The 119,195-nt window shown below is 40.7% G+C and overlaps 3 protein-coding genes across 6 annotated transcripts; 1 reads left to right on the top strand and 2 right to left on the bottom strand.

The window, feature by feature from the left end:
* Window positions 1–1,778: 1,778 nt before the first annotated feature.
* LOC146705500 (MAM domain-containing protein 2-like) lies at window positions 1,779–31,147 on the bottom strand. Its single transcript, XM_085463181.1, has 15 exons — window positions 30,907–31,147; window positions 30,664–30,774; window positions 24,413–24,702; window positions 14,555–14,639; window positions 14,224–14,361; window positions 12,284–12,558; window positions 10,547–10,640; window positions 10,055–10,201; window positions 8,323–8,442; window positions 8,048–8,190; window positions 5,675–5,771; window positions 5,370–5,528; window positions 5,039–5,292; window positions 2,217–2,301; window positions 1,779–2,121 (listed from the first exon to the last, which is right to left on the bottom strand). The coding sequence occupies exons 1-15, from the start codon at window positions 31,016–31,018 to the stop codon at window positions 2,075–2,077; spliced, it is 2,157 nt and encodes a 718-aa protein (XP_085319307.1). The 5' UTR covers window positions 31,019–31,147; the 3' UTR covers window positions 1,779–2,074.
* Window positions 31,148–47,349: 16,202 nt separating this feature from the next.
* On the top strand, window positions 47,350–73,692 carry LOC146705499 (uncharacterized). Its single transcript, XM_085463179.1, has 13 exons — window positions 47,350–47,687; window positions 53,586–55,506; window positions 57,611–57,979; window positions 58,905–58,944; window positions 59,094–59,239; window positions 65,860–65,892; window positions 66,177–66,263; window positions 66,547–66,747; window positions 67,923–68,102; window positions 69,650–69,862; window positions 69,979–70,098; window positions 70,237–70,377; window positions 71,960–73,692. Exons 2-13 carry the CDS (start codon window positions 53,662–53,664, stop codon window positions 72,029–72,031), a joined length of 3,447 nt encoding a protein of 1,148 aa, XP_085319305.1. The 5' UTR covers window positions 47,350–47,687; window positions 53,586–53,661; the 3' UTR covers window positions 72,032–73,692.
* On the bottom strand, window positions 73,208–117,688 carry tjp2a (tight junction protein 2a (zona occludens 2)). Of its 4 annotated transcripts, XM_085463175.1 has the most exons (25): window positions 111,642–112,061; window positions 107,714–107,843; window positions 98,571–98,624; window positions 91,793–91,917; window positions 91,541–91,643; window positions 90,271–91,033; window positions 88,872–88,975; window positions 86,064–86,217; window positions 84,695–84,806; window positions 82,929–83,059; window positions 82,742–82,826; window positions 82,437–82,587; window positions 82,186–82,294; window positions 81,686–81,905; window positions 81,243–81,427; window positions 81,046–81,141; window positions 80,856–80,935; window positions 79,839–80,049; window positions 79,224–79,324; window positions 78,908–79,129; window positions 78,697–78,786; window positions 77,832–78,053; window positions 77,264–77,341; window positions 76,035–76,120; window positions 73,208–75,932 (listed from the first exon to the last, which is right to left on the bottom strand). In XM_085463175.1, the coding sequence occupies exons 1-25, from the start codon at window positions 111,746–111,748 to the stop codon at window positions 75,776–75,778; spliced, it is 3,876 nt and encodes a 1,291-aa protein (XP_085319301.1). In that variant the 5' UTR covers window positions 111,749–112,061; the 3' UTR covers window positions 73,208–75,775. The 4 variants fall into 4 exon arrangements, with proteins under 4 accessions (XP_085319301.1, XP_085319304.1, XP_085319303.1 ...); XM_085463178.1 differs by lacking the exons at window positions 107,714–107,843; window positions 111,642–112,061 and adding an exon at window positions 117,520–117,688; XM_085463177.1 differs by lacking the exons at window positions 107,714–107,843; window positions 111,642–112,061 and adding an exon at window positions 104,662–104,767.
* Window positions 117,689–119,195: the final 1,507 nt, after the last annotated feature.

Here is a 119,195-nt window from a genome sequence, read left to right as displayed (position 1 = left end):
CGTTTTATAAGGAAAACGCTCGAAAGCACTCTCCACCCGTGAGCAAAACCAAAACACCCCACCCTTTCCTATTGGTCGAAAAATGTACCATGTCAACCAATCGAAAAATGATATGGCAACAGTTGTTTAGGAAGGAGGAAGTTTTAGGAGTGTTTTGAGATGTGAGAGATTTGCGACGTTTATGGGAAATCTTGTGTAGTTAGTGTGTAGTGTAGTCAATAGTTTTGTTGTGTGTGTCAGAACAATGAGGCGACTGCTGAATGTTACAGGTGTTACAGGAGTGATACATCTCCTGTTGTCAGGCCTGCAGGTATCAGGCTGTTGTTCTCCTTTATCTCATAGTGGAGAGAAATTATTTTTTTGGAGTGGCACAAATAATTTGTGTGGCATCAAATTTGATGCAGAACAGCTGATTATTCTGTAAATAGTTTGAAATGTTTATTTAAAAAACGTCTTGGCTGCATTTTTAGGTAAATAGCAGCAAAAACCTTTGCTGTTTGCAAAACTCAGTAATTTTTTTGAAGAAGTAACTATATAATTAATTGCCCAACATTGGTCATTATATACTGTATTTTGCAGACTGTATTATTATTACTTCCTGTGTTAACATACTACACAGGTCATGAACAAGAATTTTTGTTTAACATTTTCATTGTAAGTGGGCTAAAGCAGTTAATTAAAAGTAGTCAAACATAAATGCTGTAATTTGATTATTTTAATAAACTATGTAACTTGGATGCTGGCGTGACCACAGTGCACACATCTGCTGATGCTCACAGTGGTCCAAGGGACCGCTCAGGGAGTTTGTGTGTTCGCTCAGACACATGAAAAATTAGAGGGAACATTGCTCTGGAGAGGTGTATGAACAAGATAAATCTTCCCTTTGTTTCCATTTTTTTGTTACAGTTACCGATGCGTAAACATGACATCTTGTGTTATTTTTAATTTACTCGCAGGTTACTCTGACAATTCCAGGCTTAAAGCTGGAGCGATCCAAGATTAGCGAAGAACCAGACCTCTGTTACCATGACATCAGGTGGGCGACTTCATACAAGTACAGGATCCATGTAAGGGCGCTTACCTACGCATGCATGTGACCGGTGTGTGTATGAGAATACATCAGCATATCTGGAGTCAGGAATATTCTGGCAGTGCTAATATAATGTCCATGTTCCACTGTAGAATCACCAGTTAATCTGGTTAAAACTGGGGGAAATGGTCATGAGAACAGCCACACTTAAATCCAAAAAACATTTCTATGAAGTCCACTGTTTGGACCACAGGATTTTAGCTGATTTGCTTTCAGACCCTTCATAAGAATATCTGTGGTAACCATTCATCTGTTCCTCTGTCAGTTAAGGTGATTAATGAACAGGTTGTGTAGGAAAAACAGAAGTGTGGAGCCTCTGATGTAACTTCTTTTTTTTTTTTTTTTCTTTTTTTTAATTTATGAGGTTGGTTCTTACTGCAGACTTAAGGGTTTAAGTTGAAGGCAGCTAAACTTCAGAGCTAATGGGGAGTCTCAGGTATTTAACCTGTAGTGTGGTTGTCACCTTGGAAGAGGTCCGTAGAGTCATTTACCCACCATAAGAATTATTCAGGCGACATGGTTCAAGGTGTGACTGCAGGTTGAATCGCCTGAGAAGGAATCTCAATTCCCTCACACTGTTCCTTTATAAATGACCCTGTATGCTATGCTGTATTCCCACTAGGTGACAGAAAAATACAATATTTCTTGTATCCAACTCCAGGCATCAACAGAGAGAACCAAAAGCAACTCATGTTAAAGAACGTCCTCGCTTTATTTGAGCAATGAGCATTAATCTAATGCAATACAAATGTGAAGAAAAACACATGCTCACTGCTGCTACAGTGCAGAGAAACGCTGACTGTGAAATGACTGATATGTGTCGCTCCAAGAAGAGAGAAACTACATGAGAAGTTTCCTTTGTCCACATGTTTAGACTGACATGCAGGAGTCAGGACTCAACAACATTTTGAGTTGTCTGTAATGTGCAAAAAACAGGAAGGGGGGGGGGGGTAAGCATTATACGCCGTTTTCACTCCTTGCACTTTACTCGATCTCATTGGAGGTTCCCACAGTGGTGCTGATCCCCATTTCTGAAGGAAAAAATTAAGTAAGCAGGAAGTTGTGACAAATCTGAAATCCTTTATTGCATGTTTTCTTTTTTTGTAGGATGTTTCAGTTTGTTTACCTGGGCAAGGTCCACCTTCCAAAATAACATCATCAATGGCAATGTCACTCCTTATTGAAGAACCCCTGATCGCTTCAAACACAATCTGGGACAAAAGGACAAATAAAGTGTTTAGATTAAGAAAGTTCAGGTCAGCAGTGGACACCCCCCCCCCCCCTTCAGTTTTATTTATGCCGTGCTAAATGACAACAACAGCTGCCTCAAGGTGCTTCAAATTGTAAAGTAAAGACCCAAGAATAATAATACAGAGAGCTATCCATCCATGTTTCAAAATTCAAGAAACTTTCTGTAAGAAAAAATACTTTTTGTGTCATTAGTGTTATTAATAATTTATTAATGTTTTTTTTGTTTGTTTTTTTTATGCTGTGTGTTATTTATTTTGAAACACCTGCAGAAATAGCTCTTCAGTTTCACTGTATTTTACAATGCACTGACAATAACAGGCACTCTGACTCTGATTCAAATCATGAACGAGTCGTTATAATAAATAATTGCAAATTAACTAAAGTCACCTGCTCTGTTTTTACCTCCAAGTTAGACTGAATTATCCTATAAATAAGCTCTAATACCGCTGCAGCACAGACCTGCACGGATGACGATCATGCAGGTCTGTGCTACATTAACAGCTCAGCGAGCAAGGCTGAGCTTAAAGTCAGAGTTTTCTGAATCATGATAGTGGCCCTTTTTTAACTTTGCTAAATCACCATGGTAACCTATGTTGAACAAATGGCCAGGTTGGGAGTACCACGTTTTCACTGATTCTTTTATTTACAGCATGTTTATGCAAGTTTCAGATTATCTGCAGAGGGAATACATTTTATATGTGCTAGGTTAAGCTCTACGTTACTAAAACCACTGAATAAAGCCAAAACTGTGGGAATGTGCATGTATTAATTTGGTGACACATGAATGTATTAGACTTATACTGATCTGCTGTTGAGTCTCTTTTACACTGTGGAACTGCAGCTAATAAAACAAATAGACTCAGGCGGTTTAAAGCTTCAGTACTTACTTTAGTAGCTAAATCACCAGGTTAACAATTTTCTGCAGCACTAATCTCTTGTCTTATTAACAGCAGTATTGAATTTTACTGTTACTATTTTTAATGTTCTTTATAGATTTTTAATCACAATTCCTACTCCACTGAATATTTTCATATCTAACCTATGAGAATGAGTTTATTTTTTTGTTTTTTTTTTTAGCTCCTCGTCTCAATGTGTTTATATTGTAAGATAAAGACCTTACAATATTAGAGTGAGACCTGCAACACCGAGTAAGCGCTTGGTGAATGTGGGGAGGAAGAAATCCCTTTTAAGATGAAGGGAAGTCCAACAGAGGCTGGCTCATGAAGGAGCAGTCATCTGCCTCGACTGGGTGGGGGAGTGGTGGGGAGAAAGAAGAGAGAGCAAAGGGGAGCGAAATTAATTATTGAAACTTTCATTTAGCCAAATAAAAACAGCCGAGATGTTGAAATACCCAGAACAGAGGATAAATGAGATCAAATGTGCTAAAGTTTGTTTGCAGATAAGATCCATTCACCTCGAGAGTCTTTCACTCAACGTTGTAATTTCTTGATTTTAGGTACTCAGTATATTCTGGCACACCCACGTGTGCATGCAGTCTGCACAGTGATGCGTCCAGGCAGGACCAATTATACTGAACCTGCAGGCTGACAGGGGCAAAGCTGATGCTGAAGGCAGAATAGTTCAAGAGAGGATGTCGAACTGAGTTCATCTTACCGAGACTAAAGCGAGGCCCATGTTTCCATGACACAGTCTCCTATAGGCTACTTTGTTTCCTGGGCAATGACTCTGTACCACTGGTTGTGTGTGGTTTCAAAATGACAGTCTTCAGAAAGCCGTCGAACTGAAAAGAAGCCTGAAGCTATGTAAAAAAAACAAAAACATCTTCTTCTGTGCCAAATCTCAAAGACATCGAGCTGTGGAGACGAGTTTCATCACAGTGGAGTCAGAAAGACCACACTGGGGTGATTTTCTTTCCAAAAGAAAATCCCTTTTGTTATCAAAAGGAAAATATATGTTCTGCTTTTGCCTTTTTAAATTTCTCGCAGAACCACTGAGCTGTTATTTTCATGCCTGTCAGATACTGAAAATAATGTTAAAGAATAAAATTAAAGACACATCATTTCACTTTTACATCAGGAATTAGTTTGTTATGCTGCTTAACAGCTTATGAAACATGTTATTGATTTAAGTGGTATAATGAAGAGGTAACTTAAAGTTGTTTTGTTAGCACGTTGAGCCCACTTTGATCTTTCTATCAGTGTAAATATGTTTAACTACACATTTAATCCCTGAGATATCTCAATATAAGAGAAAGAAGAGCAGTTTCAACAACATTGGTTCTTCAGTTTTTCTACATGGTAAATATGTAAAATTACAGAAAACGTTCTTGTAGCTCACTGCGCAGACTGTCCTGGATTTATTAAGCGGTCACTTTTCTGTCATGTAATTGTTTATCTATTACTTAACTACTTTAGTTAAAATTCTAGAAATGCATAACCTCCTTCATTTTTTCTGAAGCAGTCTAGTGGGCCACACTGGAGTCTTTGCAGGGCCAATTCTGGCCTTGTATTTTTGAGGGCTAAATGAAAGCACTAAAGCATCTCAGTGACATTAAAGTGATCCTCATTTCTCAGCACGGCTTCTTAGAGAAACTGAGATCATCGCCCCTCCTCTACAGTTCTGTCCTCACGTGTTCCACAAGTGAGTTGTTTGCCAGTCAACATCCACCACCATCTTCATCTAAACTGTTTAAAATAAATTTTTCTGCATTAAGGAGAAAGTTATTTCCACTCTTGCCTGATGCTGGCTGTGACACTGGTACTCGACTTGGGCCTTCAGCCACGCGATGCTCTGCTCGCCGCTCCTCTGCCACAGCAGCTCTTCCTTTCCATATTTGTTGATGCGAACGTTAAGCTGGCCTGTGCCCGACCCATACATGTGGTAGAAAAAGCTAACACAGTGCCGTCCCCTGGTTCCTCTCACAGTGCGGGACATCAGCCGGGCGTTCTGGCCGGGCAGCATCGGCGACGCCTCCAGGTGGAGGTAGTATCCTGCGGAGCACACAGTGTAGGTCAGGGGCTTATAATGACTGAAAGGATCAATTTATACAAAAGGAGAGGTGACTCACCAAGTCCCGCCGTGTGGTCCCCTCTGGGTCCGGTGTATGAGGTCGGTGTGGCCCCTCGCCTCCTCTCCCAGTCAGCAGCGTCGCTCTTCTTGTCCTGAGTGTAACCACACAACCCTGCTTCAAAATCACAGCGTCCAGGGAGAAGAGACGACAGCAGGCCTACAAGAGGAAAATCAATATGCAGAATAAGAGAAGAAGCAGGGTTCCAGCTTCTTGTTTTTAGGCTAGTAGGGTTTTTTCTTTGAAAGCAGGGTTATAAAATAAAAACATCTCTTTCTCTCTCTGTGCTTTTTTGTAGCTGTTACCCGCCACCAGCTCGCAGTCTCCAAGGCTCACGCTGATGTCATCCAAAGCCACAGAGCCACAGTCCCAGAAACTCCTGCAGGTGCTCACGAAGACCACCTGAACAACACAGGACAAACCGGTGAGTCACGAGGTGTTTACAGATTTAAAGATTGATCCCAACCAAAGACACTTTAACCATAACCCTTTGTTTGGGTTGGTGCTGGTGTGTGCGCGAGCCTCAGTTAGTCAGTCAGTTAGGACAGGAATGAATCATGAGTGAAATACTGAGCCAGTGTAGAGAAATCCTTTGAGCACCTTGCCATCTGAATGACTTTATTTTCATCACGCAGCACATGTGATGATGATGTCCTACAGCAGCAGTAAATTTAAAAAAAAACAATTTCTCCTTTTTATCTTTCCCTCTCTGAAGCATTGTCTTCATTTCTCAGTGTATTTCTTATCTATTTCTCACAGTCTTTACTCTGTCGTTCATTTTTCTTTCTTCCCCCGTATTTACTCCCATTTTCCATCATAATTAATGAATCAATTCCTTGTTTCTTGTTCCCACTTTTTCTTTTCAGTTCTGTCAGTTGCACATTTTCCCTCTTTCTCCCTCTTGTACTGATGCTTGTGCATTACAATTCTCACTTCCTTTCATTTCTTTCATTTCTTTCTTTTCCTTTTTCCCATTTTTCTATTGGTTCTTTCCTTCTTCTCTCCTTCCTGTCTTGTTCACTGCTTTCTAATCTTCAGCCCTCCATTTTTCTCTTTTCCTCCAGGAAAACGGTCAACCAGGACACACATACATACACACACACACACACACACATATATATATATATATATATATATATATATATATATATATATATATATATATATATAGCTCATCACTGGACCCACTTCAGTTTGCCTACCAGCCTGGCATTGGAGCGGATGATGCCGTCATTCACCTCCTACATCGTTCCCTCGCTCACCTGGAGACCGCTGGAAGCACTGTGAGAATCATGTTCTTTGATTTCTCCAGTGCCTTCAACACTATTCTTCCCTCGGTTCTGAAGGACAAGCTGGTGAACTCTGGAGTGGACCATCACCTCACTACCTGGATTTTGGACTACCTCACCGACCGACCACAGTATGTGAGGACTCAGGGCTGTGTGTCGGACAGGGTCGTCTGCAGTACGGGGGCCCCACAGGGAACGGTTCTGGCTCCGTTCCTCTTCACCATCTACACTGCAGACTTCTCCCACAATTCCACCCAGTGCTTCCTGCAGAAGTTCTCTGATGACTCTGCAATAGTCGGCCTCATCACTGATGGGGACGACAAGGAGTACAGAGGACTGACTCAAGACTTTGTGGACTGGTGCCAGCTGAACTACCTCCAGATCAACGCCAGTAAAACCAAGGAGCTGGTGGTAGACTTCCGCAGGCACAAGCATTCTCCACTGCAACCACTGAACATCCAGGGTATGGACATTGAGGCTGTGGACAGCTACAGGTACCTTGGTGTTCATCTGAACAACAGACTGGACTGGACTCATAACTCAGACGCCCTCTACAGGAAAGGGCAGAGCAGGTTGTACCTGCTGCGGAGACTCAGGTCGTTTGGGGTGGAGGGCCCACTCCTGAAGACCTTCTATGACTCTGTGGTGGCTTCTGCTATCTTTTATGGCGTGGTCTGCTGGGGCGGCAGCATCTCTGCTGGGGACAGGAAGAGACTGAACAGGGTGATCCGAAGGGCCAGCTCTGTTCTAGGATGCCCTCTGGACCCAGTGGAGGTGGTGAGTGACAGGAGAACGGCGGCTAAGCTGTCATCCCTGTTGGACAACATCTCCCACCCCATGCAGCAGACTGTGACAGCACTGAGCAGCTCCTTCAGTGGGAGACTGCGGCACCCACGGTGTGGGACGGAGAGATTTCGCAGGTCTTTCCTCCCCACTGCTGTCAGACTCCACAACAAAGACTTTAACTGAACAAACACACACATCCACACATGTGCAATAACACTAAGTGCAATAATCTTTTCTGGCATCGTTGTATTTTTACTCAGTTGTATATAGCATTCGTATTCTATTTTTATCTTATTGTATATTTTTATTCTATTTTATTCTACTGTATATAGTATATTATTTTATTCTATTCTGTACAGCTGTGTACTGTATTTATTCTTATTGTATTCTAATTTTTGCCTCATAACTTTTGCACTGTCCACTTCCTGCTGTGACAAAACAAATTTCCCACGTGTGGGACTAATAAAGGTTATCTTATCTTATCTTATCTTATATATATATATATATATAAAAGAATAAACAAGGAGGTGGATATATATTTATCCAACTCCTTGTTTATTCTTTCACACATGTGTGCTTTCCCCCCACTTCCTCATAGCTGACCTTGGCAGACTGTGACGTCTGGAAGGTGACATCCGCTGCGATCCAGATTCCCCTCGACCTCTCTGCCTGAGTCCAGATTTTCTCCTGGCTGCCGTTCGCATGCAGCAGATAAACAGCCAGAGCCTGGTCCGTCTGATTGAAACCTGCATTTGCCAGAGTTATTTCTGGTTGGTGAATCATTCAGATCAGCTCCAGCAGAAGATTCACACATTTCAAATAAATGCCAACATGCAGGGAAAATATATGAATCTGTCGAGTTTCAGGGTGCAGCTCACCCCTCAAAGAGAAGTAAAATGTCAGACAGTACTTCATGTTCCCGGCTAGAGTTGGACCGATGAGGCGGCTAACGTAGCCGGAGCGTGGGCCCAGTCGGGAGTGAGCCAACAGGAAAGATCCTGGAGGGAGAAGACAGCATTTTATTTTCTTGCTAACTCTCTCTTCCTCGGAATCTGCTTGCTGTGATCGTTCCCATCACTGCTCACACCTGGTAATGATCTGCTGCTCAACTGTTTTTCAGTGGCAAACTGTGCTTTGTTTGCATGCATGGATGCTGTCGCCACGTGAAGGCAAAGAAATGTCTAAAAAGCCGACAGACCACCAAAACGCTGGCCTAAATTTCACAGCTTTGATGTTTGTTCACATCCACCGTCTAATGAGAACAATACCAGGCTGTTAATGCTCTGTGGTTCACTTGGTTTACCAGCTACAGTTCTGTGTAAAAGCCTTCATTTCTTTATGAAGGAGCCAGACTTTTTTGTATTTTTAAAAGTGGTCTTGAACAGCTTTCTGGGGGTATTTCAAAGTTTTTCTTTGACCATTGGCTGCTTTTTCACGCAGTTTTTAGTCCAATCTTTGTACCTGACAAAAGGAATATTTTGTTTGTTTTTTTTGTTTAAGCCACTTAACACTGAGATGAACCAGTGCTGTGTCTAAACATAACGAACAACTTTGCCAGTTTTAAACTCTTTAATCTTCTGGCACTTTGTTACTCGACAGGCATACAATAATATTTTTCAGACCAAAAGTGGAGAAAAGTGGAGGAAACTATCTACAGGTGATAAACAGCTAAAAGTCATGTCCTAGGAAATACAAAAAACAAATCCCCCAAACACCTGACATGGCACCTAAGAAATTCATCTGGCCTTTCACTTGATCTACACTGTTCTGTTAAGACTTATGAGTAATGGTTTCAGTGGAAGTGCCAGTCTTAAGAAAGGGAAATGAAAAACACACAATGGAGCAGAGCACTATAGACCATGGATTGGCCTTCCCAGGACCTCAGCATTATTGTAGCAATGGGGGATCATCTTTGCAGATAATGAAACAAAAGCCAACATCCAAAGGAAAACTCTCAATGCCCTCGATGTCACAAAGCTTGGAGAACTATTATCAAAGACTACTTAAAGAAATTTCAAGAAAACTCAACTACCCAGCAAACGTGCCCTCTTGGGGCCTGTATGAGGCCGCTGTGGGCAAACCCACAGTACTGGCATGAAATGTAGAGCACATCTGGGCCCACTGCGAGTAGGTGTGGATAAACCGTGGAACTAGGCAAGGCAAACCCACATTTTTCCACATGTGTGTACCCATCCAGGGCACATACCAGTTTTGCTCTTTGGGGCCTCTATGTGGGTTTTCTATGGTCAAGCCAATTATGTGTTGCCCATAGGAAACCTGGGTGATATGGTAGAATAAAAGATGTTTTACGAGTACTGGTCTGCTAGATGTTTTTGCTAACAAAAAGGATTCTTTGGTGGTGGAAAAAATCAGGACTTTCTCTCTGAGGCAGCCTCACAGTTGACCTATTCTGCTTGTATTGTTATTCTCGGACTCTAAATGCGTTTCATGATTCATGCATAATTACGTGCACATCAGCTTACCCTATTATTTGAAACTTGGGCCATTTTTAACAGTATTGTCACATTTTATATATGATAGGAAATACAGAAAAGTGTAATAAGTCCACTTTAAACAGTGGAAGTCCACGGTCAGATGTTGTTTCTCCACCTGCTCCTGTGGTGTGGTCTCCATTCCTGAATATGTTGGGCTTCACGGAGACTCTTCTCCACGGTGACTCCTTCGCCTGCTCCTGGGTGTAGAGGCAGAAACCAGACTCAAAATCACAGTTGGCGATAGAGGGGTCAAAAGTTGGCTCTGTAGAATAAATGCACAGAAACCGCAGGTTAATGTAGGATAAACACTTTTGTGGCTCCTGTTCAGTCCTTTAAACATTTGTATTCGATTTCATGTTAACATCTGTAGACCCTGTAGGATTAATCCTATATTAATCATGGTTATTTTCATCTTCTTAATCTACATGCAAACTCCCAAATTTTGATATATGAAAGACTTTATGACTTTACTGCTACTTGGATTTGGTGCTTTAAGATATTAATTAATTTAAATTCTTAAAATTTGGAGGCTTAAGATTGACCAAGTTTGACTATTTTACTGGTGACATTAGCGGTGAAAGAATAAGGGGCTTTATCTGCAGCTCACCAGTGTCTGTGGTGCAGAACTGCGAAGAAAAGGAAATATCATCAAGTGCAACACGTCCGCCACGTGGACTGTTAAACGCCACTTCAAAGACCACCTAAAGGGACATAAACAAAGTTGTAGGTCGTTATGTGTTCACACAGATGTGTTCATATTTACCTGTTAATGCACAGTAGTCGTAGTAGTTTAGTAGCAGTTTTAAGTCAAACCCCAAAAACTTTTTAAAACCAAATAAAGAACAAAAACATTTGTCAGACGAATGATGGAAGCACAAGAAGTTAAAGATAACCTAACATAGAGTCACTGCATTTAACCCTGCCCAGTTTACTGCCTACCAGAACATCTGTGTTATAGGTCATCATGTATACCTATGAGACCGCAAGCAGTTTATCAATTAATCTATCAATTAAGACTACCTTAACATAGATTACTCGTATTACTCCCTTTGTAGATACACTGGCGACTATATTACGTACACATGGAAAGAAATCCAAGTCACAGTTTAAAACAGTCACTCATTGATTGGTTTTTGTTTTTGTTTTTTTTACATTGTCAGAAACTTGTACTTTCAATTAATACTACACGACTAAAGCTACGGAACAATTAAAGATTTTAAAAGTTAAAATCCTGACTATTATGTGAATAACAGAGACGTTCAGTGAAATCCAACTCAATCATCTCTTGCATGTGGCCATAGAGACAGAGAAATATACATAAAAGATATGTAACATTTGTCAAACAATAACACAATTGATAGCACAATTAATGTTTTTTATATTTCCCCAATGACACTAGAGATGTGCTCTCCAATGTATTTTTGTTTGGATGGATGGATAGAAAAAGTGCAATCCAAATTACAAATGGAGGACTTTCACCTTCAAAGTAAAGTCAGTAAAGCACTAGGGTTTGCTTTGTGAATGTCCATGTGCCTGCCTTTTTTGTGACTGCATATACTTGTCTGCTGAGAATTAACATTTCAATGCGCCAGCTACACATGTGCTCCCGGCAGCGAACTTCAAGGGGTCTTCAAATAAGTATAAGAGCAATGACTGCTCAACCAGGTCTCCAGCTGTCTGCATTTGCAATGGGCCATATCAAGGCATAAAAGTTGGGCCTCACCACTGCAACCAACACGTTTTAAAATGTGCAACTTTCCCTTTGAAGGGAAAGGTTCTCTGTTTTTTGGTTTGCAAGTTCACAATTTCTCTTCTGCTCAGTGTTTACAGGCAAGTTGTTTTCTTCCGTGCAAAGTATGGGTGACCGTGGCAGTCTGCTAAAGTTCAAAGAGGTTTTTGTTATATACCTCAATAGCAAACTTTAAAAAAAAAAAAATTCAATCAGTTTTATTTATCTTGTAAAAAACCCACAACAACAGTTGTCTCCAGGCACTTTATACTGTAAGTCACATATATTACGTATATTGTTAGAGAGAGCATCTGGTGATTGTGGGGTCTCTTTTAACAGGAAGAGACTTTTGTTTTGGGGTTTGGGGAAAGACAAGACAGAAATAGGAGCACAGCACATAAGATAAGATAATTTTGAGCTCAAGAAATACATCATTGGAATTTATCTAAAAGAATCCAGCTTTAAAATTAGGTTCACAGCAGCAAAAGTATATCTTTAACTACCACTTAATTTATTTTTGCTTTTATAAGAAAAAAGCTGCCTCCTTTAAAAGTAGCGGTCTTGCTTTGTTCATTAAGTCATCACATAAGACTTCATAAGAGGTCTTGAACTGACCTGTACCGAGTAGGGTGCCTTCAGGTCCACCTGCACAGGTATCCACTCTCCAGGAATTTCTGTCCAGTCGTTTTGATTCTCCAACCCTGCCCTCCACAACTCCTGGTACTGACCCAGCTGGTCCCGGGTGAAAACAGAGAAGAGGTTTCCTATCTCACTGCGCTGGTACTGAAAACTCAGACAGCCGGACATCGGCACCTGCGTCATTGGAGACACCAGTTTGGCCACTTCTTTAAACGTCTTGCCGTAGATGGAGTCGACATACATGAAGTGACCTGAAAGGAATTCAGTGGGAGAGTTCTCTGGGTTTATTTAGGCCACGTAACCACTGATTTGGTGATTTCTAGATGTCTAAACACCTACGTCAAAGTCTTTAAAGCTTTAACAACTTTAAAACTTACAGTAATGTGTTGCTTTGACGCTGTCAGTCTGAAAGATAGGACCATTCTGGGTACATTTTGAATTATGTTTACCACTCTTGTCAAGTTAGAGCCATAGGACAAGTCATTACAGACCTTTGTTATGTTTGTAAAAGGTGAGCTGAGTCCAACTGGTGACCGTTCTACAGACCATTGAGGAAAAACGAAATGGTCTGTACCAGGATCAGGGGTATCAAATGCGAAGCCTGGGGCCCAGAATTAACCCTCCTAAGGATCCAGTCTGAATTGACTGAATTGCTTTGCAATTGAAGGCATAGTTCGGCGCTCTGCAATGGACTATGGGTCGGTCCATCTGTTAGGATAGGCTCCAGACCCACCATGACACTGAACTTGGTAAGCAGTTAAGAAAATGGATTAATACGTTTTGGGGCTTTTCTTGTTTTTCCCTTTTATTAGATGAACAAAGTGGAAACAGACTGGAAGGATAGACATTAGAGTTCCTGTAGAGAACTGGTTCCCAGTAGTTAAATTCCTTGGAGTTGTTAGTTTCCTTGCTTATTGATCCCACTTGTGGGTTCCACTTGAACTTGCACTCAACTGACTTCAGTTCGGAGGAAAATAGTGGCGCGGTCTTTAGAGTGCATATAAACATTACTTTTATTTTAATTGCACAAGAAGACAAGAGTGTAATTGTCTACTCTACTGCTAACACAAGTTTGACTCTTTGCAAGCATCTGCACAGACAAGCTAAGCCAAGAACCCTGAGTGACGTTAAAGCTGACCCCAGCCCTGCAGCCAGACCCTGAACCTCAATGGATAACAAACTGATGAGCAGTCAGGCTGCAGCCTCCGTTTCTACCTGTTCATGTTTCTAAAGTAGAATCACTGTAGCGATCGCTTTAAACTCTCTTTGTGCTGGTTTTGATCCTTGCTTCGTGTTGCTGGTTTTGTGTTCATTCCTAAATACTAAGGGAAAGATCATATGTGTATTCTCATTAGCCCAGGGATAGGTGTTGGTGTATGGGGCTGTAGCGATTAGTGATTAAGCAACGTACTACCTTATTATTAAGAACAGTGTTCTGTGTAATATGTGTAATAATTACTACCCAACATATATCACAATAGAGAAGGGAAATACTGACGACATTTGCATGAATGTAATGTCTTTCATATCCTGCTTAGTGATGGTGGTTAGTCCCAAAGCAGAGCCAGTGAGAAATCGAATCATAAGTGATATCGATAATGGAATCAGAATTGTTAAATAATTCGTACATACCATCCCTAGAGGTCATTACAAAGAATGCAGATTTGAAGCACTACCTAAAAACCTAGAAACTACATCCCATATGTTAAACTGTCTGATATATAATGATGAAATTTCACTTTTTAAAGTATCCCAGGCAGTTCATTATTGTATTTGTATGAGTGTACCTGTACTTTGACCCATTGTAGCCCTCGTTAACTTTGTGGTAGTTAGCTTATGAACTAAAACCAGTTTGACCCTTCACGAGTCATTAATAGTACACCCAGTAATTATATGTACAAATCACTCTTGCTCACCTGACCCGTTGTTGTATGTGTGATCATTTGGCATAGCATTGTGGAGAACCTGGACCCCGCCTCCTCCCACATACCAGTTTACATTGGCATTCCACTGGTTATTGTATCCACACAGGTGAGACTCCTCAAAATCACATTCTAGAGGCAGACAAATGAACAACAGACCCGCTGTTATGGGTGCGCACGTGAAAGCGTTTTCATGCTGTCGGAGCTTTGTAATGTGTGAGGATCAGGGTGCAGATGGTCTTCATCAAGGCGTACATATGTGGGTCATGTTTTTCTTTCAGTTTAAAGTAAGATGTGTGAGTGACATAAGTGTGAAGTCACCGACCCAGGCAGTATCCAGGGCTGATGTGGATCTCAAAGATGGCCACACTGCTCCCTTTGCTCGACCCAGGTTTACCTTCGATGACGACCTAATCAACGACACATGGTCAGTAATCCCCCGAAGTGAGGTCTGACATCACAAAGGCATCACATGAGGTTAAAAACAGTTCATTCGTGAACTATGCTGATAGCTAGTCTAGTTTTCCTAACTCTGATTTGCTTTAAAGTGGCGTGCAGATGAGGGAATGACACACAGGTCGATGGATAAGATATGTCATGCCTTTTAAGGTGTTAAGGTGGTTTTGGGGGAAAACGCTGAGACTGTTTTGCAGCAAGTGTGCAATAAAGCCAAAACTACAAGCTAAAAGTGGCTAAAAACCTCCAAAGTGAAAACAGCTTGATAATACTTTGTGGGTTTATTGGAGCATGCTCAAAAAGCGTTAATGTCAAGCATCCTCTTTAAGTAAATCATCATGTTCCTGTGGTGAACTACTATTTTCTTCTGCCTGCTGTGCTGCCCTGTCTCTGTCATCACCTTTACTGATGGCCTTCATCACTTAATCTTAGTTATTTCCTGTTTTACTCTGAGATTTTCTTTTCTCGCGTATCTTGTTTTTGTGTCCTATCTTTGTCTTCTCCCGTTTGAGATCGTCTGCCCTGCCCTCATTATTTGAACCTGCTTTTGATAGTTTCCACTTGTTCCCTGATATTCATTCATTTTTCTGTCTAGTACATTCCTTGTTTCCTGAAATCTTTTGTCTTTCCCTCTGTAACCTACACTTGGGTCCTCTCATCATATCCTGACATAAATGGAATATGTCCATTTGACAAGCAGATCAGTATAGTATGACCCCTATGAGCAAGCGCTTTGGCAACAGTGTGAAGGAAAAAACTCAGTTTTACAGGAAGAACGAGACCAGACCCAGGCTCAGGGAGGGCCGGCCATCTTCCGTGACTGGTTGGGGGTGAAGGAAGGAAAACAGCAATAATCAGAAATACAAAAACGTGCTCATCTAGTGAACTGCCGTGGCAATATAGATTAGTAAAACAATGCATCTTTCACCTTTTCAATTAAAACGTATTTTAATTTTTACTGGTTATTTTCTCAACCTCTGAGAAAGAAATATACACTCTATTACAGTTTACATGAAAAATCTGTTTTATTCCTGCCTATAATCTTAAAGAGGTTATAAAGGAGTTTGTTTATTTCATTCATGGATTGATCTGTCTGCTATTTTATTACTATGATGACGTTTTTCTGACTTGTGAAGTGATAAAGAGAGATATCAAAAAACAACATTTGATAGGGTTGTATTGTTGATTGTCATTTATGCTTAGAAATATTTACTCATATATGCTTAGAAGTATATAATCATTGGTGGATTGAAAGAATGCTTCATCCTAAAGAGGTCTGTATTAACTTTGTGTAGCTGTAGAAGGGAGTGCATACATTCCCCAGAGTGTCCTGGCATAGATCACACTCCCTAGGAGAGTTTATCTTTTCTTGTTGATTTATGGTATAGCAAGCACACGCATATCTGTTTAAGTATAAGAGCCTTTTGTTAGATGGAGTTAGACATCCTGGCACTAGCCTTGGGGAGTCTTCACAGGGTCACATCTTGACCTCACACAGATCACACACACACGCACACACACACACACACACACACACACACACACACACACACACACACACACACAGGCAAGGTACTCTTTGTGTGTATGTAGACGTCACATGTTAGTGAACTTATGCATATTCATGTAACCTCAATAAAAGGGCAGTGTACGGGAGAACGGACGAGAGCAACTGGGGCCAAGCGAAGGAACGGCGTTTGTCCGGTTCTCTCCCGTGCACGAGTACCATGAAGAAGTTTGCCTACTTGCGTCTTGCTTGCAGTGTAATTATATTGTCTTAACGTTCCAGCGGATGGGTTCAAGATACAAACCCATCATTAATTGGTCCTTCGATGCCGGCTCCCTGGGATCGCATTCACCGAGGGGGGGGAGAGGCACGCTGAAAGACTGACGTCAGCCAGGAAGTTCCTGTGGATTCGCTGTCTGTCCTTCTCCTCGATGAATGGCGATCGGCGGGATTCAGGCTGATATTACACGCTAAGCAACGCCAAGTAAGTTTAAAGAGGCCGACTCTATAACCGTGTCGTTGTGCAGTCTCCGCCATTTTGTGAGGCGTTGAGAAGTTCGCTGCTTTGTGGAGCGATAACTGGGTTAGTGTCCCGAAAAAGAAGTTTTGGTTAAATCGCCCAAGGGTCCCAAGCGTCCGGTGAGTGTCCGGTTTTGAAATCGCCCTGGGTGTGTGTCCCGAGCGTCCCTTCATTGGGTTTTGTCGCGCGAGTGGGTGAGCGTCCCACAGCTGGGTCAGGGTCCCGAGCGGTCCGGTGTGAGTCCGGAGTAGGCCTATTTTGTGTTATTGTCATTTTCGTCGTCGTTGTTGTTGTTGTGTGTGAGTGTGTGCGGAGCAGACCGCGTGGTGTGTGACGTCAGCAGCTGTTGTTGTTATCATGGGTTTCCTAAGCAGCCAGGAGTGTGTGGAAAAGGCCAGCCCACATCAGCAGCACTTGAGCTATGCTCTGGTGGGTGGCTTTCCCCCCACCCCTTGCTGACACAAAATGTTAACTCTTTAGCTTGCCCTGTTCGACAACAGCCTGTGTGCCAAACCATTGAGGTAGATAGTTGTTAAAAGTAACCTACATTAAGCTTGTGGTTGCTTAAATTCAGTACAATGACATGTGAGGAGAAGTGATATAGGTAAATATTTAAACTCATGAAGTGCATAGAGACACTTGACCTGTGTGGAAGACGGTCGTCTTATTATGAGCCATTGTTGAGATATACAGCACATCTGTGAAAACAACTAATATGCTGCAACTACTGTGTGATGTCGCGTTGCAGTTTTGTTTTTGTTTTTTGAGCTGATGAGCAAGCTACACATTATCAGATCAAGAGCTGTCTGAGAACTACTCAAAGAGAGGGAAACAGAGAGTGTGCAGCGTTTCCATGAGCAGTTTTTCTGCACCTTGACTCGTGTGTGTAGCATCAGCATCATGTTTTTGTTTATTTGTTTTGTTGGGTTAAAAATAATTAAATAAACGTGTGATCATGCTTATGGATCACCATGGCACATATCACCAGCCACGTGATTTATTTATGCAGATGAAAAAGTGAGTGTGAATGTGTTTGACATCACAGTGTTTCTGTGCACTGTGCAAAAGTAATTGCCTCTGATTGAGAAGAGAATTTATATTGTAGATGAAAAATAATCATAGGGAAAAGGTTTTGTGTTGATCAGCCAAAAACAACTACAATGTCATTTTCTGCTTTAAGAAAGGATTGTTTACACAAACACAGACAGAGAGAGAGAGATGTGTGTTGATTAAGCAGTGATGATGATAATGAACATGTCTTAGTTTGTCACTTTCAGGTGAAAAGCAGACCTGTAGCAATTTTCCACATGCAGCGGTCGGACGGAAGAAATTTATAGTTAAACATCATTGGAAACATGCAGGCCAAGTTCTGGCTGACTTATATACAGCGCAATGTGTTTCTCAACCTCACAAACTCACAAGCAAGCTCACTCCTCCCTGAAGAATGCAGCTCCAAAGCAATAACATGGCAGATAAAGAGACAGCATCAAGTCCTGAGCAAAAAGTCTCAGCAAGCAGCAGCAATGTGGACAAACAGCATCAGAGAAGAGCAAACCCATCATCCTGACTGATCGGATGAATGGCACTGTGTTTACAACAAGCTGCAACTTCACTATGCATGTGAAGAAAACTTTCGAGGAGAACTGAGGAGACTGTTGGAGTTTGACATTTGCCACCTGTGGAGCAAAATGGCAAGAAGAGACAGGGGAACACAGGACAAAGCTGAAGGAGAACTGCCGGCTGGGGACTGTTGAAGTGGGAGAGGACAAAAGAGTGAGAGGACAGAGTGAGAAGACTAGGTGAGAACACATAGGAATTATTTAATGTGGGAAATCAAAATTTGGGTTAGCAAACCTGGGGAAAAAGAAAGCTGACTGCTTAAGTTGGAAAATTGTGAAGGAGTCTGAAACATATACAAACATATACAAAATCACACAGAACATGCCTTAACCCTACTAATACAAACACAAAATAACTCATGAAGATTAGACATTTTAAGCGTGAGTCTGTTTATCATCTTGTCCAAGTCACCTCGTGTGATGCAAAGACCAGTGGAACTCATAGCACAGAACATGCTCTGTTGGAGATGCAGCTCCACAGACATGCTTGTTATCTTTCATCAGTGTTAAAATAGTGTCAATTTAGCAGACACTTGTTATCAAATACTGAATTTATCCAATAAAAAATTGACTCTCCAGGTTGCAGGACAACAGTTTAACTTTTGTGGGGAAAAAAGATCCTGGTTTGACCAACCAGTGATCAGACAATAAATTTAGTTGTTAATATAGTAAATTGGGAGAAGCTTCCTGCTTGATTGATGCAGCACAAGTTTACTACTAAATTTACTGTATGAGGGAAATTCTCTTTTAGTGATAACATTTTGAACATGCATTTCTGTCGTCCTGTCATCCTAGTGGGTTAATAGCTGATTCAAATTAGTTGATCGTTCTTAGATTAATGAAAGGTGACTGAATTCTAGTACGAGTGAATGGGATGTGTTGGAGTTTGTTGTGTGTTGAGTGGAGACTCTAAAACACTGAGTTTCCTGTTTTGATGTGCGAGTGAATCCTGTATTTAGATACACAACTCTGAATACATCAGAACAAACGTCTTTTGTGAAGTGCATGACAGCATGTCACATGTTTTATGATGAAGGGAAAAAGGAAAAATTGAATAAAATAGATCTGTGGCTTAAATGAGTGAAGAGCACAGACCGGGTGATTAAACTCATAGCTAATAAGACATTAGGGTTATGTTGTGTGTTGTGCAGTTGATGGTTGGTTTGGAGTGAATCTAGCTGATGATTCTTCTCCTGTTGTGAAGATGATGAGGAGTTTGTGTCATGACTTAACAAGGCCTTTTTATTTTGATACTTTCACAGTGCACTGAGAGTTTGGTTTGATAATCTCTGTTATTTTTTATTTTTCATTTTTGAACAAGCACTGATTTTGCTTGTGAATTTCTTTTCTTTGAGCAGATCTGCAAGTCGGGAATTAAAAGCGTTACACATCGTCAAGAAAATTGTTGCAAGTGAGTTTCTCCACATTTAAAATGGGCTCAGGAGAAAGCCACTTATTTGGGACAATTAGGAAATGAGAGTCCCCCCCCCAAAAAGGATTCAACGAGGAAATCCAGTCTAAATTATTTTTCTTTTTGAAATAACGTCGTTTTGCTGAGCGTGGAAACGAATGCGATGATAATTTCCACAATTAGCAAAAGAAGGAACCACTGACTGAATGAGTAAGAATTTTAAAATAACTGACTGACTGACTGAACATGATTGTGTGAAGTTAACCCCCACCTGACAAAGGTGCAGATGAACCCATGTGTTTCCTTTTACAGGAGCAGAAAGATGACAGCAACACTCGAGGTTGCATGATGATTTAACCTTTTAAATGCCATTTTCTGTGTCTGTGCATTTATCAGGTGTGTTATTCATAGGCTTGAGTTGCTCACAGAGATAACTGTGACAAAGTATGCATACGCCTGCGCAAGCGCTAATATTTGCATTTTCTTTTCTTACAGCATGCCAGTTCTTCATGTGAATTGATAATGCGATTTATACCAGGACAACTGGTTGATGTTTTTTCCTACTACAGGATTTCTGGGTTTATGTGTGAGGAAAACTGTGTTTACCGGTTATGAGTAGTGATGCTGTTACATTGTGTTTTTGGGAAAATGTGACGGTTACTTTGATGATATGAATAACATATTTTCCACAGCAATGGATGGTTGATTTTATGGTGTTTTTATGGCACCTCTGGAATGTGGTTGGCCGACGCCTGCCCACCAGGATAATCAATGTGTGTTGCTAATGTTTGTTTTTTGAGACTGCATGTACAAGATTCAGCAGAAGCGGACAAGTGACATGAGACAAACAAATAAGAGATGCGGTGTTATGGAATAGTTAATATGGGCTCATTTGCTGGCCACTCTTGAGCCCATAAATAATATATGAGTGGAGTGACTTTGCTTAAGAGCAGTCACCGATTACATTAATGTTGCCTGAGTACATGGGATGATCCATGTCTGAGGCGACTTATGAAAATAATTGTAGTTTACTGATTTGAGAAAACCTGCACATGACACTTGTCTTGCTGATGTTGAATGCTTATTGTTCTTATGATACAATTGTTTACAGGTATGTAGTTTGATTTCACTTCCAGATCTTGTTTTCCAGGCCATGATGGTGTGTATGCAGGCTCCTGGGAGAGCCCGGTGTTAAGCAAACTTAATATGCAAAACACACTAGCATTTTTGTTGCAGGATTATAGGTCCAGGGTGGTGCTGCTCCTGGGGAGGAGATGCCCTGATGTTGCCTGGGATATGATCTAGCTAATCTTTTTCTTTAAGACAGGAATCCAGGTTTGGTGAGTTGACGCATGGGTGTGTCCATGCGTCAAGAGGAGGGGTCCAAGGATTAACAATGTTTTTTATTAAACAATGTTTTCTATTATTGTTGCAGTGATTTGTGTGATTAACCGTTTATTTACAAGTATTAAACCTATGCAAGTGGTGCATCCATGTTCAGATGAGGCTTTGATGGCCTATAAGTGAAGTTCACTGAACTAAAGAATGTTGTTTGATGATTGTTGACATGCTCTCCAAATAGAAGTTTTCCCTCCTAGCAAGGAAATACAGGTGCAGCAGTAATCTCCTGAGAAATCTTAAGAGGCCCAGTGAGAAGCAAGAACCATTCCAGGCATAGCTGACAGCCCAGGCAGTGGTTGAGGTCAAAGGTCGAGCTGGTTGGGGCCCATCATGAGATCAGACTTTGGAGCCACAGCAAGGACCATGAAACTGCGTTGGACTGAGAGCTGTGCCACGGGGGGTTTCCAGAGGCCAACAGAGGAGATTGTGGACAACAGACGGGCACCTGAAGGATGAGGGGAGCGTGCCAAGCTCCATCGACAACGCAGAGGGAGTCTAAGGATGACATCATGATTCTGTGAAAAGCACAGGAACCAGAAGCTATGGTGGTGATAACAGCAGTTTCCTATGAGGTCTGCAGCTTTGGAAATAGCTGAGACCCATGTTGACAAACAACAAAACTAACTGGTATGTTTGAATGTTTATTCTACATACATTTGGACTCTGGTCCTATGGACAATGATGGAAACAACTGGAAGAGACATTCATGACGCCCTGCAGAACTCAAACCACTCTGCAGAGAGACATGTGATTTGCACACCCGGAGGAAGCATCACCAAGCTGAGATGTTTTTGAAAATGTTACTTTCTTATTTTCACTATTAAATTAACAATTTCTTTGGTTGCTTGTAGGATGCAGGTTGCCATTGGATGAGATTAATGAGGAATGGGATAACTGCTAATACATTTGTTAAACTGTGTACTTTTACAGTAATTTAGGGTGATTGGACATATGCTGAATATAACAATGTTTGCCTTAAAGCTGTCAGACATGAGGTATTCATAACTGGGGACTTTTCTAGCATAAATGTCGAAAAGGGGGGAATGATAGGGTTGTATTGTTGATTGTCATTTATGCTTAGAAATATTTACTCATATATGCTTAGAAGTATATAATCATTGGTGGATTGAAAGAATGCTTCATCCTAAAGAGGTCTGTATTAACTTTGTGTAGCTGTAGAAGGGAGTGCATACATTCCCCAGAGTGTCCTGGCATAGATCACACTCCCTAGGAGAGTTTATCTTTTCTTGTTGATTTATGGTATAGCAAGCACACGCATATCTGTTTAAGTATAAGAGCCTTTTGTTAGATGGAGTTAGACGTCCTGGCACTAGCCTTGGGGAGTCTTTACAGGGTCACATCTTGACCACACACACACACACACACACACACACACACACACACACACACACACACACACAGGCAAGGTACTCTTTGTGTGTATGTAGACGTCACATGTTAGTGAACTTATGCATATTCATGTAACCTCAATAAAAGGGCAGTGTACGGGAGAACGGACGAGAGCAACTGGGGCCAAGCGAAGGAACGGCGTTTGTCCGGTTCTCTCCCGTGCACGAGTACCATGAAGAAGTTTGCCTACTTGCGTCTTGCTTGCAGTGTAATTATATTGTCTTAACGTTCCAGCGGATGGGTTCAAGATACAAACCCATCAACATTTAAAAAAGAAATTTAGCTGTTCTTGACACAATGTGTATTCAAATTAGTGTAGCCTATTACGATGAAGAGTGCCTCAGCTGGATGGTGTCTATTTATACTAGAAGTTTTGTTTTTTTTGTCTTATTTATTTTTTGCTTTAATTTATGGAAGCATGAATATTTCTGGCACCGCAAGGTGGCAAGAAATGCCAGAAATAGGGTTACTCCTTCAAAATTAGTTATTAGAAGTCACTGGCAGAAAGTCTTCATATTTAAAGGTGGGAAATACAGTCCTACCAGTGCATCTCAATCTAAAAAATAATTGGAATATTTTGGCTGCAGCTTTGAAGTTGAACATTTTAAATTTAAGGTGAAGCATCAAAAACTGCAGTTCCTTGAGCGGCCACTTGAGTCTGATCTAAAAGTGAGGCAGCCTCCACAGATTCCCATGTTAAAACGCCCAAATTCACAGAAAAAATAAGCATATTTTAGATGTAGATGGGTACAATCATATGCTTTTATTTCAATAGCCAGTTTATCTCTTACAACAAGCAGGTTTGCTTTTGTTATTCGGTTATTCGCAGGTATCTGTTTCCCTGCACAACCCCCGTACTGTCCACAGATGCAGCTTGCCATCATTAACTAATAACCCTTCATTCTCTCATCCAGTGCCTCTAAAAACAATACAACAGCACTTAAACTTAGCCAAGTATGTCCCATCTTTAGCAAACTAACACTACCTCCATCCCTAAGTCAAGCTAGCTTTTTTTTCCAATAACAAAAGTTAATGCTGGGTGGATTTATTTCATTGAGTGGGAGTAAATAGCACAATGCTTCAGCAGTTGGTGTGAAATCTAAACCTCTGGCACATGAATTTTCTTCACCCAGGTCTGGACTGAAATGTGTTTATGCACTGAGGGGCCTGCACATAGCACAGGTCTGGAATAGCCTGATGTAGGTCACAGACCCTGTCAGACTCAGCTCTGCCTCTGCATATAGTGTAAACATGTGCTGTACTTTTCCCAGAGTGTTTGGATAATTACAAGCATGTTTCATACTCGCTTCAATTTAGGTCTGCATGTGTCACTTTAACCTGCATGTGTCGTTTCAATGAGAGATTGAGAGGTTTTCTGCACATGTGCAGGTTAGAAAATCGGCTGTCTGACTGCATCTTCAGTCTTTAAAAAATAAAAACAGGAAAGTGTGAGTAAATATTTAGTATGTTTTAGTTTTACCTTTCTTTGCACTCATTTTCTCTCATTAGTTGGTAACCTGTGAGAAAGTTGAACTGAAGTGCAGTGGGATTTCTTGTAAGATCACACATTTATTCTTATATTATTGCAAGTTTTTTTTCTTGCACAACTAGACAGCTGGGTGTTTATCAGCGGAGTCCCAGGATGAACATTTTCCATTTTATACCTTTTCTTCCGGCTGTAATCTACCCAACCATTCCCCTTTCAGTACCTAAGAATAGCTTAGCTGTTGTACCTTTTATATTTTGAAAAGAGATATAACAGCCCTGAGCTTCTGGTGGAACTTCAGCCATGTTTTGGTACATTTTAATCTGATCTCTTTCTTAAACAAAGATTAGATACTATTTGAAAAGTGTTTTACCCTGTAAGGCTCTGTATTGTTCTGCAGGTCGATGCTTGAGACCACCCAGCTGTCGGAGGGCAACCGGCTGCTCCACAGCGGCCTGTCAAAGCTGTTCCCCTCGGTGCGCTGCAGGACCTCCAGGCTTCCTGGCTCTGTGATCTGATAGACAAGCCTCAGGCAGCTCCACTCACCATGCTCCAAACGGGGACTCAGCAGCACCCCTATGATCTCTCGCTGTGGGTCAGCACCACTGCCTATGTAGTCCTCCTGATCCTCATTCACGGCTGCTTCCACTGTGACAAAACGGCCTGAACAAATGGATTACAAATACAGCATTTCATTCATTATAAACAAAGCATGATCAAGAGCATTTTTATGGCAGCTGCTGCCTGATCTTCCCCCCCCCCCCCCCCCTGCTGCTGTACAAATCTTTAATATTTGTGCCACAAATAAGGTTCTTAAGTTAAGTAATGTAGTCTCCTCATTTCCAGCTCCATATTTTTTTTTTATAAATTTTGAGTAAATTTTGCATGGTTCACAGTGTAAATTATCACTGTTTGACTGTTAGTGGGCCTTCAGTTTATCCTGTCTGAAACAGACTGTTTTAGCTCCTGCTGCTTTAAGCTAGCTTCTTTCTGATTGGTTCTCTGACAAAAGCAACTTTTGAAAACTTGCATAAGAAAAACCATAAGAAAAAATGTCTGAAACTGGGTGTTTAGGGCAGTCAGAAGCTGATCTTTTGGCCCAGAGTGGCTAATATTACATAAGCTAACCTTTGGCTGCCTTTGATATCAGCAGCCACCACTCTAATATCACATATGTCAGTAAGGAAAAGCTTGGTGACGTCTTGCTTTAAAGCAAACGTTTTAATGTTTGGAATAAGACTTTAAAAACTTTCAGCCCTTTGGAGGTACATTTCTTATTGTTCATTTCTCCATAAAAATGCTCTGGAGGCAGATTTTTAACAGCACACTCAGTACCAGCTATAAGTATCTGTCAGCTGTAAAACTAATTGGAAATATAGACCCTTCATGAGAAGGGCCAGGCATAAAAAGATGCACAACAACATGATAATAGATAATAAAATGCAGATGGATCATCAGAAAAGCAGCTTTAGTCTTTTATTGCAGATACATCCTATCTGGAAGATCTGTTTCTTGTGATGTTGCTTCCTGCGTTTACGACCCTTTGGTCAGCAGGAGGTCACACACACACACACACACACACACACACACACACACACACACACACACACACACACACACACACACACACACACACATATATGCATACAGTGCCTTGTCTTTGTAACCAAGGAGGGTTACGAGGGGAGGTGTTTGTAAACGTTCTCAATAAAAGCCAGAGGAGGCCGGATTTGGGGTCATTTCATGGTAGACACCAACGAGGCCTCCCTTGCAAGTAAATCAATCAATCGCTGACTGTCTTGTTTTCTTCATGATGAATAAGTCTCTAAACCAGTGGGGCTTGTGGAAACACAGACCCAACAATTAATTTCTGCGTTTTGGCAGTAATTTCAGTTCAATACTTACTAGAGAAAAGTTACTAAAGGGGTGTGCACTGTTAAGAAAACACATGTAGAAAAGGTTGCACTGTGGACCTAAGTCTGTACAGAAATGTGACTAAAAACCTAAAGTACTGAAAACCCATGTTTCACTGTAATACAAGAGAGACCCTTACAGTCCAGTTTTTGGTTTTCACAGGACTCTATGCAGTCCTTCCTGCTTCCATAGGAATTAAGGGGGCACACAGGCAGGTGCTGCTAATCAAATGCACTTAATTAAGCGATCATCAGTAGATCTCAGCAAATTCACTAAGGTCAAACTGTGCAAGGCTCAGAGAAAACCCAAGAGCTATATTTCAGATTCTACAAACCTCATTTAGCATGCTAAATGTTGACAGTACAATGAGAAAAAACATCTGATCAAACAAATCTACAACAGAAAGGCTGAAGGTCACGGTGTTTCAGTATCCCAGTGAAAGTCTGTGTGCAAAATCAAATTCTTGGAAACCTCAATGAACTGATACAACATTGTTCAGAAAGATGGGTCGAAATTCCTCCGCAAAGTGAGAAACTGATGAATTCATACAGAAAACAATTACTTTAGGTTATTTCTAATAAAAGGTGGTTTTATAGCCAGAAAAATCATGGGGTGCACTTAGTGTTTTCACAGGACTGCACATGCATTAGTAAATTTGGCCCAAGGTCACACATTTTAGTTTCTGGTAGAAATCAAGGTACATACTGTAACTTTTATACCGTTTGTGGCTTACTAACAAGCTAGTAATTTGCTAACTATATATTATATATCTACTAATTTGCTAGCTTGTGAGAGTACAAACTGAAAGGCACTAGCAAATTAACAGAGTTGGGTGTTGTTGTTGCCGGACCTGAAATCATATTAGCTGATCCACACAGTGCAGCCACACTAATTAACTGAGTTAAATATGAACACAGAGGCAGCTAACAGGCTCACTGATCGATGTGCAGGTTTGGACGTTCTGACAGAAATAAGCTCTAAATCCCAGCATCAGTTTGTGTTTAAATGCTTGGAATTATAAAATGTGTCTGAGCCAGCTCCAGATAATATGCAAAAATCAATCATTTTCTTTACACTTTCTGTTTAAGGACTAGAACCTGTTAAAAATCAGATGTAGTGTTACTGCACATTTCTATCTGAAAAAAGTTATAGAAAACCCAGATTTACGGGATGTGACATTTTGCATCAGGATTCATGGCCAAAGTCAGGACACTTTGAGTCAGAGCATCATAAAATCCACCTCAGCAACTCTTTTCTGCTCCAGGGTCCTCCGAGCTCTTCTTAGTGGTCTGTCATTTATTATTTGTCCCTGTGGAATGCCCTGCTGCCCCGGGGCTCCTGAACACACTCACACACAGAGGACTGAGATGATTTCAGTTTGGAAAATTCAATGTTTCTTTTCTTCCCCCAGTAAACTGCAGTTGTTTATATTTAAAAACTGAATCAACAGATGTTAAAACCTCAAACTGATGCAATGTCTTGATTAGATCATCCCAATGCCTGATTTGGTTTCAAGCAGAGTAAAAAGGGTACATAAAAACTGCTTTATACATACATTTGACATGACTTCACTGCTCCTGTTCTGGCTGCGCAGAGCAATGAAAGGGATAAAGAGCAGTGGAGGAAAGGAAAAGAAATGAGCAGGAACTAAGCACACTATTAATGCACCAAATACACCGACTTCTCTGGCACGCCAGCGGCATTAGCAACAAAGATGGAAACAGGAAAACACAGAGTATCCCAGACAGAAGCAGAGCAATTTTTGGACAAAGTGGGCTGTGAGCAAACATCGTAGTGGGGAAAAAGTGGTAATTAGAGGTTTTCTTCAGCAGGATTTGGAGCAGCAGGATAGAGCCATGATAGAAATTCTGCCTCACCAGTTACATGGCTCAAGATTAGAGATAAAGAGTTTTTTTGTTTGTTTGTTTTTATGACTGATATCATCTAACCTCTCATCACCCACCAGATCATAGGTGAGTAAGGGCTAGTGTTAGGGACTGATTTAACCACGAGCTAAATAGACTCATTTTCAGAAACTAGAAAATTTTGCCTCTAAAATGAAGCTTCTTTTATTTTTTTTGCAGGATGTTAACCTACCTCTAACCTTAACCATACCCTTGAATAGATGGGTTCTCAGTCATCCAGGTCATGGTTGCCTTCTCATTCAAAAGGCTTCTTCAGTTCTAAAAACTGATGAGGAGTCCCAGGTATTCATATGTTAGCTCATGTGAGTCTAACCGCTCATTTGACAGGTCGGTATCAAGGACTTTCAGGACCACCTCCAAGGTGAAAGCCGCACTAGCAGTTAAATGTCTGGGACTCCACATCAGCTGTTAGAACTGAAGAAACCTTCTGAATGACAAGTTAAACATCTTAAAGAACTTAAATAAGAAGTCTAGTTGCCTTCAACTCAAACACTTAATTTATTAACTTCTTACCATCTACACATAGGACCAAAAAGTGGTTTTGATTGTCAGGCCCTCCATTCTGAATTAAAAACAGGTGTTATACAGTGTAAGTCACGGCACAGGCTCAAGAAAACCCAATATCAGTGAACACAGCTTGTTAGTAAATGCTTGAATCGGAGTTAATGCCACGGTCCTTGGGTTTGAGGTTGTTTTTGGATTGGGAATCCTCAGTCAATATATTTGGGTTTGGGTTTCTGTTCAGGTTCTTCTGTTTGAAGTTTTGATTCTTACTGTTTGTAGATTGAGTTTTTGATCTCTGTTGTCATGTCCTTTCAATACAGTAATATACTCATAATGTAGTTTGTTGATTGTATTTATGGCTCCAGATACGTTTTCTTGGACTTTTCAATGCCTTTCTAGATGGTTTACTGTTCCAGTATTAGTTCTACATTCTTGATTTGTATTTACCTTCAGTTCCTAATTTGAGTTTGTTATTTGTGTGTTGTGTTAGGTTTTCTGGTGTTCCCCCTGAATTAGTGAAACAAGAATGACAGACTAAACAGCTTTTGTTCATTTCCTGTTGTAGTATGACTGTTTTTCTATTTTTCTATGGCTGTTTGAGTTTTGCTTCCTCTCTGATTGTCTTCATCACATGCAGTTGTGTCTTATCCTCAAATTAGTCCTGAGTGTATAGTCCATGTGGCATTCTTGTTTCTGTCTATATAGATCTGTCCAGTTTTTCCCCTCACCTTCTCTGTTCTTTGGATTACTGCTCGTGGTGTTCACTGTCATCAGGAGCAGTGTGAAAAATATGTGGATTTTTTTGGCTAGTCTCGCTTTGGCTGTTGCCGTTCCTTCAGCTGGCCGTGACGAAAATTGTCACAATTACAGGATGCAAAGAGCTGAAATGACACTGAGTGTTTGAAAACAATGAAAGGTGTCCACTGTCTGTGCTTCTCTGCGGTCCTTTCCTGTTCAGGCCAACTTTTCAACCAATCAGCATTTTACCACCACACAGTTCCCTATTCAGCTATGCGCTGGTGGTTTTGGAGGACTGCACACAAACACCTCTGCATAGACTGTATACCCATAATCCTTCACTCTGCAAAGCCAAACACTTAGGCAAACTACTGGCGTATCCTCTTAACCCTCTGACACAAACACATTACCATGAATTCTGCATAATTTATGCTTCTGCGTCGACTCTAAGTAGAGCCTATGCAAGTGGTCGATACCATTGCCAGCATTTATACTTGTGCTGGCGGCGGGTGTTTTCTTCCAGTCAATTTGAAAAATGGCGGCAGAAGATGTAGCCAAAAATACATAAGAGGAAACGGTGGTATGAACAGGCCAGTCACAATCATGTGACATGTACTTTCATTCTCCAGTTACAAGCATACATCCCACTTCAGTCATGATCAGTGGCGCCCCCTAACCGTAAGTCAAGGCAATCAAAATATTGAGTTTGGAGGATTTTTTAAATTACGCTCCCAAATTTGTTTCCTTTCTCCAAAATACAAGGTTAAGGTTATCACCAGTGATCCACATTTATATATACTAAATAAAAGATTATTGGACTGGATCAGTTTCATAGAAACTACTGATGATAATTCTGCCCCCAATCCTTTTTTTAGAGAAAAGCCAAATTGGCTTTTCTGGAAAAATGTGAACAGGATTTAATCTATCAGAACGAGTAATTTCTGATCATATTTGGATTAATGTGATTACCGGTGATCACTTAGACCTCAAAGGCTTAAAGCAGGCTCCACCTCATGTCACTATTTACGTGACGAAACCTTGTCATTGGTTCACCAGGATAAATACAGCTCAAGACTTCTCACTATTTTGTTCATGGACCACACAAGAGTGTACAATTTTACACATGCTTGTTTAGCAATGGTTAAGAAGTTGTGTAGTTTCTGCCACGGCGACCAAAGCGTGCACAAACGTTAACCTTCATTCATCCATCTGTTGGCTTTGATCATTTTGCATGAACAGACGGTGATATCACACAGATACTAAGGTAAGGGCGTGTGCAGCATTCATTCATATCAGCTGCAGCGGTACCAACCCGACGAGAATAACTAATAACTAATGTGTTATTTCACTGACTCCAGATGTTCAGAGATGCTGCAATCAATGCAGACCAGATGGGTTTCTTTTCTCCGTACTGCTTTAGTGGCACAGCCAAAACCAGCACCAAAACTGTCATTAAAACATCTTTAACTCTACACTCATTATAAGCTCCTACGTTAAATTCGTTTTAAACCCTGAAAGTGCAGGGTGCCGTAGTTTTAAGTACCATCTTTTTGCAGGGTCCAGCTCATAAAGTCTGCATCTGACGTGTATCCGCAGGTGTTGGACTCAAAGTTGCAAGAGCCTGGCAACAGCTGGCTGTTGGCTTGGATGTTGACTGAGAGAGAAACAAAGAGGAGGAAGACGTTAAAAAAGAGAGGGAATGGTAAGTATGAATCATTGCAACTGGCATTAATAGAAGCATGCCCTCATCCACCAGCGCTGGCCAAAACCGTTAAGATGTACTCACCAGCAAAAGTTAGGAGAATGTAGAATCTAAGCATTGCTGCTTTCTGTTTGAAAATATACAAAGAAAACTCTTGGAGGATGTAGGAAAAGAACAAAGAGCAGTCCTCTTTCATCCACGGTTGGGGAAAAGGCAAGATGGCTCTGCAAAGTTTGTTTTTGAAGACTTCTCTCTTGTGTGTCGTCCGAGTGTCTCTCCAGCTCACAGACCGGCAGCACACTGTCTGTGGGGAGAGTGGGGAGGAAAAACAGAGAGGAGGAGGAGAAAGAAGGTGACTGATGGGCTGATGTTAGGCGAGAGAGGGAGCTGGGGGAAGGAGAAAATGAAGAGGCTGGAAGGGGGGGCACCTCACACACTATCAGAAACTGACTTAAAACAGCAACGACTGTGCAGCTCTCCTCTTCTGATCTGTTGGCCTCAGAGTAAAAGCAGAGTTAGGGGTTAAATGTCCTGTGCAGCTCAGTTACTCAGTTCACCCCCCACCCTGAGCATTAGGCCCGCGTCTTCCAGTTCAGACATGAGCCTAATGAGCGAAACTGTCCTTATCAGAGAAAAACGACAGAGTCGGTACATTTTTAAAATGCTTAAAATCTCCAGAGTTTGCAGTTTCCTTGCAAACAACCTAATTATGGTGTGAACAACATGACTGTGCAGTAAACCTATGTATACTTGGTGTACACTAACCTCCCCTATCAGTGTGCTGTGATAAACTGTCAAACAATACTGCGCTATGAAAGATTGTCCTGATATGAACTTCAGATGAATTTGTAAAGGGTTATCTCCTCTCTGGAAGTGTTTTAGTGTTGAGTGATCAGCAGTAACTTGCAGCGGTGTAGAAAAACTACACATTTTTGAGGAGAGCCTGTTGTTACAACCTTTGAATGCATTGAATTATATTATGTCACACACTCCTGGTGTCAGTGCTTTTACCAGCTTCATATAGAGAAATCCTTTGAGACAGAAGGGCAACGTTTATTCAAAAAATGTGCGCAATTGAATATTTTTGGCCATCGGACTCTCACGAGAAGCGGCATCATTGATCAGTAGGTTCAGATGGAGGTAGAAGATGGTAAATGGACCCCCAAAAGGAAATAATAGAGCTAATTTTATCATGACATGAAAATTCTGGAGTGCACAGGCTGCTATGAAAACGTTACAGCTATGAATCAGGCTGGAAGGAGAGAAGTGAGAGGCTTTTGTCAGCTAAATGATGAACTTATGGAAAACAAGAAGCACTCCTCCGTCAAGGCAGCTCTCTCTCTCTGGGCTGTATTTACATTTAAGGGAACAGTAATGTGTTTCGTATTTATTCATTTTGTTTTCTGTGTTCTTTTTGAGCAAACTTTAAGAAGTTTGCAGTGCAGATTATTACTTTGACTACACAAACATAATGTAGGAGTAGGTAATGGATAATGTGAGTAACTGCACATGAATAGCTTGAGTTTACAGTTTATTTCTGACTAACTAGACATTCTCTTTCTGTAGAGTCAGAATCCTCATATATTGGTATAATTGCCTAAATGTTGCCAATAGTTTTAAAGATAAAAGACATTTGATGAAGGTTCGACCTTGTAAGAATTATAGAAGTTTTATAGGTTATAAGAGTTTTTTGTATATTTTTGACCAATAAATTGTTAAGATGACAAATTTTAATGGACTGTTAACATGACCCCACTCTACACCCCCACATAGTTCATTCAAAACTTTTCAAGCTATCGTGTTTACAGACAGAATGACACACACACATATAAACACTACAAAAACGTCTTGGCAGTGAAAAAAAAACATAAAAAAAGAAGATTTGGGGGACATTTACTGTTCACTCATATATCTTTGATTTCTTGCAGTTGGGCACCTCTAACCTGATGGGGATGCAAAACATCTAAACCCAGCCAAGAGTACTCCTGCTCTTGCTGAACCTGTTTGTGTGGTGACACTTTTATCATTTTTTAATAATCATGTGGGTCTTTTTGAGACACAGACTTTATTGTGTTGCTGAAAATCTTTTCCAGATGCTCCAATTTAACTCCAGTGCAGATTTCCTTTTGTAATAAAGTGCATAAGGTAGTCAAAAATATATGGACAATACTTCTTTTTTCATTTGAGCAACTTTTTCTGATCAAGAGAAGAGATTTTTTTCACACAATGACTCCTTTAATTTAGAAAATATACTTCCCTTCCCTTTTCAATATTACAGCATTTCCCACATGCACAAAGCCAGGACCCGTAGAAGTTTTCCTCTACACCCTCTGGAGTAAATCTCTGCAGCAGAGCTCTAAAATAGTGCACGTTAAAAGACACTGCTATATAATGACACCTTCAGCTATAACACAAGCATGTTAGGTAGTCAAACACTTTTGTATCGAGTTCATATTCGTAGCATAACAGCTGGAATTTAATGAGAAGACATATTTGAGAGCCTGTCTGGAAGCGGTATGATGATGTTTCCTGGGGTCTACAAATGATCTGAACTGTGTTTTACAGACTTGTGGAGCGTCAAAACATTTTTCAGTGATATAAAATATGTGAACAGCTTGTATTAGGAAATCCTGAACTAATCCTGCAGTTCACACTAGTTCATCTAAATACAAAGCAGCCACATGGAAATGTGAAAAATCCAACCTAAATTCAGGAAAAATGGGTAAAAAATTAAATTGTTGGAGCACTGAATGTCAGCACAGATACTCTGAGTCCAACTGCAGAAGGAAAATGAATTTGAATGGTGGAAAAAAAAAATGGAGCATGCTGGGTATGGAAGACCAGACTTTGCTGTACTTTTCAGCGGGAGAGCTCTCCTCCACATTTGTGGTCCATCTGTCAGCCTTGCTTTCTCTGCCTCTGTTTTTTCCCCTCCTCATTTTCTGCAGTTCTGCACTCTTATCGCTTGTGTTCACCAGAATTTTAACAAGAAATCTGAAACAATTATAGAGCACATGGGGAGGTGGATATTTGTGAAACCTGTTAATTGCGTGGCAAGAAGGCCTGACTGAAGCCATCAATATTATCCTGCTAGAAAATGCAGAGCTAAAAAAAAAGGGGGGAATACAAATACTGATTCTTTGTTTGAGAACACAGAGGGAAGATTGAAAACAGCGTCCAGAGATTTCTGCTTTCCCTCAGCTTCACAGATTATAATTAAAAGTTAATTTTTTTTCTGTGTATTTTCTGGTCTGGTCTGTCTCTGTAAACAACAAAGTGAAGCTTCAATAAAGAACTGAAGGGTGCTGTCAGGGTTCGGTCATGTGCGGTGCATGCAAACGTCATTGTTTGCTCGATGATTCAGTTATGAAACGTTCTCCTCAGTGTGTGATTTACTGCCAAAAAGAACACCAAACAATGTAGTCGCTGGACCCCCACCCTTCTTCTGGGAACACCCCAGCCCACCACTTCTGCTGGCGGTGGTTGACCCTACAACAGCTGTTATAACATTTGTTTAAATGAAAAGGTTTGATCTTTGCTGCGTACAAAGTGATGTGTCTGCGAGGGAAAACTTGGTCACAAATCTGTTTTGTGCAAAAACAGAAAACCCCACTTTTACTTAGTCTGTTGGGATTTTTTAACAACATGTTATACAGTTAGGCACAGACGTTTTCAGACAATACACCGCCGCAGTGGATTTTAAAGCAAGATGTGACTGAAGGGCAGGCTTTCTTTTTTAATCCATGAAGCAATTTTTAGAAATGTCCCCCAGAAGCTCAAAATGAACTGGGAAAAGTGACGTAAAAATAAGGATTGTTTTTAGCACTTGGATAAAACCATGAACATCACCAAATGCTGTTTTTCCTCCCTTTACAACAGACGGCTTCAGTTGCTACTTATCTTTGTGCCTTTGGATCTTTTTGCATGTGGCTGTGTGTCTAATAACTGAAAAGCTGCTCTGTTGGGCTGCTGCTCATGTAACTGAATTGGCCATTGAGGATTATCCCATCTTTTTACTGTAAGAAGCTCTTAAGGAAGTATGTTTTGGGTCATTATCCGTTATCCATCTGCACGGTGAAGCACCATCTATCAGTTCAGTACGGTGGCCCCTAGAGACAAAGCATGTATAAACTCCAAAACACTTACAAATTCCAAATAGCACGCACAAACTCCTCAACACATACAAAATCCAAAACACATGCAAACTCCAAAACACATGCAAACTCCAAAACACATGCAAAATCCAAAACACGTACAAAATCCAAGACACGTACAAAATCCAAAACACATACAAAATCCAAAACACGTACAAAATACAAAACACGTGCAAAATCCAAAACACGTGCAAACTCCAAAACACGTGCAAACTCCAAAACACGTACAAAATTCAAAACACGTACAAAATTCAAAACACGTACAAAATTCAAAACACATGCAAAATCCAAAACACGTACAAAATCCAAAACACGTACAAAATTCAAAACACGTGCAAAATCCAAAACACGTACAAAATCCAAAACACGTACAAAATTCAAAACACATGCAAACTCCAAAACACATACAAAATCCAAAACACATGCAAAATCCAAAACACGTACAAAATTCAAAACACATGCAAAATACAAAACACGTACAAAATCCAAAACACGTGCAAAATCCAAAACACGTGCAAAATCCAAAACACGTACAAAATTCAAAACACATGCAAACTCCAAATCACAACGGAAGTGCTCCAGGACGCTAGGGGCAGTGTTGAGCTCGATTTGTAAAATAAACGGCAAGTTTGTTGCAAACACATGGGCTCTAGTCTCCGTTGCGCTTCCCAGGTTGCCTAGCAACTATGATACTAACAGCTGGAAACGTGTCATACAACTTTTTTTGACAGAAATGAATGAGAACATATTTTTTTTCATTTGTTTGTTTGTTTCTACAAGAGCTTTGTGTGATTTGATAAGTATCTGAGGCTGAGACCACAGGACAGTAAAACATGATTTTTGGGCTTCATTTCTGTACTGAACAGTCATTTAAGATTAGCTAGTAAATAACAATTAGCTAATGTTGTTCATGAGACTAAAGTCATATCACTTTGGTAATGTAAATATAATATGGACAATATTATGGTTATTATATTAGTCATTATTAGGTATTACAGCAGTGAACATGAACTCTTTGTCAAATACTGAGCTTCAGTACAGATTCAAGTTGCAGTTATTTACATGTCTTACCACCTTAAATCTTCACTCAAAGACAAGTATATAGGAATGACTGCCAAATTTATTTGCCACTGAAGCCGAAGGATGGCATCTGAATAAAACCTCTCTTGACATGCCTAGATGACATTAAAGCTTGGTTGGCTCTAAACTTTTTAAATTTGAATGAAAAGAAAACAGATTTGTTGGTGTTTGGACCCAGTGGCCCCTGTGAGTCCTCTTCTTTTCATTTGGAACCCCTGGAGGTTTATTTTAAACCTGTTGTTACTGCCCTTGGTTTTAAGTTGGACCAGTCCATTTTTATCATTTAAGGCGACTGGCAAGAGTGAAATCGTTTCTTTCTAGGCAGCACTTTGAAACCGTGATCCATGCTTTTATTTCTTCCCCTGTGGACTACTGTAACGCACTTTATGTGGGGGTCAGTCAGTTGTTACTCTGACATCTGCAGCTGGTTCAAAATGTATATTGACAGTGCATATATAAGTGCATATATAGGTGTATCATATATAAGAGACAAATGTTGTTCCTTCAGTATGTTGGCATTACTAAATTTGGCTCAAATGCTTACATACATGTGTAAAAAGAAAATGTACAAGCTGTGAGCTGTTTCAAATCAAATCACTTTTATTGTCACATCACATGTGCAGGTACATTGGTACAGCACATGTGAGTGAAATTCTTGTGTGCGAGCTTCACAAGCAACAGAGTTGTGCAAAATACAATAATGTAAACAAGCAAAATACAAGAATGGCTACATCTGAAACTAATAAATATATGTACAATATATAATAGTATATATATGTTTCTGATAAAATGAAGAGTAGACTGATGTATTAAATATTCCTTTATTGGGTGAGAAAATCAGACCATGTCATAACTGCTTTAAGTCATACAGAATAGATATCAGCTTTAAACAGGCTGACGTCTGCTAAATGGGTCAAACTGGGCAGAAAGTATACAAACACATAACATCCTTATAGAATATGATGTAACACTATAGATCAACTTACCTCAGAATATATAAAGCATATAAACAATTACAGCAATATGATGCAACAAACACAGCAGTGCTACTGATCCAAAATACTCAAAGCTTCATAGAACTGGAACAAACATTTATTTTTAGTTCCATTCTGCTGCTGATACAGACTTTAGGTTTCTGAACATTAAACTTGTTGCTGCCTTTCATAGTGCGTAACTTGAAGGCCCTGAGTACTTTCTCCCACACTGGAAACACTGGAATGATAAAATTATTTAAACATTACCTAATAAGACTGATTCAGGACAGACAATTAGTTATTTTAAACTTTTCTAGCAGTCCTTCACAAACAGGGAACAGTCTGTCTATTCTCTCCATCTGTCAGCTGCTGCTGGCTCTTCCTCACATACTGCTGAGATTGTCCTGGTGGATCATCAGGGGTGCAAAGCCTCACAGATGATGTAATGCAGTGGGTCCCTCAGTCTGTTCTCACTCTGGACACTTGCAGGTGTCACACATTGAAATCAAATGTGTGATAAGCTGCAGGATTCAAACACAAGTGTGACTTATAAATACATGTTCATACTTTTATTCCACAATCAGAGAGAAAGAAACAGAGAGAGAGTGCAGGACAGACAGACAGGTGACAGTCTCAGGTGTACACACTGCTACAAAACAGCACAAGAGAAGGAGGATTTAGTGTTTGTGTCATTACGAGTGCTAAACAAGAAGAGTTCCCAGATGGTACAGTGGACACATGTGTGACTCCTGTGATTAAAGCATCTTTCTTTCAGCTTAAGGAGTGAACCGTCAGCTGACTGACATGACTGACTTTAATTACGCATAAAATCATCACATTCTCTGTAACATTAAAGTCAGCTATTGAACGGCGAATATTTTGAAGTGAAGGCTTTAAAACCAAGTTAGTACAAACGTCGCTAATGTCACATAACTTTCCCGACATGTTGCCAACAGTAATGTTTTAATGTTCTTCATTATAAAAACATTTGCGCATAAATAAGTGACATAATATTCAGTACTTACTTCTGGAAGTTTACTCTTCGTCCGCTCCGCTTCCACCGTTTTTTTTCGGCAAAATTATCCAAACCACCGCCGCGCTATGAAGGCTACACAGACCCATCCTTAAAATTCAGGGAAATTAAGGACGCATTTGAGGGCCACATTTCGAGCAGCCTTTGAATTGGGACAGTCTTTGTCGTGTCGCTGTGACATAATCGGCCTTAAAATGCGGCCTTTAAGGCTGCAGACCCCAAATCCGGTCATTGGTACTTCCTGGCTTGTGTAGTTACTAGGTAACAAAAGCTCAACACTGCCCCTAGCGTCCTGGAGCACTTCCGTTGTGTTTTGGATTTTGCATGTGTTTTGGAGTTTGCGCGTGTTTTGGGGTTTGCACGTGTTTTGTATTTTGCACGTGTTTTGTATTTTGCACGTGTTTTGTATTTTGTACGTGTTTTGTATTTTGCATGTGTTTTGTATTTTGCACGTGTTTTGTATTTTGCATGTGTTTTGTATTTTGCACGTGTTTTGTATTTTGCACGTGTTTTGTATTTTGTACGTGTTTTGTATTTTGCATGTGTTTTGTATTTTGCACGTGTTTTGTATTTTGCATGTGTTTTGTATTTTGCATGTGTTTTGGAGTTTGCACGTGTTTTGGATTTTGTACGTGTTTTGGATTTTGCACGCGTTTTGTATTTTGTACGTGTTTTGTATTTTGCACGTGTTTTGTATTTTGTACGTGTTTTGTATTTTGCATGTGTTTTGTATTTTGTAAGTGTTTTGGAGTTTGCACGTGTTTTGTATTTTGCACGTGTTTTGTATATTGTACGTGTTTTGTAGTTTGTACGTGTTTTGTATTTTGCATGTGTTTTGTATTTTGTACGTGTTTTGGAGTTTGCATGTGTTTTGGATTTTGTAAGTGCTTTGGAGTTTGCATGTGTTTTGTATTTTGTACGTGTTTTGTATTTTGCATGTGTTTTGTATTTTGTACGTGTTTTGGAGTTTGCATGTGTTTTGGATTTTGTAAGTGCTTTGGAGTTTGCATGTGTTTTGTATTTTGTACGTGTTTTGTCTTTTGCATGTGTTTTTTATTTTGTAAGTGTTTTGGAGTTTGCATGTGTTTTGGATTTTGTAAGTGCTTTGGAGTTTGCATGTGTTTTGGATTTTGTACGTGTTTTGTCTTTTGCATGTGTTTTTTATTTTGTAAGTGTTTTGGAGTTTGCACGTGTTTTGGATTTTGTAAGTGCTTTGGAGTTTGCATGTGTTTTGTCTTTTGTACGTGTTTTGTCTTTTGCATGTGTTTTTTATTTTGCATGTGTTTTGGATTTTGCACGTGTTTTGGATTTTGTAAGTGTTTTGGAGTTTGTACGTGCTTTGTCTCTAGGGGCCACCGTAGGTTCAGCAGCATTTGGCTGAGTCTGAGCAGAGAGTATAGCCCTGTGTGCTCCACAGTCCATCCATGTGCTTCTATCACCAGTCACATCATCAATAAGCATTGGTGACCCAGTTCCACTGACAGCATGCATGCGGTGCCATAACATTTTTTAAATGTTTTCTGGCTAATTCTAATCTGCCCTCTTTTCTCTGTATCTACATTCATGTAGATGTCTCCTAGTTGTAGACTTTGACAGTGATGCGCCTGCCTCCTCGAGAGTCTTCACAGCTAAATGTCATGAAGCTGTTTTTCTTAACTGTGGAAATAATTCGGTCATTGTGCACTTTAGTTGTCTTCTGCGGTCCCTCAGGCCTTTTGATGTTGCTGAGCTGGATAGTTATTTTGGGTTTTCAGCCTAATGATGGTCTGCTTGCGTCCTCAGTGTTTTTGAATCTTATATTGAGAGTTCCAGCATCCAGTGAAAGGGTTACCAAATATAAGCTCAACACTTGGAATGGACTCATGATTTTATATCTGCTTCAGTTGGTACAGAAATGTGTTTGATTATCACTTGTCAAATTACTTGTAAGTCTCTGAAAATGTGACACTATGTATAAAAATCACTATAATTCCCATACCTGAAAGTCTGCACTTTGATCACATATTGATTTAAAATCAGCTGTGGTGGTGTACAGAGGCAAAACTACAAAAAAAGCTCTGTAAGTTAATTATGGACCTAACTATAATAATGGTTACTTAGAATAAATGCTCAATATGATGAAATACAGAGTACTGTGCAAAGGTCATGAGCCACCCCCCATTTTGCTTGGAAAATTGGAAACAGGTACAGATATTTACTGAAAATTGTGCAAACATGCATGGTAATATTTGGAAAAAACAGAGATTCAGTTCTACAATTGTGCAATTCTAAAGAGCTTGAAAGTCAATATTTGGAATGACTCTTAGGCAAGCTCTCTTCTGATTTTTCTCAGGAATTTTTGAGGACATTTAAGCAGAATAAAACCGTTGCTGGTTTTTAGACTTATAACACAGTATTATAATTTTATATGTGTTTTATTTAAACAGCAAAATTATTTAATAATAGGAAAATTTCTTTATATCACTGAGGTTAATGTAATATTTAATTGCAAAGTTGAACAATTTATGTGCATATTGAGAATTTAAACCTCCATCAGATGAATATGAAAACCTGAGGCATGACCCTGCTACATTTCATACACAACTGAGATAACAGCTGATTTTATGGATTACTCTTAAGGATTATGCCCTTCATGGCCTTACCTAACCTTTTAGTATCACATGCAGCAGTGCGTACCTTAAGGGCAGAGGTCTTTTGTGTCTTGCTGCGAACTCTAAAGGGGCCTGGAGGCTCAGGAATGAGCTGCCTGAGTAAATCAGGTCAGCTGAGTCAGTGACTTGAAATGTGCTTTAAATGGAAATCCTTTCCCAAGGTTTCTTGAGTCTTAATTTCCTTTAAACCATTTTTTCTTTCCAAAACACTTTCTAGAGTATTGGCCTTTATGTGCTTTCCCCATTCGGCGTTTGCTTTATTTTGTGACCCCTTCTTGAAAAGCGCTACATAATTCGATTTTTATTGTTATATTACCACTTCCATCCTGCTGAAGGGCTCCACCTGCAGCCGGGCTCAAACAAGCACGGGCCCTGTGGCTTGTAGTTTAAACATGGATCATCTCCTGAACATAATGGAAACCGGAGCGTGTAAAGTGAGGCCACTGGTTTTCTGCGTGATAAGAGATGACTCCCTAATGAAACATTGATGTGAGTTAATTCCACTAATGGGTTCAGCCTGTGCCGACTGCATGCCATCTAACTACAGAAGGAACATGTACAGTACAGCTGCATTGATGTATGCAGAGAGAGATGCAGAAATTATTAATGTTTTCTCTGTAAATAGAACAGCAGCAAGCTGAACACAGAACATGAACTATAGGCTATGTGACATTACCCCAGACCCACTCCACTGACCCGATTCTCCATGTTGGCCCTATTATGGAGCTTTTCAGTTCATAGCCGGTATTTCATAAAAAGTGTGCCGGTTGTTTGTGTGGGACCAAAGACGTGTGCCTGCTGAGATACTAATAACAGATTTGATACCATGGTTACTATACTCCACTCCATCGCCATCCTTCATCAAGTATTGTTGTCAAGGTAACACGTGCAGTTGCAGAAAGGTGCATGTGACTTTTAAGTAACAATGCTCGATTAGTAATGAAGACACAGCCTCTTTATTATCTTGGATCATTGGAAACAGGAGCTTAAGATAGCTTATTCCATCACCTCTTAAAAGTTACTAGATTTTATATCATACATGTCAGCCTACAACACGAAAGGTCTGCAGTTAACATTGTGTGAATTTTCCACAAAAAGCTGAAAAAAGATAGCAAGTAAGAAGGCCCCGGGGAAGGGTGGCATCAGTAGGAACATCTGACATAAAGTCTTTGCCAAATCAAATCAGAATAATTCCACAGATTGAGGAAGATGGACCCCTAAACGGAGTAGCTGAAAAAAAGAATAAGAATAAGGAATCAATTTTGATTGCAATAACTGATTCTGTTAAAGCAGCTCCTACCTATTAAATAACTGCCTTTGACTGGATATAAAAGATGGATGTAACTGGATCAATACGCAAAAATCAGCCCAGGGATTTTTTTGCCCGCCATGTTCTGTGAGAACAGTGCAGATGGTCCAGTTAAATACGTGCACATATTTGTGCAGTTCCTCAGAGTAATAGTAATGATGAGTAGTACATACAACAAAAAGGGGGAAAGGATAAACAGGTCAAAGCAGCCAATCATTGTACTTCAATCACTGGATCTTTCTCTTGCTAATTCCGTCCCTCCATCTATTTTCTTACCACATCAATTACATCTTCTTCCGTCTCTTCTCCACTCTGTTTTTGGTACTGCTGTCCCTAATTATGCCCTTCGCCACGGCTGGTGCTAGCGAGAGCATCGACTTGTAACTACTTGTTGGCAATATTGTCTCCTGTAGCAACCCAGACAGCTAACATCAGTTGATTTTTTTTTTTGCTGCATCTGTTTCTAGATTATTTCTATTTCACACTCACAGCTTTTCCGTTCCACTTTTTTTCCTTTTATTTTGTCCATCTTTATTAATCATTTCTTTCAAACTAAACTCTGTTTTACAAGTTGCATGAGCACACAGGGAAGGTAGAAGAAGATCTGGCTGCATTAAGAGTCACAGCCTATCTGTTAGTCATGGTGAAACATACCTGGCTTTCTTCTATTTAACTCTAATGGGAACTATTACTTCCTAAACTGATGATGGGTTGTGGTCCAAGACTTGACACTAGCAGTATAAATTGTGAACATATGTTGAAAGTGTTTATTGAGGCTGTGTATCAGGGGAGCTGAAGGATGATTTTCTTATACACTTGTATACAACTGGATGTCATTTGCAACCAGAAGAGTCGCCCCCTCCTGGCCATTAAAGAAAATGCAGGTTTGAAGCACTTCTGCACTGGCACATCCAAAAGCTAGAGTCATGTTTTACACAATCTGGGAAAACCACACATGTATTAGACAAAGACAGACATGCTTATATATTAACCTCAAGTGTCAGAAACAAAATGATTACAGCTGTTGAGACTGGAAGCCATTAACCACTTAAAAGGATGCAGTAAGAGAGGAAAGAACACTGGTTCCTGCAGCGATTACACATTTTCCTGGACACGTGTTCAACATACTCAGGGTATATTTCAAATATCTAGATTTACTTGCCCCTACAATGATAATCAGGAGTCAGTGAAACAGTCACACGAAGCTAATGTAGGGTTTCCCCTGCAAGTTCACATGAAAGGGGTGGCACTGGCTGCTTCTAACCAATCACAATGATTTATAAGTGTATGTCAGCAGACTTTACACAGGAAGACAAAATAATACTACCAGCAACTGTGACTGAAGCAACACACCACTGTGTGTGAGAGGGAAAGCACTGTAGAGTGATGTAGTATTACAAGTGTGCGCTTTAAGTGCTTTAGTCAGTAAGTCTGGAAAAGAGCACCAAAATTAATTAGGTTAAGCCCTTTTGAAGTCAGCCTCTAGCAATGATAGCACTATTTCCTGGAGAACTGATTGGTCGGTTTATGTCATATCTGTTGATCTCAGATTTGGATCATAACCTACTCCAGAGCAGGCTAAGCTTGCAGCATTAGTTATCATGATAATTTATGTCAGTAAATGGTTAGCCACCTTTGTATACAGAAAATCCAGAGTTAGGGCTGAAGTCACCTGGTTGAGGTGAACTTCTGTGTCGTAGCACAGGATACTAGTGGAGATTTATTTGTACTTAGAGTAGTTGACTTGATCTGATCGCCTAAGATCACAGACAGCATAAAGGATCCGCGTATCTACTGTGACACCACCCACTGGCCTCGAGCTGAGTGTTTTTTTTCCCATCTTGATGTTTTTTAGCAAAGTGTGGATGTAACTGGGAAAGTGCATGATCATTGGCTGATAAATTTGTGTTTGGCAAGATGTTAGCTAATAACCAAAATCTGAATGTTCCCCCTTTCTGATGCTTAGAAAGACAATCATTTACAAGATTAACATCATGGGGTTTTTTCAGTATGGCCTGAAGACAGTCACTGAGCCCATAAGTGTTTACCGAGGTCACAGAGTGAAGGAGCCAAAGGCCGTTTGCTCCCAAACTTCTGTACAACCAGATTTCCTTTTTACAACCAGAGGCGTCGCCCCCTGCTGGCCATTAAAAAGAATGGAGGCTCTATGCTCACTTCACTTTTTTAGGCTAAGAACTGTGTAAACAGAGCCTGTAAGTCTATAAGACTTTCTGTACACCTAAAACAAATAGTGGTCCATCTACTGCTCAATGATTGAGCCTTTTTCAGTTGAACAAACAAAATTTGTTGGCAGAGTTTATGCCTTTGATAAGGATGGGGTTCTTAGTTTTCTTTTTAAGCCGACGTTTTCAAGTCTAGTTTGTTTATGCATCACAATCCAAACAGCAGAAACTGACCAAAGCGCTGTGCAAAACTTTGTGAACACAATGATAAGTCTCAGTTTGGATTATATGCTAGGTCAAAGTCAATTTAATCTTAATTGAAGGGGGAATCTGCCCCAAAGCTTAGTGGGAGCAACTGGGTGATCCTTCTTTGTCATTTTCACATGTTATGGTAGTAAAAGCACAAGTCTTACAAATAAATATAACAATGGCTTTTTTCTGTTTAAGTAGCCCTCATTGTGTGACAGGGATTTGGCATTCATAACACCTGGGTCGTGGTTGAATCATCTCTTTTGTGACTGAATGACATAAGCTGGACCTATCTACATGGCAGCAATGATAAGAGCTTGGAAAATATGCTTCTGTGATTTACAAAAACATGCAACTGACAAAGTTTGAAAATTATTCTCGCTTATTCCATTTTATGCTGTAGCAGTCAGCAATACATTAAACCAGCAAGAAAATTAAGGATGTAAAATCTGCACTTTGTCAATTAAAGTGAGGAAAAATGTCAGTGTTTAAAGGTTAGGGTTACACTTTGTCAGCGTTTATAAATATCAATAATTAATTTTACTTCAGACACATGTATTGCAAAAATATCAAGGAAGTAAATCATTCTCAAGATAAGGTGTTCAGAAAATATGCAACTGCAACTAAGGACTATTAGTATATAATATTAATACGCATATGAAGAAAACCTTTCACAAACCCCTTTTAAATAATTCATAAAGATTATCAACTACATGGAGGTGTGTCAGGGTATCTTGTGAAAAAAAAAAAAAAAAAATATATATATATATATATATATCTCACTTGTACTAGAATACCCAATCAGAGCGTTTCAGGGGGCAAGAATACGGCAAATTTGAATATTTAATCAGGAATAAATGTAGCGTAGAAAACATTGTGCACTATTTACAGGCTAATAGAGCCCTGTACTGTGACACAGATGAAAGCTGGCTTTGATTCTTTGTTTTCTACTCAATCTCAGCATTACTCACCCACACATACACATTCGTACAGTGCTTTTATCAATGCCTAAGCTTTTTATCTAACAGTCACACTCACATAGATGCATCACAGGCAACTCAGAGTTCAGCATCTTGCCCAAGATGGAAAAGCCAGGGGTCGATCCACTGACCTTTCGACTGGCACGTGACCTGCTCAGCCACAGCTGGCCTGCATGGATTGAAGCAGTTGCAAGAGTAGACACACTTGGTCGGTGTTGAGGATGGTCCTGTTATTAAAGCTGGGGTCATCCTGTAATTTATTACAAACTACCTCCGCTGCTTTGGCTGCACTGAAAGCTCTCCTCGCTGCTGCTGTTGAATATCTGTTTGTCAACGCGGTGAAACATTTATTCAGACTGTTTGCATTAAAAAAATCATAAATCTCTGTAAGTAATAGCACAAATGTTTTAGCGTTAAAATAAAGTAGCTGAAGTGAAAGCACTCAGCGTGAAGAAGCCTGTATGTATTACGCGACTGAATCATAACTATTGATTGGTTAATGTGTATTTACTTTTAATGCTGCAGTTAAATGCTGCATCGGTTACTTACATACTGCTGGGTAATGATGTGTCGTCGTGAACGAAACGGCTCTTAGACCCGACTCTTTGAAGTGAACGACGCAAGCCAGCTACTTATTGGGTCTGAAATGCACCGGGATGTCATGCTTGGAGAAAACTCTCCTGAGTTTTTCTGATACACCGGCTACATAGGGGATGACAATGTTGTTGCGTCTGTCCTTCTTATCCTCCCTCGCTGGTGTCTGATCTTCTTTTCTGTGCCTCTCTGCTGACTTTAAGAACACCCAATTAGGATAACTGCACGTTTTGAGTGCTTCCTTTACATGCGTGTGTTCCCTCTTTTTTCCTTCAGGAGGAACACAGCACAGCGAAGCGGGGGATGAAGAGGGGGATGAAGAGGAGTTTACACCTGCATCACAAACAACATAAGGCTTCATCAGATTAACATGGCACACACAACACTTTGTCCTATGGTCTGGGGTACCTGTAACATAATCTGTGTTACTCAGTTTCTCTTGGACAGTATAGGGCCCACAGAACTTTGCCTGGAGAGAGGATCCAGGAACGGGTAGGAGAGTCAACACTTTGTCACCCACCTCTCTTTTATTGTTTTATCATTTCTTCCTAGTACATTTGCTAGTTTATTTTTCCTAATATTTTCACTTTTTTAAAGGCTGCAGATATTTTTCTCAAAGTATTTTCTCTCTTTTTCTTATTGATTTCAAATGTATTTCTTTAAAATCTGTGAGGTTTTGTTTTTCAACACATAAATTTGTGTTTTTTGTGTGAATTTGCCGATTTGTCTTTAATTTTTTTTTAAACTGTTCCTCTAGATTTGCCAGTATTTTATTTTATTCCTTTCCTAAAGCTTTGTGAATACTTTTCTTTCTTTCTTTTCTTTCTCGACCTCCCATTTCTTTCTAAAAAAAAAATGCTGTTTTCTTGCTGGTAAATTTGCCAGTTTATTATTTTTTAAATAAAATTTCCATTATTTAACACGTGAATTTGCCAAGATTTTTTCCTTAAATTTGCTATTTTTTCCCCATTTTTTCTTATTAATTTGCAATTTCTTTCTAGAAAATTTGCTGTTCTTTTAGGCAAATTTGCCAATTTATTTCTCAAAAAATGTCCATATTGTTGCGCTAAATGTGTAAGTATTTTATTGTATTTTATTTTATTTCGTATTTTAGTCTTCAAAATTCAGATGTTTTTCTATTTCTTTTTTGTTATTATTTTACTTTATTTTGGTTTATGCATCGTGGAAAATCTGAAAACGCTCTATTAAAAAGAAGTTGGCCTTCAAATATATATATGTTACCTCTTTGTGTACCTGCGCAGGTTTCACAGGTGTTTTCTTTCTAACGGATGACACCGGGGAGATCAACAGAAGGATAACAGCGACCCCTCCGACAGCCCGTGAGAGTGTGACGGTGCTGCAGAGCTGCAGGCTGCTGTCTGCTGATGGAGGAGGTGGGATGAGGCTGACTGAGCTCACGGCCGTAAAGAGCTGCTTGTGTCTGCACCACCGACATCAGCAGTGTTCATAAAGGCGCTTTGTGCATCGCTAATCCGCTCTGATGTCACGGTGCAGAAGGAGGGGCTGAGCTCTCTCTGTAATCCGAGCAAGTTGTGTCTGGAGGGACAAACCGAGCCGATCCGGGCGAGAACGCGCAGACACAGGGGCGATGTACACTACGGCAGCCGAAGCCGGGCCTCTCCTCCACTGACATGCAGGTAAATGAGTAAATGTCACCTCCCAGAGCTGGTGTGATAGACGAGGAATCGTGGATTTCTGGTGGTTTTAGTGGGAATGTGAACGGGTCGTTTCCACTGATGGCGGATCTGACACCTGCGGAGGATGAATGTGGAGCGCGAGAGGGCAGAGAGGGAGGCTTTTAGACAGGTGACAGTTCGCTAAACGGTTTTATCTCCTTTCCACGAGCACGTCAGGAAATGTTTTAGAGATCGTGATGCAGTGAACGACTATAAAATATCCAAAAAAAAAAAGAAAAACAAAACCCCACCAATGACCGTTTAGGAAATGGGAACTATAACATTTCAACGATTCGAAGAAGCGGGCTGTAAGACTGGCTGATCATTTATAATGACAGTAGCAATCACAAAAGCAAAGACGGCTTTTGGTATTTTAACATCAAGGCCATGGGAGGGTATTTAAGAAACCGAGTGCGCCTTCAAAATAAAAGCTCATGGCAGCTTTATGGGTTAATCGTCTCCCAGAGGCTACATGTAATACAGTGCACGTAATGTCACGATTGATGCATCCCTGTATGGGCCATATGCTTGCTGAGTGGGTGTCTGTTTCTGTGGTGTGTGTGTGTGGGGGGGGGGATGAATCATACTTGGATAGAGAAAGATGAGGATAGGTGTACATACGTTTTCATCTGCCCATTGCTTTCTTTTTTTTAATTTCCTTAAAGCATAATGTGAGAAAATATTAAAATTATGTATTAAAACCCTAAACTAGCTTAGGTTACTTCAGTTTACTGTTATGTAAGGCAGCTAATCATGAGGAGACGATGGAACTGGGTTATGTTGGGCATTTTTTCTTTGAAATATGCAAATCAAATTTGTTTTTGGTTAGCTGCCTATGAACTAATCATAACTGAACAAAAATAAATAAAGTTGCTTTAAGTGTTACTGCAGTATTGAGTGTGCAGGCTTAAAAACCAATACAAGAAAGCCTGTAATTCCTGTAGTGGCCACTTGAGGCCAAGTGAGTCATCCCCATCGACTCCGATGTTAAAATGCTCAACTTTACACCATTAAAAGCATTTTTTAAAGCCTGGTACGAAAACGGTTTTAGCTTCTATAAATGACGACTCTTCCAGGTGTATTCTGCAGTTAGGGGGTGGCCAGTTTGTTTGAAAGCTTCAGTTTTGATTAATGACATTGTTTGTTAACCTTGTACTAATTAGTAGATATGTATCTGTGCATTGCACCCTTACAGTTTATGAATACTAGCTTGGCCTGATAACCGAACTACCTAGCTAGCTGATAACCAACAAAACACTTTCATGTCTTCCTTCCCTCGCTCCCAAAAAAATGGCAGATGCCACCTCCCTGAGCCTGCTTTTGCCAGAGGTTTCTTCCTGTTAAAAGGGAGTTTTTCCCTCCCAATGTCACTTTCCTACAGAGTTACTTTTGCGAGATCTCGCAAACTTGAGATCTCAAAAGATCATCTTCATTTTTTTTCCCCTCCAATGTCCCTTGCGGGGTTCCCAAATGCCTGCTATTATAATACAATATAATATAATATAATATAACATAATATAAATTGATTTTTGCTTTCTTTTTTAGTTTTTTATTACTTAATTAATTACTTATCTTTTCCATTTTGAGTGAATTTATTTTCACTGTGGGACTAATTAGCTGAGGTTAGCTTTGCTTAGCTTAAAGGACTAAAAATCCATGATCAGACATAAGATCCACATTGAAACAGATATTTCTTTTATGTGACGTTCTCCCTGATGGCGTTAAGCAGGTGCTGACGGTCCACCTCAAGTTTGTAAACGTGGCCAGGATTGTCCAAGTTTGTGCCAATAGTTGGATGTATGAAATGGGATGCTAGTGTTTGTCACAGTTTCCTGATAGTTCATAGACTAAATGTTTAATCATGTAACATAATGACAGCAGCATTGATACTGAAATCAATTATTTGTTGGTTTAATTCTGCCTTTTAGCCCTGATGCATGCATAGAGTGTTAAATAGATTTAATCATTCAGGGCTTTGCTGGTATGTATAGTGTGTGTGGATGATTGTCAGTGAAAGGTCAGCGAGTTAATGGGTTAGTAAATCCCCCACCCGGCAGCTTTCACTTCAGCCTGACAGATGGAGGCGTGGCGCTCGCCTCTCAGCTTTGCATGCCCTGCCTGACTAACAGCAGTGCTGCCAGGGCCATCTGTGACCCAAGTCACCCCTTTCTCCCTGGACTCACCCAGCCGCTGCTATCCAGTTGTAAATTCCACTCAGAGTGGGACATTAGCCATGCTGGAGGTCCATCCTCGATCTTCCTGCTTCCCCTCCTGACAGTTGTGTTCTGTCCTCATGTTTCATCATCACCATTAACCTTTGCCCTCACCATCCAGCATATTCACATATTCGCTTTTGTGCCTTTAATTTACTTAACACCTTTACAGAGGTGGTGGTGTTATGAGACAGCTGTAATCCTTGTACCACCTTTTCACAGTTTATTATGACTGCTGCAAAGCCACTGACATTCATCAAAAGAGATGCAAATGACATGAAGATGAGAGGGGAAAAATATAAGGATGCTTCAGAGGTTTTGCTGCATGTGAAAAATGTTGGCACCCACCAAAGACCTTGGCCTTTCACCAAAGAAAAATCACCAGGAATATGATTAAAACATATAAATATAATTTTTTCTGTTTATTAAATAGATAAAAAATAACAGGAATATCCACAGACTTTCATTAAGTATGGTCACATACTCTTTGCTTTAAGCATACGCAGACCAATCTTTGTTAAGTAAGTAGCTGAATGCTCCAGATTCTTGGTTTTCTAAAGCTGTATACAGATCAGTTTTTCCCTCAGTAGGTCTTTTGAAATTGCCTTAACAAAAAAAAAAAAAAATAGCAGTAAGCATTCTCGACGCTGCAAAATCCATTTATACTTTTTTTTTGTTTCTGCCTTGGTTTGTTGTAATACACATTAAGACGTTTACTGAGGTTTTGCTTTCACACAGGACGGTTCATCCATTCATGAGGGAAGCAAAACAGTTTTCTGACTGTAGCGTCGTCAGCAGATTTATTAGCAGTGACGTGTTACGTTAGACTGGATAACTGAAATGGGATCAAGAGCTTCCTGTGTCTGTTTGTTAGGAATAAACGAAAAAATTAAGTCAAAGATGTTTGTGGGACACTTAACTAGCGAGCTGTGGGAAAGCTTCCAGAAACACCATGCATAAATAGACTTCCTGGATCCAGATGAAGTTGTGATTCTTTCTTTGACATCAAGATGATGTCTCCCAGTTTTTCTGTGAAGATGCATTGCTAAACGTCCCATTTTTCTAAATGTTACATTCATAAAGAATCCAACCAAAAAGTTCTGGATCGAGATCTAGATCCGGAAAGACTCCTCAAGTTAACGTCCTTAATTGGCTCCGCAAATGCTTCCAAAACTTTTTGAGGCATCCTGCTTACAAGTGAACAGAGAAAGCAGTCGTGTCTGCATTTAGGTTTGCAACCCCACATTAACTATTTCCTCCATAAAGACGACCGCCCCTGTAGCCTTAATGACGTGTTTTGGCACCCCAGTTTATCAGTCAAAGCACAATTTGACAGCCGTTAGAATTTCTGGGTTTTTCCGAGCATAGCCGTAGTAAGCTGTACAGGAAGAGATCACCCTCACTAACTTCTTATGTACACCCAGTTATTTTGTTCTAGAAGCAGGTCCAAAATATCACAGAAACCACTCAGTTCAGAAAAAGAGAAACAAGGATTACGCCTAGTAGGTGTCCAAGGTGGAGAAGATACACACATACATAGCCAGTTCTGCAGAAGCGGGACTAATTTCCACAATATGAAAACCATCAAGGACATGATGTGTATCTGCAGATCATCTCTAGTACTGCAATAGCCCCTCCTGCTTGGCTCCTCAGTACAACCGTGTCTCTGTTTCTCAGATGTTATTTGCTCACATTTTTGAGTAAATATAGTAAAAAAAATAGTCATTTGGTTCAGATTACTGTCGTATTCTCCTATTTTAAGTTCTTCCTTGCATTGCTAAAGCCACAAGCCTTTATCCTGAGGTTTTTGTGCTTACGTTCAGAATAAATAAGAAAAAGGCTTTGAGGTGTTTATCTGCGTTCTTTAGCAATGAATGCAAAAAATGGAAGTCTTGGTTCACATATGCACGGCCAGCATTGGAAGCCCTGAAAAAGTCCATAACCCCCGGAGGCCAAGTCAGCAAACAAGCGCGCCGATGGACTCTCTGATTGACCATTAGCTGCAGAGCTGTAAGAAGAAGCTAAAAAAGTTGTAATGTAACTCTAATGTATTTATAGATTCTTGTAATAAGTGAGGGCAGATCAGATACGAACCTTTTAAGATGCATCTGCGCTGGTCTTTATAAACTACACTGCAGTGTAGTTTATAAAGACTGTCCAGAACCAGTTTAATATTCTGAAACATGCTGCGAGGTGACGTTCGGGTGTCCTCTCTCAGCTTATTGACCTCAGAAGCCTGCGATACAAGATAAATGAGTGATTCCCCAGTAGCCTCGTCACATTAAATACATATCAAAAAGGGGCTTCTCCTTCACAGAGGGCATTTATTATTTAGATCACTCCCTTTTCCATTCTTCTCTGTCAGATCTTATCACGTAGCAAGAAAGAAGCCCCTCCTTGTCCCCCTGCCCTGCCTCCTCCTCTCCCTCTTCCTTCTCGTGTTTTCCACCCTGTGCCATCTGCCAGCTGCTGGCGGACGGACGGATGAACGGGGTGCAGATTAAAGTGCATCCCAGAGGATTTGGATTTTGTTTTGTTTTTTTGCTATTAGCAGTATAGTCCCTGCTTAGTGTGATATGCAATATTGCTGTTTTTTAAAGAGATGTTCGTTAGTCAATGGCATATAAACCTTCAAAACAAAAGACCTGGAAAATGTAAAGTAGCAGTCTACAATAATTTTAACTTAATGCTTTTGTAGTAAATGGTAAATGGCCTGCATTTGTATAGCGCTTTACTCAGTCCCTAAGGACCCCAAAGTGCTTTACACTACATTCAGTCATTCACACACACATTCACACACTGGTGATGGCAAGCTACATTGTAGCCACAGCCACCCTGGGGCGCACTGACAGAGGCGAGGCTGCCGGACACTGGCGCCACCGGGCCCTCTGACCACCACCAGTAGGCAAACATGGGGTTAGTATCTTGCCCAAGGATATTTGGCAGTAAATAAAGTAAATAAAGACCAGTAATTAAGATATTGATTTGTGATGAAGCGCATCGGCAGCTGGCACAGATCACAGTGGGAAATCAATCTAGATTCACGGTGACTGGCCTCCAGTTACTAGCAGCCTTATGTATTTTGGTACAGACAAGGTGTACCCGTGTCTGAAAAAGAGGTGATTGTTATCCGTGCTTGGCGATCTCGGGAGACGTCATAGCTTTCATCTCAAGCTCATAAATCCTTCTGTAGCTCTTATTCTGGTTTAAACAATCAGACAAATGGGGTGAGTGGGACGTAGGTGTGTAAGTAATAAATAAACAGAGCTGCAGACTTATTTTCACACCTCTGCTGCTGCACCATTGGATAAAGCAAAGTATAGCTTTCAAAAAGAGGTGGACATGACTGAGGACACGGGTCCATCCGACACTGAGAATGAGCCCCAGGCGGCAGAGACCTGCAGTGCAAACTAGGGGTGATCACCAAAGCCACCATTATTTTATTTTAGATGTTAGGCAAACATGTTAATGGAATCTGTGAGTCCTTATATCAACACAATGATTATTATTCTTTCACTTATCCGTTAGCAAAAGTTTTTATTTTAATATAATTTTTACCCCGTTTGTCTCAGGCTTCAAAGCCTTCATGTTTTATCCTTACCCTTTAATAATTTTCCTGCTTATGTCGTGTCTCCATCTCTCCCAGGTTGTGCCCTGAGCTGGCTTTTCTTGGCAGTAAGAGGAGCATGTTCTGAAAATTGGACTCGAATCATACCCCAGCCATGAGCCACAAGTATCAGGGAGAGGCAACGGGGGAAGGCAGCGAGGAACACAAGGAGGTGTCGGGGCCTCCGAGGAGCAGGCAGCCCAATGGGACCACTGGAGACCCTCCTGTACGCCGGTCCTGGAGACCATGTCAGATGCTCAACCAGGATGGGGAACTGAATCCCCTTCATCACCATCACCCTCCTCCTCACCATCACCACCACCATCACCACCACCACCCACCTGGAGGTCGTGGACCGCCTCGGCACCGCCGCCGGCCTCCATCAGGGCAAGGGCAAAGTCAGCCTCTGAGTCCGGTCTCTGCCCCAGCTGCGGTTAGTCAGGATGCTGACCCACGTCCTGTCCAGCAACCCCGCGCTGCCGTCACTCGCTATCGCCGTCATGGTGACCCTAACCCCAGACTGAGAAGTCACAGACAGCGGCAGCCATTCAGAGAGGTTCAGGACTCCTCACCAGGTGTGGAAGAGAGAGAAGGTCCACGGCAGGTGCAGGTGCAGGAATCATCCACAGCTGATCCTGTAGTGGACCAATCACAGGACAGGGAATCTTCTCACCAGACTCCCATTGCTGTTGTTACACCCACCCACCTTGCATCTGGTGCTGCACCCCGTGAAGTACAGCTTGACACTCACAATGCTCCTCCTGATGATGCTGAAGAAGATCTCCAGGAGAGTAAAATGGAGTGTGAGCAGGAATCAGATCTTAAAGAGGATCATCGAAAGCAGGAGAAGGTAGGGGATGAGGATGGAGACCACCGCCCAGGAGAAGGTCACTCTGGCTGTGGGCATGATGAGAAAGCTGAGGAGTATGCTGAGAGGGTGGAGGAGGATGAAGAGAGAGTGATGGACAATGTGGAGGAGGATCCTTCAGCTCAGGGAAGTGAAATCACAGATCTCTGCTCTGACACGGAGAGTGCCGCCTCACTCAGTATGGATGGACCTCTCCACAGCCCGCCTCCACTTCACTCACCAACTCCCCCTTCCTCCCCTGATGTTCCAGCTTTCCCCCAGCTGGACCACTTCGGTGAGGACGCCAGTATGAGCCCTCTACCCGATAATGACCTGCCACCAGAAGAAGAGGAGGATGAGGATTACTCTGAGTCATGCTCGTTGTCCCACTCCACTTCTTGCTCTGAATCTTATCCAAAAACCTATGCAGACTTTTATACAGAGTCCCACCAAAAGTCTTACTCAGAGCCGGTCTATGAGTCATACTCGGAGTCAAAACCCCATCCCAACTCTTTTCCCGAGCCGCTTAAGACCTCCTACCCTGAGCCAAACAGGGAACCTCGCAGGCAGGCCAGTCAGAGGACCGAGGCTAACAGGGGCCACCAAGAGTCTCGCCAAGAGCCCTTTACCCCCCACAGACAGGAGAATGTACAAAAAGGAGCTCTGCCCTCCCCCATCGAGGGTTCCCATCATGTCCCGAGGCAGGCCAGAGACCGGCGCTCACAGCGCTCCCCTCTGGATCGCTCTGTTGGCTGCCGGCTGCACCACTATGATGGTCAGTCTGATGGCGAGGGAGGCAGTGCCGATCAAAGCCCTGTCACTAAAAACCGCAGGCAGCCACCCAGACAGCCAGAAACCCAAGCCAAGACCCCTCCATCTGGGCTGAGCAGCTCAGGCGAGGCCCAGGATGAGCAGAATGCAGAAGGTGCAAAGGGCTCAGGCGACGCCATTAGCCTAGCGATTAAAGACATCAAAGAGGCGATTGAGGGGGTGAAGACGAAGACGATGCGCTCCCCGTACACACCTGACCAACCTGTGGAGCCGATCTGGGTGATGAGACAGGAGGTCAGCCCCACGGAGGATATGTACCCCCTGCAGACTACAGCTGGCCATGTTAGTATCCCATCAGTTACTTTATTAATTTCACAACAGACTGAAAGATGCAGTTTGATTGACTCAGGGGAGTAGATCAGTTTAGCCTTTTTATTTTCATGTTCCTGCTGTTTTGTTTTTCTACAGTGAGCAGGTTTCTCTCGTGATGGCAGCAGATAAATATAGAGGTCATTAAACAGAAACAGAACAGAAAGCTGAATCTTTTTAGGGATCAGCATTTTAAGTACAGGAAGCCATCCAACCGCACTATCACATGACAGTGCAGAGATATAGAAGACCTGCAGCTTCTTGGTTTTTGCCTCATTTTCTGTGATTTTTCAGGACTTTTTAACATCTCTACCGATTTTTTTTTATTTATTTTCATGCTTCTTCTGTTTCATCTGTAGCATCTAATTTCATGTTTCACACATATTTTATCAGCTCTATACACATTTGATGCATTTTCTTGTCGTTATATGGTAGTCTTCAAATAGACTGTGAGCTACATACTACCAGGTGCACATAAAAAAAGCAATACTTGCAGAAACAATTTTATTTTCTTATTAATTTGATTACTATTCAAATATTTGAGAAACTTGAGCCTCAGTAAATATTATCTCACACTGCTATAGAGCCGCCGGTATCTATCATAGTCACCAGAGTTGAAATCATGAAATATTTTGTCCAAGTCTCTTTGAGTTCTTTACTATTAAGCTTATATATACCCCTACCAGAAAGCACATCAAATCCATGATGCACTACTACTCATGTGCCCTCAAATTATTTATGCCAAAATTCAGAATTTAAGTAATGTGATTACATGTAATTTTGTTACATAAATAAATTGTAAAAATGTTATTTAATAGAATCTGGTCAAATGAAATACGATTGATTGGTATTCATTCAGTTATTCCAAGCATTTTTCCCTCAATGATTAATTATTTGAATAAATAAACTTTTAATTTTGTGTATTTCAGCTGCATTTTACTCAAAAAAAAAATTAATCCTTCATGTTCACGTTAGCAAAGAATCGTCTTTTTGAGTGTGCCTCAAAGTGTTAATTATCGCACCTGGTGGTAAGGTGGTATGGCACAGAGTAGAGTATTAATTCATGATTTTGGCGCAACTTAGCTGAGATAGGAGTTTTGTGTAGCCCAGCATGTCAACAGGAGGCAGGGGGCAGAGCAGAATTAGGCTGGTGCTGAACAAAGATGGAGAAACATATAAAGATCATTTTAAAGCAGTGATAGGTATTTGAAAATGTATTTTAGAATATTATTATGTATTACTGCTGTTTATTTTCCACAGTGTTAAAGGGGATCTATTGGGCTCAGTTCCACCTCTGTATTTTTGGACTCTGCTAGAGCAGCTTTGCATGATTCACAGTGCAAAATAATCCATATTCATGGTCCAGCCCCTCAGTTCATCTGCTGTCTGTCCAGTCATTATAGACATCTTTCTTCTGATTGGCTGCCCCTGATAAACAGAAAGTTTGAATAGTGCGTGGGTGGGGCTTTGTGCCTGAGATCACTATATAAAGCAGGGATTTCAGACTCCTTTTAAATGACATAATTCATGCTACATACAGCAACACTTTGATGTTAAGTGGGCTGGACCAGTGAAACTACATGATTAATGTGTAAAATTATAGTAGTAGTTCTGGTAGTTTGTTGCCCAGACTGTCCTGTGAGTTTTTGTTAATTCTCAGAAAATGTTACAGTTTAAAATTTTTCCAGGCCAATATTGGCCCCTGGGCCTTACTTTTGACACCCCTGATATAAGGGATATCTACTCCCACTAAATAGAACATTTGGTACTTACAGTATATAGGACTTTTAAACTCTTATCTGCTGAGCCACAATCGCACTGCACTCATTTTAACAACAAATTCCATAAATAAATAAAAAAAACATAGTAGACTGTCTTTAGGGCTTGACTGATGTCATCAAGTGATTTTTCTGTGGAGCGCTGCACTGATAAAGTTTTTTTTTATCCTTTCCAGTTAGCTTACATTGCTAGCTCTCATTTGATTTTATGGTACACGTATTAATGCTTCATCCTGACCCTTGTATCAAGTTGCAGTTTCACAGGGGTTTTTCCTGTTTCTCTTTTTCCCCTCCCACAGTCTTCTCCTCACTCACCCCCTGAGTCAGCTTCTGAGTCTCCAAGCTGCTACACCTCAGCTCCAGTTCGGGATCCGGTCAGTCCCCTGAGGGTTGATCACTCTTCTAGAGCACCCAATCCCCAAAGTTATCACACTGGACAGTCCCAGCACAACCATCACCACCACCTGCACCAACAAGGCCACCAGTCACAGCAGAGGGATGCCGCTAGGTCACCGCAGACATACACCCAGCCACAGCCGTACCCACACATGCCGCCTAATCAGCATCAACAGTGTCAACATCAGCAGCAGCAGCAGCAGCTCCCCTCTCAACAGCCACAGACTCAAGCTCAGCAACAGTCACCTCCTCAGAAGCCATCTGTGCAGGAGGTGAGAGTTTAACTTACCAAAACGCAGCTCTTTGTTTTACCCAGTATTAAGTTTCTGTAGATAACAACCGACTGATATTTGGAATAAATGTCACATGAGAGTTTTATAAATGTGGGTCATAATAAGGCTAAGAAAGATCTTTGGGTGTTTGAAAAAGTGTTACAGCCTGTGCAGGTTTGTGGAAAAGGAGGGATAATATTCTGAGAAAAGGTCATATTAAAGTCATAGAATTATGAGAAAGGAAACTCAGTAATGCAGATAAAATGCAGATTTACAAGAAATAATCTCAGATTTATGGGGGAAAACTTGCCAATGTATGAGGTATAAAACGAAATGTATAAAATTGACATAAAGTAAACTTACAGATCTACTAGAAAAATGTTGCAAATTTATGAGAATAATTTACAAATGTAGGAGAAAAAAAACATCCCACAAATTTACTTGAAAGAAACTCCAACATCTAAGAGATTTAAAAAGTCACAAATTTACAAGAAATAAAGTAATTAACTAAAAAAACTTACACATTTGAGAGAGGGAGAAAAAAAATTAAAAAAAACCCTCACAAATCAAATAGATTAAAAAGTCACATATTTAAGACATAAACACACAAATTTGCTATAAGAAAGTTTGCACATTTATGAATAAAAATTTACCAATAAGGAAAAAAAGGTTAAAAAAAACTTCCACCATATTTATAGCATATTGCTCTTATCTCTAGTTCTTTCCAGTAACATTCCTGCGACCCCTTAAATGAATCTAAAATGCCATCGTAGAAACACAGTAAGACTCTAGGGTGATGATAAATCTTGCAAAGGCCTGCATCTCTTATAAGGTGTTCATCTGAATGTGAATGAGTCGGTGGAGACCTGCAGCGTGTGAGGAGAAATAATAAATGTTGTTTTTTTAATTTCCTGCGCCTTCTCAGATTCGCAGATCTCTTCCACAGTTTCCCACGTTTGTAGACGGTGAGTGATAATCATATTTTTATTCTCAGCTGAACCTCTGTCTCATATTTTGTATTTCTCATATATCAGATATTTATTTGAAAGCATGTTAATGTACATATGCAGCGTTTATGTGTGTTTTTCTAACAAGTGCATCTTGTTAAATGCAGTCCCGGGACCGTGTGACCCTGAAGACCTTATTGATGGCATCATCTTTGCAGCAACCTACATGGGCTGCACCCACCTGCTGTCAGAGAGGACGCCCACAAAGAGCGCCCGCATGCAGCAGGCCCAAGAGGCCATGAGCAGAGTCCGAGTAAGAGCACGTTTCATTCTGTGTTCACATCACAGTGAAAGGATATGAACAGGAAAAAAAATGTGGCTTTCCCTTTGTAACTATTCTTTATGTAACAGATACCTGTTATTAAGGCCTATCTAGGGTAAAATAAGACTCATAGAGGGGTTTATATTTAAAATAAAACCAGAAATGTCAAGATGTGAGTGAAAAACTCACAGATGGTGCAGTGGGTAACCACATATTTATTTGGTATTGGACTAACAATCACGGAGATCTTTTCCAGCTTCATAGAAATTGGACATGACCATGACCATTCAGCCTAATGTAATGTAATGTAATGATACCTTAATCAAGCCATGTAATAACAACATGTGCCAGAACATGCAAAAGTAACATGGCAAGGCTCAGACAGTGAATGGACTGATTCTTATATAATGCTTTTCTACTCTCCTTGATTACTCAAAGTGCTCTATGCAACATGCCACATTCCCCCAATCACACACTTCCTCTACAAATTCACATTCTTGAGATGCAGCCTGGAGGAGCCAGGGCTCAAACCACTAACCTTCCGATTAGTAGGTGACCTGCTCTACCTGCTGAGCTACAGCCACTCACTGGCAAAGATGAGTAAACCCTCACTAGGTTTTGGATAAAGTGTACACTCACAAACCTGCATTTGAAACGTTGGCTACCATAGCAGTATAGTATTGCAACATGGCATTTGGGTCTTCTAACTAAAATAGGAACATAAACAGTGCCATCATTGCCAGACCTGGCCCAGATCTGGTTGACATACACTCTGCCATGACACCGGTCAGTCAGAAGTGCCAGCTTGATGCCAGATCCGGGCCAGACCTGTTTTCTATGGGCCTGGGCCAGAATAAACCAAACCATAATCGAGCCAGATATGGCATGCCATCGCATGGACAGTGCCATCTATGCCAGGCCTGGCCCATATCTAATTTTTGTGTATCTGTAACTGCTGACCTAACGTGCGTATGTGACACGTTCATGGCATCTGCGGATTGATGAGGTTGATTTTGCCAGTTTTAGAGAGTGAGGAGACCAAAAAAAATCAATTTGTGACTGACTGTGAGTAAATTTAAGACTTCATAGGAACTAAATGTTCCCTAGAGGTCATAATTATTTCTTGTTTTACCATGAATACAAGGGGTAGCATGGTGGTTAGCACTATTGCCTCACAGCAACAAGGTCCTGATTTCATTTCCACCATCAGTGTGGAGTTTACATGTTCTCCCTGTGTTTGTATGGGTTCTCTCTCCAACTTCCTCCCACATTCCAAAGACGTGGGGTTAGGTTAACTGGCAAATTGCCCATCGAAATATTTGTATGTCTCTGTATTTTAGCCCAGTGTGTGCCCTGCCTCAGACAGCTGGGATAGTCTCCAGCCTCTATGAGATGAGCAGAGCTTTGTAACATGGTGCTTTAGCCTGCTGGAAGCATCCATCAGACGGGAACCCTGTGATGATGAAGGTACTGACATGGTTAGGTAGCCTGTGGCTTTAAACTCATCCTCCGGTATCCTCCACAGTTTTATACCACCGTTGCAGGCCTGGAGCACTGATACAAGGCAGGACAGACCCATGTTTTCATGTTGTTCACATCAAATTTTAATCTGAACATTCAAATATTACTGCGGAATTGGAACTCGGCAAACCAGGAGATGTTTTTCTAATCTTCTGTCATCATCCGTTTTTAGAAACTGTTGCCTGAGTTTTCTATTCTTATCTGACAGGAGAGTCACTCGGTGTGGTCTTCTGCTGCTGTAGCTCATCTACTTCAAGGTTTTGCGCTTTCATAAAGGTTATTCTGCTTGGTTGTGACCAGTGTCTATTTGAGTTAAGCATTTGCCTTCATATTGGCTTGAAGCACTTCACCGATTCTCCTCTGATCTCTGACGTCAACAAGGGATTTCCAGCCAGAGAACTGCCACTCACTGGATATTTTCTCTTTTGTGGACCATTCTCTGTAAACCCTGGAGATGGTCGTGTTGAAAAATTATCCACGCCACGTTCAAAGTCACTTAATCCACCTTTCCTCCCCATTCTGATGCTCAGTTTGACCTTTAGCGGTCCGTCTTGTTGCTGCCATGTGATTAGCTTCTTAGACATTTTTGTTAATGGCTAGTGTATCTAATAAAGTGGCCACTGAGTGTTTTTAAGTTGTGGAGTGTGTGTTATCTTACTTAACAGACATCTGTGCATTCTCCTGTGTTTATCCGGTGACTGATGAACAAAAATGTGTCTTGAGTAAATTAATCCCCACTTATCACAGTCTGGGTGATATTTCCTTTGAGGTAAGGTCAACATGTCTTTGGGCGCCAAAATGTTTTACATGCTGGAAAAGACATCAAGGATTTCAGATATTAAAGCCACAGTGCCCTGATTCAGAGCTGCATTTTCTAATGCGCCTTGACGCATCATTGGAGATGGAACTGAGCTTTGCTGTGTATTTGGGTCTTTAAAGTCAGAAGCCCTCAGTGGGCAACACAGCAAAAAGTCCCTGTGTGTGTGTGTGTGTGTGTGTGTGTGTGTGTGTGTGTGTGTGTGTGTGTGTGCAGTGAATCAACCACAGATCACTGCTTCTGATCCAGAGCCGTACAGGCTGGATGTTATATAAACTGTGCTATGAGGCTAGGAGACCTCACTTTATTCTTCAGTCACAGTATATGATGTCAAATGGGGATCACGCAAATGGGGACGTAATAAAAGGATAAGGAATAAGAGGATGTTAATTTAAATGTGACTTTTTGGTGTTACTGTAAACATGAGAAAAAAAACAGATCAGCCCTTTCTTTCTAATGCAGTCAGTTAAATGGAGGTGGTGTCGGGGAGGGAGGGAGTGAGATGGCATTCAAACGTAGAGCTATCTGAGTGTGAGAGATGAGTAGTGAGACGTGAGCTTTGTGAAGAAGTAAGTTGGAGGCAGGAGGAGGAAGACAGGAGCTGAGCCCGGCTCTGCGCTCCTCTCTGGATGGTTGACTGATAGTTTGGGGACGTCGCCTCTGTTAATGTCTGAGAAGCCTACAGAGAGGGAGAAGGTCAGAGACTGTGAGCTGATGATGGGGATGTACGAGTCCTTTTATTTGTTAGAATGGGAAAGAAAAAGAGAGACAGGCTTCTGTCTAGTAAGCTGGATGAGCTGACTGTAAGGATGCTAAATCTGATGCTGTGGCTTTTTTAAAACCTGTACAGCTCTCTGTAAAACTGACTTTGTTTTCAGTCGTGTGTGTGTGTGTGTGTGTGTGTGTGTGTGTGTGTGTGTGTGTGGCTCTTCCACACACATTTTCTATAAAATTGCATTTCATGCAAAGTGAATACAGTAAGCGTTGATTCTACGGTGGCTTTATGCATTTAAGCTGCTCCAGTTACTGAAGAAAATGAACAGATCAGATATGAAAACTGATACTAGATCAACTTAATAGGTTCAGTGTCTGTAGCTGATAACAGGTTTTTTTTGTGCTGTACATAATAATCTATAATATAATGTCTGATTAAAGAAGTCTTGAAAAATAAAATATCAAATCCATAGAGTGTGTACTAAAAAATGGAAATAACCTCACTGACATCACCCATGTGGCGTAGAAACTAAATATCTTGTCAACTATATGGTTGAAGTTTTTAACTATACAAAAAGGAGTCTATTAAATTAGGTATTGTTATATTTATTAGTTATCAAAAACAAGAACATTTTTTGATTTTTTTTAAAAACACCTTCTTTCAAAGGGAGCCTTTCAAATTGTATGTTCCTGTTGTTGTTGTTATTATTAATTGTATTTATTTGTTTATTTATTTATTTATTTATTTTAATTATAGTAAAAGTTAAGCATATAATCCACATGGGGACTGTTTACCAAAAATGAAATAGCTGAAGGATAACTTTACTAGTACATGCCCACACCACAGCAGTTTAGCATCTTTGTGCTGCTGTTGCTGTTCATGATGAAATGAAAATGATCATGAAAATGCTTTCATATGCTTTCATATGTTGTTATGGCTGCATAAATGCTAAAAATGAGTAGATTCAGCCTGTTGCTTGGTAGTTGCCAGGCAGCGTGATGGCGCCATCATGTACCGTGCATCATTAAACATCTGTGGATCAAAATTAGAGCCTCTTGTTATGATATCAAAATGAGACGATGCTTTTTTTAAGGTGCCATTACAAACATTACAATTTTAGCCTGTTGGTAGGTGGTTACTAGGCAACACAATGGTGTCATAATATCTGATACTGATAGGAACCTTCAAGAAGCCTAAGAAGTACCCATTTGCAGAGTTGGGTTTTGTACAAGGTGCTGGTAGACAAACAAACCGAGATTGCGTGTGTTATAGTAGAATGATAGTTATCAGTAAATAGAGTTTTTAATTCTTAAATATTGGTATATTGGTGTGTGTCGTATTTAATGGAGGGCTGGTTTGCAGCAGACAAAAAGAGGTTAAAGCTGCAGCAGCGCTTGTAGTGTGAAGTTTAACTTTATTACTTAATCAGCATTTCATCAGGGTGAGGATGACTCCTGGTTTTGTAATGAAGCTCTTCTTCATGCTGCACGTGTTGCTGGAGCTGTAACATCTTCAGACTTTATGTTCTTGTCTATACTCCTTGAAAGTGAAGTTAAGCTTCTACTCGGCTTCTAGTGACCAAAGCTGAACAAGGATGCTTTATGTGGTGAATGGTAAAAACACTTTTTAAAATGTAGTTAATTCACATGAAACATAAGACTCTAGATTTTATTTTCAGTCATCTTTTTTTTTTTTGCTGTAACCACAGCGCTAGTGCCAGTTACCTAACCTCTCATCCATTTGTTTCTAACATTTGAACAGTGCAATCACTTGTAATCTCTAGAAATAAACTGCTGTTGTTTCTGTGTGAGGCTGTCGTCCACATGCATGCTTAGTGTCTCCTAATTTAATGTGGGCAGAGGGATTTGTGGAAAATATCCCATACCAACTGTTGTGACTGTAACTGTGATTGGCAGCACGGTGGCTCGTGCACCAATTCTGGAGCACAAACAAGCCATGATATCAGTCATGATATTCCATTAAAATGATCAGAAATGGCACAAGAATTGACACATGAGCTGCAGTTTTCAGATTCACAAACATTTTTCTACTGTGAAATTTTAGTTTATAGATGCAGCTTTTCATGGCACTCTCCTGTACAAATATGGTTTCCTATGGCTACAAATAATCAACACAGTGGCAAAATGTGGAGTCCACAAAGTAATGGCTGATGTTAGGGTGGATATGTTTACTTTCACATCTTTTTCAGAGTTAAATAGATGAATGGTCTGTTTGAGTGTTGAGTGAAGTTCTTCAGAGTTCACCATAGCACTGCAACAGCAGCAACTGGAGGTTGTAAATGATTTTATGATTTCTCACTGTGGAGTCATCTCTATGCTCGTCCTGTTAGAACTCAGTGCAGCATTTAACGTTGTTAATGACAATATTTTACTACAGAGAGTAGAACACACATTGGTATTAAAGGAAGTGCACTGCAATTGTTTGACTCATATCTTTCTGATTGGTTTCAATTTGTTTAGGTAAGTGGGAAGTCTTCTTCATATACAACAGTTAATAATGGAGTTCCACAGGGTTATGTGCTGGGCCCAGTACATTTTTACATTATACATGCGTCCCTTTGGTAATATTAAGAGAAAAACATGCATACATTTTTACTGCACCCAGCATTATTAGTCATGAAACCAAATGACACAAATCAGTTAGTTAAACTATAACCATCTCTTAAAAACATAAACACCTGGATGACCTCTAACTTCTAAATTCAGACAAAGCTGAGGTTATTGTACTCGGCCCTAAAAAACATTCCTTTTTGATAAAGGATATTGTTAGGGCTGGATCAGGTGACCCTGAACCTTCCTTTGGTTACTTTCTTCTATATTGTATTTAATCATTAGCAATCAATGAACTCTGACTCTCTCTCCCACAGTGTGTCTTTTGTACTGAACTCACCCCCAGCTGCTCACGGCAGCAGGGCACCCCTCCCTGAGTCTGGTTCTGCTGGAGGTTTCTTCCTATTAAAACAGTTTTTCCTTCCCACTGAGGCAACTGTTGGTGTAAATTGATGCTATATAATTGAATTGGACGGAAATAAAGGTTACACAAACTGGATAACATATTAGAGCCACATTTATTTTTGTTTAAGCTAAATCAACTGTAGTCTGAGTCCACATAAACACAATGAGCCTTCTGATTTCACAGACTAAATCCTTGATCTCTAAAGGGGATCAGACAGCATTTGGAAACCTCGAGTTGTGATGAGGCATCTGCTGCAAACACATGAGGTCGCTCGTCTTTCTTCAGGGTCGTTTGTGTCACACTGATGCAGAGAACACTTTTGATAATGTTTGCTGCAAACGCCTCTGGCATCCCACTGTTGTCAAATGTGATAGACAGTAACACCACTGCCCTCTCTCTCACACACACACAAGCACACGCAACATACCCCTTTAAGGTTCTTGTGTCCCTTGATTTGGCATTTGGAATAGAGGCAGTCTACAGTGCATGATCCGGTTAGTTTTTGTGTTTGTCCACCTTTTCCTCAAATCACCGCTGCCTTGATTTGTATTTCTGAATCGCTGTTCTTTCTGATCACTGCAGGCAGCTCAGAAACAGGCGAAGAACAGGAAGAAGGTGAGTTTGTTTTTCATTCTGCTTATCTGTGATTGCAATGCATTATGCAGAATTTGTGGCCAAGGATGACGACAGAGGAGAATGGCCATGCACGCTTCAAGTGTCTCTGTCTTATTCATTTGTTGAGTGCAGATTAGACCAGACGTGACTGTTTGCTTTTGTCAATCTCATGAGCAGCTGTTAGATTTGGAGGTTCTGGACAATCGTGACGCCCGCTCTACTCTCTTTGCTGCTCTCTATCAACCTGTTGCCTCCTCTGTTCACTTCTTTTCTCGGCTATGCAGAGCCCCGACGACGAGGCTCCATCCACTGCTGAGGTTGATCTATTCATGTCCACACAAAGGATCAAGGTCCTCAATGCTGACACTCAGGTATAAACATAACATATATTATTTTGTTTTATATCAACACCACAAAATTACAAATTTCCCTTGCAACACTTTCCATACTTCTATTAAAACCTTTAGTATATTAGCAGCTACCACATCATATTCATCATTTAAAGCTCACGTTATCTGTGGTGTACCGCAAGGTTCAATTTTAGGTCCTTTGTTTTTTATTTATTTGGTTAAACTAGATTTGATTTATTATTCATTTTATTTTTATTATGCAGGGCCTGTATTTACAAGTGACTCATGTATTTGTCGTTACCAGGAGTGTTTAATGGACCTGCCCCTGAGGACAATCTCCTACATAGCTGACATTGGTAACATGGTGGTCCTGATGGCCCGAGGGAAGATGGTCCGGTCCCGCAGCGCACAGGAAAACCTGGACAGCACAGCAGAGCAAACCACCATAACCCAAGATGACAGAAGACTGTACAGAATGATCTGCCACGTCTTCGAGTCTGAGGATGTGAGTTACTAGTGGTTTTTGTCAATGATTAAAACAGTGGTCCTCAAAATCTGATTTTATTCAACTTGATCACCTTTTTATTTTTAGGGTGTAGGGTCTTTTTCGCTTTTGATGTAGGGCAGGCCATAAAAGTTATCTAAGTAATCTACTGCAGGATATCTGCCTCTTAAGTCTGAAAACATGTTAGATTAAATTTCCCCTAAAACAGCTGTAAAGAGTGTTAAATAGCTGTAAAAGTCTTTGAAATGTAATTGTAATTTAGTATATCAATGGGTCATCGCATTTTGCCTTAAATTTGGTCTGTTTCTGCATTGTCTTCTTGCTGTACAATGGTATTTGTCTCTCCATTAGGAGCTCCAATATGAACTTTTATTGAGAACAATTTAATTCTCATCTTATGTGTTTCTGGTGCTTTTGTGTTAAGTTAGCCTAACCATAGCTCTGCAGCTAACCATCATGTAGCAGATCACTATATGTCAACTAACCCTCCAAGTGTTGCTCTTCAATTTACCTTCAGAGTTTTTCACTTTCTTTTTTAAGAAATCAACTTTAGCCAAAATATGGTATTATAACCCTTAGACATCTACTAGCTAGGTAACCTACTGCTAACTCATAAATCCTTCAGGCTTGGACACCTTGAAGAACTTCCATACTGATTATTTCTTCAGAATTTCATAAACTCTCAGTGGCACATCAAATCTGGCTTGCCTTTTATGAGCTGAAGGAGCATTTAAGGGAAACCCAGGGTTCAACACCAAAGCACTGATCTTCCGATTGGTAGAAAGCCCACTTTACCTCCTGAGCCACAGCTATACTCAGAAATAGAAAGAAACAGAAACAGAAATCTGATTGGATAAATAACACTAAAATAGCTCTAAAGGGGAGAGTTATTTATAGTTTGCAGTTTAAATCTGCTTCCATTGTTTCTAAAAGCACAACTGATGTCAGCCTTAACCTGAGAAGAAAGAAAATATTTGTAATTCATAAAGGACCGATCCAATATTAATTATGGACAAAATTAAAAACTAAAAAGTGGGAGAGCTTAAAAATTCTATACGTTCTTTTAGGATTTGGTTTTAGAATAAAATGTTATTTTTAGGGTGGGGAATGTCTTTAAAGGTACAGCTGTAGTGTAGCTTGTTTCTTATTATCCGTGATTGATCTCTTTCTCTCAGGCTCAGCTCATCGCTCAGTCCATCGGTCAGTCCTTCAGCGTTGCCTACCAGGAGTTCCTCAGGGCCAACGGCATCGACCCCGAGGACCTGAGCCAGAGGGAGTACAGTGACCTGCTCAACACTCAGGACATGTACAATGACGACCTCATCCACTTCTCCAAGTCGGAGAACTGCAGAGACGTAAGTCAGCCAGCAGGTGGCGGCACAGTCGGGAGGTTTTAATCATCATCGACAGGGACACGTCTGCATTCGCAAGATAAAAATATTCCACTCTGCATATGGATGAATCTTTCAGATAAAAATAGCAACACATCTCTTTAATTCAGGTCAGGCTATTAATGTTTTTCCTGCTCATTGTGTTGTTAGTTTGCCTCGCAGTGCTGTTACATGAGCATCTGGTTTAGGAGTCACAGCTGCATGACAGTTGTACTGAGAGATGACATTTTAATAAAAAGAGCAAACTCCTAACCTCAGTATAAAGGTGAATTTGTGATGCTCGACCTGTTCTGACCTCGGAGCCTCCTCCCTGCTCTCGCTGCCTGCTGTCATCTCACATTTTTCAGAGTTGTGTGGTTGGCGGCGAGAAGCCCGAACTGGGAGGACTGTGGTAGATTTGGATTGGTGAAGGTGACTGTTGATATGTGTCCAAAGTGTCTCTGTAAAGTTCTTTTTCTTTGGTGCGATTCACATCTTAGTTTGATATGAAGTCCACAATAAAGACAGAGGGGACGCTTTTAATCAAAACCTGCAGGAAGTTTTATTTGACTGTATCCGCTCTCCATGCACATATGTGGAAAGGATAACGGTTGAGAGCAACTGCAAATTTCCCAGCATCAGTGAAAACAGACGTATCTGTTTATGGTGTTGTTGTGAAGCACTTTGGTATACTCTTGGTTTTAAATGTGCTATACAAATAAACTTGTATTGTATTGCATCATTAGTTAAGTCAGAAACAGCATGAGGAGTACGAAATGGATGACATGAATTGAAGGTGGGCTGCAAAGTGGCTTGCAGAAGCAGCAGATTAAATGTTACATCCTGTTTGAGATTATCCAATCCAGTGTTCAGGTGGATGTTAGCTGAGCTCACAGACTGAAGCCAGTGCTGAAGTGCCATAAACCTGCATTCATATCTAGTGGCCAGCAGGGGGCGGCCAGTTATAGGGAGGTCTATGGGATAAGTCTTAAGTCTTTCTTTAAGCACTTTCTTGAGAATTTTGTGGTCTCAGTTGCACATTCAGGTCTTACTGAACACAACGGGATGTTAATTTTGTAATTTATGGCACACACTAGGGTAAAAATTAGGATAAAGCACGGTATGTTTTACTGTGTGATTGAGAAATTGGTGTGCTCCTTCACTTTTCAGACACACCTCACATTTGGATTTAAAGCACTAAGACGTCCATCTTGAGGCTTCATTAACACATACAGCTATGCATATATACGTTCTATATCTGAGTTTGATGCCACAGCTGCTAAATTGCCTAAAAACACTGTAGTCATTCATTATCCAAGTCATCTGGCTGTTTGTTTGGCACGATGTCAGACTAACAAAGATCCGCTACCTTATGTGGCTGAGAGCTCTCGGAAGCCTGAGCCCCTCCTCACAGAGTTATAGCAGATATCCGACAAGATTTGTTTTACTAGAATCCCCAAAATGCAACTTTGAAGCTGTAAATGAACATTATTTGGTATCTTTAAAGAAACTAAGGTCATATTCACGTTCAGGTTTACATCGAGAAGCAAAAAGGCGAGATCCTCGGCGTGGTGATCGTGGAGTCTGGCTGGGGGTCAATCCTCCCCACAGTGATCATCGCTAGCATGATGCACGCCGGCCCAGCGGAGAAGTCTGGCCGACTCAACATCGGAGATCAGATCATGACCATAAATGGTACAAGCTTGGTGGGTTTACCTCTCAGCACCTGCCAGAGCATCATCAAGGTACGCTGCTGCTCTCTCTTTTCCACCTTTCATCTTTTTTGAAACCCCTTACAAGCAGAAGGGGTTCTTAAATGTTTGCTGGATCTGTCTCATATGTCTGCTTGCTGTTTCCCCAGGGTCTCAAGTCTCAGTCCAGGATCAAGATGAACATTGTCAGGTGCCCTCCTGTCACCATGGTGCTTATTCGCAGGCCGGATCTCCGATACCAGCTGGGCTTCAGCGTCCAGAATGGCATAGTGAGTATCTGAAGCTACTGAAACTCACTCGCAGCTGCAGGGAACAAATTAAATGAATTGTCCTTCTTGTCAAATTCTTAGATTTGGTATCGGCTGTGTCCCCACTAAGCCAAATCCCTCTGTTTCCTTCCTGTGCAGATCTGCAGTCTGATGAGAGGCGGTATCGCTGAGAGAGGTGGCGTCCGCGTCGGTCACCGCATCATCGAGATCAACAGCCAGAGCGTCGTGGCGACTCCTCACGAGAAGATTGTTCAGATCCTGTCCAATGCCATGGGAGAGGTAAATACTCAAAATGGCCACATATGTTCTTTTATTTACCTCAGCAGCAAAAAACATGTTTGAGACATATCCTAAAATATCTTTAACATGTAAATTCCCGTTTTATAGGCCTTCTTGATTTATTATTGAAACTGTCTCAAAATCAGCCTCAGTTCCATCAGGAAAACCGCTGCAGCTGAAAGACTTGCTTCAGTGAATGCCTTTCCTCCTGCATCAATATTTCACATTAAAAGCCTTTTTACGGCTTTAAAGCTGTAATCCCAGGGTTCTTTGTGCAGCACAGCACCATTTCACTTTAAAGGAGACGCTTTATTGTCATTTTCAGCTCCATATTTAAAGTCTTGCCTTTACTACGGCAGCTTTGCATGACTTACAGTTGAAAATAATCCTTCCATTATATTATATGGGTGGGTCACGCCATGAAAAATCAATCAGTCCATTCCACCTGGTCCTATCGGCATAAACCGATTTATCTAGCACAATAACTACGTTTTGCCTCCTCACTATGAATATGAGATCATTCCAGATTTCCTCACCCTGTCCCTAACACTGAGCCCATCCTACAGGTGAGACTTATTTCAGCCCCATGAATTCTCAACCTTACTCTTTCAGTCATTACCCAGATCTTCACAGGTGGCTATAACTGAGGGTCAAAACTTGGATGGACAGCTCAGCTCTCGGTTCAGCACAACAGTCCAGTGCAGTAGGTGCACAACCAAGGCTCTGCCTTCCCATCACTCATGTATAAGACATAAGTGGTGTATTCATGAGCTTTAAGTGTTTGGCGGCCAGGCCTAGAGGAGGTGGTCCCAGATTCCACTTCCACGAGTGGTTATGCAGTGCCAAGACTTAAGTTTCATTAGGACTTCCTTAGTCTAGCCCCTCCCCAGGGACCAGTTTACCGTAGGAGACCCTCTCAGACGCCAAGACCAGAAGTACACTTAAACCCCTACACCACAATTGGGTAGTTATTCAACAGGGTAGCCTTCTGTAATAAAATATTTTTCAAATGAGCGATCATGGCTCAAGAGTTGGCAGTTCATCTTGTAATCAGAAGGTTGCCGGTTCGAGCCCCGGCTCCAACAGTCTCGGTCGTTGTGTCCTTGGACAAGACACTTCACCTGTTACCTCCTGGTGGTGGTCAGAGGGCCCGGTAGCGCCAGTGTCCGGCACTCTCGCCTCTGTCAGTGCGCCCCAGGGCAGCTGTAGCTACAATGTAGCTTGCCATCACCAATGTGTGGATGACTGAGTGTAGTGTAAACCGCTTTGGGGTCCTTAGGGACCAAGTAAAAGCGCTATACAAATACAGGCCATTTACCATTTATTGCCTTCCAGTGGAGAAAATTCACACTGATTAATCAACTCTGGGCCCTGAAGAAGGTAAACGTTTGCATTCACTGAAACAAAGTACATCCCTGGTTGATACTGGCCTAAACTGTGTCACAGTTTAACACAAACAAATGATGTGACATCTTTAAAAAAGAAGCTATTGTAATTTTCTACAAAAAGTTATTCTTGCATGGAAAAGGTTCATTTAAGGAGAGTTTAGTTTGCTCATTGCACTTTTTCCTTTCTGCTCCAGATCCACATGAAGACGATGCCTGCAGCCATGTACCGTCTGCTGACAGCACAGGAACAACCGGTCTACATCTGAACACACACGTCTCGCTTGACACATCACTCCCGCCTGTCTCCGTTTTAAATCCCTTTTATCCCTCCTCTCCCTTCCCTGTTTGATATCACTTGACTTGCCTTAATCTGTACAGTTGACTGTCATGTAAACATGTACATCTCCAGTGTGACAGCAGAAGGCAGATTATCTCACTAGGCCGAGTGTTAATGTGACGTTTTATGTTTGACCAAAGAGAAATTTGGGATTTTCTTGTGTATATTTAGGTGGAGAACAGAGCCAATATTAGCTTTGGTTTGAATAGCTGTATAATCTCTGAATGTACTCTAATCATGTTGGACCTATAAAATGTCAGGGTGACACAAAAAGAGTTTAAAGCTGAAGTTGTAAAGGTTGCATGTATAATTCTGCAGAATAAACTAAAGGAAAAGGCAGCAGTCTGTGACGTTTGGTTTATTTTTGTTTGAAAAGTAGTTAAAACTGGACCAGTGGTGGAGTCGACCTTTTCTCAAGTATAAATTTAGAACAGTTTTTTCACTTGACTGAAGTACACACTTACTTGCTTCCATAGGAATAAAGAGGGCAGGTAGTAGTCACATGCTGCTGACAAAAAGCAAGTGTGACCACCTCTATATTAGCTGTGTTTTAACACAATGTCACAATCTTGCCAGTGGATTCACCCCAAGGTCAGTGAGCGCTCACTGCACTGCCAAGAGCTTCCTCTGAGACTCCATGGGCCTTGTTTAGCACATTAAATTTTAGTGTTCATGACAGTTCAGTTAGAAAAAGGCTGAATAAGTATGGCTTGTTTAGATGGGTTGCCAGTAGGAAGAGTAGTCTCCTCTCTAAAAGAACATTACAGCACACCTCAGGTTTGCAAAGCTTCATCTGAACAAACTGATCTTATCATTGGTCCAGAAGGCTTGCAAAGTGATCCATAATGCACACAGCCAGATTACCAAACATAGCCTCATACAAACTGTCAAGCATGGTGGTGGAGGGGGGATGATTTTGGCTCGTTTTTCAGCCACAGGCCTGGGCACCTTGCAGTCCCCGAGCTGACCTTGAAGTCCTCTCTGTACTAAAGTATCAGAGTCAAATGTGAGGCCATCTGACATCTGAAGACAATGAGCCCAACACAGCAGCATTTCTAAAACAAAAGCAACCCAAAAGCAAAGGTGGAACATGACACTCTGAACATGACTTTGTGTAAAAAAACAAAACAAAAAAAACATTTATTAGATTTTCCCAAGAGACTGTTGTGTAACACTCAGGAGACAAAACAAAACAAGCAAATCATAAAATAACATTTAAGAGAGACTGATAAACCAACATGATTGTCACCACATTCCCCAAACAGTAGTGCACAAACACTGAACTGAATCAAGTGTATGAATATATATTCAAAATTTTCAACAAAAAAAAAGCATCAGCAATAAAAAAATAAAATAAAAATGTGATTGTCTCTGATTGCCAGCAGCTAATAAAGAAACATAGCTCAATCACAAGTTGTCTGAACGCCTCGCTCGTGATACACTTTTTAATGAAATCTGTGACGTCATTTACACGCTGGTCTAACACAGAAATGCTAAACAGGCAGCTGCACAGCTTCCCCATCTTATCCAAAAGCCCTGCATTCGCCAAAGTCCTAAATTTAAAAAAAAAAAAAAAAAAAAAAAAAAGAAGGGGGGGGGGGGGGGGGGGCGCAATCTTTTGGTAATTATTATGCAATGATGAGATACAGATGCTGCATTCATGCAATCCATCTGAATCTCCTATTTCTGACTTCGCATCTCTTCAGTGACTGCAATGCTCTTCTAAAGCAAAAGCAAAGAACAAAGGAAAGATGTTTCCAGTTTAAATCTACTCGTGTATTTCGACTGTGTGCAGTAACTGTACTGAAAATACTTTCCAACCTCTGCTTGGTTCAGTTTACAACAGCAGTTAAAACAAAACAAGTGCTTTTTAGGTAGAAGCCTTTATCTCCCGAGCTGAAATCAGAGCTGCAAGGCACTTGGGAATAAGCTGCTTCCCAGACTGCACAGCTCACACAGCGGCGTGCTGCAGACGCAGGCGTCCACTTTGGAATGTGTAGTTCAGCAGGGGAGGTGCGATTAGAGGACAATTAACACCAGAGGAGCGTGCCCGAAGCATGTGGCGCCTCACAAAAACGCACAAAATTGGTGAAAAAGCTGAGGTGCAGTCCACAGAACTGTAACAGTGATTTGGGCGTTTGCTCGCTTCAGTTTCAGCCTCGTGTATTCACCATCACAATGTAAAAAAACTGCACGGTGTATCAATAACAGGCATTAGTTGTATTTTTACAGTGTTTTTAGCTGGTTTTAATTTTACATTTGTTACATTTTTATTGTGTCCAAAAGGTTTGCACCTGCTCCACGCGCAGCACTGATGGTATTCGGCAACTCAGTGGGATCAACAGCTATTTCTGTTGCTTCACATTATTGTTTAATTATGAAAACCTGAAAAACTTTTTTATTATGATTTCTTGAGACTATTCCATCCATCACTCGAGGACAGGCAGGTATACCCTGGACTGGTGGCGCCAGACAACACAGTCAACCCCTGGAACCGGAGCTTTCCAAGAGAGTCTACACCCACCTGAAGGCCCCAGCCAGCAAGCTCAAACCGGGGACTTTCATATTGTGATACAACAATCTTTCTACAGTCATGGTCAAACGTTTAGGTAGTAGCAGAAATTTTGTGCTTGTCACACTTTGCCGCTCCAGAATTTATTGAAGTTTGAAGTTGCTGGGCATTGACTCCTGGTCCAAATCCTGACTTCTGCCTGTTTGTCAACTCACTTTGTAAGGATTGACCATACTAAAAAAAACAAAAAACAAACAAACAACAAACAGCTCATACAGCAGCAATTTGGTGACGATTGCTGCTGTATGTACCATGTCATGGTGAAAATAACATGGTGCATTTTCACCATGTCACAAGGCAAAAGTGATGTCAACCCATCAAGACTCAAAGGTCAACAGAAACAGATCACCATCCATCAGGATTTGGCCCAGAAGCTGATACCCAGCAAACCACAGAAAACAGCAGATGTTATGAAGAATGGGCAGATCTGCAAATACTCACTCTTTGCATAAATTTACCAGTAAAAGTATTCAAAGCGCATCACATATATAATCTAAATGAAAAAAAATGTGCCACTGCCAAACTTTTGGCCTCGACTGTTCATCAAGTTTCAATTCATGTATTCATACTATATTCATACTTTTGTGTCCCACCTGCAGAGGACCTAAGCAGCAGAGCATGAACCTTAAATTTAGGACACAATTGCGCCATTATAGTTAATTTGCATTGCTGTGTTTTAAGTTCATGAATTTTTCTTCTGTTCAAAAAGGGAGTATAAAAATGTGACGTCTCCAGCTGTTTGAAATGGCTTCAAGTGACGTGTTTACATTTCTTTTATGCTTCTTATCCTTCCAAACATTGGGCGTTTTACTGTGTGATGGTGACACACGGTAGGCACAAACTGAGTCCCGGAATAAAGGCGGGAAAATAAAATATAGATCACAGACACCAACAGAATATTTACATTGAAACATCAGCTGTGCACAGTTTCTGTAACGGCGAGTGGCAAAGGTAGACCAGAGATATCTGTGTGCGTTTGTGTGCGTGGGGCACCACGCTTTCTGCACAACAAGGGACGCGAAAAGTGTCTGAAACTGACGACACGACAAGAAGTTCGAAGAGTTTTGATCGGTGATGATGTCACTTCCTGCTTTCCCAGCCTTACAGCTCAGTGTCTTTGTATTTCTGGGGGTTGTAATATCCTCTCTTGGTCTGGTCGGCCAGCTGGCGGCGGTAGTCGTCCTCGTCGTCCTCGTGTCCTCTCGACTCAGAGTACGGCGGCCTGGAGGGAGTCTGTGGCTCGGGGATGGAGCTTGAACTGGACACACACAAACACACACACACACCACGGGTCATAAACCTGCATCTTTATAAAAATAGAACATTTTTTATGATGTCAGAGATGAGGCTCTGCTCTCACCCTATTGGCTGAGGACGGCTGAGGTTGGGTTTTGGCAGCTTCACTGGGACAGCGTAGAGATCTGGATGCTTCTGGGCGATTTCCAACTGCATAAAGAGAGGGACAGACCCAGATATGTCAGATCTAATACAAAAAAGTAAAGAACAGAAATAAAATATCCTACTATACCCAGACAGGCTGCAAGTGTATCTTTCTTTAGTTGAAGGATTTTTAGTTCTACCTTAAAACAACACTCTTAAACCCCGGTGAACATTAAACCATCTGGAGTGCTGCTTTTTTAGAGTAAATAGTAGGAGGACAGACGCTGCAGTCCAAAGTTCAACTACTGTGAGGGGTACTGTAATAATATTAATACATCTATACATTAATACATAGTCAGAATCTACCTTGCCTTGTAAATCAAGGCAAGGTAGATTCTGACTATTACAATTTACAAAAAAATTATGTTGAAACATGCAAACATCAAAGGAAATACAGAGCTTGTACAATACTGATGAGCTTGGAAGTGACTGTTTCCACTGAGAATATTATTGATGAAACTTCAGTGAACAGTAGGCTGATCAACTGAAAGATCAGATGCATCTCTTAGGTCCTGTTTCAGGTCTTTGCTGGATTCTTTTCCTATTTCTTAACAAAATGTCTTTACATGACAGATGCTGTTTTCTCATTTATTTTTTGGTTCATCCTGACCAATGGCAGGTTTTTAGGAATCATCTTGTTGGTGCAAAATTATTTGATTCCTATCAAACTCTTATCTTTGGGATTTTTTGTAAATTCAGCCCAAGAAACAGGAACAAAGTGCCTATTGGTACAATTAAAAACTTGTTCTTTGCAAAGATTGCCAAGTGTAGACACGTGATGATTCACAGGTAAGACTTAAGTGGATTAAAAAAAGAAAGAAAAAAAGTTTCAAAACAGCAAGATGGTGACAGACAAAATGCTCAAGGCTTCAAAATGAGTCCACAAACCAATTTATGTTGGACACAGGCATCTTTATGTACATTTCATGGATCTGACTGAACATCAGAAAATGCTTTTAGACACTGGACTTGGATATGGGAATGTCAGGATTGTTTTAGGACAGACGGGGAAGTAAGAGGAACTTTAAATGCAGCTTTCTATAAATCTGACAGGATTCAACTGCCAAAAGTCAACTGAAAGCTCCCTGCTGTGTCTGTTCCTGCTCTGAAGTTTACAGCTGTACCATGAAGAAAGACAGCACTACTGACTCGAGCGTTTTCTGCCTCCTGTAGCTCCAGGAGCCTCTGAGCTCTTGCCAGATGGTCCATCTTCTCAAACGCTTTAATCTGGAAGAAAATAAAAGTGAAACTTCAATTTTTGATTTAAAAAAACAAAAACAAAACAGCATAGATGCCACACGTCCACTCACATGGTGTAACTCACAAGGAAGTGATTGTCAGATGAAACATTTACAGACAAGAGTGTCTGTAAATACGCAAATACATAATGAGATTTATTAATGGGAACATTTGTGATGCATGACGAGCTGTTGTGGATTTGAAGGGAGGGTTGGAAACACGTGTTGGTAAATTTGTAGTTACCTGGTCACCCATTTTCTATTTCACATTAGATGCAGAGAAAGTAAAAAAACAAAAAAACAAAAAACAAAAGGAGGAGAAGGGAATAAGTTTAATATAATACCAGAGTGAAATCTTCTAAAGCAAGGGAAGAAAGAAACATAAAAAAGTCTGACTTTTTGCCCCAGATAGCTGCCTTGTTGGTATAAGAATAAAATAAAAAATAATTAATTCATTTAAATCAATAAATGAGTCTAACCTTGCCCAGGAAGGATTTGTTGGCGGGGTCCTCCACTTCGTCGTCTTTCCCCGGACTCTGATCTTCTGACGACTGGTTCACTGGTTGGCGGGCGATAGTGGGCTTCACAGGCTTCACGGGAGGGGGAGGCGGCTTGTTTCCGCCCACTGCGTCGCTGCTGATGGTGCTGCTGGAGTGTGACTCGTAGCTCCGTGTGGAGTCAGTTCGAGTCTGAGCACGAACCTGAAACAAACAAACAAACAAACAAAAAAAAGAACCATTTGTGATCATTTGCTCAACTACAGGATGTGGTTTGTTGTTTTTTAAGGAAGAGCCACTTCCAAATATAAGGCAGGCAGGAGTTTTGAACATTTTTATCAGCTTAGTGTGAGAAAGTTTATTTCAGTCACAGCTGGTTTAGGCAACAAAAGGTGTTTTTCCCCCTCATCTTCAGTCCCTTATATTTGCAGGTACATATGTGCATATGTGGAAAGAAACATCAATTAGAGGAGGAGTACAAGGTGCAGGTGGGTTCCAAAGCGGCTTGCAGAGGAAGTACCAAATGAAGCAATTTAAATAGATCCTCCTTTATTGGATGCACTCTTAACTGATGTATAGAAGGGCAACTTTATTCATCTAGATTAGAGTTTTTGTTATTTATCAAGAAAAAGTTCTGAAAATGGACACCGGCACTAAATGAAGTCCAAAGAAGACAGTTCTACCCTCAGACATTTCCAGCTTGGTTTGAATCAGATCTGATGGTACTTCGAGTCTTGCCAAGAACTGAAAGGTCTAAAGACTTTAAATTGAGATGCAGCTTGAGAGACCACAAGAAAGTGTAGCGACAGTGATGTCTGACGGGAGGAAAACAGGGAGAGGTTCTCACCTTTGGGGGTTCAGGGACGAAAGAAGGGGGAGGGCTTGGCTCTCTGTTCACCTCTCTTCTCATACGTACACGGGGTTCAGGGTGAGGCCGCTACACAAACACACGGCACACAGAGAAGGGTCACAGGGGTTGGAGTAGATATTTTAACAGTGATGATGATGGATTAACAACGTTGGGGAAAAGAAGAGTGTCTATCGGCAGACACGCCCACCTCGTCGGGCAGTACAGGTTCTGATGATCGACTGATGGCCGACACGGGCTGGGGTTCATCCAGTGTCTCGTCCAGCTCATTGTCAGTGTACGCCCCGCCCTCGTCCGCTGTGTCATCGTAGTCGCTGGTCATCCGGCTGTCCATGCTGAGGTAGTCACTCATTGCCGACAGGTAGGACATGCGGTCGTCTTGGAGATCTAGGTCCTCCTCTGAACCATCCACCTGAGGAGAGAAAGTAACAGCAAAGCGAAGGGGTGTAAGAAACAGTCAAATTCACACAAAAACAAGTGGTCTGCAGAAGTTCACTGACACTCACCTTGCCCTCGCACACCCACACAGCTTTGTCTTGCTGCTCCCGAATTAAATCTTTCACACTGCCATACCATGCGTCATTGGCCGAGTTCAAGTCGATGGTGTCTAACAGACAAAAAACAAAACAAAAAATTCTTAAAAGAAAAAAATATAGGAAGAAAAAGATTTCATAATACTTAGTACTGTCAAAGTTAACATGACAATACCACGTCAACGCAAATTCCTTTTAACGCCTCTATTGGCTTTTTGACACGCGATTAACGCATGTGGGCTCTGTGACCTGTAGATCGGGTTGTCTGGAAGTGGTTTCCTCAGTTACATTGTGGATGGTGAGTAGAAATGGAGAAAGAAGCGAATTGTTGCGTACATTCAGTGTATTTTATGAGCATGCAGTACCTCCGGGGGTTTTCTCAGTAGTAGTTGTCATTATTTGGATTGTTGCAATAATTATAAGCATAAATGTGAATAAAGTATGTATATTTTCCGCCCCATGCTGGTAAGAATATTAGAAACATGAAAACTATCCTGTTAAGGGCAGTTACAGTTGATTAAAAAAAAAAAATCTGATTAATCACAAGTTAACTACGGACAACCATGCCATAAATCACATAAAACTCACCCGTGAAAAGGTGTGAACAGCTCTTTTTCAGCCTAAGGGCCTGCTCATACAGTTTGCGTGCGCTGCGGTTGGATCCGGGTATGAGGCGGTTTCTCATGGTCTTCAGACCTTGTTTGCTGTCAGGGTTCAGGAAAAGGACGATGGGGTACCACTGAGTGTAATTCAGGGTGTCCACAGCTTTGGGAGTCACGTCCAGCAGAGCGTGACGGTCCTGCAGGAGAATAATAAAAAAGAAAAACATGGTTATATGTCGGATGATGAGTAATAATTGCACAGAAATCTCTGTTAGTCACTCTCGACAGCTGTTCATCTGAGCCACTTCAAACTCTGCAGGTGAATTTCAACTATGACATTGTCTCTTTTAGCAGTTTATTTGGTTACTATGGACTTTGGGATATAAAGGTTGTTTTGATGTAGAGGAAGTTGAAATTCTGCACAAAACGGCACTAAAGCATGTAAAGAAGCGCTCTATGATGACTTGTTTTATGGAAGGTAATAAAGGGTAATAGCTGGAAAGCAAAATCTCAATTAAAATTAAATTTTGATTAGCTGACCAGAACAGACTAACAACCCTACCCTATTTTAATTCTTAGCCCTCAAACAGGTGGATGAAACTATGAGGTCAAATCTTTTATAAAAAAGATCACTTAGTCTAAAATTCAAATGGGTTCCAACAAACATGGCTGCACAAGTTATTCTTTAACTCTTTCTTCTTAGATGCTCCACTGTTGGCAGATTTTTATGCTTCTGATGCAACAAATCCCTTTGGAGTTTTGATGCAACTCCAAAAGGATCCACCCAAAATTACGCTGGGGATCTTTGGCTTGATATCTGAAGCTTTATATTTTTGAGCCACTATTATTCAACTCTGGTTTAATGGTGTTTAGGGGACATAAAAATAAAAAAATAGGGGAAATAATAAATTGTAACAATATAAAATGGGTGTTGCGCACTCCCATAACAGCCACTGCACTAGTGTTCATACAGCGTCATTATCTTCTAATGATTATACCATACCTGTTCAATGATTTGCCGAATAGAGTTCAATCTCACCACCCCCGAGGACTTCTCACTTCCTGCATCCTTGGGCTCAGTTTCTGAAAGAGGAGATAAAAACCACTCACAAACAAGAACAGAGTAAAGAAAGCCTACAGAAATCTTTTTCTGTTAGTGCTAATGTTTATTTACAGGCGGTCGTGATACTTACTAGCAATGACAAACTGATCAGGAAGTTCAGTAGCCAGTTTTTCGTTAACCACGTCAGAAATGGGCCCAAATATCACCACCGGTCTCCTGAAACCAGCTAAATGAAACAAAAAGAATTAATTCAGAAGTCCTGGCACAGCGAGGACCTCTGCAAAATGCCTCAGGTAAAATTGCAGGGTGAAAGTGTTTCCTGGATACCTTCACGTAATACCACTCTCTCGTAGGCGGGGAAGCGTGTAACCGGAACGTTGCCCTGGTCGTCTCGACTCTTGCGCAAATCTTTCTTCTTTGCAGCTCTTTGGCCCCTCATCCTCCAGAAGTCTCCTCTGTCATTGCCCGATGCAGCCCGTGCAGCATTCTGGACGTTAGCCATTTGCTCTGCTCTGATATCGAAAACAAGAAAATATATGACTTTGTCTAGTTAGACTGCTCACACGATGATATGCAGATTTCTTACCAGCGAAAGAACATGTAAAATGATAAAATATCCAGCCAAATCCTTAATACAAAAAAAAAAATTAAAAACTTGAAATATTTATATTTAAAATAAAAAAACAACAACAAAAAACATAGCCATCACGTTCTGATAGCCAGCAGGGGGCAGAAAGGCTGTCTGCACAAAGATGATCATCATTGCATACCTGCTCTTGTTGGGGATGATTCCCTTTTCTAACAGCTGGTTGTTTTTGTCACTACGGATTGCCAGCCAGTTGCCGAGTTTGCCATCATAGAGTGTGTCCGTCACTTTGAAGATCTCCCCCCTGGAGAAAGGAAGGCTCTGCGGGGCCTCCTTCTCATATTCAAAGTGGGTTCTAATGAAGAAGGAGTCGCCTCTGCCAGATGCTAAGACATCTTTATACACTGGCAAAAATAGAAGAAAACAGAAGCTAAAAATACCCCCCCACCATTATTTGGCATCCCACATGGCTCAAATTTGGGCCTCTTGTTTTTCCTCATTCATCCATTATCATAAAAATAAATAAATTACAGGAAATAGAAAAGCAAGCAAGCCACTGGCTCTTCATACAAGACTACTAAGACTTTTTATCATATTCTGTGTGTGTCTATGTGATATACTTTAACACAGGACGGTTTTGGCATTAGTACTGTTTGCGCAACTGTTCTTTATCCAGTCCAGTACCTTCAGGCTTGCTCTGTGCAAGAATGGTAACTTCCTCTCCTTTAGGAATCTCCAGGAGGTAGAGAACAGCATCTTCACGCACCATGCCTCTGAAGTCTCTGTTGTTCACCTGAAGCACACAATAGGAAATAAAATGAGAAATCTGGCCTGATATATGTCTCAAAGACGAAGCTTCTGTCTTTTTTCTCCAACTTCAGACACAGCACTCTTGTGTGTGCAGGGTTTAAATGTGGAACTAAAACATGCTGTACCCTCATGATCTGATCTCCTGTCCGGAGACCCTCCTGCTCTGCTGCACTGTCCTCCTGAACACCGGCGATAAAGATGCCGACATCATTTCCTCCCGCCAGCCGCAGACCCACACTGTCACCTTTCTGGAAACGCACCATCACCGTGTTCGGCCTGCATTATGGAAACATGGAAACAACAGTTGACAAAGGAAGAGTCTATTTATGACGGAGACAACCAAGCTGGCTTCTTGTTTTTGAGTAAATTTGAGTTTGAGCAACTCAATTAAAACAAACAAACAAACAAACAACAACTAACTAATACTGACCCGTATATTTCCAGGTCTTCTGCACTTGGCTTTAGTGGCACTTTAGGGGGAGCGTGAACCTTTGGGGCGACACTGGCAGCTGGTACTGCAGAAACAAAATCATTTACAGTCAGTATTCAATTCAACTGTCTGATTTGACTTATTTATTTTTTACAGTCTTGTATATTCAGGGCGAAATCATGTTTACCTGGTGGTGTCTCGGAGCGTGGCTCCTCCCTCTCTGCGTGCAAAGCAGCCTTATAGTCAACGTCTCTGTCGGCACCTCTGAATGGGGTCGGCATGGCACCCATTTTTGCCAGCCTGCTAGGCGGTTCCTCTCTAGTAATATCCCAAATTTTTGGAAAGTTTAAAAGAAGCATTTTACACATTTAATTCGGTTGATATAATTATGACTCCTTTTCCGGTTTGGTTTAATAACATGGTGGTTTTTCCGATATTTGATGTGACGGGCTGCCTGAGCTTCATGAAGCATAAAATCAGCATAATCCTACATTATCCTGATTTGTTTCTGGTGTATTTAATTCATTCGTAATAAATGACTGACCAAAGCAGAGCTCAATGCTTTTGTGTTATCTAGAATTAAGAAAAGCACAAAACAAAGCAACACTTAAAATCATTTTTTAGATGATTGTGGTTTTTGTTTGTTTGTTTGTAGAGCAGGCAGACAAATCTTTTGTTGTGAGGAAATGTTAATTATAATTCTTTCCTATGAATGAAAATGAGACACAAGGTCACAAGCAGTTGCCAAAACAATACAGACCCAGCTCTTCAAGGATTAAACTTTGTGTGTTTGCTTTTTGTCAGACTCAGAAACATTTGAAATGACCTATATAAAATTCCAGTTGATTTGGAGTCGTTGCCCAACCCAGTTCAGTTTATCTTCCACAAATCTTTAGAGCAGAGGTGTGTAGTGCAAATTGGCATAACCTGTGGAGCCACAAAATCTTCTAACTCAGTCAGGACCACGAAAGTAAAAGAAGAACTTTATTTCTGCAGTAAGATTTGGGAGTACAGCTCTGTTCTTAGACTTTCCTGTCCTTCCATATGCACGTGTGTAGTGGAAATCCTGAGATGGGGAAAGCAGCAGTTGCAAGACCAACTAGTCCAAAACAGAGCACGCATGGATGGCAGATATGACATGAATAAGCACGAAAAGGAGCACGGGTGGATGGGGGTTGCAGCTTTTAGATGCAGCAACGGTAGCAGGCTAAAGCAAGTTAAACAGGATTCTCTACAAGACTGAAAAACAGGATGTTCAGGAAGATATCGGTTGAACCATTAGTTTATGTGGGCTAGCACTGAGATCAGCTGATATCATAGGAATGTGACTGAGTTCAACTTGGTGAACCGAATGAACACTGTGCTCGACTTCATGAAAAATAAAAAGGGTCAAACAATAAAGGAGGGGCTAGGATTCATACTAGGATTGGTGTCATAGACACCAATATCCTTGAAAAGGTCAAACGGCCAAATAAATAGGTACAGTTTGTGTTAGGTTCCTAATTGCACATTCCTGGTGATGGCTGCCCCTCCCTGAGCCGATGCTGCCGGAAATCTTTTCCTGTTAAATTTCCTTCCCATGATCACCCAGTGCTTGTTCATAGAGTATTATCTGATTGTTGTATTCTTTTTCTATTTTTCCCCCTATAAAAATAAAACTGAAATCGCATTTTCTGATTTCACAGGAAAGCAGATTCCCAGACCTCCCTCTCCCAAGCCTGGAAGACGCAAAGGAGTTCCCAAGCAAGCAAAGAGACAGTCTCAGCATGTCCCGGGTCTGCTCTGGGGTCTCCTCCCTCCTGATAAGACATGCCCAAAACACCTCAGCTACATGCCATCTGGTTCAGAGCATCGTACAGATGTAGTCTCTGAGCCCTGAGGCTGAGAGGAAAAGCTCATTAAAAGCTTTTACAGCTTGAAATATACCAGAATTGGCCTTTAATGATAGTGTACCTGGGCTTGTCTCGAAGTCTCTCATTGGAGGAATGGGAGGAGAGGTCAGAGTGGTGGGCCCGTCTGTCATCCTGTGGAGAATAGGAGCGGTACGACTCGATCTCAGAGATATCTGAAACACACAAGGATGATGAAAAATATCACAACTCCTGTGAAACCACACAAGAGTCAAGCAGCTATGGGGGTGGGGGGTGGGGTCCTCTGTGTTCAGGTAGTAAAGCCTATAAACTTTATCAGAAAGAGTAAAATGCTGCATCTCTCCTTGGTGCTTCTTTGTTTTGTAAATTACATAACATGGCCTTTGCTCGGCTCAAATGGCCCCTGGGTCATGAAAGCGGGGGGGGGGGGGGGGGGGGGGGGGGGGCACACAGCTCTCAGACAAATGAAGGTCAGAGCACTGTTCCCAGATGAGTAGCCTCACCAATTAGATATGCAAATACCAGTTTCTGGGGTTACAATGATGATGAGGAGCACTAAAACTCAACAGGATGTTTCAATGTTAGCATTCAGGGTGTGGAAGCTAGACTGCACTACTATGTTATACTCCAGGGCAGGGAGGAATAAGCACAGTAATACCATTACAAAGTAAAATTACACATGTGCACTTAAGGTGATTTGTACCTGTCAGACCTCAAAATCCTAATTTTTTCAGTCAGTCGGTCCCTATTGTCCTCAAACAGAATTACAAAGAAGGGTGCTGGATGGTAGAAACCAGAAGGCTGCAGCGGTGCGAACCTTAACATAATGAAATTCTGTCATATCCAGTAGCAGGATTATGATAGGGGATTAGATCACGCCGCTAGAGGCGAATGAGCACTTTCACACATGCACACGCGCACACACACACACCCCAAACCAGTCAAACTGGGTCACAAGTCTTCGTGCTATCCCCCCCTCCTCCCGGCAAACATTTGGTCAGTGAACAATCCACTCACACCACTTATCTCTATCCTTCCCGACCAATAACAGCATGCCATCTGGTCATGTGACAATAAAAACAGGTATAAAGGGGTGGGCAATAAGAGGGTGGAGGGGATGGTGATGATGTGCTGAATATGGTTAGCTCGTAGTGCTTTGTGGAATATGTGTATGTGAAATAATATTTAAATAAAACTAAAAGTTGATGTAAGTAAAGCCTTTATTTTAAGAATTAAGAACAAATTTGATTGACAGGTACAGAAACATTAATGGCATTAAGGTTTCCACAATTGATTCATTAGAAGTTCATAATGCAATGAGGTTTATATTTCTAGATATATATATAAAATGATGAAGATGATGATGATCATGGAGATGATGATGGCCACTCGCCAGGTGTGCCTTTACACGGCATAGGACCTGCTGCTTTTCAGTTTCGAGTTTCTCTCACCGTCGAGCTCCGAGTCGCTGTCGACCATTGGCGGGATTCGGACCAGGATCTTCTTCCTGTCTCGCTGCACCACCAGCTGTAGCTTCCCGCGGGACTTCTCAATCAGCTTCCCGGCATCGCTGAGAGACAGGTTTTCTGTCACAGTCCCATTAATCTGACAGAGACAGAGGGGATTAGGAGATGTGCAGACGCTTCTCACTCACGAATCACACAAACAAAGCATGCAATGTTTTACAGTTTTTAAATATTTTGTACACTTAAAAAGGAATTATGCTTTTCCTAATGTTATATACAAACATCTACTATCACAACTACAAATGTTGATATTACACATGGTCAAAGGTTTAATCAATCAATCAATCAATCAATCAATCAAAGCTTTATTCGTCACATGCAGGTTGCCCTGCAGTGAAATAGGACCCCCCCCCGACCTTACACATATAGCACAAACATTACATGGGGATACAGGTCAGAGATTGGTAGAATCAGAAAAAAAACATTGAAATGTACACTGCACTGGGGAAAGTACAAGAGGAAAAAAAGAGACCCCTACTCATGCTATGCTTCCATGGTAGGACAGCATGAGAACAGGAAACAAAAAAACTCCTCTGCACAAGAAGCACATAAATGTCCACAGCACAACATTGTGAAGACATGACAAGCCACAGGGGTGGGTGGGGGTTGAGGAGTAATCCGAAGCGAACACAGCAGCCACCCTGCACAGCGCTACCATTCCAGCGCGGCACACAGACCCGCCGTGCTGCCCCTTCAGGAAACAAGCATCGAAGGCGTTTGGAAGGGAGGGGGGATGAGTGTGTGCTTATCAGTGTAAGTGTATGTGTGTGCGTGTCCAGAGTTCAGCGGAGACAGTGTCCTTCGCTCTATCAGGCTAAGTAAACAGGTAATCAGGTAAGCACATAACTAATCTCCGTGAGCCAAAAGCTCACATGCTTCAGGTTGCTTTAAACAGTCAGTTTCAGATACTTTTTTTCTGTTCTTGACTCTGTATGATGTCATTGAGATGGGTGATCTTTAAACTGAACCTATTCGGCATATGTCCAGCTCCAGATTTTTGTTAAAGCTTAAAATAATCCTTATTTATTTTACACTGTAAAGATACAAGTCAAAAGAGGCAGAGGAGACAAAAGCAGCCAAAAAGTAACAAAAACACAACAACAAAAATGGCTAGCTAAAGTAGAACAAAGCAATAAGGTAAAAAAAAAAAAAAAAAAAAAAAAAAAAAAAAAATTAGAGCTCAATTAAATAGGGTAAAGAAATCAAACTGATTTACAACAGTCCACATAAAAGATTAAAAAAAAAAAAAAGACAGAAGCTAAAATAAAAAACATAAATAAATCAAAGAGCAAAAACAAAATACATTTTTTTGAAAACATTAAAACACAATTCAGAAATACCCCATGGAATAAAATAGCTCAAATTCAATGGTGGCTTACTAAATGCTGAAGTTAAATGGAAATGCAGTCCCTAAGTTCATCCTTTTAGCTTCTTCCACCCTCATTTTAAGACGACTGCCATTCACACAAATACCATTTAAAAACAGCAGGTTGTTGGTGCTTCTGTGCCAAACCTGACCACACTTGGGACACCCCCCTCTCACTGATATCATACAGAGCAAACAGTAGGGGAAAAAAAAAAGTTTAAAACTGAGCTTTTAAAGCAGTGTGAATCCTGAGCGTTGGTTCACTGAGATTACCTTTACACACGCCGCCTTTGTTATTTGAAACTTTCAGAAATCTTGTTCATCTTGTTTAATATGAGACAAATGTAAAAGTGACCACTCTGCCCTGCCTCTGTGTGGCAGCTGCTTCTCCCAGGTACTGATAGGAATGTGGGCGACTTGTCGACTAAATGTTTAATCGCTGCTGCCCTTTCTAGTACGAAATACTACTCTGTTAAACGCACGTTTCTTATTTTACACAATGGTACTTTTCTGCTAAAAGATGTTACACTTCCGCTACCCAATGTTGCAGCTCTGACTCTCTCTCAGTGGAAGACATAAACAAAAGAGACTGAAAGCAAACAGATGACAGCTGTGTTACAGCACGGTTTTGCAGCACTTTAACATAAAAGAAAGAAATTAGAGGCTGTTTGTCAGCTGTGCCTGGATACGGAATACAACCAAGCAACTGAAGCGGCAGAAACCAAGGTTACAATATACTAGCACTGACTTTGGTCAGAGACCCATCTACTCCTGGCAACCACTGGTCACTAGGGAAATAATTTATTTCTCAGCCTGCTCTTGATTGCTTCCGGAGCTGTAACTTAAGAAAGTGTAATGCAAACCAGAAATCGAGAATACTCACCTTCAAACTAAATTTCGCACCATATCACTGAAACCAACAACTTTTACAGAGTGTCTGTGTTGTCAGCAACCTACTAGTGAACAAGGCAACTGGAAAGTTTCAGTGCAGAGGTATATACAGCTTTTTGCAATCTTACTGAGGAAATACCAGCAAGCTTTAGCAACCAGCTGAGGAATACTCATTTTTCCAAAGCGACAGCTGGGCCATGGGGTCACAAACTAGTCATTAGTCTTGCGTGACTGCGATGTAGCCATCGATTTCACATCGACTGCCAACAACTGGTCAGGAAATACTCATTTCCCCTAGCGATCTGTAGTTGCTACGCAGTGTCTTTAACCCTGTGTGACCGGATCGTTTCATCCAAAGCGTGACCCATGATGCTGAGCGAAAGCCCAGTAAAATATAAATAAGGATTCATTTGAACTGTCAGAAATGGACGGTTAATGAGCAAAAAATAACAAATAAGGAATATACACCACCCTACCTTCAGAATAATGTCCCCTTCCTGCAGGTTTCCATCCTTGCTGGCAAGTCCTGTGCTGGTCATCTCTTTGATGAAGAGCTGGCTGCCCAGACGAAGGCCATATTCTGCAAAAACACAAATCACACATATATTTTATGTATAAATAATCAAACAAATATTTTACCTTATTTTACCCAACTCCACTTTAATTATATCTGACATTCACAGTCTAGATAACCTGGCATGACCGAACAAATGGAAAAATTAATCAGGTCACTTTTCGACCTCTGAAGGGTTTATTAACGGTCACTGACCAAAATGCCTCTGGACACATCTGTATAAATGATGCACTGATATACTAGGCTGATGTTTAAAATAAGAATTTACCTATAAGCACTGTGATCACTTTTCCAACTGTTCATTTTGTTTTATGCATTTCTGTGCCAAGTGAAGAAATTCACCTCAATTTAAAAATAAAGCCAGTAAACAGCAAGCGCCAAACTGATGAATGGTACAAGCCATTTTATCTGCTGATATGCTGAAATCAGCTGGTGGTGATGTATGCTGACATGGCCGTGCCTCCATTAACTCTCTCTCTCTCGCTAGAATTGCTTGAGTAAACAATTAAACGTACAATTAGGACATTTCCATTTTGCATCCATTTAATAAAACCTTCAAATAAAGTGCATCCTTTCCTCTGCTTAACATTTATCAAATTTGTTGCCAATTGTTTTTCTTGTGGCAGACACCACTTATTTTGTGCTAAATGCAGGAGGGGGTTTCTTTCCCAAATAGCTGTACAGGTTTTATTTACTTTTTTATGATATCAAAGATACTTAGAAATGGGTAACAAAACTCTAGTCAGGACCACTTAAACCCTTGTTTTGGGATCACCATGCCCTTCCCTGTGCATATGAAGGAACCCCCTACTACAGAACAGAGCAGATATAAATGGCAACAGATATGAAATTAAAATAGAAACAGAAAAAGGAAGAGCTGGGGCAGGAGTCAGGTTTCCAATAGGCTTGCAGATGCACAAGTGCTATTGGCAGCTACCTTTGTGAGATTTGCCAAATGGTTGTGTAGAAGGGTATCAGCTGAGGAAGACACCAGATAACCTGGTAGGAAAGCGGTTAACCTTTCTATGTTGAATAATAAACCATTCTATATGTCAGATAAGAACCTAACTGAGTGATTCTCAAACTTCTTCTTACGTCTTAGTTCAGAATTGGGAAAAAGTTCACAACCCTCCAACATAGATTGTTTTGTTATTTATTCATTAACATAAAAATAGGATTTAACCTGAATTTTAGTAAAGGTTAGCTTTCCGTGCCACCCACAGAGACTGTAACCCTTTTCATTTAAGGTGAAGAGAACCATTCACATGTTTTGTTTATCTGACAGCCTTTTAGCGTCTCACCTTCGTTGGGATGGTTTTTCAGCAGTAGCACATTCACAGGTTTCTCCAGCGGCTCCAGATCCCGGGCAGGGCGTGGCAGAGGGAGGGGCACGGCAGCAGGTGACGGTGTGCGTTCAAGGCGGTCCCTGCTTGCACTTCGCTTTATTGGCTCGTCATATTTCCGCGGCTCATTTGTGATGCGGTCAAGTCCTCGATCGTAGCTTTGATCGCGGCCGCGGCCTCGTCCTGGACTGTCACGCCTGTAGCGCAGATCGGGGCTCTCGTTGCGGTCCAGGGCTCGGTCGCTTCGGTAGCGTCGGTCGGGGCTGTGGTCGAGGGCTCGATCGCTGCGGAAACGCCGATCAGGACTGTAATCTCGGTCTAATGTGCGGTCACTGCGGTACCTTCTGTCTGGGCTGTAGTCACGGTCAAGCGCATGCTCGCTCTTATAGCGGCGATCTGGGCTGTACTCTCTATCCAAAGTGCGGCCTCTGCTGCCATCTCGCCGGTACTGGCGGTCCGGGCTGAGGTCTCTCTCTGTGCTCCTGCCACGTTCCCGCCGGTCATAGTCACGATCACGTGTGTGGTAGCCGGAGTCCATGTAGCCGCCTCGCTCCCTCTCCAGGCTTTGGTCCCGGCCTCCGCCACTCCTAGCGCTGTACACGCTACGTCGGTCTTGATCATAGTTGTAGTCATCATTGTAGTCATTGTTGAAGACTCTGTCGTCAGGTGATGGCTGACGATTGAGCACATTGACTGGAACCTTTCTGGGCCTCTTGACTGTCTGAATTTTTCCATAAAAGCACAAACAGATCCAGTTAAGAAAAATCCTAATTCCTAATGTGAAGAGTAGATTCTTTTTTAAAAGAGAGATTGATAAGATAAGATAACCTTTATTAGTCCCACACGTGGGAAATTTGTTTTGTCACAGCAGGAAGTGGACAGTGCAAAAGTTATGAAGCAAAAATTAGAATACAATAAGAATAAATACAGTACACAACTGTACAGAATAGAATAAAATACTATATACAGTAGAATAAAATAGAATAAAATATACAATAAGATAAAAATAGAATACAAATGCTGTATACAACTGAGTAAAAATACAACGATGCCAGAAAAGTATTGCACTTAGTGTTATTGCACATGTGTGGATGTGTGTGCTTGATCAGTTAAAGTCTTTATTATGGAGTCTGACAGCAGTGGGGAGGAAAGACCTGCGAAATCTCTCCGTCCCACACCGTGGGTGCTGCAGTCTCCCACTGAAGGAGCTGCTCAGTGCTTTACTTACAATTTTTGCTACTTTGCCACACTTCCTGAGGGTCTGGACAGCGAACGAGTGGATGGCTCCATCCATGGGGATGGCGTTCACCTGCACTACTCTGTCATTTTCACTAAACAAAAGTAAACACACAAGTTAATCCAACTGAAGTCAATTACATTTTTATTTATTTTATCAAGCTGTTACATCTGTTTTGTGAGTAGATTTATTTTGGAGTTTGTTTCTTTGGAGTAAAACCATAAAATAACAAATGGTACATACAACAACAATCCATCAGCTGGCCCTCCCTGCAGGACATCAGATACCACAATGGACGTCTCGCCAGTGTCCTCGTTTGGGTTATCCCGCCCTCCTGATACAGCAATGCCAAAGCCCATCTTCGAATCCTGAAAAGAGAGGAAAGATTTGTGAACTCAAAAACGCTCCAGCTACTCTCTATACAACTGGACATTGCACGCTGTGATTTTCGCACAATCCTAAGCAAGGCTAACAGTAAAACACCTGCAGAAATATCTACACGTGACCATAAACTGTGTTTGTGTAAAGTTGTCATGACACTAGAATTTCAAACTCAGCACAGACATACTTAATACCATTTATTTTATTTACATTCAGAGGGGTAGCGCTGAAGTAGGTTTGGTAGTGCTCTGCTTCTGATGCCTTTGCACCACAATTAACCTTAAGAGGTTAATATGTTCTCATTTTCGAACATATTACTTTTTAAACACATAATTTAACATGAAAACACAGTTTATACTGCACTAACATTACAGAAGGGCAGGACTTTTACTGTCATGCATCAGTTTACTGAAGCACAAAATATACTTGTTTATCCAATGGCCAGAAATAACAGGAAAATACCATTTAAAAAAACTGATTAGGCAACGCTGACTTACTGCCTTAATAAAATGAAGACCAAAGTCAACCCCCACAGGCCTGTTTTAAACCAGGAAAGACCCAATTTAATCCAATTGAGATGCTGTGGTATGATGAAATGAAAATGTTCTATTGGATGCAGGGTCAACAATTTTTCCTGGATGTTGTTTATATCTCATAAGCAGCTGAGGGAAATGTCTGATGGAGTTTGTTTCTGCTAAAGGAGGTTCTATGAATTCCTAAACCCCTGCTCTGTGTGACAGCATGCTCAATAAATACATCAAAAGTATCCATTTGTACATTAATAGTTTAGTTGGATTTTATGCGGCATTATTCGCGATTTAGTTCAAGAATAAAAAAAGAAAAAATCCAGGTAATGAATTCATAAACTTTTTTCCTCCAACGGTACATCATGAGGGCTCGCTTCATTGTCCCCTTGTGTTTTTAAGCTTTTGCGTGCGTGTGTGAGGTCCAATAATCCCAACGGTGTGTTTCAGCTCACACTGCATTATCATGGCTGTATGTGTATTGTACATGGTGATTAAAGGGATTTTGACTGACTGCGATTACAGCTCTGCCTGCTGAGAGCATGTAGGACTATCCAGCGGCTGAGCACCTGTACTTCAATACTATGTAGCTTTCTGAAATACTACATTGATGTTTCATAAGTAACAAGTGTCAGATTTTAAGCCAATCTAACATGTGAGCACTAACAGAAAGTTTAATTTAAATACTCTGTTTTTAAAGGCTGCTTAATTCTTCATGTTTCTGGGTTTCTCAGATTCTACCTGCCACTGCTCCAGCTTGCCCTGATGAGATTAGGTCAGATTTGCTGACCCTTTCTCTCTTTATCCCCTCCCTTCCATCTGTACTTAAAATACGAAATAAATAAATAAATGAATAACAACAAAAAAAACCAACAACACACTCTCTGGCAGATGGCTGTCGAGATAGAGGAAGGGTAAGAGTAAGAGCAGCAGTGGAGGGGGAGAATAGAGGGCTGCATCAACAAACTATGGCTAAAATATATCTTAAAAAAAGAAAAAGAAAAGGTTAAAATATAAAGTGTAATACAATTATTACATATATAAAAATGATAATGTAATAATTTTAACCCCAACCCTTCAGATCTCACATAAATGTCAACTCTCTCAAGGTTGCCTTCATCCTGACATGAAAACGCTCGACATTGTCTGATTTTTCCTCAGATTTCATAACTCACAGAATTTCTTCTACTCAAAAAACAAAAACACGTGCAGTTTGTAACATGAAACCAGGAATAATCCCCTGACTGAAACAAGAAGAAAGCCTGTTGCTGATTTGCATCGTTTCCACCAGTGGTTGAAGCAAGAGGGAAGATCTGTGGAGCCTGATTAAAAAAAAAAAAAAAAAAAAAAAGTCACCAGCTGCTCCTGCAGATGCCAATCTAAATAAGAAATCTTAAACCAATTTTATAATTATTAAGGAATATTTACAATGTGATATGGGCTGATTATTTTTCACCATCAGGTTGATGAAAGTAGAGCTGGTAACAACTTTTTGGGGGGGTATTCTTAAGTGAATTGTCTCTCTTTAAATACTCAGAACATGCTTTATTTTCTGATGCATCAGATCAACCATATTATACCCATCTTTACCCAAAACCAAGTTAATAAACGGTGTGTGGCCTGTTCTGCCTTTTCTTCTTCTTCCAGCTGCTCCCTCTAGGTGTAGCTCCATCTCCACCTCTAACATCCTCCTGTCACACCAACCCACTGCATGTCCTCCTTCATTATAACCATGAATCTCCCCTTTTTCCTCTTTGCCATCTTGTAAATCTTGCCTCCGTCTGAAGACGTTTACAGATATTTATTTAAATTGGATTTGATAAATGCATATTGACTGGCTGGCAGATGAGTAAAAACAAAGCAATAAATCCAGAATTCAGTTTGGGAATGTTTGACGACATCCCACTCATATGAAACACATGCGAATCCTGCTTTTTCATTATTAAGTGCATGCTACAGAGATGGAAAACAACGCAAGCAACTAAAGATTAACTGTGTGATCAGGATCACCTCCACCAATTCCAGTTGCTGAACTGAACCTCTGGATTAGGGCTGGGCCATATTATACCGTTCACGGTAATACCGGTATAATGTTAGGCAACGATAGGAAAATGAAATATCGCGATAGAATGGGAGTAAAACGCGCATGCGCAGTGCCTTTGTTTTCATACGCACATGGCCGATTGTTGAGTGAAACAGATGAACCAGAATTGGTTTGTAAAAATGGTGCAACTTCAGTGATGTGGAACTGGTTTGGTGTTTGTCCGTCAGATACACAACAAAGCACATTTTTTTTGCAGAACATGCAAGCGGCCGTTGTTATTGTCATATTTGTCGGACTAAGATGCTCTTAAATCTGGGAGTAATCTGGGTCCTAAACTCCGTATACTTCAGGTCAAACAACACTGCAGCGTCACTTAGAGTTAAAAACTGTCTAAATTCTTTCATCTTTAATAAAACGATCAGCATTGCTGCTTTACCAGGTGTAACTATAAAGTTTAACTTCCAGGCATCCATGAAAACAAAAGTTATTACATTTAACGGAGTTAGAAGTTAGCAGGAAGCTAGCGGAAGTTAGCTCGCTAGTTTCGCTAGTTACCTAAGCATGATATAGCATGTTCTGACGGAGAGATTTCTGAAAAAAATCAAACGTACAGCTCTGCTATCACTTCCAACATAAATGAAGACAGGAAACTAAACAGCAGTGACGTTTGTAGGGTTACTGAAGTTGGGCTAGCTAGTATATAATGATGTGCTACGTGATCGCTAGCGACACAGCTATGTTAGCATAACATAAACAGTGAAGCTGGAGGACGAACACTAACACTTTTCCACTTATAAAAGTTAACGTGAAGGTTCTTCATGGTTAGAGACAAATGCAATCGCATGGCAGGATGCTGTAAACGGACCAAACTTCAGTCAGGAGAACAACTGAGATAATCCATCCACAATACGAGGTTAGTCATTAATATACTGCAACAACATGGGAATAGAGCAGCTGCCAGAGAATTCAACATTAATGAATCAATGGTACAGAAGTGGAGGAAGCAAGAAGAATGAGTTTAATAAAGTTTGATTTATCTGACTGCTTTGTTTCGCTTAATGTGCCTTATAATCCCGTGCATTTTATGGTCCGAAAAATGCGTACTGCACACTGCAGTTTAATGTTGCAAAGCACCTATTTTTAACTTCAGTGGATATTATACATGGTTATGCTCAGGATATGTCAGCCCATTTCTACTGGAAATGCCTTTTGGTTAAACTTTCAGCAAGGAATTTGCATTTGCACTGTTACATTTTTATAAAGCTTTAATGTACATAAAAACCAGCTTCTTGTTTAAGTGAAAATAAATGGAAGGTTGTCTTTTTGCGCTAGTAATGTTGTGGAGTTGTATTTTGTCTCGCATCAATTATATCGTCGGTTATATCGTTATCGCAAATTTTCAAATATATATCGTGATAAATATTTTTGGCCATATCGCCCTGCTCTACTCTGGATTGTGTTTGTTCTTTTTGGAGCTTTTTAAATGCCATAATCTGACAAATGATATAAACCACTGGGCAGATATTGTACTACACTGTGTATTCAGTTTGCACTTTGTGCTGTATATACATGTCTGTGGATCTAGACTCCAGAAGTCATTTCTTTTTGGAGAAAAGGGTGGACGACTAAGTTACGAGCTGCAACCTACCTGAAAATGGAAATGTGGCTGAATGTTGCATACTGTAATAAATACCGTTTTAATCCCTTACAAGCAAAGTATGGGCTCTACCTTAGACCAAAAATCAAATAAATATCATATATTTAGACTCTGTGCTCCTTAAATGACATTAGAAATACTCTGAATATTTAAAGAGAGAAAATTCGGTTAAATAGTGGAAGGGACCAAAAAGTATAAGCACAAAGCAGAGTGTGACAGCTGGCTGTGGTGGGGTTGTGAGGGGGGGGGCTCACGCCTACAGCAGAGGACCTTTTTGCACAAAATCTGCTTTTCTGGCCTAAGTGAGCCACAGCACGCGACAATGAGCTCATCATGATGATTACCTAAGCTCAAATGACTTCCTGCGCTTACACAGTCACACACGTGACTAACATAACAGCAGCCAGAACCCTGGTCACTGGATGATGGTTAAACAAGTTGAACAAATAAACGATTAAAGATGTGATAGCTGGGAAAAATCAAAAAGTGGAACTGAAGTATATCTTCATTTTTTAATAGTCACTGGATCATACAGTTTAGGATTCCTGGACTAAATTTTTCAATTGAGAAATAAATAAATAAATATTTTAACCTGGTATATTTATGTAAATGTATTTCTAATAAACTTAAGTTATTAATGATCAGAACATTGTTGAAAAGTAATCTAACTATGACCACATGTTAAACACTGAAATCTATTTTAAAAGGAACCCATTACGCCAATTTCTGTTTCATATTTTTTTTATTCTTGGACTCAAACCCTAAATTCAAGATGCCCCTTTGAGACCAACCTCTTTTTAAATAAACTTTCTTCTAATTGGCTGCCCCTCATCAACAAAACATTTGAACAGCTGGTAGGTGGGACTCACTCTCAGTGACATCATACAGAACCAGGGGAAAAAAATAAAAAATAAATTTGGCAACAGCCAATTTGCAAATCCCACATTGCTGCATTGGAGTAATGTAGATGTGGTCAAGACAACCTGCTAAAGTTAAAACCGATCATCAGAATGGGGATAATAGGTGATTTAACTGACTTTGAACGCAGCATGGTTGTTGGTGCCAAATGGTCTGGTTTGAGTATTTCAGAAACTGGTTATTTACTGGGATTTTCCTGCACAGTTAACTCTATGGTTTCCAGAGAATGGGCCCACAAAAGGGAAAACATCCAGTGAGCATCAATTCTCTGGGCAAAAATGCCTTACTGATTGCCAGAGGAGACTGGTCCGCCACTTGGTACCAGCTGAGCATTGTTTAAACACGATAGCCTGAGTATTATTGCTGAACCTGTCCATCTCTTTATAACCAGTGTACCCATCGTCTGTTGTTACTTTCAGCAGGATAACACCCCATGTAACAAAATCATCTCAGGACACAGATTCCCATGTCTTGACCACCTCTTTAAGGTAGACTATAGACAGTATAAAAGATGAACCTTAGTTTTACTTTTCAGATATAAGTAACTTGGATGTGCTTTACACCTGCAGTCTTTTCAATGGCCACACAAAGCCAACAACTTTGGTTTCAAGTAAGACTTTGTGTTATATGTTATATGAGTTCTGTGGAAAACCAGAACTCAGCTCCTTTACTTTGTTACCTTTCTAAACAATTTCTTGATGTCGTCAGTCTCAAGTAGCACTGAATAAAATATTTAGTTGTAAATTATGGTCATCTTCAAAATCGACAAGGACAGTTAAAGCAGTCTTTAAGAAGCCTTGAGTTGCAATTGCCATCGCTATCTTGGTGTCTGACGTGATAATCCTTGTTTCTGATTCTTAGAATGAAAACTTACAGACTGGACTTCATGTTGTATTCAGTAAGACTGGAAACTAAGAGCTGAGCCCCTAAACTAATCAGGAAACTGTTTTTTGAGGGCGCAGAGCAAAACAGCCAAGCTGTGTTTTCCCAGGTAGCCTTCTCTACAACCACAGGTCACCAGCAGATCGCCATCTGCTGGCTATTAAAAAGAGTGCAGATTAAATACACTTATGACTTGGTTGTAAAAGCTAAATCCATCTTCTATATACATACAATACATACAACACACACACACACACACACACACACACACACACACAGGTTTGAATTATACTCCCCCCTAGCTGCTAAAAGCTCCATGATCCATTACTCTAAGTTACTTAACCCCGAGTCAAGTATCATAAGCAGAAACATAAACATAACTGTTCTTGATGGTTTAAAACATAACAGCTCTGCTTGAATTTGGTCATTCAGAGTTCAGGGGAATGTCACTGACATCATTTTCCCTTCACTATCGGTTCACTTCAAAATATCAAAGCAATCAATTAAATGCATTTCCTGTGATCCACCGGGGTCAACAGCTCGGGCTTATGGAAAACATGTGCACGCTGTAAATGAGATGAGGTTGGGAGTGTCTTTAGGTGCAGATGGACTCACCCTATGCAAGGTCACGGTGTATTGCTCCCACACGGTCTCCTCCATGACCGGGTTCTGAGGAGAGAGAAGAAAAGATTACCACGGATGGGTTTATTTCACCGGACAGATTAATAATGTATTTTGTGATGTAACAACAAAGCTAGTTCATTAGCCCATGCTTCCTGTTGTTACACAACCACAAGAACAATGACAGCCCTCCACTGGGCTGTTTAGTGCAAGCTGTGAAAAGTAACTTCTGGCTTTTGTTGATTAGAAATGGATTTGGAACACTTAAGCATCAGTTTGCACTCTTTAAATAAGACAAAACAAAAAACTGTATGAAACAGGCTGTATGAGGAAGCCACCAGCAGGTCACACTAAGAAATACTAATTAAAAGACAGACTCAAACTGACAGAGTGAGGAAAAAACTGAAATAAAGTGAATTTGTTTAAAAGATGTTTCCTTTTTAAATAGATGCTGCCACTTTATTTATATCTGTTAGGAGACTAAAAACTCATTCAGTCCAAAGAAAATCGCAAAGTTGGTCAAAAACATGCCCTTATTTTCAACAACGACAAAGGCGATTTCAAAATATAAAAACACGAATGACACATCAATTTTTTTACACAACAAACATGGAGAGAGAAAAGGCAAACTACTTTATATCCGTTCACGTAAACTACCCGGAATTTTTTCACCCGTTAGTGCTACTTTTCTGCACTTCTGACATCCTCATTTCAAAATAAAACACGACCCAAACCATTAAAGAAACTCTCAGGTCATGCTGGCTGGCCAGACATCTGATCAAATTTAAGCTGCAATCAGAATAGCACTCACGAGCCCCTGCAGGATACGTATGGTCTTCACCGCGTGGGCCCATTTCCTGTGCAAGCTGAGGACCGTCTTCATCATTGGTGCTCAGTCTCTTTCCTTTCTGTGTCTCTCCCTGCTCACCGCCAGCGGTGCTCTGGCAGACTGATGTGCGCCACAGCCTCCTCCATGGCCACAGCTGCACAACCACCAGCAGCTCTCTCCCTGCATCTGCCCGCCCGCCCGCCTGCCTTTGACGTAAGAGGGATTCTGCTGGCCTACATTCAGCACAAATCCCACCGTCTGCAGAAAGTGTAAACACACAGGCACACCAGCTCCTGTGCAAGCACGCGGCGATCCCAACAACCTGAGAGTTCATCCACAAACGCGACAGCGGATCACTCGACGTATTCCGGCTTCGCCACGCGCTCGCACATCGAGATATATCGGGCACTTCCCAAAGTTTCAGAGCCAATTCTCACTTCACAGAGACAAACCCACAGTGAACGTTTGAGGAGTTCAAATCTGAGTTAGTACAATGGTTAGGATTTTACATCGGGGAAAGCGAAAAATCTCTGTGCTGCTGCCATTCCAGGCTCAGGCTTAGTGAAATGGGGGCATGACTCGAGCTGGCAGCACACCCATCATAACCCACTTTTTTGATCTTCTGGCCAGCACAGGAATACTTTAGGACCAGTGGCAGAAGCAGAGAGACCCCACAGTGGGGGGGAACAAACTCTTGGAGGGGTAGATTTTGTTTTTTTTTTTAGATCTGGAAATGACCTTTGAAATGCCCATCTGGAACTTTATCTTAAACAGTTTTTCGCAAACCAGGCTCGTGTGTGTAGAGAGCAATGGATTGGAAACATACTGAGCCCAGCCTCAATAAAAAGGGGGAACATTTATATTGGAGGGGGGGGATATCACTTGACATCCATTTGCACCACAAAGGGCCAAACAGACTGCCATGTGTGAAGAGGGGAGACATATGAATGACTTAGAAATATGAGCGTGCTTCAGGCAAAGCCAAACCAATTTAAGTCAGAGTGTCTTTTTGTACTATGCGATTTGAACGTTATGGGTCCTCGCAGGCAGGCCCACTGGATAAGTCACAGTCCCTAGTGCAAGCGATTACATAACAAAACACAAACACATTTCCACTAATGAGGAGGGGAAATGACATACTGGGTTATACACACAGGATGTGACTTGGAAAACAAATTTAGAGATACAGCTCATCACTTATCACAAAGAAAATACAAAATAAATGTGTAGCTGAAACACATACCATTTTTACTGTTACCGTAAGACAGTAACGTCTCTTGCAGAATTATTTAAGTACCCATCTATTCTTATATCAATCACGTTTGTCCAAAGAAAAATAACCTGGAACATGTTTAATAGATGGTAGACCTATATTATCATTTTCATTATAACTTCATTTGTTTGGGGTTTTTTTTTTTGGACTAATCTGAATGTTAAATGTAAATTAAGGTACAAAGTGATGCATTTTAATTATAATATTGAATTACATTGCTTTGCCTTCCCTACAGGCCAAAACTAACTAAATAAATACAATTATATAAAGTAGGAACATGACATGAAACATGCTACAAGAAAATGTTCAGTTAAGTTAAAGACTTTTCTGCCTATCAACCAAAGTTTTATTTAGGTTTTACAGCTTTGTTTAGAGTATAATCACATCATTTGAGCAACATGCTTCTCTTGTCCCAATTACTTCCCATCTTTCCTTGAAATCAAAGGAACATTATCAGGAAATGACAAAATGACCCAGCCACTTCCTGTGTTTATGTGCTGCTGATAAGAAAAGGCAGTGCAAGTCTACCCCCTCCTGGCCGTATACCTGCATTACATCGTGTGCCAGAAAAACAACTCCTGCATAAGTATATTTAATTTAGTGTAGAAAAACAACAACTACATTGAGTTTGAAGGCTTTAGTTTGTAATGCAGGGGGACCACAACACTGCCGTTTCCCGAGAAAGTGGATTTTCAAATAACCACAAGATAAATAAGTCCAAAAACGTTAAATCCGCTGTAAAATGTACCAATCGGTCGACTAAACAAAAACTGCGGATTGGATCAGAAGTCAAAACTAATCTTAAGACAACAGATGTGTTTAAAGTTAAAAGTTAGCTAACTAAACCGTTCGTGTAGCTGGTAGCAGTCGCAGTAGCAGCAGGTGCAACAGGCTTCAGCAGGGATTCATGGAAACTCCCGACTTTTCCTCAAGGATATTCACACACATACACAGAGAGAGACACACGCAAACACACACACAGCACATCCATATGGCTAAAGTTATCTAATAATGCTACATTACACTACATTTGTATTCGTCAGTACTGACTGTAGGCGTACAAAAGGACTTACTGTTAAATACTGAGTAGCGTATCTGCTCAGAGAGAGCAGCCCCCCTCCGTTTACTGGCATCACGCACTTTGAACTGTCCGAGAGTGGTACCGAGGATTCAAACCAAACTACGACTAGTTAGGCGTTTCCGGTGGCACATCTGCCACAAGTTGTGAAGAATTAAAAAAAAAATTAGAAGCTTGAAAAAGTAAAAGTCCCGAATGTTTCACTCTAAGTGAACCACTTCACTCACAAAACACACAGACTTCGTGAATCCAGAGTAAAAAATTAGCGCCGACAGCTCCTAGCTTGGTTCAGATTGTACCAAGTAGGACCCCCCGGGAGGGGTGGGGTTAGGTCAAAACTAATTTAGATAAATAAAGACCAACTCGAACAACAGTTTAGAAACTTAACTTTAATGAAACTAATACTGATATTCCAATAATATGTGTAATTACAAACCGCTGATAACACAGCAGATAGAGAAATAAAGGTGGCTTACGACCACCCTTAGATCGTTGAGATGGACGCGTCCAAAATTCCCATTGATTTTTAGGCAGCCTGCTGTGAGGCTTCCAGCCAGACAGCACAACAACAGCCTTAATTAAACTAAGTGAGGAATATTATAGACATTAACCAAACTGTCGACGCGTCCATTTTAGGATAACTGAAATATTTTATTCCAACTGCTTTCAATGCAAAAAAAACAACAACAACAACAACGTTTATTCAGGGTGTGTAAATAATAATAACTCTTGTGAGTAAATCCAACACCCCTCCCCCAAACGACACATATATTTAAGCTCCTAAATATCTACTAACAGGTTTGACAGGAAAAAGTATAGTTTGTTCATTTAGGCAGAATGCAGTCATTTGTTGAGTATTACCTTACATTGGTGTTTGCTGTCTGTTAATATCAAATTTCCCCTAACTTAATATCTACATCTCTACATCTAAATGTGTATTTGCGACATTACAGATTGACTTTACATTACATTCAACCTCTACAACTTCAAAAATGTTTCCCAGAACTTTTCAAACATCTTTTTTAACTTAAAAAAAAAACTTTATTCTTTAACGGGACATTTGACATATTTTGTCTTGCCTAGTCTGTTCAACTGAACAAACATTTATATTGAGGTTTTCTAGTCAAATGGACCACTTAAAGGGCTTTTTAATACAAGCTGACATGCCCAAATTCATACAGTAGTACTCTAGAGCACACTCACTCATATACAGACGGATGTGTTGGGAGTTACTTGGGTTTCAGTAGCTTGCCCAAGGATCCTTCAATATGTGGACCGGAAGACCTGAGGACTGAGCTACTGACCTTCCTGTTAGTGGTCTTCTGATTCCTTCTATTGTTGTAATAGGAAAGGATCTTCCACTACAGTTGTGATCTGTCCTTGCATCTGAAATATAACTTCTTTTTTTTTTTTAGGTCATGGAATAAAGAGATCAGACTATTTTCCTCTCTCAAATGATGCACGCAGCAAGAAATAGTTGGCTTTGGATGCGCTTCCACCGGTGGAAATTGGCATTGTTTGATTCCACTCATCTACTAACAGGCAAATATATTTTTAACCAATGAGAGCAGCGTCTTCCTGGGTGACAATCAAGAGGCTCATATCTTGGAATGGCCTACACGCCTACCAGATCTCAATCTAATCAAACCACCTTTTCTTAAATAAATATGACAGACATCGCCATGATCAAAAACACAAAATGACGGTGCTCTGCTTCAACAGTGAAGTTACAGAGTCTAGGAGAATCAAATCCAAGGGGCACTGAAGCCATTTTGGTGGCACTTGGATGGCTCAACACCTTAAAATGACTCTTAATGTTGGTTTTCCTTTATTTGTCACCCATATAATACTATGTGAAAAACTCAAAGCTCCTATTATGAGAAGCTTATACAAAAGGTCAAGATGACCACATGCAGATGTCCCACAATGACCCCTTGTTTTTCCCCCCCCTTTCATCTCTGTGTGCACAATTTACTGTGTGTACGAAGCCGCCCTCATCTGGTATTTTATCACAGAAGAATCAGATAAGAACACGCCAGCTGACTCTGAAAATGTCCAAAATCCTTTATACAACCTGATCCATCCCTTTAATATCCACCATTTTTACAAATTTCTGCTTCTGAAGAACACAGCACTTTATCCACACTTTTTTTAGGGCAGTGAATTAAATAATGACAATACAATTTCAGAGAAATTAAGGTCAACCCAAATAAATCAACACATTCCACTCCAACTAAGAGATGCCAAACTGATCTTAAAATAGGCCATCCAAATGCAAAACAGCTTCACTGCCCTGAATAATTTGTGGGAGTAAGTCATTAAAACAATGAAGCTTCTGGGACGTGACATGTCTCCCTGGTTAATCATCATTCTGGATTCAGGAGGGGTCACAACAGTGTAGTTATATTCAAATAAGGAAACGGGGAGGAAGCAGCCTGGGAAAGACTGAGTCACTGAACTTTATCTTCAAGTCGTCAATGTGTCAGAGCAGAAGCAGTCTCAGTCACAGCTTACAAATCATTTTTGCACAAATAGAGGAAAAAAAAGGACATGCCTGCATTTTTCAGATCACTGATGGGATTACGCAAGAGTTTCGTAAGACTGAAAAATCATTAAATTTTCAACAGCAGAGTTTCACACAATCACCCGAGTGACGTTAACCACAAAACCCATCTAACCTTGCTTGACAAAAACAAACAGCCAAGAAAAAGGACACTCAGTGCGCTCCATGTGTGCACAGACAAGCCCTGAAAGCATTACACTCAACACAAGGAAATCATTAAAATGCAAGGATTTGACACATTTTCTTAGCTTAGATAAGCTCCAGCTAACAAGCAAAATCACTTCTACAAATACCATGAATTTAATTAAAACATTACTAAGAAAAAAAAAAAATTGTAGTTACCTGAATTACATCATTTCCACTGAACCAATTCAAGTAAAAATCATACTTTCATGTGTCTCATCTCAGCTTGGCTTGTTTTTGGTAGCTGGCGTTTTCCCTCTACCTCCTCAAAGTTTGCTGGACTCTCACTGATAGCAATGTCACACAGAACTGAAGAAACATCCACGTGATCACACTACAAACACAGGAACAACAGAGGATATCCACGAATTCACTTATGCTCCTTATCCAGGTCGTGATCACAGAGGCAGCAGCCTGAGCAGAGCTGCAAAGACCTCCCTCTGACATGCCATCACCTCTAGCTCTTCCAGCGATCTGTCAAGGCGTTAACAAGCCACCTGAGAGACACAGGCTCAATTTCATACCTCCTCACTCTGTGATGAGTCACCCTTGTGGCTCCTGGAGGGTCTCTTAATTAAGGTCCAGAGGTGAACACCCAAAGGCAACAGGCTGCATCTACACAACAAACATGTGGCCTTCATAGTATGCCACGGGACGAGGGCTGCTTGATTGCCTTCCATTGCTCTGCACTGGATCTACATGACTTTGGCCTAGCACCATAGACAAGCATACCAGGTAAACACATCGTTTTCAGGGATCTCCTAACAAACTGTTAGAGGGAAATACAGCAGGAAGCTGTGGGAGGTCCTCTGATGCTGAAAAAAAAAAAAACAACCTCTAACATCATCTTGATGCATTTTATGTCACTATCAAGTAAAAGATCATGTCCACCGCTAATTGAAAAATGCTGTAGTACATTTCAGAAATGATAAAGAGTCTTGGAAAACTTGACCTCTGACCTTGACCTTAAAGGTTGAGGTCACTGAGATTCATACATGTTCGGGATTTTTAAGCAGATGCAACTATGGTATGAATTTGAAAATCACTTTCTTCTCGAGTTATTGCAGTCACAAACCTGCGTCCATGTTGCCCGACTGACAATACAAAAAAAAGGGAAGAATAATGCATTACAATGTGCTTTTCAATAACATTTACAGTCAAATCTTTCCTAGTCATACACAAACACATGGATTTCCACCATTCACAAGTGCGTGCAGCCCAACACAAGCACTGCACCTTCACAGAGCAAGGTTAGTAAGCATCAGTGCAGACTCAAACCTCAGCTGGCTATTCTCAGAGCTGAGAAACAGCAGCAGCTCCAATCTGAACCCCTCCCTACAAAACAAACTCCTCACTCGGTTTCCGCCTGTTGTGTTCGCCTCCTTCTCGCACAGGGCACCACACAGCCTTCACAAGAAAACAAGAGGTGGTGACTGTGGTCATTGTAGAAAGCTCTGCAAACAAATGACTGAATCTTTGTTTTCCCCAAAGCTTTTAATACCACAAAAATGAACACGAACACAGCAGTATCAGCTTTACTTTGATGCTTTTGTGGGGAATTTAACATGGTTGGAAAATAACTAGCGTCTGATTTATTATCTTTAAAATCTCCATAAAATTAAAGACAATGATTGTACTGTGATTTCTTTTATGCTAACATGCAAAATGAGCTTTCAGTGCAAAAGCTCCTTTTTCCACACACACACAAACACACACACACACACACACACACACACACACACCACCTGGGAAACAAACCATCAAACAACACCGCACATATGCAAATGGCTTAGTCATCAGTGCTGTTGTTCGCTCTTTCCTGTCACTAACATTGAGTAGGTGCAGAGAGAACTGAGGCTGAGATCTCACTGACGGCACAACGGCTAATTGAAAAGCCACTAGATTCACTGCTAGATGTTTAAAGTACAGTAAACTACAGTGTGGTGATTTCAGTTGTGAATGGGAGGGATGTCTGAAGCCTGGGAGGACCTCTATATCAAATTTTAACTTCAACAACAAGTTTGTCTTGCAGCGGTTGATATTAAATTATTTCACTCAAACAAAAATCAGAAAAATGTTAATGATCGAAAGGGTTATACTTACTAAATTCTGGGGGGTTCATGTTGATGAACTTCTAAATTTTAAGAGGCATATTGATGAGTTAATGAAAAAATTACCTATGTTGATATTAGCGAACTACTTACACCGATCGTTATTAGAGCCTCACTTAAGTTACTGTTATATGGTGCAATACTTATCCTTCCCATATCAAATAACACACACACTTCAAATAAAAGACTTCAAATATTATGGTCCAATCTAGATGCTCCTTCTGATCCCCTTTTTCTTGGTTACAAACCTCTAAATTTAAAAGAATATAACATATTTCACAATGACTGTGCTATGTATAGAGTAGTATTTACATTTAACAAAAGACTTTGTGAGCTTATCCAATATTTCATCCTTCTCACACATATAATACGAGAAAACAAAAACACCAAGATTTGAAGGGAAAGATTTTAAACTCTGGTTGGCTTTCTACCTGAGATTCACACTTATTTTTATGTGAAACTAGCTAGAGGTATTGGTGTGTTAGTGTATTAATGGATGGTTAGTGTAACAGTGTTAGTTATATGTTAGGATCTTTAAGGTTACCTTAGGATACTTTAGTGACTAGGTTAGTTACAGTACATTGGTAATTCTATACGCATTTGCTGTATATTATCTGATGTTTTGGCCCCTATTTATAAGTTGAGGTTAGCTTTTAGGAAGCACCATTTCACAAATAACCATCTCATATAGACTATCATGTTGGAATGTATATTTTGATTGATTTGTGAATAAACCAAACTGAAACTAAAGCAAAATAAAGCTCAGAACTGTGTACTCAGTTCAGTAAGAGACTGGACACTGGGTAGAGTTTAGGCTCAAACAGTCGAGTATCTGAACCAGTCCTAGCAAAGTCATTTAAAAATGTTAGTTTTAATGTTGTACGCCATGATTGTCACACGTGATGGCCGACTGACGGTCCTCGCCTTTTTTTCTTGGCTTAGCTCACTGAAGACTCAATCTATTGCATTCGATACCAAAAAAGTACCAGGTACAAGGCACAATCCACAAGGTAGTGTTAGTGAAGAAAGGAAAACAAAAAAATATCACATAACTCGAGGCCAAATCAGATACAGTGTGGACGTTTATGTAAAAGACGTACCATCATAATAGCCGAGAAACTGCGTGAAGACAGGCGGCGAAGATACAAGTACTGGGCTTCTCTGGACCAGCAGAACTTTCTGCTGCACTTGAGGAGGTCAGTGCTGGTCTGGTCAGAGCCAGGCTGATCCCTGAGCACATAAGAGAAACACAATATTACATCATAACCAGCAGTGTTACCATAATGAAAAGGGATTATTTAAAACTTTCACTGTATAGCACTTTGTCTAAAGGGCAGCAAGAGGAGTAGATTTATTTCTTTAGAGGATGCTTTGACCTTAAAACATAGCAATTTGTTGAATAGTCTGAAATATTTAAATGGGCATGACTCAGAAAATCATGTTGTCCAAGTGAGGTGTCAAGAGATGCTTTGCACCAGGCGGAGAGATCTATTTTTATACAGCATAAAAAGAATAAGGCTCTCTAAACATTCCTGAGTTATGTAATTGCTTTACACATTTCCTAGACATGTTCATTTATAGTATTTTACACAGTTTGCAGGAAACATTAAATAAGAGACTTTAAAACAAATTATGGAGGAAAAACTCTTCTTGGGCTTGACTCGTAGTTTTGCATGACTTTAGTTGAAAATAATCTATATTTTTCTGACATTTGGACGTAATCCACCTTCTCCCTCATTCTCCTTCTCCTGTTAAGCCATCCTTCTTTTGATTGGCTGCCCCTCGTTTGAAGAACAGGTGGGTGGGGCTTTATGCAGATCCTAATATGGCAAGATTAAAAATTATCTTAAAAAATGTTTAAGGGCAATCAAAAGCAAATCAAAATGATATAGAGTATATAGTATGATGGATACTTTAATAGAATTAGCCACATGTTTCTCATTGGTGCATGACACAGTTAAACCAGACTCACCAGAAGACCAGACTGACACAGATAACAGACTATTATCAAACTCATCTCAAGTCTCATTTTAAGCATCTCTGCCATTGATCACAAGCAGCATGTCCAAACATATGGTCAACACCCATCCCCAGCTTCATGGCATTGTGTCAAACACACTGAGATGATCTGAGTGGATAAAGTCAGATATCACGTACAGAGAGGGAAGAAACCAGATTTCCTCTGCGTGACCAAACCTTAACTGTTACACTTTCAAAGAAACCCAAAAAAACCACACTCTGTGAATGCAAAAGGAGGGGCTCAGTATTTCCAGGAAGACCTGAAGCGTGCCTGGGGATAAAAACACTGGTGGTGTCTCCACTGACTTCTTACCGAAGTCCGCTCTGCGCAGACTTCATTACTCTATGAGCGACTACATTAACCCTTGTGTGGTGTTCGTATTTTTGTCACTCAGCCAGTGTTCATGGGTCTGGTGGACCCGCTAGAGTTTTGGCTTTCCAAATTAACACTATCAAACAATTTTATGTTAAATTACTCAACAGATGTTTACTTCATCCCAATTACAAGACATATGAACAGCAAACATGGTTAATTTTTTCCCTTTACCTTTATTAGATCACATTTATGAATTAATGTGCTTCTCGTTTTTCTTTTATATAAAATGTTATAAATAAATCAGTTATAATCAAGTGGAGTGAGTGGAAAGACACAACACATTTACACGTGAAAAAATAATTAATTGTTTAATTTTTCTTTTGAAAAAAACTGAACACGGGTCTCACAGACCCGAACACCATACAAGGGTTAAAAGGGCATTTAGATATTTTAGTACCTCATTTCCTACAAGCTCATGGATATTTATCCTGGCATTTATAATTATGTTACTACTAAAAGCAGGATACTCAGAGGGTAATGTAAAACAGAAAGCCAAACCATTTTAATCCCTAGTATGAGCCACGCTCCAAAAACATATCCTATTTGCTATATCCATTCAAAACAACTCCTCCATTCTTCATGAATGATTTCATTTGGGGAAAAGAATCAAAGTCACCTCTTCAATTTGTTTTGTTTTTTCTTTTCAAATTACAGCTCAATCAACAGTTTGCATTTACTTGCATTCTGTAATGATCCAAATTTATAATGCATTTTCATGTTGCTTCCACATGCTCCAAAAACTGATAAAAAAGGAAGCATTTGTTCTGTTGATCGCCCGCCCTCTTCTGTTTTTTGTTTTCCTTTTGGTTTGTCTTCTGTGTGGGACTTTGTGACTCGTTCCTGTAAATGATTACTGCTTGCCGGCTTGCTTCCAAGTAATTGCTGCATATTAATATTAAAGATTTCAACCAGTAAAACCTAACATGGCTTTTATTGCGTAGCACACAAAGGAAACACAAAGGAAACAAAGCAAACTTCAGCAGCACTTGTGACAAACAAATTAAAAGTATTGTCATGATGTTTTTGACAGTGCATCTGAACTTACAGACCAATATCAAAGTTTTTAAATTTCAATCAGATCTGGATCCTTCCCAAAAGTTCATTATATCCAAGTTGGACCAAGCCCTACCTATGAAAAAAAATATTGAAATGGCAAATCTGTCCATAATATTGTAGTAATCCTGCTAACAGACAGACAAACAGAGAGATAAACTGAACCAATCACATAATCTGCTGGGTGGAGGTAATTATGGCTGAAACATAAATTGCTCAATAACCTTGGGATCAAGAATATTTCAAGTATACCTCCCTCAGTTGCAGCTACAAAACTGATACTTGAGGGTGAGGTAGTTCACAGAAGTAACATTGTTTAGGGCCTGCTTTTATTAAAGCTTGTAAGTATTTGTATTTCTCTACTTTTCCACAGATTTGTCATTAATGTGACAAGCATTAGTTTGATTATTTAATCCTGTTGTTATAGTTAGATTATCTTGGATGTGTCGAGTGTAAGTAGTGAACAAGTTTGTGCGCACAGAAGAACTACATAATTATGAATGAATGGAAAAAAAAAAAAAAAGTTTTATTTATATATATATATATATATATATATATATATATATATATATATATATATATATATATATATATATATATATATATATATATATATATATATATGACAAACTAATGAGGTAATAAAGCAAGTTAGTCGCTCAGCATGACAAACTGAAATGTATCAATACAAATGCAGGAGAAAAAGCTACAAAGACAGAGGATGAGGAGGTTTCTACTTTGAAACTTTAATCAACTTTAAACTGTTTGGAGACAGTGGTGACAATTTGGCTGTCACGATACAAACGATAAGAAATTCTTTGAAGTGTAAAAGGAAAGAGGCTGAAAATGCTGCTACAATAGTTGTAGCCTGGGCGGGGTTCCACATTAGGGTTGGGCGATAATGTGCAATTGTTACTCCTGACTCCCTTTGTTATGGGTCGCTGCTCGAGTCGAGGTGTGTGAGTTTAACTTGGAAGAATAGTGTATTGCAATAATTACTGAGGCTGGTAAATAAAGCAAATACTAAACTGAAGCAATTTGTTGATTGGTACATAAGTAATTATTGAAAAATTAAAAAAAGACTACATAACAATGATTTTAAACAAAGTTTTAAAAAGAAAACATTTCCTGCCAAATGCAGGACACAACACAAACACGGGTCTTTCTTTAAAAGAAAATTACTTTCCACATTACATCACTGTGTCTCTCTGTAGTGAGAAGAATGTGTCATGCATTGTGTTTACAATCCACCTGTCCGATTCCTCCCCCTTCCTCGTGGCAGCTAGTGGCCCAGATGGTCACAATGTTGATATATTTGCCTCACAGATTTCTGCCTTTAAGGATTATGGTGAGTAACTGAAACACAGTTTCTGTGCTGTGTGAATGAAATAAAATACCTTCCCCTTCCTTCTTGCTTGGGAAACTACTAACAATAGAATTATCTGCATGACCACCAAACTGTTTTTTCTTCAGAAATCTTTTGATTCCCCCACTGAACTGCAACAGCAGGATATAAAAATCCATCTTCTAGAAGGAAACATCCAATACAAGTACCGGTACGGTACAGTAATCAAACTCACCCTGGGGGTCTCCACAGTTTCCTGCCTGGTGGCAGCAGCTCCCGTTTGTTTAAGGGTACAATCCCCATCGCTGCCTGCATGATCGTGATGAACTTCTTAAACTTCATCTTCTAACTCTCCTTTATGAACATCCCATGGACCTCATCACTAACTGCTGCTACACTCCCTGATCCCAACCTGAAGTGATGAGTGTCTACTCATCTCCTTTGGCATCATCAAACTTGTCTGTTCTTGCGCCTCAGTGCATCACTTTCTCCAGGAGACTGAGCCACAGATTGAGCGTCCAGTGCTGCGCGGTTCCCGCGGCGTGACCACTAAGGGTCCTGTCCTCAACCGCTGACTCCCACAGATGTCCTTTTGGCTTTTCCAAGCGAACGAGGATGAAAGGAAAACAAACAGCCACGTTCCTGCCAGGAGGTGGGCTGGCCGAGAGGGGATAACAACACGTCACTCTTACATAATTCTCGAGCTTCTCTGGACATTACACTAATGAAAATGCAGCTTCTGCCACCACCGCCGCCGCCGTGACTGCTGCTGCAGCCGCTGGGATAATTGTGGTACTAAGCCTTGACAGATCATGCATGCTCCCCGCCCCCTTCTCCTATAATCCCCCCATCCAGGCTTAGTTTTCTCACCATTTACACCCAGACAGATCCATCTACTTTGAAAAAAAAAAGAAAAAAACAAATCACATGATGACACACCCCTCAATACCAGAGCTAACCTCTAATGGACGAAGATTATTAATGACAAAGCAATGACCAGACAACTTTAAGCTGCAGTCAGTCTGCAGTTCAAGATTTGCACAAGAACAGATGTGATGCCACAGCACGTTTTCACACCCATGTTTCACTGGAGAAGCCAAATGTATCTGGCTTCTGTGTGTGTGTGTGTGTGTGTGTGTGTCTTTCAAGCCCAAATTCACACCTTCATCTGACCCAGTTGATTTTTCTTTTGTGATTGGCTGGCTGCACAACAAGTTTCCACAAACCAAAGTGACAGACTTTCACAAGGCGAAAGGTGCAAGACAGGACCTGAGAGTCAGATAATGCCTTGACTTGCAGTCTGCAACTCACTTCTCAAAAATGTGATTTCATCCTCAGTATTCTGAATTTGTGGATTAATAATTGTTTAACAATGGTTTTGCAACCATTCAGTCCCATTAGTAAACTTCAATAATCCATCCCCAACTCTTCCCTGCATGCATCCCTCTCCTCCCTCCCACTTTGATATAAACCCTCGGCACGCACGCAGATTAAATGTATCTTGCCATCCCCGAGTCACCAGATGACAGCAGGCTGCCATGTCCTGAGAGGTTTGAAATAAATAAATAAATCTTTGTGACCTCTTGATGAGCTGCCAGCCAATGCAAACTCTTGACAGAATTTATATTCAAGCTGCTTGTATGTCTGGATTACGGCTCTGGATGGTCCTGCCATGAGAGCTGCTGCAGATTTCACTGAGCAGGAAAAATCCCTCAGCACTCCAAGAGGGGGGAGCAAAAAATGCCAGGAGCGCAGCAGGGGAGACACAGAAATAGCAAGACTATTTTTAAAAACACTGGATAACGGCAACATGCGGGGAGAGGAGGGGAAAAAAATGAGGAGAGGGGTTTCTTTTGAGTTCACCCTGTATGTCTGTTTTTGTCTGATGAGCCACAGATTAAGAGCAGTGGCTGGACCGAGGGCAAAATTTACAGAGCAGAGTGACAGTCGTTTTTATCATAATCCAACACTTTACAGTAATCTCACGGGGAACACTGATCCAATCCACACTGAAGAATGTGTGTGCGTACTTATGACTAACACATGTGCAAACGTGAAAAAACTAAACAAGCAATCACACCTGTGAACACCTGGCACATGGACAATGATGACTGGTTAGAAAGCGAGTTATGTAGCAAACTATTTTTTGGCCAGATACCTACCAGCACAATGGTGCTGAAAATACTGCAGGTAACAGTTTGTGAAATAAAGCCTGTGAAATCAAAGTTTAACAGTTTAAATAAACAAATGATGGATGATTTGAGGAGCTCCGTGCTAACTGTAACCTGATAATAAAAGGTGGAAGTGCCAAAAAGTCCAGTTCCTCTAGCAGCTGTTTAAAGCAAGTCAACCCCCCATGTTAAAATGTCCAACTTTACAGCCAGGTAAGACAGTTTTTTTGTGTGTGTGTGTGTGTTTGTTTGTTTTTTAAATAACTCATCTGCCTGGATAACAGCCAACTGCTGTCTGCCAAGCATCACCTCCACCAAATTGAGCGTCTACACCGCGTTTGTGCTGTTGGTGCCTTTTGGAGCATAATGAAGTTGCAAAAATGAGCAGATATGAATTTTGTGTGAGTGACAACCGTTTAATTTGTGGATAATAACCAAGCCTGCTAGCCTTTGGTTGATCACTTAAAGTGACACCCACACACTCTCGGTCCTTCGGGCTCCAACAAAACAAAATGGCAGCAGCCAAAACACTAATACTGTCACTTTAAAATATGAAGTCCAGAAACCACTAAGTATTTATATACAGCCTGTAAGCTTTGAATTGAAACATATGGGAATTTGGTCAGTTAGGGTTTGGCATTTGTATAGAAAACGTGGAAAACTCTAATCGGATGTATTCATTGTGACCTTGATGAAGCTGTCCATTTCCTGGTTCATATACGTTCCTGTTCTCAGCTATGACCTGGAGCAGGGGATAATAACTGCTCCAGGGGCTAGGGTTAGGGGGTTAGGGTTAGGGTTCAGAGGAGTGCTGTTCCTCCTCCACATGGAAAGAAGCCAGCTGAGGTGGTTCAGACATCTCACCAGGATGCCTCTGAATGCATTCTGGGAAAGATATTTCAAGCACGTCTAATTTGGAGGAGCCCTGAAGGCAGACCTAGGGCGGGCTGGAGAGATTATCTCTCAGCTGGCTTTGGAATTCCTCAGTAACCCTCAAGGAAGACTAAGGGGGTAGTGTTAGGGAAAGAAATGCCTGATCATGCTTAGACTGATGCCCACACAACTCAGACCAGGATGAGAACATGGATGGATGTTCAAGTTAAAATAATCCCTTGGAACTGTATCCATATCCACAAAGGAAATATATACTGAAATTTATTTCAAAATGTATTTTTTCCAGCAGTAAAATTCAAACCAAGTTCTTTATCTGTCAAATATTATCAATCTATAACGCATCTGAATTAACCTGAGAATGCACACTGCACCACACACGCAGCTCACGCCCTTTAGTTTTTAAAAAGTGGGAGAGTAATTCATGGTTCCAGCTAATTCCTCTGTAACTGCATGTTTTTTTTACTACTTTTTAATGAGAATGAGTTCTGTTTTTTCCCCCTCATCTTCCCACAGGGTGAACAAATGCGGCTGGAGCTGCTTGGTCTTCTTAATGCTTTTACATAAGCAGTTTGTTTCTCTGCCCCTTGTCACTTCCTCACATGCTCGAGTAGTGCTGGGGTGCTGCATTACTAAGGCCTGGGCCATTATGCAATGTCCGTATGCAATGCATGTGAGTGCCAGATGGAGGGACACATGCCACTCACAAATCTGGGATGAGAGTGTGCAGACAGAAAGGGAAAGGGGAAAAAAAAAAAATCAGTATGCACATCCCCTCCACAGGTATAATCTGGATCAGCTGCAAGCATGTAGTGACATGAAGATGAATTAAAGAGTCAAAAAGCAACACGAGAGCGAAAAAAGACAACATTTTTCAGTTTATCTATAAAAAGCTGGGTCTCCCTGCTAGATGTGTTTCCGTTCAATAGCAGTGAGACATGAGCACCGTGATCCAAGAAACTAAATGACACTGTAGACGTCCCATGTAGATTTCAACTCTTTTGGGGATGTACCAGCTGTGAAATTAAACTGGTCCAGGTCTTTTATTTTTACAAAGTCTTTTGGGTTTTCAGACATTTAGCTTGAACAAAATTAATGTGACACAACAGACAGGTTGAAATGTGAGTAAGCACAGTACTGTAAACCACAGATCTACAGATATTAGAGAGAACACCACCCAAAGTAAGGCTTATGCCACAGCTGTCCTAAATTAACAGTATTGGTAATTACCAAAAATATTGTTTATGTTTCAGTAATGGTTAATCCACCGATAAGCGCACACTCTTTAACTGAAATTATATTTTTAACAGCATAATACAAATATTGTAATTTGCAAATTTTCAGACTTACCATTTTACAAAAAAAACCCCTGAAAAATAAAAATAAAACACAGGATCGTTTTTTGATTAAGATGCCAAATTACAGTTATTTACTTGCAATCCTGAACAAGTAATTTTAGTGGTTGAACGTTATACTTGAACACACGTATCAGGAGGTATGTGTACAATTCCAGGTAAACACCACCACATGGAAAATTTGTATTCACTATCATTTAATGGCTACTTCCTTTTAGATACTGAATTGTAAGCAAAATAAAAGAACTATGTCTGAAAACATTATACAACATAAGGGCCACAAACATGTAAATGCAAAGATTTCTAGATGATAAAAGTGCAACTATGCCATTTGTTTTATGGGTGCACATGCTGTATCACCATTTACACACAGTGTTTAATGTTTTTTTTGTTTTTTTTAATTCTCCCTATTCCCGATCTTTATGTTTTATTCTAAAATAATTTATCCATAGAGCTTAAACTGTTAGTTTAAGGTAAGAAGCAGCCTTCAGAACTACAAAATGAAACCAATGTGGAAGTGCCAAAAACAGCTGTTTTTCTAGCGGCCACTTGTTAAAATTTAACAGTTTTACAGGGTAAACGGCATGTTTACATCCTGAACCTCTATGAATAGTTAGCACTTTCATAACAGCTGTGTGGTGATTATTATTAATATTATTATTTCAGTTTTAACGTATACGGTGTGGCTCCTGTTATTTGCACGTGTCCCAAACAGGCAGTTTTAGGCAAGCGATGCATTATAAGCCTCAGGCTGGTGGTACATTTTGGAACATTTCTGAAGGAATTACCACAATAAAATCACGGCTAACTATAACTTTTAACAAATTAAGTCCTTTGGAGTAGCATGTGTACATCTCCGTGTTTCACTTGCACAGTTTATAGAGACGGCCTGTTAACAAAGCTAGGACTCCAAACTCATCCAAATATGATCATGGTTCCACATAGCAGTGGCTAAAAACAGTAACACCGAAACCTCACATTCCTAGTCTAATGGCACTGGGTGATACGACTCTAGGTATATCAATATTTTATCGACAGTCTATGATTCAACCCCATGTTTAAAATGGTTTATAGCTTCCACCCTTCGTTCTTTGAACCTCAACAGTTATCAGAAATGCATGTCAGTAAATAAAAACTTATCCGAGAGGTTTTTTTCCTCTTGCTTTTTTATTATAAGTATATCATTTGAGATGATACTGCTTTATATGTATGTAATGAAATGATGCTTTTGAATGTTTGTTAACTGTTAAGATATAAACTAATAATAAAAATAAGAATCATTAAACACGAGGAAACACTCACAGTGCGAGCCCCTGTTCAATTTCACAATTTTATTTAGATTGCGCCACATCACAACAACAGTTGCCTAAAGGGGCTTGAGGCGTGCCTCTAGTGCGCTGAAACTAGTAGTAAGCGCATGAATACACACGCAGAGGAGACAGCTACACGCAGGCCCGAATACAGTGTAGGTCATACCTGACGTTTTGACAAGAAGAAACTATCAAATAAATTAAAATATGACACCTTGCTGCCTTCAAGAACCAAGCTAAAAAATGTTATTAGTTGCTTAAGCTGTCGGAGCCCCACCTTAAATTTACACAGGCACCAGATAAAGATGGGGTAAAATGGCAGTGCGCGCCACAAACACAGTGAAAGCAAATCGATACTCACTGCGGACAATGCCGGACCTACTTACCAGGTGAAACTTCGTGTGTCCTGTCCTTATGTGACCGCAGGCAGCAGAGTAATCCCAAAAGCTGAACTGGACAAAGGAAGGGTGAGGAAGGAGAGGATTTTGACGGAACAAAGTTTTGGCGAGCCTCGAAAAATCCTTCTTCCTGGTTCTCTCAGGTATGTGGGCGTAGCTTAGAAACTGCAGGTGTGCTGTGTGTGCAGCTCCACTGCAGTTTCACCCATGACCTTTTTGGGCGGTGCCATTCTTCTGAGTCACTCTTCCGGTGTCATAAAAGGGACTTTTATACCGAAACTACACTCACCAGCTACTTTATCAGGCGCTTTATTGCTTCTACTTGGTTGCGATAGCATACCCAGTGATAGCAAGAGCGTGGCTTTAATTCTTTATGGCATATTCCACAAGTTGCAGGAAACAGTCCTCGGAGATTCTGGTCTGTTTTGACATGATAACATCACAAAGTTGCTGCACATTTGGTTGATGCAAATCTCCCCCCTCCACCACATCCCAAAGGTGCTCTATTACATCGAGATCTGGTGACAGTGGAAGCCATTTGAGTACAGGGAACTCACAGACACCAGCGGTTCAACAAAACAGTTTGAGATGATTTGACCTTTGTGAAATGACGTGTTATCCCGCTGCTAGCCACCAGGGGAGGTGATCATAAAGGGATAGATATGATCAGCAAAAATAATCGTGTAGGTGATGTGATGTTTATACGACGTTCATCTGGTACTAAGGGGTCCAAAGTATGTTAAGAAAACATCCCCCACATCATTACACCGCCAGCATCCTGAACCACTGGTACAAGGTGGGATGAATCCATGCTTTCATGTTGTTCACACCAAATTCTGAACCTACCCTTTTCAGTGTTGCAGCAGAAATCGAGCCAAAAACATTTCCAGTGTTCTGTTGTTCAATTTCAGTGAGCCTGTGCAAACAGTAGCTTCAGTTCCCAGTTCTTAGCTGACATCAACAGTGAGGTTTTGTCCAGAGAGCTGCTGCTCATTGTCTCTTTTTTTGGACCATTCTCAGTAAGCCCTAGAGATGGTTGTGTGGGGAAAATCCCAGCAGATCAGCAGTTCCTAAAATACTCTGACCAGCCCATCTGGCACCAAGAACCATGCCACGTTCAAAGCCGTTTCAAATGTAGTTTTTCCCTCATTCTGATCCTCAGTGATAACTTTAGTAAACACGAAATATTCAGTTATTTGAATCTAATCTTGCACTCAGATGTTTGTCTCGTTTTAATTCTCAGTGCTAAATCTGCACTGCAGAAAAGACAACTTTGCTCAGAGCTGGTAAGTAGAGCTTCAAGGGCAGCTGCTCAAAGTTCTTTTGAGTGAATCCTTTTTTTTATTTATGGCTATTAAGGCCTGGAACAAGCTTACTAAAAGCTTGAAAACATGTATAGATGTTCATAGTTTCATAATTTATCTTTTGATGTAATCAATAAATTATTTAATTAATTATACGAATAAATAGGGCTTGTCAATGTTAATCAAATGTTACTTCTTTTACTTTTACCCCATATCATCCTGATCATCCTGAGTTCATGTATTGACAGCAGGGTTGTTGCCACATAGGGAGGATGGGGTGGCACTGCCTCCCTGTGAAATATGATTGGCCTCCCCAGTGTCCACCCAACAGTCCCACTGGACAATAGTGCCACTCATTTT

This window comes from Copadichromis virginalis, linkage group LG7, assembly GCF_057382275.1.
Source record: "Copadichromis virginalis isolate Kocher_CV1m ecotype Utaka linkage group LG7, C_Virginalis_male_GT1.1, whole genome shotgun sequence".
Lineage (NCBI taxonomy): Eukaryota > Metazoa > Chordata > Actinopteri > Cichliformes > Cichlidae > Copadichromis > Copadichromis virginalis.
This window is presented reverse-complemented; position numbering and strand designations above follow the sequence as displayed.

Coding starts and splice junctions, on each gene's coding strand:
- LOC146705500 (XM_085463181.1), bottom strand. CDS start 31,018: ATGAAAGAGGACTGCTCTTTGTTCTTTTCCTACATCCTCCAAGAGTTT. Junction 30,775..30,906: donor CATTCTCCTAACTTTTGCTG/GTGAGTACATCT, acceptor TTTCTCTCTCAG/TCAACATCCAAGCCAACAGC. Junction 8,443..10,054: donor AGACCACACCACAGGAGCAG/GTGGAGAAACAA, acceptor TTCTCCCTCCAG/GATCTTTCCTGTTGGCTCAC.
- LOC146705499 (XM_085463179.1), top strand. CDS start 53,662: ATGAGCCACAAGTATCAGGGAGAGGCAACGGGGGAAGGCAGCGAGGAA. Junction 58,945..59,093: donor GTTTCCCACGTTTGTAGACG/GTGAGTGATAAT, acceptor TGTTAAATGCAG/TCCCGGGACCGTGTGACCCT. Junction 68,103..69,649: donor AGTCGGAGAACTGCAGAGAC/GTAAGTCAGCCA, acceptor ATTCACGTTCAG/GTTTACATCGAGAAGCAAAA.
- tjp2a (XM_085463175.1), bottom strand. CDS start 111,748: ATGAAGTTTAAGAAGTTCATCACGATCATGCAGGCAGCGATGGGGATT. Junction 107,844..111,641: donor AAACTGTGGAGACCCCCAGG/GTGAGTTTGATT, acceptor TTATGTGCTCAG/GGATCAGCCTGGCTCTGACC. Junction 86,218..88,871: donor AAGGGGACATTATTCTGAAG/GTAGGGTGGTGT, acceptor TGTCTCTGTCAG/ATTAATGGGACTGTGACAGA.